The 142,702-nt window shown below is 46.5% G+C and overlaps 1 protein-coding gene and 1 long non-coding RNA gene across 2 annotated transcripts; one reads left to right on the forward strand and one right to left on the reverse strand.

Moving 5' to 3' along the window:
- The first annotated feature begins 29,364 nt into the window (after positions 1 to 29,364).
- On the forward strand, positions 29,365 to 91,773 carry LOC142925089 (uncharacterized). The gene is made up of 2 exons (XR_012942191.1): positions 29,365 to 30,897; positions 87,204 to 91,773. It is a non-coding gene; the product is annotated as an uncharacterized LOC142925089 (long non-coding RNA).
- A 24,567-nt stretch (positions 91,774 to 116,340) lies between these two features.
- LOC116943463 (chitin deacetylase 7-like) lies at positions 116,341 to 120,545 on the reverse strand. Its single transcript, XM_032956253.2, has 2 exons — positions 119,576 to 120,545; positions 116,341 to 118,605 (listed from the first exon to the last, which is right to left on the reverse strand). Exons 1-2 carry the CDS (start codon positions 120,264 to 120,266, stop codon positions 117,899 to 117,901), a joined length of 1,398 nt encoding a protein of 465 aa, XP_032812144.1. The 5' UTR covers positions 120,267 to 120,545; the 3' UTR covers positions 116,341 to 117,898.
- Positions 120,546 to 142,702: the final 22,157 nt, after the last annotated feature.

Consider the following 142,702-nt stretch of genomic DNA (forward strand, 5'->3'; position numbering starts at 1 on the left):
TCATCATCAGGTGTGAAAACCACGGCAAGAAATTTTGAAAAAATGTTCTTCCTGCGGTTTTCACACCTGATGATGATTGCTTGTGCCGCAGTCGAAACGTCGTGATAATTGTATTGTTTTATATTTAAATTATTTTATTGTTTCCCTTCTACGTGACTTTACCCAAAGAACCAAGAATATGCATCCCTGCAGTCACAAAAGCTTTAAATCAAAATGAAAATGGTTTGTTAATAAATTAGACAGTTCAGCAAATCATCACTCGTGGCCAGGGAAGTTCTGCACTGATGAATCACAATTTGATACACAACGCATTGGTTTACCTGTTTGAAATAATGGCAACTATAATGGCACTCACAACCATTGATCTTAGCAGGACTAACTGTTGAACATCCCCACACTAAGTGGTACACCCCATAATTGATATTCCACGATCGTCCATGCACCAATTGTGTTGCGATGCACCCACCTTTTTGCGGGGGTGTTTTTTTTTTCTTCTCACAGAAGACATTAAATACGTTTAGTCACAAGAGTTGAAATTGACATCGATGCAGTTGCACGTATGTAGCACAAGCGCGGGTTGTCACGAACAGGTGTCTGTTACGTAACGATGTCGCAGATGCGCGAGTGGTATTTGTGTGGAACGTCTGAGATTCATCTGTGTGTGATGCATGCCTCAAAGACGTTGCTAAAACAAGCTAACGCAACACGAGTTGCAATTCTTGAATGTCCCACGCATTTGTCTAACCCCTTGGATGCCAAATGTGGTTTGTTGCAGCTGTCAAATGATGTTGAGTGGCCACCGGTTTGGGTTCTTCATCGCCTGGTGTTATACGGCCACTGAATGAAACATGTGACAAGTCAAAATGCTGCCACAATCAGCGGAGTTCATTTCTATTGCTAGTCCCGAGTCATCAATATAAAATCACACACGTTCCTATGACCGCGGTTAGTCTCTTCATAAAACAGCCACCTGTCTTCTGATAAAGTGGCACAGTACTTACTCATTTTACTGAACCTCAAATGATGGCCACACTGCGGACCCTGTGCTGGAATAATAAGCTCAACTGGTGTAATTTAAATTTTGATTTAAAGCTTTCGTGACTGCAGTGATTCATATTATTGGTTCTTTCGGTAAAGTCACGTTGAAGTGAAACAATAAAGTAATAAAATATATATTTTATTATTTTATTGTTTCCCTTCAACGTGACTTATTTGATTGTTTCCCTTCAACGTGACTTTACCGAAAGAACCAAGAATATGGTGTCATTTAGATGAGCAAGGAAGCTGAACAAAAAAAGTGTTAATCTTTTATAATTATAGGTAAGATAGTCACCCTATCTTGACATACTGGAAATTATTTGTAAATATGTTATAAGTCAACTGACCGTAAGGGGCCGGCCGTAAATGACGTCACGCACCTGGGGGGGGGGGGGGGGGGGCAGACATTTGTGACGATGTGTGACGTTAGGGGGGGGGTTGAGAAATGTGACGTCACATCAAAATGCGCAACTTTAAATACATATAGACAACACGTTCTACTTAATTAAATATACTTTTTAATAAATATTTTCTCCTACAACATCAGACAACATCAGAGTGCAGCGCCACATTAAATACGCACTTCAATGACAATAGTTTAAAGCGATCTGAAGCATGTTTTATTTTGGGGGGGGGTGGGGGCAGAGCTTTGTGACGTCATATTTGAGGGGGGTTAACTTTTTGTGACGCCGTGTGACGAAGGGGGAGGGTCAAAAATCGTCCAAAATCGCGTGACGTCATTTATGGACGGCCCCTTAGATATACATTTTATGATGGTTTCATGGATAAGTTCTTGTAAGGCAGTATATAATAGTTGGCCGAGGTAAGGTCTTTTAAGGGTTTATCAAATTGATTGTAGTGATTGATGTGGTAATTGTAATGCAACTGTGAATTTGCGGAACGTTAAGGATTTTACAAAGTACGCTCCGAATTAGAAAGGTATTTAATTTTATTGTTTAACAGAAGCACCCATAGCAGTGTACAGTGCTGTAACCACGCGCAATAAGTAGGCTTCGGCCTAAGCAGAATAACATACATTGCAAAGTTATTCGACTGTAAGTTATGTTGTATTATTAAATTGTGTTATGTTGTTAGATTAAACTATTATTGTTACAGACGTAATAAATGTGCGGCATCTGGAATGGACCTTGCAGCCGTCACTCTCAAAAATGTCAAACGTTGAACAGAATGAAATAATTTTGCTGATTATAATTTATCTTTTCACTTTCTCCTTTTACAAAACAGTATATTGTTACATGTTTGAAGGGGACGTGGGAAATTCACGAAAGCAGATTTTGACTGCAAAACATTTGTGCAAGTTTAAAATTGACATTGTTGTTCAAGACGTATGGTGCCAGTCTTATTTGTGAAGAATTCCATCCACATTCATATTCTTTGGGTCTTTTGGTAAATCCACGCTATATTTTTCACCTGATGACGATTGCTTGTGTTGCGATCGAAACGTCGTGATATTATTTTCATTATTTAAAAAATAATATCTACGTGACTTTACCGAAAGACCCAAAGAATATGAATTCCTGCAGCCACGAAAGCTTTAAGTCATTGCTTTAATTCCATCCACCTTAAGCATCAGTGACACGTTTGGATGTACTTCTTGTCAATCTCACCCGAGTGACCACACATTTCTTAAATGTATGAAATAAAACAACGTGCCTCTTGTCCATTGCGTTCACAATTTTCAAACATCTTTTCACCTGACCAACAGTAATAAAGGGCCATAGGAATTCAACCGTTGTCTGCGCGTCCTTCGTTCCAAGGTCCCTTGCTTTTGCGAGACCTCGGGCAATTTCCGAAGTGCATAACGATGTCTTTTGGGTTATTAGTTTATGTATCTACCTTCCTTCAAAGTTTGACAGCGGTGGCTGGTTTGGGAGGCTGACCGACAACGCTGCCGCGTCCCGTCACCCGTCAAACGAGGGGCTGACAGCAGCACAGATGGGGCCCGTCCATAGGGGGCGCGGGGAATTCAAACTACACCGGATGTACTGCATTACATCTGGCACTGTGACGTCAAAACGGTCCCATAGTCACCAAGAAAACAATTGCTAACACACTACCCCGTGAAGGACTGAAATCCTGCAGCGCCTGCAAGGTCCCCCTGCTCAAGAAAGCACATATACATGCCCGTCTGAAGTTTGCCAATGAACATCTGAATGATTCAGAGGACAACTGGGTGAAAGTGTTGTGGTCAAATGAGACCAAAATGGAGCTCTTTGGCATCAACTCAACTCGCCGTGTTTGGAGGAGGAGGAGGCAGAATGCTGCCTATGACCCCAAGAACACCATCCCCACCGTCAAACATGGAGGTGGAAACATTATGCTTTGGGGGTGTTTTTCTGCTAAGGGGACAGGACAACTTCACCGCATCAAAGGGACGATGGACGGGGCCATGTACCGTCAAATCTTGGGTGAGAACCTCCTTCCCTCAGCCAGGGCATTGAAAATGGGTCGTGGATGGGTATTCCAGCATGACAATGACCCAAAACACACGGCCAAGGCAACAAAGGAGTGGCTCAAGAAGAAGTACATTATGGTCCAGTAGTGGCCTAGCCAGTCTCCAGAGCTTAATTCCATCGAAAATCTGTGGAGGGAGCTGAAGGTTCGAGTTGCCAAACGTCACCCTCGAAACCTTAATGACTTCGAGAAGATCTGCAAAGAGGAGTGGGACAAAATCCCTCCTGAGATGTGTGCAAACCTGGTGGCCAACTACAAGAAACGTCTGACCTCTGTGATTGCCAACAAAGGTTTTGCCACCAAGTACTCAGTCATGTTTTGCAGAGGGGTCAAATACTTATTTCCCTCATTAAAATGCAAATCAATTTATAAATTTGTGACATGCATTTTTCTGGATTTTTTTGTTATTCTGTCTCTCACTGTTCAAATAAACCTATCATTCCAATTATAGACTGATCATTTCTTTGTCAGTGGACAAACGTACAAAATCAGCAGGGGATCAAATACTTTTTGCTCTCACTGTATATGCGTTGATTTAAATGAATGTGTCTATATCCAGCCTTCAGAAAGGTATTTACTAAAGATATCTCTGCAGTTCCCCAAAAAAGGGATTCGGCCTACTCTTCCATTCGAGCCGGATGTCAAACGGCGAAACATGCAGGAGCCTTACAAAAAAAACAGTTTTGAAGCTTTTCTGGATAAATACATGACGCTAAAAGCAAATAGCTTCTTTAAGTAAATGGCACGGATGAATAATTAGCACAGCTGCTCGATCATACACTCGATGTGCTTCTTACATTGGACATTTGCTTTGGAGCATTCCAATATTTACACTGAAAGCCATTGGGCTCAGCCCCAATTCCTCACCCCCCCCCCCCATCGTAGTTTGTTGGTACGACCTCCCTCTGCCATAGGATGCGCATGCACCCTGTCCCACGGGGCTGTCCGCACGCGACCTCGCGCCGGGTGCGGGGAGCGTTGATCGCTTTGGGCTCTGGCGCTTACGACGTTGCCAGACGAGCGCTTTGTTGAGCTCTGCTGGGAACGCGACGTTCACAATCCACGCAGCAGAAATGCGCTGGCCTTCCGTGTACGACTGTGCTTGCGCGCTCCATCAAAGCGACGGGCAATAATTTTGATTAAAGGTCAAAGCGCTTGCGTGTTTGGACGAGCGGTGCGCGGTGGTTGCTTCGCTGAATTTGTGGGCCAGCACCTGTGGAGGAAATTCCACCTTCCTCTTGACGATGGTCACATTACTTGCCATGATACCGCGTTGGCAGTGGTGCACGAGGACATGTAATTGAACAATTTGAACAAATTCGTCAATGACACTGCCGTAAAGGGGAAACAATACGCAATATTATTTTTGGGAGGGAGATTTTTGACGTGATTTTTCCTTGCGCGATTCATCTGCTCTGAAGAAGGCCATTGACTGTAGCGTCACCGATGATGCACTGTGTTCTTTTTCGGGCAAGTGTTATTGACAGGTCTGTTGAGTTTCTATTGTCGACTTCCCACAAAGTGGTACGAATTTTATCGGTCTCACAAGGATGAGCTGAGGTGATCTCTGACCGGATATTAAACTCGCAACTTTCCAAGTACAAATGGCGCACTCGAGCAAAGAGGCTACCTGTTTTCAATGGTATGAAAATAGTCCGAAAGGTAAAGTCATATTGCTGGAATTCAACAGTGGTGAGCTGAAAGTCAGACATGACCCTGCTTTGTGAATGTGGAATTCACAGTTGGTTTAGGCGCCACCTATAGAAATGAATGCTACCCCAATACTAATTTGAGCAGATAAGCACTCACTAGAGTAAAAGCAATTTATCCTCCACCGGTTCTTTCGGCAAAGTCACGTAGAATGAGAATAAAATAATAAATTGATAAAATAAAATAACACAATAAAATTCTCTCTTGTGTTATTTTATTTTATCAATTTATTATTTTATTCTCATTCTACGTGACTTTGCCGAAAGAACCGGGGAGGATGAATAATTGCAGTCACGAAAGCTTTAAATCGAAATAAAAGCAATTTGTTTGCTGGGGAATATCTCAACTATCTTATTTCTTACTCTTTAGTTTTTTCGGTAAAGTCACGTAGGTAAAATATATATTTTTGAAACAACTACATTTAGTTGTTTTCATTTATTTTATTTTTTATTTTACCTACGTGACTTTATCGAAAAAAACACAGAGTATGAATCCTTGCAGTCACGAAAGCTTCAAATCTAGAATATCTTATTTCTTGCTTGTGCAGGGAGACGTTGTTGACTATGCAGTGATTCACTCACTACTTACTGAAATATGGTTGTGAAGAAAATACGCATAGGCGACAACATCTGCGAGTCTCATTCACTGTCAACACTTGGCAAGGATTTCAGATTGAGCAAATGAGCTTTCACTTGTAAACAATGAGGCTCTTATTTGTAAACGCATTTTATGAATCTCAGCAGAGTCTGCAAAGTTGCCAACAGTGACAAACTATTTTTTATTCTGGTGATGTCTATTAAAACATGGTGAAAGTAGGTTAGCACCTTGGGGATATAACTTTGATGTCTGCAATATTGCGATAAAAATCTAAAGAAAGGAAACTTACTTATTTTATTGTAATGTTAAACTTAATTTAAATGACTTTAATCACCACCATTACTCTGCCTACAAAATGTGATAAATTAATTAGATCACAGTTAAAGTCATTAACCTCCAGCATCCTAATGACTGTAGTTATTGCATCCTATTCATCAGTTATGTTATGAAACATTTTCAGAAATTAATTGATGGCCTAACATCGTAGCTGGTTTGATGAAACAGGGTTGGTTAAATGTGTACCCTCACAGTTTATAATCTACAACTATTTCTGTGATGGCTTTTTATACACATTCACATATATGACATTCAGCATAATTCAAATATTATTTAAAAAAAGCATTGATGGAAATTGTTTCTAAATTGATGTGACACAGTAGCAAATGCACAATACTATGAACCTGGCTCCCTGAGTTCAGTTCCAGACCATGGCTAATAGCAGTGGCGAGTAATACTTAATTTTTCCTGGACCTATCCCTTGCCAACCTGCACTGCATTGTGACATGGTAAGAAAGCGATACCCTTTAGTGAATTCGAAGCTTGCTCACCTAGAATAGAATCAGTACAACACCATCTTCATTGTTATTATCTTCCAAATTAAGCTTATTTGCTTGTTAAGCATGCATATAAAATACATTTCTTTTAGTATGGAGGTGCTTATATATTTTTTTATAGAGGTCAAGGATTAATCACAAATGCAAAGCTGATATCTACTCATTTATCGGTGGACATGTGTAAGTAAAGGGTGGTGTACAGGATATATATTAAAGACCAATGTGCCAAAGTATGTTTCCATACTCAAATGAGCATTGGACAGCGCTCATTTCATTTGGTGTCCTGAGCCAGTGCTGAACATTCCACATTCGAATGACAGGAACAAGCCTAGGACAACCACTGGTCGATTCTCACAAAGTGGTGTTAATTGTATTGTCCGCTAACGGATGATGGCTTGAGTTAGCCACCGCCCCCCCCCCCCCCCCCCGACAGGCGTTTGAACTCTTGTTCGTCCAGTACGTTCCGGTTATTCCGACAACAACAACAACAAGTTAGCCGCGTTCTATAATATAAGAATGCGTTTCCCAAGGAGCAAAGTGTTGAGGAAAATATTTTGGTTTCCTACAAGTGCACCGAGTTTTACCGGTTCCATTTTTAGTTTTGGCTCAGCTGGGTTGCTCTGAAAGTCTCACAAAGTCGAAATGGCTGCCACCACGGTTGCATCCCAGGGTCTGAGCACAATCTACAATCTCGTCCCCTCCCCCCCACAGCCTGGCAATGTCCAACGCGAGTGCCGGAGCCTATCCGCGCAAAACCGCTTTGCGTGAGCCAATGGCAGGAACCTGAGGCGTGCGTGGGTCAAGCGGTGAATACAAATAATTACACGGGTCCCCGGCATCTGAGGTCAAGGTGTTGTTGTTGTTCTTGTTGTTGTTCTTGTTTGTCAAGAGAACTGTGAATGTTGCTTCTGAAACGATAGTGCGTGGTACGGTGTGCTGGAGAATGTTTCATACCGAGAATATAGCGACACTCGGGAATGTAATTTAAGTCTGCAATTGTCACAGATTAAACCACTGTTCGGTCGCATATTTATAGTATGTATTTGTGTGTGTGTGTACTTGAAGTGTATGGAGGGTGGTGATGGATCGCACTAGTATTCTAGTACATAGGTTCAATTCCTGGCTGTGTACAACACCATGCAGTGACAATTGGAAAATGAATTTGGCATGGGCTTTCTCGAGGTCTGTGCAGTCTCCTGTAGTGTTTGAACATTCGTACTCGGGAAGCGTATGTCTAGTGTCCATGGACAGCCAACCCGAGTTGACTCGGAGTTCACTTGAGTTGGATTGAACTCGAGTCGAAGAATAAATTGAGTCGATGAAAAATGGTCATTTTCATGAATTTCCATGAAATACTCGCGAGTGACGACCGCGTCGGGAGCAAAATTTAAAGCGCGATATAAAATCGTAATAAATTAAACGACCATTTAATTCTTCGCCGTGACGCATTACCGCTCGGCCTGAAATAATGACGTTGGTGATTCCGACCAGCCCGCCCGCGCGCGGTCGGCCCGGGGAGTTTATTCTTGGAGCTCGAGTCAACTGGAATTCTAGAAACGTAACACGGAACGGGCAGCTCAGGTACATACTTAAGTTCTGTCTAAAGGAAACACGGAGATAGGCGACCGGTGATTTGGTGATGACACCACCCACGCGTTTTCATTTCCAACGATGATTACGTGTGCTCACTCGCAGCACTTACGCGTACTGCGAGATAATAGAAATGAAATGAAGATTGAGAGTCCTTTGTCTATCCAGTGCCGAAGGCCTCCCAAACTCTGTGCCGGTAATGGGGGATGTTTGACCGTACTTCACCACACTGGTCAGTGCAGGTTTGTGTAGAGTTGGGTGGGACGGGAGGGGGGGGGTGTGCCCATCTTCAGGACTGGTTCACCGATCACTAACCACCGATATTAGACGTGAACGGGAATCAAACTGAGGTTTGCGGGGTTGGTAATGCAGAGCGTGAATCACTGCACCGCTGGGCCACCCTACAGAGTGTCAATATTTGATCAAATGTGGGATCTTATACGGTGCCCATAAATGTGTCTGTCATCTGTTATTATAGAATCATAGACAGCTGTTTGGGCGAGGTTAAATACAACTACACACGCACCCTTATGAGTGTGAAGATTGTATCGGATTATTGTAGTTGAATCCCTCTAAGCCTCCTCCTGTCCACCTCGGATTGGCGACACATCGCACTGAGATTTGAGAGTCAGGTGTCATCGTTTTGTGCTGTTTAAAATGACTCAAGCCAACGTATGAAGCACAGTTCAAACGGCTCTCTAATTACAGTAAAATGATCAGGGATGATACTATTATGGACTCGCGGTATATTTGTGTGGCAATGCATGAGCGTATGGGAAGAATTATTCTGCGTACGTTAATTAAATACATATTTAGTTAATATTCCCCCATATTTACAGCACATTTAGATTCCAATTTTAATTCAATTAGAGCAGCAGTATTACACCATTATTGATATAAATTTGGACAAGTAATGCAATGCATTGCTGCTAATTACTACTTATTATCCCACCTCGTTCATGCAATATTTCAAAATTTGCATAATAATTTCATGAATATTTTACAGGACCCGTGTGACATTTCACGAAATCAAAACATGAAACGCCAGGCGCAATCTTCATAGGTGAAATATTTATGATTTAATATTGTATATTAAGGAATATTAAATGTTAAAATGTAATTTAGTGGAGGTGAAAATACGATATTGTTCAAAGTCTTTTCATTTATCCGCCATTTATTCCTGGGCAAAAACTGTATTTGAGTGCTTGATGGTAACTAGATGTTTTCTGTTCATTAAAGTTGTCGAACAGTTTCGAGATCTGAATGTCTGAAGTACCATAACAGTGGCATTATGGTCAATCACATTTTAAATCATTATCACGAACATCACTAGCAATCATATTGCAATCAAAAGGCTACAAATTGATGTCACGGCTGCTCATCATCTCTTTATGGTCGATACAACAACAACAACAACGCCAGAAGTCTAAATTATAGATGTAAGCAAATCACTAAATATTAATAAATAAACATAACATATTAAAGTTCTAATTGCATAAGTACATACATTCTCAAGTTTGGGCAAGGAAACTAAACAACAGCAAAAACAGTCCCAGACCGCATGTAATTTTGGTAAACTTCTTTCGCACCGTACGTAGCAAATTGTGGGAATTGGAGGGGCAGGGGGGAAGGACAACAAACTAAACACAAAAATCAGTTCTGGACACATTGCTGCATTACTTATCAGTATCAAGTTCATCTTCCCAAAAGTACTCAAACCTGCCCTCCGTCTCCTCTTTATTTAATCATTTAGATTCCAGTCTGCCGTCAATAGCTGTCCTTGGTACACATGCCCTGCTATCTATGGTTTATGAGTGGTTATACCAAACCACTGGTCCAGTACACAAACATTGATGGGCACTGGCCAATGCTTGGTACAGCACGATGATGATTTTTTGGCTTATTTATTAACTGATATTTGCATAACATGAAATTGTACAACTTATTTTAATGGCGCAAGTAATGCAACTGATTCGTGCTCTAATTTTTCACTCACCGTAAACCACCACAACCACACACTTTGAGCAAGTGGTGTTGTTCGACTTACCATGCACGATTTTAATGAGTAACAACTCATCTTTCATATTATTAATACAGTGATGATAATAAAAGACGGCTCATGTCTGAGGTGTAATGATTATCCATGTGAACTCTGATGTTTGTGGTATTTCATTCGTGCAAACATATTAACCGAAATTTGACTTTTTTTTTTAAGTCTTGGAGCGAAAACTCAAGATAAGGTCATATCAAATTGCTGTCGAGACAGACATGGGTCGCAGGGTTCACAGCCATCAGGCCAAATCATCGCAGTGGAAGGTCTGCAAACTTGTAGAGGCGGCGTGTCGCATCGGGGCTTTGAAATGAGGCATCTGGGGAGAAGCGTGCGGCAACTCGTTACCTTACTGTCATCCTAATCTGGCGCATTCGCCGTTTTTTTTCTTCCCAAACGCTCTTTCAAGAAACGAGTTGCAGAGAATTTTGAAGTGAAAAAATTGGAAGACATTTTTTTTTTAAAAAGACGTGGATTATTTTTTTTAATGACGATTGCTAAGCGCAGGCCCAACAGGCTCCCCCGAATGTCAATAAGCCAGTAAGTAACAGACGCATACTCTTTGGTTCTTTCGGTAAAGTCACGTAGTTATTTTCTTTTATTTCTACCTACGTGACTTTATTGAAAGAACCGAAGAGCATGGATTCCTGCAGTCACGAAAGCTTCAAATCAAGCAACACACACACACACCGGTACTGAAGTAGGAACAGATACGGAGTTCATACGTTTCTTGAAATGAGCAAAGTCATCGTAAGGAGTTGGTAAAAGAGACAAATGGGTGGGAACACCGAGGTCGAGGATTACGCGAGAATAAGCTGAACATAAATATTGCGAGCTACAGTGTGGTGGTTGAACACAAGTACAAGTGTGTATGACGTGGAACAGTCAGTGTCTGGTACGATTATATGTTGAGCGTCTTTCGCCCCATAGGGGTCGTCCATAAATGACGTCACGCACCTGGGGGGGGGGGGGCAGTCAGACATTTGTGACGATGCGTGACGAGGTGGGGGAGGGGGGGTGAGAAATGTGACGTCACATCAAAATGCGCAACTTTAAATAAATATAGACAACGCGTTCTACTTAATTAAATAGACTTTTTAATAAATGTTTTCTCCTACAACATCAGAGTGCAGCGCCACATTAAATACGCACTACAATGACAATAGTTTAAAGCGATTTGAAGCAAGTTATATTTTTTTGGGGGCGGGGGGGGGCAGAGCTTTGTGACGTTATATTTGAGGGGGGGTCTGACTTTTTGTGACGCCGTGTGACGAAGGGGGGGGGGGTCAAAAATCGTCCAAAATCGCGTGACGTCATTTATGGACGGCCTATTACGTAGCCAACCCACGCTTAATCGTAGCCAGTGTCCGGAAGAGACTCATTGCCCAACATTGGTGGAGGAATCAACGAGTGTTCATTCATGGGAACAGTATTGGTGATATTAGCAATAGAATAGTGACAATTAGCCACGGCGTTGCGTGCATTCCGCGATCCTGTGAGTTTGAGGTACAGTCACCGGATAGAAGAAGGGAGGTCACCGCAAAAATGCGCAGTATCGCAAGGAAGATGCTGCTCATCTGTGTGGAGTTTTACTTTGCTCATTTGTCGGAAGGGTCCCGGGCACAAATGGGAATTTTCACACAAACTCCAGTCATCCTCGCAGTGCCTTCTGGGTGACCATCGAACTAAAGACGGTGGTCACCGCAATCACGCGGCGCTTTCAGACGCGCTTCTGCGGCCGTCTGGAACGCTCTTCCTTCCCGATATTAGGCAGCCACTGGAGCTACGCACTCTTACATTTAAATTGAAACGAATTTCTGTAGAAGTGCTGTTTGTGTTTAGTTTGTTGTCCTTCCACCGCGGTTGGCTATGTACGGTGCGAAAGAAGTTCAACATACAAACATCCCGAGCCCGATCCTGTTTCAAAAAAAGATATCCTGAAATGTGATGCGGCTTTTTGCTGAGTAAATAAAGAAAAACAACTTCCATCAATTAAGACCATTATCACATTGCGAACGTCATTATTTCTCAAAGAGATTGCAAAATAAAGGCACTATGAATCACGCGACATTTTAACGTTGCTTAACCCCAGCGGTATAACTCCATACACCACGGTCGATCTGCAGGTGGCGTGTGGTGGGGTAAAAAAGAGTCGGTACTCCAACCTCTTACAAGATGTCGAGCCAGCGAGAAAGAGTGGGGGCCAAACTGCTTTCTCGAGGGGCTCTCTAGAGGTCAGCGCAAGTGGAGGCCCTTCTGGCAGCAGTGTGGTGTGCGGGTAATTTCAGGGCTGCACCCACATTTTTTTTGTTTGTTACCGAAATAACTACTCTGAACGCATTCCTTTACGAAAGCGGTGACATTTGCACGCATTAAGTCCGGAGCTGAAGAAAAGCGATGTCTTCCCAATAATAGTCTCTTAACTGTCTCCCAGAGTGACACGGTGATTGCTGCAAAACAATGCACCGTACTTATTTTGCATGTTTAACGTGCGGGTGGGAGGCTTGGCCATTTCTCTTCAAAGTGCCATCGAGAATTAATTAGTCACCAAGTCGTGACGCGATTAGCTCGAGCTGAGGGCTTGGTGTCTCTAATCATTGCCCGCTGACTGTGGCACCTTTGCCAGATTTCAAACCTGAACCGCTCATTCATCCAAATGATTATTTATGTTTCAGGTTTCATGTTTAAACTTTTCCTTGAAATTAGTGCAATTTTTCTGAGGCTCTAAAAATATGGCTTCTCAAACTGCAGTTGTCACACGAGGAGGAGCAGCGGTATGACTCTGAGGTTCTACTCACCCGATCACGAAGAGTCCAGTAAATAGAAATTCAATGCCGTTTCAATACGGGCACATTTCTTTTGCCATCTATTTGTGTTTCAACCCTTGTGATGGGACTTTGTTGGATGAATTTTGATATTTATAAGGGCACGGGGTGACCAATAAGGTCTGAATTGGTTTGTAATAAAGTAGAGCACTGACAAGGGGTTGACAGGTATCTAATTCTTGACTGCATTCACAGAAATTGCAGATGGCAATTGAGCCGGATAGTTTAATGACCGTTTACATGACACATGGCAGGGATGAGTGACTTGAATTTTACTTCAAAAATGCGATGGTAGTAAGTGCTCGTTTCAAATAGAAGCCCCTCTGCTGTGAATACAATGAAACCGGAGCAAGCCATTTTTAGAGCACCCATTTTGACAACATTTGGAATTACCGCACTTTCAGAGGCAAATTTGTAAATCACGTATTACCTTTGTGTTATTGCACTCCCCAGTATCCGACTATATCCACGATGCTGAGAAAGTGCATATTGCAGATGAACATGAGAATTTGTTTAGTGACTGCAGTAATAATTATTATCACGAAAAAAAGTTCACAGACCTTCGTTAATCAGCCGCTGCACGAAAGGCCTCCACACACGCAGACAGTCGTCTGCGGTTGCTTGACTCGACTTCATGGCACGTGCAGGTTTAACGTGAAGTGGGGGAGAGAGAGGGGGGGGGGGGTGTAAACTCAGGAGTGGGGCAGATCTCACTCGCCACACTCATGTTAGCCTAGTCCGCGGCAAGGTAAGGTAAAAGGTCAAAACAACGAGTCTACCTTTACCCTACCTTTTACCCTTACCCCATACAAATTACCCGATAACAGGGCAATTACCGGGATACTACACAAGAAAAAGGTTTATAACAGGTAAATGCGAGGTAGAGCGCTTTATTCGTATATAATACTCTCAAATCGGGTGTTGAGGCTGTCGACGACACCGTCCTCCATAACCTCCTCGTCCCAGTCGACTTGGTCGATGACGATCTTATCAAATACCTGATCAAGTTCGTCATTGCCGTCGTCCTCGGACACACGATGGGCAATAAGATCCTGCGCCGCTCCGGCCCAGTTAGACGGGACCTTCAGGCAGCCGGCCGCGATCCACGAGCGTAAGCGCACGGACGGGATGAAGAGCGTCGACGACAGCGACTGGCGAACGCGCGTGAACTCCCGCCCGGCTCCGCTGTTTGCACGTTCGCAGGGAGTTGACGTCGCCGGCGCTCCCAAGTAGTCGCAGGCCATCTTGTAGTGGGTAGGGAGCAGCTCTTTGCGGGGAGACCACCACCGCATTACGTCAATGAAAGGCGCTGCCCGTCGTGACGCCCATGCTCAGAAAACGATCGACTTCATCGCCGTCGTCGATGGAGCTGCCGACGTTGCTGGACAGCGACCCCTCCTCCATACGGGCAGCGACTGCCGTCGGCGGGATCGCGAGCACGTCCGGGTAGCGATGCTGCAGGACGGAGCGGACCGTGGCCTTCAGTGTAGCCAGCTCGTCTTGGTCTGTCGTTGTCGGCAGCTGTGGATTCAAGTCGGATTGGAGGAGAAATTCAAACGTAAAAGGCGGAGCTAATGGTTGACGACCGTTGGAGGAGGACGGAAAATGTGGTGGGCGAACCTTCCAGAAAGGGGGCTCGAGGGATATAAAGGGGGACAGCACAAGGGGAAGGGACGCTTGGAGAGAAGACGAAGTTCGTGCATCAGGAACCGAAGTCCGGGCCTAAAGAATAGTGTTGGTGTCCAAAATAAAGGCTCTTAGTAAAGCAAGAAGGTGTTTCGGCGTCATTACAAATGCATGCCAAAAGCTCAGTCGTGGAATTGGCAATTTAAACAAAGTTCTATTTAAATCCCCCTTACCTCTGTTCATGTAGCGGTATAACGGTACGCCGGAGTAAGTCAATCTTGTGAGTACTCTGACACTTTAGTATGGAAGAGTAGGCCTACATTGTCGATAGAGGGGGGTTCTCCAGAGCTGTTTCCAGCCGAGGCCCATCTTCCAGCAGTAGCTCGAGGAAGCCATTGCTAGGACTGCACCTTTACCCTTTACCTCTGCCGCTTCGTAAGAGAAGCCATTTATAGCTGGGCAGCAACCTGGGGGCTTGATGCCAGCGTCTCGCAGATGCTGGCTCCACACCCTGACATGGGCATTAGCTCATTGAGTCACAAAGCCACCCCCCCCCCCCCCCACACACACACACTCTACCCCCGTCTCTGTATTTTTGCAGCGGAGACATTGAACGCACAGAGCCCCAGAATTCGCGGTGACAGCCTCCCGCGCACGAGAGATGAAAAAGGCCCGCGGTCGTCAAGTCAGATTGGCCGGAGTGTGGCTGGGATTAAGGCGACTGCGGGGTGGCATTAAGACCGGTTTATTTCCTTCAGCGGCAGGACTAGGAAGGATTAGATTTCCGCGCGACAAAAACTCGCGTCCGTCACGCTCACGACGACAAGGCTGCGACCGGTCTCGTTCCGCCGGGCACAATGCTTTCTCTAAGCAGCAGGCTTTTGCCTTTAAACGGATGCGAAAACACGTTTCCAGAAGTAACCTACAGCGGTGCAAGTCAACCCCGCTTCGTGACCTTGTCTAACATGGGTGGTGGGCATACAATAACTCAGCATGGTGGGGTGGGGGGGGCAGAACGATAAGAATTTAGAAGGGGGGCTAAGTCTTCAGCAAGGGGGGTGGGACGAGACACAATCGTCAAAGAGCATAGACCATCACCCTCGCAGCAGCTGCTTTTGGCTCGCCATTGAACAAAAACTGTCACCGCATCACGTGCTCTCACATGCACTTCTGCTCTTCCTCCCGATATTAGGTAGCCACTGGAGCAATGCACCTAAAAAAAAATCTAGATTTAAAACTAATTTATTTAGAACTGTTTTTTTGTGTTTAGTTCGTTGTCCTTCACCGACACCTCTGATTAGCACAGTTGGCTACGTATGATGCAAAAACACATTCCTGCAGAGGGAGCTGGTAGGAACGTTGGGTTGCTCTGTCAATGGCTAGGGTCAACGGCGGCACCACGTGGTGTATTCCGCACAATATGCCCGACTGTGATTGCGGGCACAAGCCGGCGTGAGTAGGTTAAACGTTGAGTTTTATAAGGGCACCACGGGGTGACCAGCCCCTCCCCACCCAGCCCCTCCCCACCCAGCCCCTCCCTCCCCACCCTCCCCTCTCCACCCAGCCCCTCCCCACCCTCCCCTCTCCACCCAGCCCCTCCCCACCCTCCCCTCTCCACCCAGCCCCACCCCTCCCATTTTTGGATGCACGACGGACGGACACAATAATCCCCTGTGGGCTGGTGTAGTAACCAGAGGTTCCTACCAGTATAAGTTCAATATACATTGGACTAGCACAAGTAGTGCGAGGCACTGTGGTGTAAAGCGTGCTGGAAGAGTAAGCCATGCACACACATTTACAATGTACATTACACCTGGGTGCTAACGTTTAACGTGGCCTGCAGGCTTGTACCTGCAGGTCTCGCTGGAATTGCCATCCCACACAAACTGTCCCAGTCAATGTGTTCTGTGCACTCGTGTCGACGCTCGGTTCACCAACCCTTAAGCCTATGTAGGTTTGTTTTCTCATTCGTTCATACCTGATGACGATTGCTTGTGTTGCAATCGAAACGTCGTATGCTATTATTTAATTTATTTTCTTTCTATGTGACTTTACTGAAATAACCAAAGAGTAAAATTCCTGCAGTCATGAATGCTTCAAATCAAGTTTGAACCAACTCTACGGGGAGGATTTCCACACAACTCACGCTTAACTTCTAATTTAGCAATCTTTGGAGGAACGTAATCAACCAGGCAAAGCGTTAACTGTTGTGTCAACCGACTCTCTGTGTTGCATTGCATTACATTTCTAAATTTTACTATTTTTTCTCAAACTTCCTATTTCTATCCCTAAATTTTACTAGGTTTGTCAAGTTCCAATTTTATTTGTCTATAGGTCAATTTTCTCTCCTCCGGCCGCTCTCATTGACATGCTAATTTATCTGCCCCCCCTCCCCCTCTCTCTATATAAGGCCTCGACACAGAGGCGTTGTTTCTCAGTGTGTCTGTGTGTGTGTCTCTCTCTGTGTGTCTCTGTGTGTGTCTCTCTCTGCGTGTGTGTCTCTCTCTCTATGTGTCTCCGTGTCTGTGTTTGGTCTCTCTCTCAAATTTAGCAATCTCTGGAAGAACGTAATCAGCCAGGTAAAGTGTTAACTGTTGTGTTAGCCTACTCTCTGTGTTGTATTGCATTACATTGCTAAGTTTACTAGGTGTGTTTTCTCATTCATTCGTACCTGATGACGGTTGCTTGTGTTGCAATCGAAACGTCGTATTCTATTATTAAATTTATTTTCATTCTACGTGACTTTACCGAAAGATTCTTTGGTTCTTTCGGTAAAGTCACGTAGAAATATTAAAACATAAAATTATATAATAGCATACGGCGTTTCGATTGCAACACAAGCAATCATCATCAGGTACAGAAGAGCTTAAGTAGAGGGAATTAACACAGACACACCAGGGGACACAGAGAGAGATGGAGCACACTAAATCAAACAGGGTTTAGCAAAATTTGGAAACTATATAAAGCAACCCTGTTTGATTTAGTGTGCTCCGTCTCTCTCTGTGTCCCCTGGTGTGTCTGTGTTAATTCCCTCTACTTAAGGTCTGTATATAAATTTGCGGTTATGTGTTTCCTCTCTCTCTTAAATTTAGCTCTTCTGTACCTGATGATGATTGCTTGTGTTGCAATCGAAACGTCGTATGCTATTATATAATTTTATTTTTTTATTATTTCTGCGTGACTTTACCGAAAAAAAACAAACAGTAATTCCTGCAGTCACGAAAGCACCTAATCAAGTTTTTACCGAAAGAACCAAAGAGTATTTCCTGCAGTCACGAAAGCTTCAAATCAAATATAGCTCTTTTTAAGGAGCGACCTGACCACAAGTGGCTTTTCACGTGGATATTTCATAGCAGCCAAAATATTCGAAATGCATGTTTCTAAATGTGGAAGGAAAAACGGGAGGACCTGGTGAAAAATCCACGCGACCACGGGGAGAGAGAGAGACATGCAAACCCCAAATATATACGCGTAAGGGTTGGGATCGAGTCCACGACCTCCTGTATACCAGGCGAGGTAATCAACACAGTCGCCACCGTGGCAACGTATGCGACCTGGCCTTCAATCGCCTTCACCAACTCACGCTGACCAGCCGTGGTGAAGCACTGAAGCGTGGTCAAACGGCCCCCATGACTGAAACTCAATGGGAAGGCCTTCATCCACCAGTGGATTGACAAAGCATTGAAACATATTCGGGAATGCACGTCTCCTACTTCTTTATTTGAAATGCTTGCCCTGGACGATTGTGCACAATTATAAGCAGAACATATTGTAAACAATACTGAATAGTGCTCAGAATCGATAAAGACACATCGCAGCGGTCTTTTGATGAAACACACATTGTAAATGCAATGCAGCATCCACGTCATCATCATCATCTGCATCATTGGCTGGCCCCGGCACTGTGACACCACCTTTGCCTGAAGGTAACAGCAAACGTATCCGTCTCTCCGCTGAGCACAGCAGCGCACAGAATCGGACGCGAAGGGAGCTCGCCATCGAAGCCGTCCTCTCTCGCTGGTAGCGCTGTCGCACGCGATAACCATCCCCCCCCCCCGCCCCCTCCCGATCCTCTCGTGATCGACGCGGGGGTGGAAGTTGGAATTGTGTTTTGCGTGCCGCGTCGGGGCAGCCAGCTGCACGGGTGATCTCGATTGAAGGCGACAGATATGAAGCGAAGGGTCAGTGCCTCTCAGCAGAGCCCACCCCCCCCCCCCCCCCGGTGATCTTATGGTTTGCACGGGGGAAGCGAGTGGCTGGGGTATTTTATGGGAGGTGGCATTGGTGGCACTCGGTTAATATGGTCTGGTGATTTTATTCCGATTTTCGTTCCGAATGTGCTGTTGGAGAGTCACGGCCAAGAGGCGTACGTCCGTTCACACCTCTTGCAGAGCGGTGCAACCTTTCGTGGTAGAGAACAGCCAATGGAAGTGGATATCGCAGAGCTACCTCTGAGATGCCTTCAAGTGCCATCCGGCCAACACAGCAGAGGGCGACACTTCCCTATACATTCCGCATATGAAAGTGTAAAGACCGAAAACAAGAGGCCGCTTACCTGACACGGTGCACGTGGCAAAGCCTCTGATTGGTGTAGGGAGGCCTCAAAGAGGATTGGTTAGGGCCAGAGAATTGAACTGATTGGAGGAAAAATTCAAACGTAAAATGCAGGAAACGAGGGTCGACTGTCGGGGTATAACGGTTGACAGCCGTGAGAGAGAAGGAGGACGAGGAGGGTTGGCCGAGGGAAATGGGGTGAGCGAACCTTCGAGAAAGGGGAGCTCGAGGGATTTGAAGGGGGGGGGGGGTAGCACCAAGGGGAAGGGACGGTTGGAGAGAAGACGACGTTTGGGCCTGAAGAATAGTGGTCGTGTCCACAAATAAAGGCTCTTAGTTAAGCAAGCACGTGTGTCTGTCGTCGTTACTGAAGTAATGTTGGTCACGTGACAGTGAAAATTGCATTTTAGTTATCAGAATCGGACGTTAACCAAATTGAGTGCACAGGCAAATTTAACGTGATGGGGTTTTGCGTGTGTAATCATCGATGAGCATGCTGAGACCATCAACGCACTACACTGAAAACCCCGCTTTAATCGCAGGCGGCTGCCTGGATTTGAACCCAGCGTCTCAGCTGTGCCTGCTCAGAGCTCTGACCTCGAAGCCACCTCAATCTTATTTTTCCCCTCAGTTGTCGAGGAGGGAATTGACATTAAGTTTGAATACATTTCCATAATCTCCGCTTGCTTATCGCAATCCTCATTTGCAGTGTTTTTCACACTTCATTTAACACCGTAATATTAATTTATTCACACCGTGCTGGTCGTGAGGCTTGTTTGGCCATACTTCACCACGATGCTCAGTGCAGATTGATGAATGGAGGGTCAAATATCACTTGTCACTGATATTTGCCATGGCCTGGAATTGAGCTCAGAATGGTTGGCTCTTGGCGCAGTGCGGAAACCACCGTGCCACCATTGAACCCACTATTTGTGTCCACGCGTACCACAAAACAAGACAAAGATACCCCGTATAGCCGTGGCATACTTTGGGGACAAGTGCTGTTTGCGAGTAGCACCTAAAAAGGCTGGCACGGTGCACCGGGGGGGGGGTGGGTGGCCAACACCACGCCCGGCCGCCTTTGTCTCCCCAGTGGCGATGTTTACACTCCGTACCAGGTACTCACTTAAAGGCTGAGTCGACCTAGGGGAGGCCCAGGACCGTCCAGATAATCGACACACGTGTTGGCCGTAAGCGGGAATCAAACTAGGGACGCCGGGTTCGTAGTGGAGCGCGCAAACCGCTACCCTACCTCCCCACGAACCTGAAACACACACACACACGCGCCTACTTGGAAAACATATTTAGAAAGAGTCCAGTGATCCATTCCAAGCCCTGAACCTCATGAAATAGTTTTTTTTAGCAAAGGATTTTTTTCTGGCACTAATTTGGTTCTCTCCTATTGACATTTCAATGCTTACTTGAGCAGGAAGACACTTTGACTTGACTTTTGAATCTCAAGAGGGAGTTTTTGTTTTGTTTGCAACGGGCCCCTAACGCACGTTAAATAAATATCACAAACGGTATTTCGACGAACACAACCTTGGCCCGCGAACTCAACTTATCCCAGGGGTGTTTCGTGCTCGAATGCAGTTATTATTCATTCATTCATGTCGTTATTTTCTCGCCCGCGCGCTTCGAGCGTGACAACACGCTGAGATAATTCCTGTTAATGAGCGCTGCGTTGCGTGGCCCTGAGAGGGGACGCGCTTTGAGTGCCTGCTCAGGCACAGGCGTGGGGTGCGCTCATCCGAGCTGCCACTGCTGCTGGGATTGCAGGCAATTTGGGGGGGGGGGGGGAAGAGGAGGTGGGGGTGATGAGGTGGACTCTCACCTCCTTTAAATGAAGTTCAGTAGACCAACCAATTCCCTATAAAGTGCTTAGTCGATGTGATGAATGACAATTGTACCGGAAATGTAGACTGGGTTTCAAAGAGTGGTGTTACCTTCTCAAATATAGCACTGTATATGTTGTTTACTTGGGTATCAAAAATACCAAAATAAAGTGTTTAGAAATGTACCCTTCAAAATTAAATCAGTTCCACTCAAGTCTATGCATTTATTCCGCTCAAGACTACAGTATATAGCTACTGCACCGTCATGTTTTATATGTTTTAACTAAAGTGCAGTGAATGAATAGAAGAACGCATTTTCCCCAAATTCAAGTTGTTTTTGGAAGCTCGAGTAACAGCTGTGATAGGTGAACTACATGTACATAACCGTAAGCGTACTCGTGCGTGTAACTCGTGCGTGTAACTCGTGTGTGGAATTTTCCATCGTGGGGAGCGTCGGTGTCGCGGTTCGATTGCTGAACGACGATCAGGGCCAACAACAGCGACGATTATCCGAAACCGAGTCTGGGCCTCCCTTGGGTGTTAACATCGCCACTGGGGAGACAAAGGCGGCCAAGCGTCGTCCTGGCCACCCACCCCCTCGTGCGTCTTGCCGGCCATCATATGTGCTCGCTAACAGCACTTGCTCCAAAAATATGTTAAGGCTTGGTTTTTGTATTTTCCCAACCAGATTCTTATCGGCGATGGTTATCGAAGAGTCCGGCCTACTCTTTGAGGGCGTCCATTAATCACGAGCTTCCATGTCTTACTTATAAACTTACAGATTCATTATGAACAACTACACATCAATGTTCGACGCATTTATAGACTCGTTCTGCGCAAGGAATTTCAAGACAGGTTGACTTGTAGATGAATGACGTCGTCGTGACAGTATGTTGCTGTTAAACTTGCGCTTCGGATGAATGCCCCCTATGCATCCCCTCCAGGGTCAATAAAATCGGTGGCTGTCCTATCGCATGGACTTGCCCCGCCACGGCAATGTGGAATCTCCACCACTGGCTCCGGGCGACTAGTGAAGAAACACTCTTTGACTCTTCTAGATTTGAAGCTTTCGTGACTGCAATGATCCATACTCTTTGGTTCTGTTCGGTAAAGTCACGTAAAAGTATTTAAAAAAACGTCGTGAATTTTTTATTTTTTGTTGTTTTATACTTTTACGTGACTTTACCGAATAGAACCAAAGAGTACTCTTTGACTCTCTTTCTCTGTGAACGTTTCTCGAGCGCTGTGTTTTTTAGCTCGATTTTTTTTGGGTGGTGCAGTCGTCACATGCACGACGCTTGCGCTACCGTCAGTGTTAGAAATTAAACGATGCTGATGACGACTATCTCTGCTAGTTTGAACAGGGAGACACCTTGATGGACCACTGACAGCTACTGGGCATCTTACAATCGACTTGTCCGTTTGAGCGAGTGACTTTTATTAAAGTCAACGTTGAAGAATTGACAGGACTTATGAAATTTTTTTATAATATGTTTCACCCTTTCTGGCATTAAAACGGGAAGTGTTAAGATGTTCAAACGCCAAATATAAATATTTCGCAAGGAATCAAGTTCTGCATTAACAACACACGGTGCCTGTGGTGAACATACAAAACAAACATGCTCTGATAATATTTACATTGCCTTTGAAACTGAGACATCGTTCGTTCGGGCCCGGCCTCACGGGTGTCAGACCAGAGAACAACGAAAGGCGAACAGCACAAAGACAATGCACGATCTGAGCATTTATCGCTCGGGGTGAGCAGCTCCAAAATGGGACCTTTTTGGACGTTTTTGTCAGGAATTAAACTCTGTCTTTCACAGAAAACGCATTATACTTCCAACAGGATTAAACGTTTACATCATGATACCTCCTTTGCCAGTAACAAGATATAGTAATAGATTTTACCCTTTTAACTGGCACAAAAACTGACACCTTTATTCAAGGCATCATGTTTGCAATAACCACAACACAAGCAGTGAAAATGCAAACAAAAAGAGACAACTCTGATAATGATATGCACTGTCCTTGAAATTGATTGGTCCACACCCGAGACGGCTTTTCTTAGAGCCTAGTCTCCATTGGTGTTTGGCGTCATCTGGTCCAACACCAGTGGAAACTAGGCTCTAAGAAAAGCCGTCTCGGGTGTGGACCAATCAATTTCAAGGACAGTGCCAATATTATTATCAGAGTTGTCTTTTTTGTTTGCATTTTCACTTCTTGTGTTGTGGTTATTGCAAACATGATGCCTTGAATAAAGGTGTCAGTTTTTGTGCCAGTTAAAAGGGTACAACCTATTACTATAGGATTAAATGTGTTTATTTGTACTTCCCTTTGTTTATAGAATGAAACGCATTCATGAAGTAGCGAAAGTGTTTTAAAGTCAGAATAGGCCGAACGTGATGGATTCCGTCGTTAACGGTTATAATTGGGAGGCTTTTTTTTAAATCAGTGCATTAATCGCAGCACGCGACGTCAGTAATGGCCTGTTAAAGAGAAACAATGCTGCTTTGAGAAACGGCAAAACTACTCGCGTATTTGTTGAGTGAGTTGTTGAACCAGCTGTCCAGGATTGGGCAAGGACAAAGCTCCACCACTTCTCAACCTAATGCAAACTAGAGAGCCACAGACATCGTCAATCTAACAACAACCAATTACACTTATTTAAGTTTGCATAATAGGAAAAACAAACAAATACTCAATTAAGAAGACAGCATTTTTTAAAACTTAAAATCTTATCAACGTCTACATCGTGAGACCTCCTTTGCCAGTAGCAAAATATGATAATAGGTTTTAACCCTTTTATCTGGCAACAAAACTGACACCTTTTCACAAGGGATCATGTTTGCATTAACCTTTTGGCGTCATCTGGTCGAACACCACGTGAGACTGGGCTCGAACAAAAGCTGTCTCTGGTGTGGACCAATCAATTTCAAGGACAATGCCACATACATAATCAGAGTGCTGTTTTTTGTTTGCATTTTGACCGCAGGTGTTGTGGTTAATGCAAACATGATCCCTTGTAAAAAAAAAGGTGTCAGTTTCGTTGCCAGATAAAAGGGTAAAAACCTAGTATCATCTTATCAACGATTCCCATAATTCTCACGATTTCAATAAATAAGTCGAGTTAATATCTCATGGTTTTAAAACAGAAACCCAGTGAATTAGTGCACAGAGAGTCTCAATGTTTACGTCTGTCATGGAGCTCAACCTACAGGCCCCAGTGACGCAATGGGCTTAACCGCAGCAATGCGTTCAGGTCACTTGGCCCAGTGACCCCCATAGGCAGTTGCGATTTGTTTAAAGACATTCCCCGCTATTGCCCCGGAATCTATTTATTAAACTCCAGGCTTTGGCATAGCATCATCACTCATCCTGCACACGTGTGCATACCTTACCACTTTAATCTCGCCCACAGTACCTTTGCTGAAATTGCTTTGATGCCGAAGCGATTCTTAATGTCCGCGTTAGTTACTGTGCCACCGTTGCCTCGGTTTTTTTAATAGAAAAAAATACGATTCTGAGAATTCATACATTTAAATAGTATGCGATTGATCATTCTCTGCACACTGTGTACTGCACGTGTAAGTCTCCCAAAGGTGTCCCCAAGGCCTAACATGTTGCAACATGTAAGTATGCTCACACGTGCTTAAATGAACGTGGTAAATCAGATATGTACACGTGGCCTATTTGGTAGTTTTTTTTTATTCGAGAAAGGACTAACATTCGAAGGGGCAAATTCGTATCGGACGAATGTTTTTTTTTTACCCACTGTAAGACATTTTCGAGAAAAAAATTATTCCAAATTCAAAAAGTGTTTCGCGTTAACAGGAGGACAAGGATGGGGTGCCATTTCGCACCAACCCAGCAAACCAATCGGGAGCGAGATGACGGGCAAGGGCATTCCGGCAAAGGCATCATGACATCACTATGCAAGCCCCGCCTATGAATGGAACCATCGTCCAATCAGGCTCCGATCCATCTGATGCGCCACACGCATGTGCGCACACACGTGCGCGCCATTGACTCTGCACCTTGCGGATCTGTTGGCAAAAGCACGAAGGACTTTATTCCTGGTAAGGCGGGAACAAAAGTTGCATTTGTCTGCGGCTCCACGCTAAGTAGAGCAAAACGAATGTGCAATTTTGCAAGGGGGGCAGCATTTCTGCGCAACTATTGTGGTACTTCAGCCCGAACAGCTCCATCCATTGCGTCCAATGTGTCTTCCTGACCAAATGAAAATACTAAACGATTTTTTTTTATTTAACCAGGCAAGGCCCACTGAGCTATATAGCTCTTTTTTTTTCAGAAGAGACCTGGCCTCAAACGAGAGCTCGACGAAGTGGCTTATCACGTGGAAATGTCTCGCAGCCAAATACTCGAAACGCGTGGTGATGTTGATTCTAAATGTGGAGGGGAAACCGGAGGATACGCAGAAACATCCACACGACCACGGTAAGAACATGCAAACTCCAAATGTAGAGGCGTCAGGGTTGGGATCGAACTCACGACCTCCTGTATACCAGGCGAGGTATACCTATTTTTCCTTCCCTGCATTGGCTTCCAGTAAAAAAAAAAATACAGGATCAAATTTAAAGTTCTTGTATTGACCTTCAAGGCCCTGAAAGGGGTTAGTGGCTCCGTTATATCTCCGTGATCTGCTGAAACCGTGTGACCCTGTCCGGCAACTTCGATCCACCAATGCCGGGCACCCTGAAGTGTTCCAATGACAAATCTGCGTTTAATCGGTGATACAGCTTTCAGGAGTGAGGCTCCTCGTTTGTGGGATGTCTTAAGAATGCTTCGCCAAGTCGAGGTTTTTCGGGCACATCTCAAAACGCATGCATTTTATCTTGCGTATCCATCTGTTTAGTTTTACCTCTTAGTTTTAATGTTAAAGGTGTTTTACTGGGGTTATTTTGTTAAAGGGCTGTGAGGGATTGCATGATTGGTGCCATATATTAACTGAGTCTTACTCACGTGCTGACTGCCTTAAGCTAGCGGTGGAAATTTCAGCTTCTTATGGCTGGGGTGGAGGGGGGCAGTCTCTCGATAGCGCAACTAACGATTTCCCGCAATATGGTACGTATTTTAACAACCACATAGCAATGATGGGCTGTGGCAACTACTGACCGGGATTTTGAAATTGACAGCCTTCCCTTTGCGAAACGAGTGCCCTGCCACAGCACCACCTGCCCGTGTTTTACACACACACACAAACACACACACAAACACACAAACACATACACAAACACACACACAACAACAACAACCGCCATTCGCCACTAAGTGGCGGTGACGTCACCACGACGCTTGTGCCAGGCTATGTGCACCCTGAGGCCACGTGAAGTGTCGAACGCACGCTGGCAGGAGGTTACGGGGCAGACCCAGGTGCCACGGGTCGACTGACTGAGATGACTGGCTGATGCACCACCTGTGCCCCCTACTGTGCCAACCTGCTGTGCTTTAGCCACCCGGCGCTCCGCTCGTTGTTGTGAGCGTCGCTCCTCCACCCTCCGTTGTTGTTGGAGGGCGACTACCTCCAACTGCCCAGTAGCATCCTTCACGATCCTCCTCCACAGAGGTCAATCTTGACACCGCTGGTACCAGTCATCGGCAAGTCCACTCAGCTCCACGTCCTCCCGTACCACATCACTCCATCTCTTCTCTAGCCCGTGCCGCGCCCGCTTAGCCCCCTCAATCCGGCCGAACAAAAGCTGTTTCGGCATGCGTTGGCTGGGCATGCGGGCTACATGACCCAGCCATCGCAGCCTTGCCCGCCGGAGGAGCTCACCGATGGGACCTTGCCCAGATCTTTCAAGGATTTGTGAGCTCCTCACACAATCCAGTCTGGTTAAACCCAGGATGGATCGTAGGCAGGCCAGCCTAAATGTTTCTAACCGGCGAAGATGTTCCATTAGGGGGGTCCACGTTTCTCAAGCGTAGAGAAGGGAGGGAATGACCGTGGCCGAGAAGACCTGAAGCTTAGTGCGGAGCGACAGACCAGGTAGCTTCCACACAGCGTTACGCAACCGATGAAAATATATTGCCGCTCGACTGATTCGGAGTGAGACCTCTGCTGTTAAACTGGAGCCAGTCATAAACACACTACCCAGGTATGGGAAACTCTCCACTCTCTCCACAACTGCCCCATCACCGATTGGGAGTTGTGGGGGTGGAGTGTCCGATGGTACAAAATACCCAGGCAGGTGCTTAGTTTTGGTGGGGCTGATGGTAAGGCCCCATCTCTTAGTGGCACGCTCCAGTCTCAGCAGCAGTGTCTCCAACTCCTCCTCTGAATGAGCAGCTATTACCAAATCATCGGCATACATAACGTGGTTGAGCAATAGGGAGCCATCCATTGACCGCACCCGGGCATCGATCAGCCTTCCATTATATCTGTACCAAATGGAGATTCTCCCGCTACAGCTATTGAAGGCTTCACGAACTACGTGGTCAAAATAAATGTTAAATAATGTGGGAGCCAGAGGACATCCCTGTCGCACCCCAAGGTGTACAGGGAATGGCTCTGACTCCCGGCCACGTAGTTTTACCCGGGTCCGCTCACCATCATGAAAGTCCATAATGATCGTGAGCAGAGGGTCAGGGACTCCAAAAGCACGAAGAACAACCCAGAGCCCAGGCCTACTGATGGTATCATAGGCCTTGACCAGGTCAATAAAGCAGAGCTGTAGGTCTTGCTGGAATTCCCTAAACCTCTGCTGTAGCAGACGGACAGAAAAAATGGCATCTGTGCAGGATCGCCCTTTCCTGAAACCGCATTGGGGCTCCGCAAGCCTCTCCTCAGCGTGCCTGGCAAGGCGATGTTGAATAATCCTTGCCAGGACCTTTCCCGGCACACTGAGGAGTGAGATTCCCCTGTAGTTGTTACAGTCTGTGCGGTCCCCCTTCTTAAAGAGGGGGACCACCAGGGCATCCTTCCAATCCTGCGGAACCCGTCTAGTGGTCCAGACTGTTGTTATGATGTCATGAAGGGCAGTCTGTGCACAAACGCCACCCTCCCTCAGCATTTCGCTTGGGAGTTCATCTCTGCCCAGTGCCTTTCCTGGTCTCAGACTCCGGATCGCCTTCAGTACTTCCTCAACAGATGGCACCTCAGCCAGCCACTCACAGGGGGTGACTTCTTCCAATATTTGAGGCACCGCAGCCTTAGCAGGGTCATCCCCACTTTGTGCCACGATGTTTTCCTGGCTGAGGGGTTTCCCCTCCCCCAGGACCTCACAGAAATGCTCAGCAAATCTGCAAACCTGTTCCTAGGGGTCAAAAATTGGATCACCGTTTTTTCCCCTAATGATGGTAATAGGTGTGGCGCTGCAGGTTACTTTTTTGATGAAGTTAAATAGAGATTTGTGATCGCCGGCCACTTGAGGCAGACTTCATCCCCTCAGCAACCCGCGACCACTACCCATCCTTGCAGCGCCACATACACACACAAACACACAAACACACACACAAACACACACACACACAAACACACACAAACACACACACAAACACAAACACACACACAAACACACACACAAACACAGACACAAACACACAAACACCCACAAAACACTTTAATAAGTGCATAACAAACGGCCTAATTGCAAATGACACGCTGACTTCATATTGTGCCCATTATATAGCCTCTGGACGTCAAACCCTGAGACCCTGGGCCCCAGACCCCGGACCCACTCATGTCAGGATGTATGTTGAACTTCTTTCGCACCGTGCATAAGCAACCGTGCTCATCGAAGGTGCGGGTATTGGTAAACTGTCGTGCATATGGGCCACACACACAATCACCCAACCCGGCCTCATTAATCTCCCATTAACGATAATTAGGACTACATGCAACGTAATTTCCCCATTCCGCTTGTCTTGTGTGGTGGAGCGGTGGCGCCACGATTCGCATACCCGAGTTCGATTTTTGGCCACGGCTCACATCAGTGGCGAGTTACATCTCAACTCCTCTTGATACTAAGCCGCACTGACCGGCGTGGTGCTGTATAGTCACACAACACCCATGACTCACGTGGCCTGGGGAGACCTTCGTCCAGGAGTGAATTGACAAAAGGAAATTAGTGTAATTGTGCTTGTACGTGTCATTAATTAACACGCTCTTTCTCTTCTCATCCATTCAGATACACGCAAAAAAAAACCGTTCGCAAGGGTATACTCGCAATTAATTTATTTGATTCGCTGACACGCACTTTGTTATAATTGTAAGCACATTAATAGTCGAGCATATTATCTTTAAATGGGCCCCATGGGTTTTTGTGTTGGCGAATTTAGGAAACTTTTTTTTTACATTGTTTCAGCTGCCGGACCGGGAAACGGAATCCAATTGGTGACCGTCTGTGTTGCAAGTCCAGCGAAGTGCTGACCGGCACACCACTGTGAGCAATACACGCGACGTCTATTGCTCCAGATGTTTAGAGACGTGCCACAGACCGGTAACGCTTTCTTACCCGGTTTTTTTTTCTCAACGCGGTTACCTTGAAGGCAAAAACAACTACAAACAAAATAATGTACGTTAACGCAACCCTACTTAAGATATATCTTTCCCACTGGCAGCCTGTGGCTGGGAAATCGAACTCGGATATCCGGCGTCCACAGTGCACCACCGACCACGAAATTAAGTTGACATCGACAACAAACGCGTTTCATGACCAAAACAACCACCACCACCAGCCACCCACATCCTTGATCAATTCCACGTGGCGGGCCGTCCCTTGTGGTTACTGCCTCCGGGTGTACTCTGCGTCACCGCGGAGTCAAACCACGAAGTGCCGCGCGGTGGGCGTCATCACAGCTCGTGCCCGCGTGCGGACGGGACGAGTCGTCCCCGGGGGCGGACGAGTCGTCCTCGAATGCTCGTGAGCGCGCCGCTGGCTCGGCGTGAGCCCCCGGCCACACCGGGGCAGGCGGACTGCCTGGGGCACGCTCCACGGGTTGAGAGAGAGAGAGTGAGCGAGAGAGCGAGAAACGCGGGTGGACATTGACGCACGGGTTGGAACGCGTTAGGGTGTCGTCGGTAGTACGAGTCGCTCATGGAAACAACACCATACGTGTTGTACACCCCCCTCCGCCTCCCCACCACAACTTGTGGATTGCGCGTGCGCACGCACAGGTGCAGTGCGCACGCAGGACACCGCCATCCAACCGGCCGAGGAACGGAGGAGGCTCGATGCGCGCGGCTCTGAGCACATGGAGCATACTAATGTCACTCCACGCCCTAGCCGAGCCAACCACCACCACCACCACCCTCATCCCTCCGCTCCCCCACCCCTCCTCGCCTCTATCTCTCTCGCTACCTCCCACCCACCCACCCCAAACCAACCACTATCGGCACCACCACCACCACTACCATCGCAGTCGCTCGCTGCCGCTGCTGCCGCCGCCGCCGCTGCTGCTGCAGTATATAAAGCAGCCCCGGTGCGTGCGACGCTGCTCACTGGGGGGTGCGGGGACACGGAGCGCTTTCTTTCGCGTGCCCGGGGGGGCGAGGATGCGAGACAGAGAGAGGCGCCTCTGGGGCTTCCTGCACGCAGGCCCGCCATGCACTCCTTCCTGTCGCCCGTTAGCAAGGCCATCCTCGTGGGTCTCTTCCTCTTCGCAATTCTGCTCATCCTCTACGTGATCCTGTGGTACATCTGCCGCGACGTTGACTACGACCAAGGCATCTGAGGATTTTTAGCGTCCGCTCCGTGCATGGCGCGTGCCTCCTCCGGCCGGCGAGAGAGCCAGCGGACCCGCAGGCACGTAGACGGCTCGCGCGCGCGCGTGCGCGTGCGTGTGTGTGCACGCGCACTTGCCCCAACAGTCTGTTGAGGCTATACGGGGGACCTTTGTATTTGTTATTGTGACGATCATCGTGCTGTTTATCGCCATTCGTCAGTAATAATCATATTTCATTATCAGTCATCTTTCGTCCTCCCATCAGTGATCCTCATCTTACATCAATCATTATCGCCATCAATAAGCCATTCATCATTGTCATTCGCCATCCATCAGTTATCATCAACATTATCATCCATCAATCGCCGTCATCACTGTCATCTGTCGGTCATCACGGTTGTATCTCTACCATTGACGCACGCGAGTATTTATTTCAGTTATCGCGGTGTGGTTGGGTGAACTTAATTATAGCAGAAAAAGTAAAAACAAAAATCAGCCGTGTTCTTGCTCAAATCGGTGTGGAATGCGATGATCTCAATCGGTGGCAAACCTCAGAGAAGTGGTGTACAACTGTCCACATTCCTATGACAGGATTAGGTCGTCCATCGGATACTTTCCGATTAGCATGGTTGGCTATGCACGGTGCTAAAGAAGTTCAACCTACATACAGTAAATACAAAGTGATAAATATGTTTTTTTATCGACCCCCCTCCCCCTCTCTCAAGAGATGATAGGTTGAACATTCTAACCAGAGGTCACCAACCGACCAGTTCTAACAACGATAACAAATGCTCGCGTTCCTTTGATGACAACGGCACGTGTGCATCAGTGCAGGTCGGCAGTCTTGACGAGACGATTGTCCCTAATGAGCCTGTTAACGAGGAGCGATGGGAGAGAGACAATCGGATTTGTTCTAGAATAACAAATATAATAATAAAACGCCGCGCGAACTTTTCCACGGCGAACAACTACAAAGACGCTCTCGTTCTCGAGTCGAAGTCCGTGCTCGCGTTTTTTTTCGGAGTTTCATTTAAAAAAAAGAGTCAGCGAGCCTCTCACCGCGCATTTTTGAAGGCAGGTGGCAGTGGCGGAGGGGTGCGGCGATCGGTCAGGTCGGGCCCCCCCCCCCCCCCCCCCATTATTTGATGTGCCTCGCACGGTGGCACCCGCGAGGCTACGAAATATCGCTGGCTCCACTTGCCCTAATCACATCGTCGTTACGCTCACGGTCTCGAACATTTAACGCTGTGGGGGCCGCTTCGTCTTCGCAAAAATCGCAGCCCCTAAAAGCTCTTCGCAATGTTACGTTACTGTGCTCTAATAAAATTCTAACGTAAATGAAAACGTTTCATTTTTTTTAAACCTCGTTTAAAATACGATTTTGTTATTTTCCACTGTTCTTTGAAAACATATATCGTGGTGGTGGATGTCGAGGGGGCCCCGACTCGAAGCTTTGGCCATCAGGGGGGGCTCAAGGCACCGCCTGCTCTCACACCAGTCACGCTCCTGGCAGGTGCAGTGAGATTTCGAGGTCGTGTGCTGAGCGTGTGGACGCCCCAGGGCTGCTCAGCCACGTTGGCCACCGCGACTTAAACAACAATGGGAACACCGCGATTCACGCGGTACTTCGCCGTATGGCCTCTGTCGACGTAGAGCGGCGCTCTTCGTTGCAAGGCCCGCGGGCCGCTGGCGACCCCTGGTGGCCTTCAGCGCGGCCCCTGACGTGCGGCCCCCGAAAATGCGCACAACAACGCGTGACAGCACCACGTGATGCTGTCAAATGTGTCGCGGCCCCTCGCACCGATGATGTTTTAGCGGCGAAAGTGCCCCCCCCCCACCGCCTCCACTGAAAATGAGTGAAAAACACGAGTGTGGAGCAACGACCGTGATGTTACATCGAGGATGATGATCCAGATCATTGCGTCAGGAGTAGCGGAGTGTGTGCGTGTGGCTGTGTGTGTGTGTGGCCGTGGCTGTGTGTGTGTGGCTGTGTGCGTGTGGCTGTGTGTGTGGCCGTGGTTGTGTGTGTGGCTGTGGCTGTGTGCGTGTGGCTATGACGTCCTCCGGAGTGTGTGTGTGCATGGCTGTGTGTGTGTGGCTGTGTGTGTGTGGCTGTGATTGACTGTGGGTGTGTTGTTGTTGTGTGGCTGTGTGTGTATGGCTGTGACTGACTGTGTGTGTGTTGTTGTTGTGTAGCTGTGTGTGTGTGGCTGTGACTGACTGTGTGTGTTGTTGTGTGGCTGTGACTGACTGTGTGTGTTGTTGTGTGGCTGTGTGTGTATGGTTGTGACTGACTGTGTGTGTGTGGCTGTGTGTGTGGCTGTGTGTGTATGGCTGTGACTGACTGTGTGTGCGTGGCCGTGTGTGTGTGGCTGTGTGTGTGGCTGTGTGTGTGTGGCTGTGACTGACTGTGTGTGTGGCTGTGTGTGTGTGGCTGTGACCGACTGTGTGTGTGGCTGTGTGTGTGTGGCTGTGACCGACTGTGTGTGTGTGGAGCGGTAGTGTAGCGGTTAGCGCGCTTCGCTAAGAATCTGGCCATCCGAGTTCGATTCCCGCTTACGGCCAACATCAGTGACGATTATCTGCACCGGTCCTGGGCCTCCTCTACTGAACCTCAAATGAGTACCTGGTGCGGTGCGTAAAAACATCGTCACTGGGGAAACAAAGGCGGCCAAGCATGTTGCTGGCCACCCACCCCCTCGTGTGCCGTTCAATCCTTCATAGGTGCTCGCTAACATCACTTGCCCCAACAGTCTGTTCGGGTTATACCGGGGATCTTTGTTTTGTGTGTGTGCGTGTGGCTGTGACGCCCTCCGTATTTGTGAATCGCCCATTGAGGCAGATGAGTGCCTATAACGCAGAAATACTTTTCGTTTCACACAGTTTAAACAAATTCTGTATAATCGTCCACCCACCGATTGTGTTTAAAAAAATATATGTTATCAAGCGTCATTTGTTTAACTAAGCAAGCCAGCTCGGTTTGGACTGGTTTTGATCGCCCAAGTCTCATCGGCATGCAAGAGGCAGGCTTGTTCAACAAATTCTGCTGCATCAGCAGCTGTTCTCGGCCTGAGCACTCCGTATCAACCACGGGACCACGTTCGTCGGAAGGAGCAATATTGTTTACCCACATCGCGCCGTCTTCGTGGAGCGTCATTGCTTCAAGCGGACTTGCTTTTCCGCTTCTCGAATCGAGGCAGCGTCAATGGACCCGTTGCCTTGCTGTGACAGCACCACCACGCTGCTAAAACAATACACGTGCGCAACTTTCTGCAATTATTTTCACGTAACGTGTAATATAACATCGACCATGAATTAAACCGGAGAGAGATCGAGAGAGAGAGAGAGCGTAGCCTCAAGAACAATTCGGCTGTCCCGTGTTGTTCTCGTTGTGTGTGTGGTCTCGTTGTGTGTGTGTCTCGTTGTGTGTGTGGTCTCGTTGTGTGTGTGTCTCGTTGTGTGTGTCTCGTTGTGTGTGTCTCGTTATTATCGTTGTGTGTGTGTCTCGTTATTCTCGTTGACGGTGTGTCTCGTTGTGTGCGTGGTCTCGTTATTATCGTTGTGTGTGTGTCTCGTTGTGTGTGTGTCTCGTTGTGTGTGTGGTCTCGTTGTGTGTGTGTCTCGTTGTGTGTGTGTCTCGTTGTGTGTGTGTCTCGTTGTGTGTGTGTCTCGTTGTGTGTGTCTCGTTGTGTGTGTGTCTCGTTGTGTGTGTGTCTCGTTGTGTGCGTGTGTGTCGTCTCCACTGCGTTGTGTTGTTGACTTCGGCATTGGAACTGCGATCGGTGAGGCTGAGAAGCGGCCCCAGCGGCAACGCGCCTTGTGCCGGAAGGGCACGGATCGACTCCATCGTCCGCCCTTGGGCATTGCTTCGGGTGTACATAATAACCACAGCAATACCACGCGCCTTTTTTCGTCCTCATCATACCGACAGCAACGGTGCGTGCATGCAACTTTCTGATTAAAACAATATAAACCTCTCCGTAGGATTATAGGGATATAGAGTGCAATATTTAAGGATATTTATGGATAGCCACGCGTCGTAGTCTTAGTGGTAGTGCCTTACGTCGACAATTATTACTCCAAACCAGCCCCGAGCAGCATTCCGAAACGTATCAAGTGAGAGATTATTCCGTGGGTTGTAACGGCATTGCAGCTCCGCGTTGAACTCAAGTGCCAACTGAGCACATTGACCCCATCAACAGCCTGTTCGGCCAGCCCTAGTTGGGCGGTCTCTCTGATCTACAGTTCCGCTGATGCCCCTTGCAAGCGTTGTGCTGAAAGCAACGCGACTCGGACTTGACGGCGTCGCTGTGTCCCCCACCACCCCCCCCCCCGCCTCGGTTTGTCGTGATCAGGCGCATTTCAACTGGAATGCGGCGAACGCATTGAACACGTGTTGATACGGACAGCCTCGATGCGTATGGCGTGCGCATGCGGCATCTCCTGAATAATGACAAGAAGAAACGTAATTTAAGCTCCTTGACAACTCACCGTGTGGGTCATGGTGGAATGTTACCCATATTTGACCACTCTGGCTTGTGAAGCGGTGGGGGGGGGGGGTTGTCGGGGTTCGGGTGCAGATATCTCACTCGCCAATGATGTTGACTGTGAGCCGAGAATCAAAAACCTCTTGGGTAGCCGGGTCCAGAGCGCTGTGCGTCTAACCACTGCGCCACCGCTCCTCCACGGGTCCAGAGCGCTGTGCGTCTAACCACTGCGCCACCGCTCCTCCACGAGTTCAGAGCGCTGTGCGTCTAACCACTGCGCCACCGCTCCTCCACGGGTTCAGAGCGCTGTGCGTCTAACCACTGCGCCACCGCTCCTCCACGGGTTCAGAGCGCTGTGCGTCTAACCACTGCGCCACCGCTCCTCCACGGGTTCAGAGCGCTGTGCGTCTAACTACTGCGCCACCGCTCCTCCACGGGTTCAGAGCGCTGTGCGTCTAACCACTGCGCCACCGCTCCTCCACGGGTTCAGAGCGCTGTGCGTCTAACCACTGCGCCACCGCTCCTCCACGGGTTCAGAGCGCTGTGCGTCTAACCACTGCGCCACCGCTCCTCCACGGGTTCAGAGCGCTGTGCGTCTAACCACTGCGCCACCGCTCCTCCACGGGTTCAGAGCGCTGTGCGTCTAACTACTGCGCCACCGCTCCTCCACGGGTCCAGAGCGCTGTGCGTCTAACCACTGCGCCACCGCTCCTCCACGGGTCCAGAGCGCTGTGCGAGTGAATTTCGTTTACTATAACACGACCAGTGGGACAGACTGCACCTGCCCGTCATGTGAACGTGGAGCTTCCACCACTTGGCTCAATTACGGAGATGACCACCGAGGCATTCCTCGTTGGAGCAGGGAGACACTCCGACTTGAGACCCACTTTACTTTGGGTAGTAATAATAAGATATATATATATTTTATAAATATGGAAATCCATTAGGCTGAAGGATTAAAATCAGTGCGTGCTCTTTCTGTATCGAGAGTTCTGCACAGGTGTACGCGTATCGCATTGCGTTCTCTATTTGAAGACGATTTTTCAAAATTCACTTCTCGCTTCTTGTCGGGGGGGGGGGGTTAATCGGTGGGGTGTTTTTTTTTAAACACGACGCCCACTCGTCTCAAACGGGCGTGCGCTTGGCACACGTGCAGGCAACGTGGCGCGTATTATTAACGTTCTTGGCAAGCACGTGGCCTTTTTACACAACGCGACGACACACGACGGGCTCGCGGGGTGGGGGGGGGGGGTGCGAGAGAGCCCAGCGAGACGATCTGGCGGTTGTGCCATCAAGCGCACGAGAACACCGTCACCAGCAGGCCCGGCGGTACACGCATCTCACGCGAACTTCCATCAGCAGCAGCGGCGGCGACGTCGGATTGCGGCCGAGCCATCGAACAAAGACGGCGGTTACGGCATCGTCGCGCGGCGCTCTCAGACGCGCTTCTGCGGCCGTCTGGAACGCTCTTCCTTTCCGATATTAAGAAGCCACTGGAGCTACGTACTTTTAAATAATCTGGGTTGAAAAGTAATTTCTTTCGAACTGATATGTGTGTCTCGGTTGTTCATCTTCGCTGGACCTCCGAAGTTCAGCAAAGACAAAGATACCCCGTATAGACTTAACAGACTGTAGGGGGGCAAGGGCTGTTAGCGAGCACCTATGAAGGCCGGCACGGTACACGAGGGGGTGGGTGGCCAGCTCCACCCCCGGCCGTCTTTTTCTCCCTAGTGGCGATGTTTACACACCGCACCAGCTACTCATTTGATGCTGAGTCGACCTAGGGGAGGCCCAGAACCGTCCAGATAATCTTCACTGGTGTTGGCTGTGAGCGAGAATCGAACCCGGTTTACTAGGTTCGTAGCGCAGCGCGATAAACCACTACACTACCGCTCCCCACAAGTTCAACATACATACAGATACATCTTCTTCGTCAATGTCAAAATTAAAGACGAACCACAGTGACGACCTAAACGATAGACAATATAGTAAACCCAAATAGACGTCGCAAAGATACATAGAGATACACAGATAATCATAAAGATACAGGGGTAAGTACTGTTCTTTTGAAAGTACAATCAAATACCTGCAAAGATGCGTGGTGTGTGCATTTCGGTATCTCTATCATACATTTATAGGTTAATGACTGTGCTTTACAAGATTCTCCGCACATTTAATTAGCACGGTTGGCTAAGTACGGTGAACTGCAAACTAACTCACGAGATCTCAGAAGACCACTGGGACTTGCCAAGTGTCGTAGATTTGGAATTGGCCATCCTCCAGGAATCTTCTAAGCAATTCTGGACAATCAGTGAAGCTTTAAATTATCATTACGCCTGTAAATCATTCACGAGGCTGTATAAAGCTTCTCGATAAGTCAACGACCCGGACTCTCATCTCGGCGAATGTTTATTTGTCGTTTCATTGTTGGGGGTAAATTGGGAAATTGTCAAACTATGCCGACGTCCCCCACATCAGCTGCAGTCTTGTAGCGATCGCGTCGAGAAGGATCATTCTGAAAGTGACCATCCTCTTACTAACACGAGCGACGAGCGAGTGCTCATCTCCGACTGCTGCCCTGAGCGAGTAGTAAAAAAAAAAGAATCCACATTTACACGGCGGGCTCCGGCCCTATTCATTCCCTGTTCACTCGCCACAGAACGTTTGATCACTTTATCAACATCAGAGAGCGTGATGGGCTGCGCTGTCGTCGTACCAGGCAGGACTCGGAGTCGCAATCTTCCGCAGGACCACCTGGATTAAAAAATGCGTCGGATAAATGTAAGCGTTGTATTTCAGATTTCGAATATGAGACGCACGCACAGTCCGTTCTCCTATAACGCGGTGCTAGTTGCGTTCCTGAAGACCACCGCGGTATTGGAAAATCACGTGCAAAATAAATAATATAGTATATAGGGTAAAGCACACGTGAGATGCGTGTGCAGGCTGAACAAAGACTGAGACGCGTGGGAAGCATCTCGCCTTGTGCGATGCATCCCGCCTTGTGCGATGCTACGCTGATGCAGCCATACGACCCCTTAATCCTTGCTCGCGCGACGTAGTTCTGTTCACTCAATCGCGTTATGTTAAACAACATGCGTAGTAGAATATACTGTACTCTGTGTTGAACTTCTTTCGCACCGTACGTAGCCAACCCTGCTAATTGGCGGTGCCGAGGAAGGACAACAAACTAAACACAAAAGGCAGTTGGGGAAAAAAAATGAAAAAGTGAGTTTTCAATCTTGATGTAAAAGTGCATTGCTCCAGTGGCTTCCGAATATCGCAATGGAAGAGCGTTCCGAACGGGGGTGTGAAAGCACCCCGATGCGGTGACCACTGCCTTTGTTCGACGTTCTCAGCCAAAAGCCGCCGCCGCTGCCGCCGCTGCCGCCGCTGCTGCTGCTGCTTTCAAGGGTGACCGGAGTTCGCCTGGTGATTGACGCTCCTTGAGATGGCAAACATCTCCGCACTTTGTTTCGATTTAAAGCTTTCGCGACTGCAAGGATTCATCTTCTTTGGTTCTTTCGGTGAAGTCACGTAGAATGAGAATACATTTTAATTGTGTTATTTTATTTTATTATTTTATTACTTTATTCTCATTCTACGTGACTTTACCGAAAGAACCAAAGAAGATGAATCTCTGCACTTCCCAGCAAAATACAGCGGCTCGTCTCTCCTCGCTTTTTGTGCACTACTCCCTCCCCCCCCTCCAGCAATTTAGTCGACACAACGAACTACCCTGACACGTGTAATGCGGCAAGCCTCCCAGCGCTTCGGCACTCCTGTAGAACGCCTTGCAAAACGGAGCATCCTTGCCTTGGCACGTGCGCCCCACGCGTGAACGTATTCCTCGTTCAACGTTGGCGAAACCGAATATAAAATTGCGTTTGCCAAGAGCCCAAAGGCCCGGCTCGTATCCTTGATACGTTTTGACACCCCGCGTCAAGGTACCAAGACGAGGAGAGTTCTGAAGATTCCGTGGGTTTCAATGCTCGCAAATCCGTGCTAATAAAGTTACAACCAACGTAGCATGCAGACGCTAATGTATATATGAGAAAGGTAAAAAAAATGCACGTGGGATATAGCAATGACACAACGCAATGCAGTGCTACACACATTATATTATCCCAGCACACACAATCCAGGAGAAGGGGCAGCACATTCAAGTAGAGTACTACACTGTATTGTCTCGTGTTGTTTAGCAGATTACTGCAGTTAAGTTCCATCCAGATGTTTCGAGCACTTCACTCACAATCTACAGTCCTTGAGTTTAATTGTAGGTCGGTGGTTAGTTTGGCCCATCATCTCTCTGGCGTCAATTTAGAAAGTACCACTTTGTGGGAAGTGGTACCTACGGAGGGAACGGCACCAACCATATTAATGTGGGATTTTCACTAATGGGTCAGGGCCACCTTTATTCTCATTTCAGAAGAGATGCATTTGAAAGGAAGTTGAACACACACGCTACGCAGAGACACAGAGGAATTGTCTCGGGCCAGAGTTAAGGTGGCGACTCTCAGACAAAGCCGATGTGGAAGACGACCATCAGTATTTCATTGATGAGATATGTCATGGATTTCCTTCCATTGGGAAGACACTAACATACGTCGGTCATACCTACTACAATCACCCAGGAATGTCCTTAACGCTCGTGACGTCACTCCACATCGACCATCCCCCCTAATTAATATCCATGAGCAGGTGACGCCCTCCAAATGGACACAGCCCCACCCCTCATTAATAATCATGAGCGGGTAACGTCACTCCACATCGAACAGCCCCCCTCATTAGTAATGATGAGCGGGTGACGTCACTCCACATCGAACAGCCCCCCTCATTAATAATAGTGAACAGGTGACGTCACTCCACATGGACACCCCCCCCTCTATTAATATTTATTAGCGGCTGACGTCACTCCACATGGGGGGAGGGGTGGGGGGCGAGGCGCCTCCTCCCCCCTCCTCAGCGCCAACTGACAACCCTCACTACAAAGGCAAGAACCCCCACGTCACGTGATCTCCGTGACGCTGTTGTTGAGACATAGAAGTAAAAAGGACGTCATGATGAACAAGGGATTGTAACCTTCAAATAAGTCTGTGTCACCGCGCCCTTACAAACTGCACACGAATTGATTGCAATGAATATATCACGTCGCGGTCTGTGCTTTTCGCTTGCAAGTTTCAGATTTACTGCAATACACACCCGTCCTCGGACGGGCAAAAAGCTAGTTCTGTAATAACAACTAATGAAGCGACGCTTCGCGTCAACATTTCGGTGGGATTTCGCAAGTGCCAAAAAAAAAACAGTCGGTTACGACCCGTTACAGACAGTGGCACTTGTGGGGTAGCCTTCACACGATGCGTGACTCTCGTTGTGAGTCCTTGCAGTGAATGGCCCTCGTAGCGGAGGAATTGACGTTGGCTACCGCACAGAACGGTAGCAAGCATTGGGGAGCCGCGATTTTAGACGGGTAGCTTTCACACCTTGCCTTGTGTGAGTGTGCGGTCCGAGACGTTGTTCACGGCAATGGGCAGTCTTTGAGACGTGGGACGAATGTCGTGCTTCAAGAGGTCACCTTATTTTAATTTTGCCCGGACTCTCTGGGCTCGTGAACGACGCGGCGCAGCACCAACGTGTGTGCTCTCTCGATGGACGCACCCCTGGTTAAATAATCGTCAAGCGTCTATCGTGGAGAATGTGCATGGGGAAAAAAAAATATAGAAATAGTATAAGTAATGAGAATAGCAGGAAATAATATTTGACAATATACTTGCTCCAAAAATACATGCCATCGGCTGAATTAATGATGATTTCTTTATTTTATTCTAAGGCTTATTTACGCTGGAGAGGCACGCTGGGTCTCAAGCCTCTGTTTTCAGGAGGGTCTTGCCAAGTGATAATGGTGATGATCGTGATTATGTAATGTTGAACAAGATTATTATGATACATACTGGCATTAACACAGGCTGCTGCTGATAGTGATTATCGCCGTAATTTTGTTATTGAATTGTGCGGTTGATTTAATTGCAGTTATGACTCAAAGCGCACGTGGAACATCCTGTACATGGCATTGGAATGGAGCATTAGAACCAACCTTAATTTTAATAAAACACGGCAACCAAAGCGGTCAACAACACAAATAAACTATCTCGCGTCTAACTGAATGAATGATGTTGACGTTGGTGATGATCCCATAAATTATTAGAGCTACAGTACTTTGCAAACATTAGGAGTGGGTAGCACAGTTTTGTTCGCGATGTAATTACTTTCACGACTCATTATCTCGATCTCTAGTTTGAAAGAGAGACCAGACATCCATAAATATTAGATACGAATAGAATGATAACACACCGCTCAGCATTCATTGACATTCGAGTTTAATCATCTTAGCCACAGTTTTGAACCATATTAATATTCCGCAATGCACGAGACGTACAAAGACGAACCGACACGCACTTTAGAATATTTACTGGCCATGAAAGTGGATCGCAATGTATTCTTTAGAGAGAGAGATCGCGACGATGCATTGACAACACAAGGTCACCCCAGTGCTGCTCTGAAACAGTTGTGCACGCCGCAGTATGCATCGAGGTAAGAATTTCAAATGTTAATAGTGTGCAGTGCACCTTGATGACTATTATTCCCATCGCTGTACGTGTTCTGCTATTGTTGCAGGTGTTTGGAGCACACACTTGTTCACAGAACCAAGGCCACCATAAACAGGGTGCTTAAACAAATGTTAACACTTCCGAGAATTTGCAACAACATCACAAGAAATGTGCATAGTATGTTTTTTGTTTGCATTTTCACTGCAGGTATTGTGGTTAATGCAGACGTGAATCCTTGTAAAAAGGTTTCAGTTTTGTTGCCAGAAAAAGGGGAAAAACCCTATGATTATTATTATCATAAATCTGCTGCTGCCTCCGGGCTCTGGAGATCACCTGGAGAAAATTCCAAGCACGTGTTGACGATGATGGCGAACAAGTGGAGACTCTTTGACTTTTTAAAGCTATTAACATTACATTTGTTATCATGTTGCAGTGCATTGTCCGTTCTTTCTCCATTAAAAACGATAGTCCCATTTAAGTGTTAACATTTTTTTGTAGCACCCTATTTATAAACAAAGACAAAGATCCCCCGTATAGCCTTAACAGACTGTTGGGGCAAGTGCTGTTAGCGAGCACGGCACACGAGGGCGTGGGTGGCGAGCACCACGCCCGGCCGCCTTTGCCTCCCGAGTGGCGATGTTTACAAAGCGCACCAGGTACTCACTTGAGGCTAAGTCCACCTAGGGGAGGCCCAGGACCGGTTCAGATATTCGTCACCATATGTTGGCCGTGAGCGGGAATCGAAATCGGCTCGCTGGATTAGTAGCGCAGCGCGCTAACCGCTACACTACCGCTCTACACATACACACATATGTGGGGGCTAATGCCCCCCCCACCCCCCACTATGTGGGGCCGATCCCCCCTCCCTCGCCACGAGCGGGGGGGGGGGGCGCCGCGGCCGGCCTGTAAAGCTCTATGCCCCCTTCTTGGGGGGGGGGGGCGCCATGTAATCCGGTCTGGGGGGCTCAGCCAATTTCCTGGTCCGGGGAAACCGTGGACGTCCCTGTTAATGGGGTCCTCGGGTGAACACCCATCGCACCAGGTGATCCCTCCTCGAGACCCTACGGGGGTGTATGTGAGTGTTTAGTGGGGCGTGCGTGCGTGGGGGGGGGGGGTACAAGGAGGGGGTAGTGCCGGCTGAGCTGCTCCGCTGCGGGGGCACCACACACACACACTATACACACTTCATCACACCTTCACACACTGGTACTGAAAGTGCTGTTGACGTAACGTTGACACACCGCCCATCCACATTAGCGTTGATATGAAATCAATGCTGCTTGTTTCTGAACAGCATCGTTGATTCGTGTTTGATTTCTGACAACGAGTTCACAATTGCATTGATCAAGTCGGGATCGTGGCCCCTGTACTTGTCCAGAGGGCAGAGCATTGAGAGAGACGGAAGGAAAAGCTATTAAGGGAGAGGGCGGGGCATTTAGAGAGAGAGAGGGCAGCGCATTGAATGGGAGGGCAGAGCCATTGTGAGAGACACGGGGCAGGTTATTGAGACAGAGAGCAGGCTGATGTAGGTGGCTTCGGTGGTTTCTGTTTTACATTTTGAGCCCCTGGACTCGGGTTCAAGTCCACGGGATGCAGCATGAAGTCGTAATCGAAATCGCTATTATTTATATCGAATCGTTTTCTGGGCTGGCACACGCCCAGAGTAACCTGAGTTGGACATGATACACCTAATTTGCATGATCATAATTTATCCGTCCATATTTCACGGCCTACAGGGCACGCATGAGAGGCTTAATGCTCATGCCAGGCGATGAGAGTTCTGCTACGGTCCTAAGTTTTGAGCTGAATGAACAACAGCGCTCGTTTATTAAATGCTTAATACGAAACGCATTCCGCTCTTTCCATAGCAAAAAAAAACAAGAGTAAGTGGAGAAACCCCATCAGCATAAAGCAAACACGTAGAGTATCGATTAGGAAAGTGTAAATTCGGTAATAACACGGGCTGTATTTTTTCCTCTTTAAGGCCACAGTGTTGTTGACAAATGTGTTGAGGTTTTGGCAAGTCAGCAGTGGCCATCCTATGGATATACACGACCCCGCCATGGTAATGTGGCGTTTTCAATGAAGGCTCAGAGAGAGACTGCCACCTTTACCCGGAAAACCCCATGCGGAGTATCAACACACGCGTGCACGAGATTATGGGCCAGTTGTGATTTTTTTGCACATGGGAGAGAACTGGAATGCCTGGAGAGAAAAAAGCAGGCCACACCTGACGAGATCGCAATCAAACTCCACGGAGGTCATTGATAAACAATGTATTTATTTTTATTCCACGTTATCACAAATACAAGTCTTCAAAAAAGTGACGTACTATGCATGTTGCGAGTTCTTTGACACGATCGTACTTTGTTTTAAATGGTATACCCTGCCATACCCAGGCTCTGACTTGCACGTACACTCACGCCAGATGCACATTCACACCAGTTGAGAGACAGGAGGTCATGGGTTTTATCCCGATCCTAACGCCTGCTGTATATTTGGAGTTTGCGTGTCTCTCTCATCATCATCACGGTGGCTAGGAGATGTTAACTACCTCGCCTGGTAAACAGGAGGTCGTGGGTTCGATCCCGACCCTGACGCCTGCTGCTGTATATTTGGAGTTTGCGTGTTCGCCCCTTGATCGCGTGGATTTTTCTCCTGGTCCCCCCCCCACCACGTTTAGAGTCAACGTGAATGTAAACTATTTGGCTGCTATAAATTTCCACACGATAAGCCACTTCGTTGAACTATCATTTGTGTCCAGGTAGCTTCTGGAAAAAAGAGCTATATAGCTCAGCGGGCCTTACCTGGTAAAAAAAAGATATTTAATCGTAGTTTAACTGCACGCAGGCGAGTTGGCTTCGTTCGTACAATGGAAGCTGTCTGTCTGCCTGTACGACATCTTATTCAGAGCTGCCGAGTCAGGTGTGCGGTCGCAGGAGCTGCTTTTGTGGGAGATTGTCCCCAGCAGTGTCTCCAATCTCAAACGCCTCCTGCAACATCTTATTTTTTCACGCCTCATTTCTGAATGCAGCGTGCGCACGTGGCGATTTGGCATTTGAATGATTGGCGTGCACACGAGGAGTTCAAAGTGCTTCAATTTAGAGAAGCGCCGTGACACGTAGTCACTTTAAAATGTTTTTCTTTTGATTTAAAGCTTTCGTGACTGCAGTAATTCATATTCTTAGTTCTTTCGGTAAAGTCACGTATATATTTTATATATATTATTCTTTTGTTGTTTCCCTTCAACGTGACTTTACCGAAAGAACTAAGAATATGATGTTTTTCTTGTTCGTGCTTTTGTTTTTTTGTTTGTTGCGGTTGCACCCGATTCAAGAGCCGAATGGCTCACAGGGCTGTACCAAATAAATGAAACTGAAAACTGAAACTGGTGCGGTGGGTAATAAACATTCTCCAATGGGGAGACAAATGCAGCCGGGCGTGCTGCTGACCACCCACCCCCTCGCGTGCTGTGCCAACCATCATATAGCTAAAACTGAAATAAATAAATGAAATAAATAAAACTAACACACACACAACCCCCCCCCATCTCGGACACCTACCACGTGATTGGTTTTCGTCGCCAGATATGAAGGACAATAAAAACAACTAAAGAGGACGAAGCATCACCGCGCGTTTGGCCGCGACAGGCGTGGGGCAGTTTACGAGTCGCCTAATCACGGTCTCCAAAAGCGTTGTTAGGTGCGAAGTGTGTAGGGCGACGACGGGGTTGTATCGGACCTACCTCGGGTTCGGTGCTAAATGTGTATGTGTGTGTGCTTGCTGATCATGGTGCATCGGCCAGTCATTTCGCTCAGTCAACCTATGGCACCTGGGTCTGTCCCGTGACTTCCTGCTAACAGGCGTCCGGCACTTGAAGCGCACGTAGCCTGGCACAAGGCGCCGTGGTGACGTCACCGCCACTTAGTGGCGAATGGCGGTTGTTGTTGTTGTTGTAGCAGCTGACCATGCATTGAGATTATTTCGGGTTATTTTTTGCTGCTATAAATTTATACGTGATAAGCCACTTTGCTGAGCTGTCATTTGCGGGCAAGGTGGCTTCTAAAAAAACGAAGTGAATACCTCAGTGGGCTTTGCCTGCTAGGATGGGGATGGTTGAGTCCTATTTTCCTTTCCCTATACTTTGCACTACCATCGTGTTTTTGTATTTGTTTGGTGTTGCGACGTTCTTACCCATCCCCTTGCTGGACAGCTGTGAAAAAGAGCTTCATAGCTCATCGGATTCCTCCAGTAAAAATAAATATTCTCATTCTACATTTGGGTCGGCGTGTTGCACCACGATCCGCACAGCCTCAGTTTGTATTCTGGCAGTGCAGATCGATGGAAATATACGGTTTCTGGGATTCTGCTATGTCAACTCGGCCTTAAATTAGTAGATGGCACAGTGTGTGAACACCAGCACTCGAGAGACGAAGGTGGTTCAGGTGTTATGTTCGGCAGTCTTCAAGGCAAGAGCAGCTCTTTGTCTCGCAGATTGGTGCCGTGCGTGCATGTGTCAGCTCAGTACAGTGTATGTTTTTATTTATTTATGTATTCCCACTGAGCTATTTTGCATGGCTAATGCCTGCCTTCTCTGAATTGGGCACACACACACATTAGTCGCATGACTATGAAATATGTACGTATATTAATCCGTGCGACATTAATTTGCCAGTTTAAAAGAACACGTGACAAATTCCCATTTTTTTTTGGTCGCTCCGACTTCTGAAGAGATCGAAGACATTGTTTATTGTGAACGGAGCGAGACTTTGTGTAGTAATCAATTTGCACAAATAATAGCCAGCCGTGCATCACCGATGAGATACGAGCTTCCATAACTAAACGGACACACCCGTGGGGTTGTCCCCAGATTTCCTTCGATATTTCCACCGATTATTGTGTTGCCTCAAAGATTGTCCAAGAATCACCCAGGAATGTCTGTCTTTAACGCTCGTGACGTCCTCCACATCGACCAGCCCCCCTCATTAATATTCATGAGCAGGTAACGTCCTCCAAATGGACACCCCCCCTCCCCTCCTCATTAATAATCATGAGCGGGTGACATCACTCAATATGGAGTACTCACCCCCGCCCCCCTCGCTAATAATCATGCGCAAGTGACGTCATTCCACATCGAACAGCCCCCCTCATTAATATTCATGAGCAGGTGACGTCCTCTACATGGACCCCCCCCCATTCATAATAATTAGCAGCTGACGTCACCCCACATGGGGGGGGGGGGGCGAGGCGCCTCCTCCCACCTCCTCGGCGTCAACTTACAACCATCACTACGAATTTAAATGTACCTCTATTCATTTATTTCTATTTATTTATCTTATTTTATTTTTTACCTACGTGACTTTACCGAAAGAACCAAAGAGTATACCTCACTACAAAGGCTGAATCCCCCACGTCACGTGATCTCCGTGACGCTATTGAGACATCAAAGTAAAAAGTACATCATGATGAACAAGGGATTATAACCTTAAAATGAAATAGGTCTGTGTCACCGCGCCCTTACAAACTGCACACGAATGGATGCAATGAATATCACGTCGCGGTCTGCTTTTCGCTTGCAAGTTTCAGATTTACTGCAATACACCCGTCCTTGGACGGGCAAAAGGCTCGTTACATAGAAAGCTCAATTACAAAGAATGTCCAATTACAAAGAATCCTCAATTACAAAGAATGATACATTACAAAGAATGCCCAATTACAAAGAATGCTCAATTTCATAAAATGCAAAATTACAAAGAATGAAAAATTACAAAGAATGCCCAATTACAAAGAATGCTCAATTACAAAGAATGCCCAATTACAAAAGAATGAAAAATTACAAAGAATGCCCAATTATAAAGAAAACTCAATTACAAAGAAGGCTAAATTATAAAGAATGCCCAATTACAAAGAATGCCCAATTACAAAGAATGCTAATTTACAAAGAATGCTCAATAACAAATAATGCTCAATTACAAAGAATGCTCAATTAAAAAGAATGCCCAATTAAAAAGAATGCTCATTTACAAAGAATGCTCAATAACAAATAATGCCCAATTAAAAAGAATGCTCAATTACAAAGAATGCTCAATTACAAAGAATACCCAATTACAAAGAATGCCCAATTACAAAGAATGCTCAATTACAAAGAATACTCAATTACAAAGAATGCTCAATTACAAAAAAATGCTAAATTACAAAGAATACCCAATTACTAAGAATACCCAATTACAAAGAATGCCCAATTACATAATAAATTTCGCTACACATGAATTGTGATGCGCGTCCTATCGACCGTGAACCATTCGCGCGTTCTCGATTCGCTACGTCCTCCGACGGCGACGTTTCTTGACCCCCACAACCGTCCGAAGGTCACCTTTCAAAAGAGAGCGTCCAGGGTTTTTCGACAAACGTGCACGCACGTTGTTGTTTGCGTCGGAATAATCCGTTCGCTTCTTAAGACAAGGACGATATTGAGTTGTGTTTTTTTTCTTCCCCCGAAACACCCCTTCGCCCATTCTTGCGTGGTCTGATCTAATGCTTTCGCGATGTCTGAAATTGCTGCTATAGACCCCCCCCCCGCCCGCCATCGGCGATTGAGAAGGTGCTGCAACATTATCCTACTTCTGCCTCTGTCGGCTGAGATAATCGCCTTTGAGATGTTACAGGTGGTAGTAATTGACTGAAAGGAAATCCATTTGCATCCTCTATACCAACAACCCGAAAGGGCCCTCGTACATTGCAATTTCCTTTCTCCAAAATGGTCCAACATGTGAATTGACTTTTTTTGCGCGTGTCATTTTTATTTTAAAACGTGTTAACTGTTTGACGTTCAATTATTTGTTGTTGGTTCAGTTCGTTGTAAAAAAAAACAAAAAACATTTTAAATTATCTGTCACTAAACTATATTTGTAATAACATATTTCATCTGATAACATTGTGGTATGCATGCAGGGGCAGCGGTAGTTCACTCGTAGTAAACACAACGGACTTGCAAAACCCAAGATCGACCCGTTCGATTTGACCTCCCACCACTGCAGGTGAAACAATCCGTCGTATTTCTTAAATCCCTTCGGCCTCTGTCCACTCAGCAGTGGTAAAGAGATGACACCCACAGTTAGTCCGATCGGTAGGACGCGTGTGAAGGCGAAATTGTGGTCACTCCCCACCCATTCAAAGATTGTTTGGCGAGCATGGAAAACGTGAACCAGAATACCCTCGATACGGACTCTTCAGAACTCCCTCTAGTGGAGGTCCTTCTGTCAGCAGTGGATTGAGTGAAACATTGCAGGGATGCGCCTTTACCTTCACCAAAGGCAGCAGAATCGTGCTTAAAATGTATGTACGTATGTATGTTGAACTTCTTTTGCACCGTACGCAACCAACCGTGCTAATCGGAGGTGCGGAGGGAAGGACAACAAGCTAAACACACCAATTTTTTTTTTAAGAATTGAGTTGTCAATCTTTTAAAGTGCCATAGCTTTAGTGGCGTCCTAATATCGAACATTACAATCTGCTCATGTGCTGCCCAGACCTGAACAGGAACCCGCTAACATTGCTTGTCCTAGCAGCCCACAAGGCGAAATGGAAGACGTTTACAGCGCGGTCTGTGTGATGCACAGAGCACAGGTGCCCATGCGAGCACATTGACGTTTAATGGTGCACGGTGACGATATTCAACGGTACTTGGCAGGAAGCGGCACGTTGCTTTCCTAATTTCGCTGCGCGATTACGTACTCAATTTCACTTGTCTTCATTATTGCGATATTACATCCCCACGTGGAAAGTTGTGGCGGGGTAAGCGTGAGTTTGAATTCACGCGAGAGATTCGTGAATTTTGTCTTCTTCTTCTTCTTCCTCTTCTTCTTCTTCTTCTTCTCCTCCTCTCTATTGGGCGTCAACGCGCGCGTCACTTTGTTGTTTAAAAAATAGAGAGAGAAGCTGCGAATGTTGTGGAGGCAACAACTCCACCAGCATCACGTTCGGGAGGGGGGGGGGGGACTTGCAACGAGGCAGTCTCGTAAAAGTCCATCTCAATGCTTGTAACCCGCCCCACCCCCCATGCATTGCAAGGTGCAGTGTGTGTTGGGGCTGGCGGGGGGACGTTTCACGACGGTGGAAGTAATGAAAAAAAGAAATGGGAAGTCAGCAGGGGTTACCGGATGGAATCCCAGGAGAGAGGTTGTTTGAAACACTGCGTGGATAAGGCATTGACATGACAGAGGCTGAGCTCTTTGGTCATAGTCTGATAAGTGGAGTCGCGCCCAACGAAGGGCATAAAAGAGCTGGATGAATTTAAATTCACCAACGGAGCGGAGGAGGGGAGATGTGCAGGAACGTGCCAGCCATCGGTCAATTAGGCTTACACGTCACGCGATTAAATCGCTCTGGAGAACCGTAGATACATGGGTCAGGGAGAAAATACGAGACTTGAACGAAAATCAGTCGTGCCTCTTGGCTGGCAAAGGGAGAACGGAGACGCACGATTCGCGGTCAAAATGCTGCAAAAGATATGCGTAGAGGGGAAATGGCGAGCGCTAAACGTGATCTAAGATCTGTATTGATTTTCGTGAAGGCGTACGATCTGATGCTGAGATAACTGTTGTGGTGGGCGCTTAGGATTAGGAATGTGTCAGAGGAATTTGTCAGGATTATCCAGGACACGTACAAAGACAGTATTATACAAGTAAGGAGTGTTTCTGGGTACTGTTATTTTTTTTGGCATCAAGCTAAGACTGCACCAGGCTTTTGCCCTGAGTCCTATTATGTTTATATTGATCATGGTCACACTGACCAGGGGCATCATGGACACACTGACCAGGGGCATCATGGACACACTGACCAAGGACATCATGGACACGCTGACCAGGGACATCATGGATACACTGACCAGGGACATCATGGATACACTGACCAGGGACATCATGGACACACTGACCAGGACATCATGGATACACTGACCAGGACATCATGGACACACTGACCAGGGACATCATGGACACACTGACCAGGACATCATGGACACACTGACCAAGGACATCATGGTCACACTGACCAGGGGACATCATGGACACACTGACCAGGGGACATCATGGACACACTGACCAGGGGACATCATGGACACACTGACCAGGGGACATCATGGTCACACTGACCAGGGCCACATGGACACACTGACCAGGGGACATCATGGACACACTGACCAGGGGACATCATGGACACACTGACCAGGGGGCATCATGGACACACTGACCAGGACATCATGGTCACACTGACCAGGGGACATCATGGACACACTGACCAGGGACATCATGGACACACTGACCAGGGGACATCATGGTCACACTGACCAGGGACATCATGGATACACTGACCAGGGACATCATGGACACACTGACCAGGGGGCATCATGGACACACTGACCAGGGGGCATCATGGACACACTGACCAGGACATCATGGTCACACTGACCAGGGGACATCATGGACACACTGACCAGGGACATCATGGACACACTGACCAGGGGACATCATGGTCACACTGACCAGGGACATCATGGATACACTGACCAGGGGGCATCATGGACACACTGACCAGGGGACATCATGGACACACTGACCAGGGGGCATCATGGACACACTGACCAGGGGACATCATGGACACACTGACCAGGGGGCATCATGGACACACTGACCAGGACATCATGGTCACACTGACCAGGGGACATCATGGACACACTGACCAGGGACATCATGGACACACTGACCAGGGGACATCATGGTCACACTGACCAGGGACATCATGGATACACTGACCAGGGACATCATGGACACATGACCAGGGGACATCATGGTCACACTGACCAGGACATCATGGATACACTGACCAGGACATCATGGACACATTGGGTATAGTTGCTAAGCTACTGTGACCCAAGAAATTAAATCAATTTGACACACACACACACACTGGCTATTACTTTAAACATGGCCATAGAAAACACGTGGTAAGACTTGTATGACAGTATGTTTGCGTTTGTTAATTGTTTCCATTTTGGCCACATCTGGTGAAGGGCATCTGCCAGACCATAAACAGATTTCTGCTGTATTCTACTCTCGCAACACTGGTGACTGCGTATTCTGGCTTCAGAGCTACACCCATGTCCCGTGCCACCGCTCCCCAATGTGTACGTATATATACGACAATTTACAGGCAAATTTGTTTTCAACGACTCTATTGTATTTCATTGCAACAATGTATTTCTCTTTTGACTTTCATGAGATGAGAATCTGAATATATGGTGATGGGATTTGAAACGTGCAACCTCTTGCAAGCAATGCAATCCACTCGCTTATTTTCACAAGAATGCCTCAAACGTTCGTTTTTCTATCCCGTCTTACATGAAAATAACTGTCACAATGGCTTTTGATATTCTGTTTACTCATTCCCAAGATTGCTGATTAAAGTGGGGAAAGATTCACCAAAGCTTGCCGGTGGTATTTATGTTGGATCGTGATTTCTCTCTGGAAAATTTGCATTGGTTTGGCGTGTGTACTTCAGCAGCATGGATCAGCTGTAAACTTCAGACCGTTTGTTGTTATTGTCGTCATCACCTAACTCCTAGTTTCTCAGCAGACAGGAAACAACTCCGAGTTTAGATATAAATATTATTTGCAAACATTGGCGATTGGGTTAACACCATTCATTGGGTACTCAGCATATTGTGAAAACATCAAGCTTGGCCACCCAAAGGTATCCAGACGTGCCACGCAGCCCACGAATCTAAAATGTGAGCCCGTAATCGGTGAGATTCTAAACAGATGGATCGTTTTCTTTTGCCTGCTTTGGATTGAATAATCTTTCATCCGCCACTCTCGTGGCTTCTCGCAAATCGAGGAATGCTTGCGGCAGTCCGCATATGGCACAGTTGTGACTTTAAACAACAACGGAAAACCCAGAAAAATCTACACTCACCATTGCGGGTCACAAGGGGTATCAGAAGCCCTCAGCACGTTTGCCGACAACGAGGCACGGCGGGAGACATAAAAAAAACACACACACACGCTCAGCAGTGGATGTAACCATTTGAAGGAAGATGCAAAGCATCAACAATCATTGCCACTCGCCTGTCAGTTGTGACAACAACGATCGGCGTGGATATATATTTCAATCCTTAATAACTCATTCCAGGGGCAGATGCGAAATTGCCTGCTGGTACGACTCATTAAGTCAGATGGCTTTCAAAAATCACTGACCGTAAACGGAAATGTGATATTTGCAAAATGACAGCTAACTGCGAGGCAGGTGCCGTCCCTGTTTGATGGCTTCACGTAGCGTTGCCAAAAAGATGTGGGGATTTATTGTCTAATAACTTGTGTTATTTTCACCATGTTTTATAGCTTATCTCTGCACTAGCGAGTACTTAATCTCCAATAAGAATTAGATGACAAAGTCCGTCGATTTGGAATGGATCAAGAATTGCACTTTTTTTTACAGTACAGTCCGTAAAAAACAAACATAGATTCTTAAAAGTACATTCTGCCCGAGCTGCCGTGGTATAATGGGCAGCATGGATTTTTCTCTGGGTTTTCCCTCCACATTTTGAATCATTTGTGACCAGGTCGCTTCTGAAAAAGAGCTACATAGCTCAGTGTGGCCTTACCAGTTAAAAATAAAACATGTTTTAAAAAAAAATACCGCATAATGTTCAGCATGGCTAGGAGCTTCCTCACTTCCCGATAATGCTCGCAGCACGTGTAGCGAAACGTTGGACATTGTGCCGAACAATACGCGGCACAACCAGAAAACCTGGGGCGTGTGTTTGTTATTTTTGGTCTGGCTGGGTGGGCATGCAGCTGGAAACCTGGAATTTTCAAGGTCAAGGGATGATTTGACCTACGGTCCCACTGAGGTCTATAAATGACAGTTAGAACTCCGCTTGTCCGTGATGATGTGGGGGGTGTACATTGTGGATCTTAAATCCACAAATTTAGTCAATTTACCTATGGGAAATATAGAATATGATTGTTAGGTGTGCGGCTAATATGAATTAACGTGGACATTACAGCTCGTGCAGATAATGGGAGTTTCAGGTAATAGGATTGCGGATAAAATCAATTCTGCAAGAACCAGTTTATTTGGGAACTCAACAGAGGTCATCCTAAATAATCACATTTTCTCTTTCGGGAAGCTGAAAGTTTCCATGATGAGCTCAGAGTCACAAGTGTAGAAAATGCTGTGACCTTTTTGATTCTTACTTTTCCGTATATGACGGTATCATACTGCTACTGATTGAGTGAAAGATGCTTTTCATTATCCTTATAACACGATAACAAATAGTTGCTTTTGTACGAGGATGAGCAATACACCAGAAATCAGCAAAAACAAGTTTCCTTTTCCCAAAATGTGAGCTCGTGTTATTGAAGAGTGCATAGCCTAACCTGGAAAGTGGGCCAAAAAGGTTGGAGTGATTGGCTCTTTGTGATTGCTTGCAGGAGACGGCTATTGATGGATGGCTGAATTACAATCGTTTTTATATTGTCATCATCGTGCTACTTGCGTACCGTTTTCGGAAAAATATTTGTAAAGCTGTGAAAGATATGAAAGGTGTGTTTAAAGGCTCTTTGGGTTAGGTTGTGAGAAAAAAAAAATGTGTTAGAAACCCTCCTCCACCCGACACAGCCAATTAATAAACGTGTCATGTGAATCAAACGACCTAACCCAAACACCCAATTATGAATCATAACATGCGTATAAAATGATTAAAATGTTTGTCCGTTATTGTCGCCAGTGACTGGCGGGCTACCCCCCGGTTGCAGACCGGTGCTGCGTAGGGCTTGTGCCACCTAAAGATATCTGCCACTTGGGGGGCCCCTTGTTGGCTGGACTGCTGCAGGCCACTGGAATGTTTGAGATGAGATTTTCTTTATGAAACGCTCCGTGAGATGGGGAGGCAATGACGTGTCCTACGAATGTAACAACAACAAAAAACACAAGTATCCTCGCCATTCTGCTTTGAAGGTGAGCCTGCGTCCCTGTCTATATGGCAGCGTCCTGTGTACAAAGCCGTCGTGTCTTAGGGAACTCAGCTAGCTGAGGCTTGTTTTTGGCTGTGAAGCTTCACCAATTTGTTTTTTCTTCTTCCAGATTATTTTAATTCGTTTCCTGCAGTGTTTTGATTCGAGCGCTGGAATACGATAATATTGGAGGGATGCCGTCTGGTTGCAAATGCAATGCCAATGGTTAAATCCCAAATGTATTCCTTCCCCTCAACTGTGCTCGTTGCATATGAGTCGTCGCATGAAATTACGTGTGTCTTTTGTTGAGTTTGGTTCACTAAACTTTGTAATGCATGCGGATTCACTCTCGCATGGATAAAAAAGTAACATTTTCCCAAATACAATATTTGGTCAGGTTACAAACCTTCATGAGCTATTTTAATACCTATCGGGTAAAAAAATTTCAACCCGTAATATCTAAGATGCAAAGAGACTTCTAAAAAAATCACGTTTTATATTTTATTTTGTTCGAGTGAATTATTTTCACTGCATTTCCGGCGTCTATGAATCTGCAATTAGCAGATGTTGACGATGATGAAAAATGTCACCATCATAATCGTCTTCGCAATCAGACCTGGTCTATCCACCACTGAATGAAGTTTTCCCCACGTCCATTTACGTCCCACACAGCACTGCGATACCACACTACATAGAACTCCAGCGCACGACCTCATCGCACCTCTGCGATAGACGTCCAACGAGACGCTGTTCTCTCCTTTGCCTGCAATTCCATCACCGGTCTCGTCCATCGGCCATCATCCCGTCGGGCGATGTGTCCTGCCCAAGTCCGCTGTTTTAAACAAAACAAGTCCTTTGCTATAATTAACCCCGATGAAACCAATCGTTGTCTTTCACTCGCAGCCGCTCCCTCTTCGACCAAAAGGGCTGCGTGTTCCTTTTGTACTTTGGCCTCGTCACGCGCGAGAAAGCGTTCACGTTATATTCTTGCTTCTTTCGGTAAAGTCACGTTGAAAGGGAAACAATAAAATAATAAAAATACATATGAAACAATTAAATTCTCACGACGTTTCGACTGCAACACAAGCAGTCATCATCGGGTGTGAAAACCAACGGCAAGAACATTTTATTGTTTCCCTTCAACGTGACTTTACCGAAAGAGCCAAGAATATGAATCACTGCAGTCACGAAAGCTTTAAAACCCAAAATCGTTCACGTTATGTTACTGACTATCGCACCACGCCGCGCTCCAAGACTTGCAGATTTCCCATAAGGACAGCGACGTATGACGATCCCGTGGAAACCCGGGACAGGTGGCATCCCTCGATGTTGTACTCATCGTGCCGTGTGCTAATCACTGCACCACTTTTTTTATCAGCTCAGTCAGTTGCATGAAGCGCTCTCTCAAACTGCATTGCATCTCATTACAGTGATACAGATTCTCTAGGATAATGCTGTCCAAAGCAGCCTGCACAGCAGACATATCTGTTTAACTCAATGCTGTGGTTCCCACGGGCATATGAACAAACAGGCAATTGATTTACCAGTTTTAAGCTGTGTATATTGTCAAGCAGCAGTAACTAAACTGAAAATACGATGACAGTAAAACTTGTCTAGAGATCCAACGAACATTCTTCAATGCTACGTGTTGCGTTCACGAATAGATGTATGGAGACAGGCGGGTGTTGAGTGTGGCAGTGTTTAATACATGTGATGGGGTTATTTTACAAACGCTGGGTTATACATCGGAGCCAAAATCATTTAATTAAAATGTACTAAACATACGGTGACTGTCAAAAGATAATATTCAGCTCGTATATAATGATTTGTGCTCATCATGTGGATGGACTGGTCTATGTCATGTTAATGCGGAATTTCCAGCACTGACCCATGGCCATGGGCAACTGACTGTTTATGCGATACAGAACGAGTGAATGAACGAATGAGTGATATTGTCGATATTTCATACGATTCTATCGAACAAAATATTGCTTTTCAACGTGGTTACATCACGCCCGCAGTCCATATCTTTCCGCGTTGGGTTGCACGTGGTCAGTGCGTGCAGATTGCTCCGTTGGTGTCACAGCGTTTACAGCGCAGTGCGGGAATCAAACTCGGGTCGCCAGCTTCGTAACGGAGCGTGCTAACCACTTCACCACCACTCCCCCACAGACTATAGAGCAGTGCGCTAACCACTGCACCACCACTCCCCACAGTGTATAGAGCAGTGCGCTAACCACTTCACCACCACTCCCCACTGTGTATAGAGCAGTGCGCTAACCACTGCACCACCACTCCCCCACAGTGTATAGAGCAGTGCGCTAACCACTGCACCACCACTCCCCCACAGTGCATAGAGCAGTGCGCTAACCACTGCACCACCACTCCCCACAGTGTATAGAGCAATGCGCTAACCACTGCACCACCACTCCCCCACAGTGTATAGAGCAGTGCGCTAACCACTGCACCACCACTCCCCACAGAGTATAGAGCAATGCGCTAACCACTGCACCACCACTCCCCCACAGACTATAGAGCAGTGCGCTAACCACTGCACCACCACTCCCCACAGTGTATAGAGCAGTGCGCTAACCACTGCACCACCACTCCCCACAGTGTATAGAGCAGTGCGCTAACCACTGCACCACCACTCCCCACAGAGTATAGGGCAGTGCGCTAACCACTGCACCACCACTCCCCACAGAGTATAGAGCAGTGCGCTAACCACTGCACCACCACTCCCCCACAGTGTATAGAGCAGTGCGCTAACCACTGCACCACCACTCCCCCACAGTGTATAGAGCAGTGCGCTAACCACTGCACCACCACTCCCCCACAGTGTATAGAGCAGTGCGCTAACCACTGCACCACCACTCCCCACAGACTATAGAGCAGTGCGCTAACCACTGCACCACCACTCCCCACAGTGTATAGAGCAGTGCGCTAACCACTGTACCACCACTCCCCACAGACTATAGAGCAGTGCGCTAACCACTGCACCACCACTCCCCACAGTGTATAGAGCAGAGCGCTCTGTAGCATACATTATAAAGGGGCCCTCAATAAAAAAAAACACACATACATATTAAAACACACATTTTTAACTTGCATAGTAAAGTAAGTGTATTTTTTCATTTGCTATACAGCCGAATAATACGACAAATCGCTAACCTTAAACACCCAGCCGTTCGTAAAAAGTTGAAGGCAGCAAAGTAGTACTATAGTAATAGAGCAAGTGCAGAAATCACTGAACCGCAATTGATCGCTTGAACGTGCGGGGCCCGTAGCACGTGTAGCTACTTGCGCTACCACGAGAATCCTGCACTGGTGGGGTGTGGGGTGGATCACCCGGAGTTGTGCGCGCGCGCACGCCGGACAGATCGCCCCCTCCTGTTTCATCGCTGCCCTGACTCCGCCGTGAGCCAGCGGCCGCGTCTGTCACTCCACAATCTCACCCCGCGCGCCCCAACCCGGCGAGCACCGCGCACGGTGGAGCGTGGAACCAGCTGCGGCCCCCCAACCCCCCAAACCCCAAACCCCCAACCCCCACCGCCCTCGTCGCCGGTGCACGAACGAGCGCGCTCGCCGGACGCCGCCTCACCCACGCCGCTCCCCGCGCGTGCCCGCGGCCGTCAAACGGCGGCCTTCACTGACGCACGCGGCAGCTTGCACGCGGATTCTTGCACACGGATTCTTGCACACGGATTCTTGCACACAGATTCTTGCACACGGATTCTTGCACACGGATTCTTGCACACAGATTCTTGCACACGGATTCTTGTACACAGATTCTTGTACACAGATTCTTGTACACAGATTCTTGCACACAGATTCTTGCACACAGATTCTTGTACACAGATTCTTGCACACAGATTCTTGCACACAGATTCTTGTACACAGATTCTTGCACACAGATTCTTGCACACAGCAGCTTGCACGCAGATTCTTGCACACAGATTCTTGTACACAGATTCTTGCACACAGATTCTTGTACACAGATTCTTGCACACAGATTCCTGCACACAGATTCTTGCACACAGATTCTTGCACACAGATTCTTGTACACAGATTCTTGCACACAGATTCTTGCACACAGATTCTTGCACACAGATTCCTGCACACAGATTCTTGCACACAGATTCTTGCACACAGATTCTTGCACACAGATTCTTGCACACAGATTCTTGCACACAGATTCTTGTACACAGATTCTTGTACACAGATTCTTGCACACAGATTCTTGCACACAGATGCTTGTACACAGCTTCTTGCACACAGCTTCTTGCACACAGATTCTTGCACACAGATTCTTACACACAGATTCTTGCACGCAGATTCTTGCACACAGATTCTTGCACACAGATTATTGTACACAGATTCTTGTACACAGATTCTTGCACACAGATTCTTGCACACAGATTCTTGTACACAGATTCTTGCACACAGATTCTTGTACACAGATTCTTGCACACAGATTCTTGCATACAGATTCTTGCACACAGATTCTTGCACACAGATTCTTGCACACAGATTCTTGCACACAGATTCTTGTACACAGATTCTTGCACACAGATTCTTGTACACAGATTCTTGTACACAGATTCTTGCACACAGATTCTTGTACACAGATTCTTGTACACAGATTCTTGCACACAGATTCTTGCACACAGATGCTTGTACACAGCTTCTTGCACACAGATTCTTGCACACAGATTCTTGCACACAGATTCTTGCACACAGATTCTTGCACACAGATGCTTGCACACAGATTCTTGCACACAGATTCTTGTACACAGATTCTTGTACACAGATTCTTGCACACAGATTCTTGCACACGGCAGCTTGCACACAGATTCTTGCACACAGATTCTTGCACACAGATTCTTGCACAGATTCTTGCACGCAGATTCTTGCACACAGATTCTTGCACACGGATTCTTGCACACAGATTCTTGTACACAGATTCTTGCACACGGATTCTTGCACACAGATTCTTGTACACGGATTCTTGCACACGGATTCTTGCACACAGATTCTTGCACACAGATTCTTGCACACGGATTCTTGCACACAGATTCTTGCACACGGATTCTTGTACACAGATTCCTGCACACGGATTCTTGTACACAGATTCTTGCACACAGATTCTTGCACACAGATTCTTGCACACAGATTCTTGTACACAGATTCTTGCACACAGATTCTTGCACACAGCAGCTTGCACGCAGATTCTTGCACACAGATTCTTGTACACAGATTCTTGCACACAGATTCTTGCACACAGATTCTTGCACACAGATTCTTGCACACAGATTCTTGCACACAGATTCTTGCACACAGATTCTTGCACACAGATTCTTGCACACAGATTCTTGCACACAGATGCTTGTACACAGCTTCTTGCACACAGCTTCTTGCACACAGATTCTTGCACACAGATTCTTGCACGCAGATTCTTACACACAGATTCTTGCACACAGATTATTGTACACAGATTCTTGTACACAGATTCTTGCACACAGATTCTTGCACACAGATTCTTGCACACAGATTCTTGTACACAGATTCTTGCACACAGATTCTTGTACACAGATTCTTGCACACAGATTCTTGTACACAGATTCTTGCACACAGATTCTTGCACACAGATTCTTGTACACAGATTCTTGCACACAGATTCTTGCACACAGATTCTTGCACACAGATTCTTGCACACAGATTCTTGTACACAGATTCTTGTACACAGATTCTTGCACACAGATTCTTGTACACAGATTCTTGTACACAGATTCTTGTACACAGATTCTTGCACACAGATTCTTGCACACAGATGCTTGTACACAGCTTCTTGCACACAGATTCTTGCACACAGATTCTTGCACACAGATTCTTGCACACAGATTCTTGCACACAGATGCTTGCACACAGATTCTTGCACACAGATTCTTGTACACAGATTCTTGTACACAGATTCTTGCACACAGATTCTTGCACACGGCAGCTTGCACACAGATTCTTGCACACAGATTCTTGCACACAGATTCTTGCACACGGCAGCTTGCACACAGATTCTTGCACACAGATTCTTGCACACAGATTCTTGCACACAGATTCTTGCACACAGATTCTTGCACACAGATTCTTGCACACAGATTCTTGCACACAGATGCTTGTACACAGATTCTTGTACACAGATTCTTGTACACAGATTCTTGCACACAGATTCTTGCACACAGATTCTTGCACACAGATTCTTGTACACAGATTCTTGCACACAGATTCTTGTACACAGATTCTTGCACACAGATTCTTGCACACAGATTCTTGCACACAGATTCTTGCACACAGATTCTTGCACACGGATTCTTGCACACAGATTCTTGCACACAGATTCTTGCACACAGATTCTTGCACACAGATTCTTGCACACAGATTCTTGTACACAGATTCTTGCACACAGATTCTTGCACACAGATTCTTGCACACAGATTCTTGCACACAGATTCTTGTACACAGATTCTTGCACACAGATTCTTGCACACAGATTCTTGCACACAGATTCTTGCACACAGATTCTTGCACACGGATTCTTGCACACAGATTCTTGCACACAGATTCTTGCACACAGATTCTTGCACACGGATTCTTGCACACAGATTCTTGTACACAGATTCTTGCACACAGATTCTTGCACACAGATTCTTGCACACGGATTCTTGCACACGGGGAAGACGTTCGGCAGTGGTGTAACTGAAACACAAACATACGTGTTCTCAAGTTAGTGTATTCAATAATAATAATATTAATAGGGGTTTTGCCCTTTTTTTCTGGCAACAAAACTGAAACCTTTTAACAAGGAATCACGTGTGCATTCACCACAATACACAAAATCACACTGATAATAAATGCATTGTCCTTGAAACTGATTGGCCTTTAGGTGTCCTCTGGTCTAGCACCAATTGAGACGAGGCTCAAAAGAAAGCCGTCTATGGTGTGGACCAATCAGTTTCAAGGACAATGCATCATATTATCAGTGTGGTTTTTGTTTGCATTTTGACCACAAATATCGTGGTGAATGCACACGTGATTCCTTGTTAAAAGGTTTCAGTTTTGCTGCCAGAAAAAGGTGAAAACCCCTATTATTATATTTTGGTACTGGCAAAGGAGGTATCAGTGTATTCAATTAAGCTTCTCCTTCTCTATTCTCACAAGGCGCCTTGAGACATCAGTGGAAGGCGCCATGGAAATAAGTGTAAATTATTAACTAGCGTGGGGGCAGGGGGTGCCTTGCCCCCCCCCCCCCCTGGTGGCCAAAGCTACGAATTGGGGCCCCCTTGACAGTCACCATAAGATATGAATTGAACAACAGCGTCAAAAAGCAAACGGCTTACGTAACGATTTGAGTAGGAAAGAGGAGCCAGCGGTAGACAATAGCCTCACAGGTGCGGCCGTGCGAGCCAAATCAAATATTGGGACCCCACCTGACCGATTTCCGCACCCCCCTGAGCTGATAATGTCGTCACTACGCCACTGCGTTCGAGTGGCACTTGGGCTGTACCCCGGGCTACTACTGGATGGGGTTAGCGACTCGTCGCAAGAATTCCGCACACCCTACACACTGGGCTTAATGTTATTGTTACAATGGCAAAGATCTCCCGTACATCCTTAACTTACTGGTGGGGGGTTGGGGGGGGGGAGCAAGCGCTGTTAACGAGCACCTACGAAGTCCGGCACGGCACACGAGGGGGTGGGTGGCCAGCACCACGCCCGGCCACTTTTGTTTCCCCAGTGGCGATGTTTACACATCAAACTATATACTCATTGCAGGCTGAGTTGACCTGGGGGGAGGCCCAGGATCGGTGCAGATAATCGTCACTGGTGCTGGCCGTGAACGGAAATCGAACGCGGGTCGCCGGGGTTCGTAGCGCAGTGCGCTAACCGCTGCACCACCGCTCCCCGTCTGGTACAAGGGCACACAGGGGCACACACAGCACGTGTGATAGTGCACCCACGGACAACGCGAGCGCACGTGTGCAGAACAATCCGCGCGGCTGTGACTGCATAACGACGTTGGGATTGCATATTGATGTTTAATTTACGCTGCTGAAGGAAGGGGGGTTGACCTCCATACGCATGGAGAGGGAAATCCAAAACAAAATTACCCCTGAAAAAAAAGACAATGCCCAATAATGAGCAGTTAATGGACAAGCAACAGCCACCGGTTCGCGGTCACTGACCTGTCGCTAATTACTTGCTCGTTACCTTATTTCACGTCCCTATTTTGAGGACCTCGTTGGGGCAGTGGGGACCATGCTGGATTTACGCCCACGGTAGGGGTTGCCTCGACAGGGTACAGGAATCTCGTGCAGTGTCTGTAACCTATGTTGAACTTCTTTTGCACCGTACATAGCCAACCGTGCTAATCGGAGTGGCTCAATGATCGAGGCCCGAGCGCGGACAATCGCAATCCAAGTGCGGGAACATATTGTCGCTGCATTGATCTGGACACGGGATACTCGATCGGGATATTCGATCGGAGGTTTTAAGCAATGACCGCTCGCTGCCGTTTGAACACAGTGCTCACTTTCTACTCTACGGCACGCACGGCTTGACGTCTTTGCTTCGTGACTTCCGCGGTTGTTTGTGTATGGATATGGAGTGCATTGTAGCGACGGGCAAGGAAATGCGTTTACTTGCGCATCATGGCTAGCCGTGCCGTCTGAACGGAACCTGCTCGAGACGTGTCCCCGATTTTTCTAATTAATCTGAAAATCAGGCCTAGAAACGACATTTCAGATTGCACATGAAAGTATGATGTCACTTATGTTACCGTGCTTTGCCCACCAAACGTTTTGTCACTTGGCACCGGGTGATGTCACTTTTGCGCGCACAGACGCATTATCTGGTCAAAACGTACTTGATTTGAAAATCCCTCAAGGAGTAGACAAACGGTTGTCCTTAAAATTTCAAATACTTTTAATATATTCAGCTTAAACAATATTTTAAGCTGAATAAAAGCTCGCACGCTTAGGAGCAAAGCCAGATGTGCTTATATCCAAAGTAGTGTGCTTGTATTTTAGAAGATGCCTTTCCTCGCCAGTGTAATGTAACCATGCGTTGCTTACAAGAGAGATGTGCTTAAATAAGGTGTGCCTTTATCCAGAGTCTACTGTATTGCGTTCAAAGCGATTGACTTTGAGTTGAAAGGTCGTGAGTCTAAATCCCAGTTCGGGGTCACGTTGGTCTCTCCTTCCCCGTTCATTCGACGCCAGGCGAGTAGCTCCTTGTGAAGTCAGTGACGGTCGTTTTTGTTGTTGTTGTTGTTGGATACACTTGCCCCACACCATAGGAATGTGGAATTTCCTTACCACTGACTCCGAAAGTAAAACAGCAATAAACTGCCTCGTACGGTCGAGCTGGGTTAAACCTGATGGCATTCCAGGTGTGAGCTTCGGCACATAACGTAGCGTGAAGAAAGATGACAACAATATGTTTGTAAAAAATATATATATATTTTTTTAGACTTGTTCTAGAAAAAAATGTCTTTGGTCCATCACTAAACAAAACAAGTAAACCGTGTTGGTCAACAATGAAGCCGTCCCTTCATAAATACGTTCATATTTCGAGGATAAATCTCAAAGCGACGTGACGTTATCGCGTTTCAAATCTTTGCCATCGACGCAATGCGGGCACTCAAAGGAGCGGTCCGTTTCAAATCACGAATCGCTACCGGGGGGATTTGAGAAACGCATTCGGCCTGCTCGGGCCTGCGTTTGTTGGCGGGTAGGAATATTTGCCTGCAGCTACAGATTGGAAGTAGAAATAAAATTAACCTTTTGCTCGTCTGCACATTATTTCGTTGCAACGTTTTGCCAGCGGAACAGCCTCATTTGGGTGTCGAATTCAACATTGGTAGTTTTGGAATTTATAGTGTAATCTTGGGGGGGGGGGTTGTTTTCATTTCAAGTTACGGCAGGTTGAATAACTTTCACATTTTATTTGGTTCTTTCGGTAAGGTCACGTAGAATGACAATAAAATAATAAAATAACACAATAAAATTCTCACGACGTTTCGAAGATGATTCCTTGCAGTCACGAAAGCCTTAAATGGAAATTTAACGTTTACATTATAGCGCTTTCTCGTTTAAATGCTGTTATTATTATTATTGTTACGAGGCACGAACCACAGCAAGGGAGTGGGGAGTACAACAGAAATGTCGCGCACCGATATTCGAACTCAGTGCTCTTCGGGTTCTGGAAAGGGGGAGAAGATTGTGCTGACTTCCCCTCTCAGACAGGGACTACGAGCAGTGGGAGCGTAGGAGGTTTCATTGTAGGGGGAAGGGAAGGCGAGGGAAGATGAAGGAAAGGAAAGGGGGAACAGGAGGGGGGGGGGGCAGGAGGGGGGGTTGCCCGTGTAATTATTGTTCATTTATAAATAGAACGCCTTTAAATCACGTATCAATCTCCTGCACCCAGGCTGGTGGAGGCGGTCTGCCCCGTCCCCTCTCCTCCCGTCGTCAATTCTTTAGGGGGAGGGGGGGGGGGTCAGGTTGGCTAAAATAGACGACAACAATAACAACGATGAAAAATAATAAAGTTCTAAGATGACGAGTAGAGACTCTGCGTTGTGCTCTGGGGGGGGGGCGACTCCACAACAGCTGAGGGTTTGTTAAGCGGCGACACTTAATTTCGCCAGTCTTTTTCACCAAGGGCAGTGGCGTGTCTGCAATCGCGACCAGAGATAACCCCACCACGTCGCAACACCTCGGCTGAATTTCTGACCTCGAAATCCGCCCAAATCTCAATGGGGGACCGTGCCTCGTGCCTTGTACATCCTCTGTGCACGTCGGGGGTGGGGGGGGGGACTGGGTTTCTAATCCCTGATCGCATTCACTTCGAACAACATCAATAAACGCACCTGGCTATCCAAAACGAGTTTTTCTTGCGGTTCCCATATGCTACAGAGTGCACGATTATGTGCACGGTGTGATTGGCCACAGGCGAGCTCACAACGGCTGCACGCTACTCAACACAGCAATTTCCCCCAATCCGTCTCTTCTTCCCAAACTTCTTATAAACCTCGCTCAGTTCAAGTTAAACGTACCATGTGTATGCATTTCAAAAGCGCTTCCTGTTGCTGGCTTTTAATAATAATTTCATTTTATTTTGCGTCATTCATACGATTGGACCCCACAAATTCTGCATGCACATCAATCATCCAGTTCCGTACTCATAATAGAACAACAAACCCCCACTATTAGCCACTAAGAAAAATGAATACGTAAATAACTAGAAGAAAAACACGTAAGAAATAAATCTGACAAAAAAAGTTTCAAATATACTTTAGGCACTTTTGGCGCCAAATTACCACTACTAGGCCTCATCCTCGTCACGGGTTTTGGCGGCCACGTGAAAAGCCTAACACGACGGACAAACAATGTTTATGTTTTCGAAACATGAGCAAATGCATTTCCACAAACCCAGAGTTGAAGGCCTCTTTTTTTCCTCTCTTCTAAAGTAAATATTGTGATTGAGCCATCTTATTGAGCGGCATCGCTCATGAGAAATCACAGCCCGACTCATCTGCTACTACGCGAAATCTACGCTGAGTAACGAAAGTCTAATCAGTGTTGCTGTCACCCTGCATGCGTACCTGCCAACCCCTTATCAGTGCCTACCTTGAGCTGAAGCTTTCGTGACTGCAGGCATCCATACTCTTTGGTTCTTTCGGTAAAGTCACGTAGGTAAGAAATACAATAAAAATAAATCGTGACGTTTCGACAACCACAGCAAGGAGAAACTGCAGTTTTTTTTTCTTGCTTTAGGTGTCCCGCCTGATGACGATTGCTTGTGTTGCGATAGAAACGTCGTGATTTATTTTATTTTATTCCTACCCACGTGACTTTACCGAAAGAACCAAAGAGTATAGTGCCCTACCTTATTACAGACCAATTCAGACCGTATTGGTCACCCCGTGCCCCTTATAAATCTCAACGTTCATCCTCCAAAGTCCCATCACAAGGGAGAAACACAAACAAATAGACAAATTATTTATTTGCCCGCATTGAAACGTCTGTACGCCGTATGGAGCCGAAAACTCAATTTCCCTGTACAAGAATACTGGGTAAACCGTGATGGGGTTGACAGGGTATGCGCATGGTCTGTTCGCTAAACTGGCTGGACTCGCGAGAGGAGAGAGAGTGGAAGGGGACTCTCACCGGAGTGTCCTGTGGTGCACACTTTATTTCGGTGAGAGCGTTGTAAATTACTGTCAGTTATGGCCGTGCACTCTTCTTGGTTGGTGTTGACCTCGGTGCTTTATGGCCACCCTAATGGAACTGCCTTGTAAATGAGGAATTTCCATCCGTGGCTACATCTCATAAAATGCCGTTTTGATTGAATGAGCCGCATAACGTAAAACTCACTTTTACAGGCGGCACAACTGGTACAAGAATCAATATATCCACACCACGTGAATCGCTAACAGCTGTTCTGTATCATCGTACCGTGATGATTGTTGCTCGTTTATTTCCCCAAAACAAATTTGCGTGCATCTTCAAAAATGTTACTCTGGAAATGAGAGTTGTGGATGAGTAGATGTTGCCCCGTGAAATTCGTGCTTTCTTTGTTTTCCGCTCCACAATAAGAAACATGCATTGAGATTATTTTCATTATTTTGGGTACTATAAATGTCCAAATGATGGTGCCACTTTGTTGAGCTATCATTTGTGGCCAGGTAGCTTCTGAAAAATAAGTTGATACCTCGGTGGGGTTTTGCCTGGTAGGATGGGGATGGTTTAGTTGTTGTATTTGTTTGTGTTTGGTGTGAGTGTTTACCTTTTATTGTACTTGGCACTACTATCATGCTTCTGTGCTACAGCTGTGACGTTGATGATGGTGAAATGCGCTGAGCCAATCACGGGTCCTCCGATTTTTCCCTCCACATTTCGAAACATGCGTTAAGATAATTATTTGTCTGCTATACATTTCTACGTCATATGCCAGTTCGTTGAGCTCTCATCTGTGGCCAGGTCACTTCTGGAAAATGAAGCTAATAGCTCAGTGAGCCTAACCTGGTAAAATAAAAAAAAATTGTTTAGTTTGATTTGTGTCTTTTTTATTGAGTTGCTTACCTCTCCTATACTTTGTGCTCCAAATTGTTCTCTTGTATCGTTTGTTGTTATCACGTTCTCATCTGCCCCTAATGGACATCTGTGCAGTATAAATACAATATTCTGATTTTGATATGACTGCACCGTGTTTGTAGTTTATTTAATTGTTAAGCATGGTTTGCGTAACTTGCAGCACTTGCGTTATAAGCGTGAGAGATTGCTCGTGACAGGCATACATTGAGTCAACTGCAGTTGAAAAACGTTTAAGTATCCTTATTTGTCCTGGATGTACAGCAGATGAACAAAACTAAACAATAGAAAATGTCAAACACAATTTACAAACTTACGGGAGACTGATCTCGCAATAATCCTAACACCAATACATTTTATACTCATTGGTTCTTTCGGTAAAGTCACGTATGTAGTTAGACACTAAACCTGGTTGACCAAGTATTTCAAAAGACTGCTAGATCTTGTGTTCATCTTTTAGGTTGAACACACCAACGAAAACAGAGGACAAGGACTCATGAACAGACACGGGGTACAAGGTAGCAGAGATACATACACAGAGAAGACACACAGGGAAAGGTGTTTTGGGCAGTACAGAGGGACACAACGAGCAACACGACACCAAGAGACATACACACATGGAGAGGCACACGCAGAAAGACGCACGGAGGGATAACGTACGGGGACTTATGTAGGCTGTAGAGGTGTGGAAAGGGAAGGGTAACCGTGCATGGACGTGCAAATACCTATAAATTTGATATAATATTATATTTGCATCGTCCAAATTGCTATCGTGCCAACCCCACGCGCTTGTTAAAAATTTCTCAGGAGAAACCAAATGCCCGCTGTCGACGGAATCCAGTAGCGTGGCTGTGTGGTGAGCAATGCATGACTCGCCAGGATTAAGAGCCGTGAGTTCGAATTACAATCAGAGGTTGACTCACCCTGAGCCTTCAGCAGGAGGGGCGGGGGGGGTCTCAGACACCGCTCCAGCTCCCCCCGACCCCCACAGGGCTGACACTTGTTGTGATCGAAACGTCGTAGTTTTGTTGTTATTTTCTTTTAACATATCTACGTGACTTTACCGAAAGACCCAAAGCATATGAATTCCTGCAGTCACGAAACCTTTAAGTCAATATTCAGACGGAGGCTGTTAATGACGCACACCTCGGAGGCTATAGGGACCGTTGAGATAGCTCTCCGTGTCGGGCCCGATCAAGGAGAGTCGGAGATGCGGGGACTGCACCGCTCCTGACGACGCCTCTGTCGCGAGCCTCTGTCGCGGCAGAGGCGTCATCTGCGGCGAGCCTCGCGCGCTCCCAGCGACGCGGAGGGCTTCCGTCATCCGCACATCTCAGGCGTCGTCTTTAACCCTGGGATTGATCCACAAAAAAGCCGACTTCGCCATAAAAGAATGGAGGTAGATCCCTCCACCCCCCCCCCCTCCACCCCGGTTTGACCCCTCACTTCTTCATCTTCTTCTTAATTCGTGTGGCACGGTGATGAGCCACCTTCCGTGTTGACGTCGAGGTGGCCGAGCCAGTCGCCGTTCTACGGGAGCGACGTGGCGAATGTCTGTGGCAATGTTGGCAGTACAGAGGGACGACGTGTTCCACGGCTTGGCTTCGGGTTCGTGCAGCACGAGCTGGCAAAACCAACCACTGAGTATTGGGGGCAATGCAATGTCTGCTTGAACGTTAAATTATTTGATTTTCGCGAAGACGATGGGTGGTCTGGTTGTTGTGGCGCTATTCTCTGAGTTGGTGCTCCGTAGCGTCTCCTGGTAATGTGGTGCTGGCACCGCTAGCAAAGTGGCGACACGGTGGCGGGATGTAAAACGACCACGCCTGGTTTGCAGAAGGTCATAGGTTCGACCCCAACCCTGACGCTTGTATGCTTGGAGTTCGAATATTCTTCCCGTGGTCGCGTGGATTTTTCTTCGGGTCCTCCGGTTTACCCCTCCGCATTTAGAAGCATGCGCTTCGAGTCGATGTCCGCTATACTTTTCCACACGATAAGCTACTCCGTTGAGCTCTCACTTGTGGCCAGGTCGCTTCTGAAAAAGAGCTCAGTTGGCCTTGCCTGGTAAAATAGTTAAAATAGCAATCGTAGTAAACCCAGTGCACAGAAGCATAACTTGAGCAAATACTAAACGTCCAATGACGTTGATAGCAATTGTCTCCTGCGCGAATTATCTCGCGTGCTTAACAGGCCCCGCCCTGCTAACGAGACGCAGAGAAGTCAGAACCGGTCTGGGATTTGCCTTGCATAAATCCAGCTCAAAGAGCACATTGCTCTAAGCAAGCGCTTCGGTGGGAATGCTCAAACACGTGTTTAGTCCTACGCGGTGACGCAATGGACAGTGCGCTGCGTTATGGACCCGGAAGACTTTGATTCCCAGCCCCGGTTAACGTCAGCGGCGAGTGATATCGGAACCGTTCCTGGGCCTCACCTTCCAATGCCCTTGACCAAGCCGTACTGACCGGCGTGGTGAATTCGAGTCAAACAACTTCCATGACTAACATGTCGTGGGGGGGACCTTTATTCAGGAGTGGACTGACAACAAGGGGAGGGGGGCTATAAAACATAAAGTATTAATTTACGTTCATAAATAGTACAAACAATGCTGTCTGCGTTCATCTCACGGTAATTTCTGTCGTTCATAAGTTTGACGAGTCTTTACAGGAATCAATAGATAGTACTGCACGTTTCATACCACTGGTATCCAGAAACCTAACGGTGAGATTCCGATTGGGGTCCGGGAAGGATTGTGCCTGTGGGAGCCATAGAAAAAAATGATGATTGCTTGGGTGTCATTAGCATGTCAAACCACCACGGAGTACAATCATTGTCCACATGGCCCGGTGCTCGTGGGCGTCAGTGTGGAGCAGGATCACGCGCTCCTCATTTCAGAATGCTAATTTGAAAGCTGGCAACGGAGTAGATAAAACTATAAAGGGCTGCTTATGTGGCAGACCTCACTCCTTGAGCGCAGAGCCTCATTATATATTCTCTTAAACATTTTACATAGAAGGAGACCCCCTTTGTGCATTTGTTTTTTTTATCGCTGCCGCGAAAAAAAAGCGATATTTTGTTCATTTGAATTCTTAATTTTAGAACCTTTGTTGATGAGAAAAAAAGAGAAACAATGCGAAGCGCCTGTTGGACAATTTTATTTTTTTTGCCGCTCGCTGTGAGCGACGTGCTTAGTGACGCGCGAGCGTGGCGCGTTACGAGTTTCCGTAGGCGCTCTTTTGACATCTCTCTCTCTCTCTGCCGCGTGGATCTTTCGACGAAATTTGACGCGGACGCAAAATCGCCACCGCAGCCGCCGCGACTCTGCCCGTGCAGCCGAATGCCTGCCGCGACAGATGGCGAGAGATGGTGCGCATTCTCGGCACGCCGGGTTAACTCGCGCTCACCCCGATGCAGAACATTTTGAGACGTCACGAGCGTAACGTTTCAGGTTGCGGCCTGACAGAGTCAAGGTCCATCCGCTCGAGTCGCCCATCTCGGCTGCTATGAGGCTATGATCAAGAAGGCATGATGTTCCTGTTCATAGGGGGTGACCCAACTCTGCACTTATGGGCACTTTTAATTGCTTGCAAATGTCGGCCACGCATTGAAATGTGCGGCAATCGCTGGCCGCATAGACACGTACGGACAAGTCACGTATAAAGGAAACAATAAAATAATTATTATTTTTTTGTTTCCCTTCTACGTGACTTTACCGAAAGAACCAAGAATATGAATCCCTGCAGTCACGAAAGCTTTAAATCAAAATTTAACGTACGGACAAGTTTCGCTTTAATATCAAACAACATTTGGCACGGAAATTGGGCGCAGCTGTCAGAATGAGCACTAGGATAACGCGATATAACTGAAGAATGAATGGAAAGCCAGACTGTCTCCCCATTGAAGTAAACACTGAGGCAGTGCACAATTCCATTGAGAGCTGTGAGCAAGTCATGAAACTTCCACATTACCATGGCAGAGCTTAATCTTTCTCATGTGAAAACCAGCCACGGGGTAGAATGAATAGAGGAATACATAATTATTTTCTTCAAATATTACGTTTTATTTGGACATAATAAATGAGGTGTCAAAGGCAGCATGTGAAAACTGTATCCCTTGAAATGTTATTTGAAAGTGTAATGTGCTGTGAAACTGACCCAGCGTTGATTACATTTCTTAGAATTGCAGATCTTTTAAATTTTATTTTCGTGAATTTATTTCGGAAAAAAATATCCAGATTCATCCTTGATTCTTGTCTCATTTTTACATCCCCCGTCAATATCGTGTTTGATACCTATAAGCATATCACTCCATTGCTAGCTTTCATGCATATCTTCATGGTATTTTTGTCCTGCGATAATGCACACTTACTTAGGGATTCATTCCATATGGAGGCTTCTCATGGTTCATCCTCGCAGCAGCAGCTTTTGGCTCGTCATCGAACAATGAGAGTCACTGCATCACACGCTTTCAGATGCGCTTCTGCGGCCATCTGGAACCCTCTTTCTTCCGATATCAGGAAGTCACTGGAGCTATGCACTTCTAAATCTAGATTTAAAACTCATTTCTTTAGAACTGCTTTTTGCCTTTAGTTTATTGTCCTCCCCCCCCCCCCCCCGCAACTCCGATTAGCACGGTTGGCTACGTACTGTGCAGAAGAAGTTCATACATACGTACGAGCGGGCGCGCAAATGACGCGTTCACTTTGCGCCAGGGTGTGTGCTGCCTCGCCAAACTGACACACTGAAGGGGTGGACGCGGCAGAGAAAAGAAGGCGAATCGGTGTTGGGATGAGCGAGCAAAGCGGGATAATCCATGTGAATTTTAAAGGCTGGTAGAAATGGACCGCTGATGTTATACTTGGGAACCACCTGGGAATTTGGGGTAATGCCTTGAACCGTCTGGCTGAGTGGGTGGCGATGAGTGTATGCGATGTTAATGGGGTCCCGGTGACCTTCCAGATGTGCAGACGGACGGACAGCGGTGACCTGAAATCACCTGCAGAACAAACGCACGACAGCACGGGAAAGCCTTCCAGGGGGAATTGGTATTGCAAAAAAAACCCACGCTTTTCATTTGAGATTCACACTCACAAGGAAATCCTCAGCTGTCGCTGAATGCGAGGATTGTGCTGCATCTCGTCCAGGCTTGTTCCGGTTTTGTGCATGCGTGCACGAACCCCCCCAACCTATGAATGCTATGAGGTGGCCAGTGGATGACTAAGACAAAGAGGTTGACCTGTTTGCGGTGATGTTTAAAAACAATTCCATCTCATTACACGGCTTTTTTAACTGAGCACTCGTTTACCTCAATTCTTAATTTTCTGAAATAATTCAACGTTCATATTAATTAGGCACCTGTTCCTAAGCAAGAAGAATTGGACATCCGTTGAAAAAGAGCTTCCTGGCTCATCGGATCTCCCCAGTATAAAATACATATTCTGATTCTTGAGAGGCATCTATGCACAGCTGTTGAGAGAGAGAGAGGGAACGGCTGCCAATCGGTGGCGATGACACATTTTTTTTTTGGGCCAAAGAAAAAAATGTTTAGAACCGCCGCGTAAGCTCGGGCAGTCAGCTGTCAACGTGCGCCGCGTAGTGCAACGTCTCATCGTCGGGTCACGCCAATTCACTCGCACTGTGCGACCGCGATTTAATTTTCCTGCTCCGTCGACTTTTTCTGATGCAAATTTCGTTCCTTTGCGTCTAGCACCTGCCCGCATTAATATCCACAGCAAAAAAAAAAAAATCTGCGATGACACCAGAGGGCATTCGCAAACAATGGGGAGGAGGAGGGGGTGGTGATGTTGGGAAAGCGTGAACCGGAGTGGCCTGGTTACAGGGATTGTGGTTCGTTAAAAAAAAATCCCTGGCGCGGCCACCATGCGCACGGCGCTTGCCGGCGGGAGTTCGATCCCCGGTGAAAAATGCGTTTGGTTGAGCACGACCAACAAAATCCTCTTGTTCATAAATACGACGAAAACTCAGCATTCTAATACCACAAGGCGTGGTCCCTGAGCATAACCCGCACCGGTTATTGAACAACCGAGGGGTGGGGGCTATGCGACTCGACGATGCGAGTGACTGCAGGGGAAAGGGGGGGTGGTGGGGGGGGGGTCTCTCGGAGCGGACGGCACCCTGCGTTATAACTCGGTGAACGGTGAAAGTGTGAACAGTGGTGGTGGTGTGCCGCGCTGCGCCACGCCACGCCGACACTCTCACGACACCAGACAACACTTAAGGAGACGTTGCGGGCGGGCGAGTCTTTTAGCTTCGTGTTCATTTACGATTTCCACCCAGCGCGTCACGCACCAGAGAATCTCTTCCGATCGGGTGCCACGAACCCCCTTCGCAATCCCTCCATCTGTTCCCTTATTTTAATAATCGTCCCAATATTATAAAGCGCCTTTCACGTTGAAGTATCTCAAAGCACCGTACATAAAGATATGACTACTCAAGTATCGATAACATCTAAACGAAATATACATCTGATCATAATAGCAACGTCCACTCTCGAAATTCCAATACATTGAAGAATCCTCGGCATTGAGAGTCGAGGGCGCTATTCGAACTTCACGAACCGTTTAGAACCGGTGAGTGTACATTTTTGCCTCTCGACATCCCTTACACATGCACATCTCACCAGCACTTTTCAGAACCCTCCGTGCGGAAAGCTATTCTCGGTGCGAAATAAGTTCCTACAAACATACACACAGAACAGTCGCTCTTCCTATGCTGCGATGTTTCAGCGGAGGGGAAACGGCAGTGAACATGGGATACAAGACGCATAGGTTCCATCCCGGCACTTCTGCATTTCTACTTCCACCACCGAGTATGAACAAAACGCAGTGGGATGCTGTTGTCGACGGGGTGGGCTGTAAGCCAGCGCTGCTTAACATTCGTGGGACATTAGGATTGAATCACCAGCTCAGGGTACAACGTGTCCATTTTATATCACCTGAAGAGATGTCAGAATTAGCTCCTTGATATCTGCGTCAGTGGGCCGTGCCGTTGACACGAAGTTCTTGGTTGCATTGCCCTGGGGGAGGTCTGGATGGACATTTCGTCTCACGCCATCACGCCCGATGGGCAAGATCGTAATAAAACAGGGGACGAGGAGGGAAACATTAAATGTAAACCGGGGAAAGTTGACGGCCCTTTTACAACGGGCACATTTTCCTGCCCCTTTGGCCAATGGGGGGAGAGTCCAGGCCGTCCTTTGGAGGAGGGAGGGCCTCCACCTGCAGTGGAGTGAGGACGAAGGGACGAGATGACCATCATCATCATCAATAGCGCTACCATTGCTTTCATCAGACGTTCACTGCATCGCGCGCTTTCAGACGCGCTTCTGCGGCCGTCTGGAACGCTCTTGCTTCAGATATTAGGAAGCCACTGGAGCTATGCAAAGTTAAATCATTTCGATTGAAAAGTAATTTATTTATAAAAATGTTTTTGTTTAGTCTGTCGTCCTCCCCCCGCACCTCCGATTAGCACGGTTGGCTACGTACGGTGCGAAAGAAGTCAATAACATACAACATACATCATCTTTACTTTCTAATATTTGTCATCATGTATATTATTTAGTGCAATTATCCTTCCTTTGTATTACTACCATCAGCATTGTTCACGATGGGCATCATCATCCTTCACCATCATGATCCCTTATCGTTACCATCATCACTTATCAAGTTATCATTACCATTATCATCTATCAATACCATTATCATCTCTTGTTACCCTCATACATCATCCTACTTCAACATCGACCTCCATTATCATCATCGGTTATATGTGTACTGTATTGTCTTGTGTGTGTATATGGAATTCACAGCTCTCCCGATGGAGTTGAAGAAGGGTGAGCACCTGCCAGCATCACAGTACACAAGCCACTAAGCCTGGGGGAGTGTTTTTTTTTAGAACTATAGCGAGGTAGAGAAAATTCGGCCAGACCAAGTATTTCACAATTAATTGAAGAGGACACCATCCAGCTTCGTCGGCCAAGTTCCGATTAACTGTTGGTCTCACGGCATGGGCGTTGCGTATTTAAATTGGTACTTTGGCAGGCAGGCAACGTGTGTGTGTGTGGGTCCCCATCGGCCCTCGATCGCAACACCGTCAAGGGATTCGGAACTAAGTTAATCAAACTCGATGGGTTGAATCTGCTGCCGGACTACGCTAAAACACCAACGACTGGAGGGCTCTATGGGCACTTTACATACCACCACGGCCACTTTGCGTTCGCCTCGTCGGGGAAAACAGTCTCCGCCTCGCAGAATTGAACTGCCATGTGGCAAGCGGTCGCTCACAGCTGGGTCCGCATTGAGGTTTAATTTCGCTCGTGGCCTGGGATCACTGCTCGCGGAAGGCTAACCCATGAACCAGCATCCACAGAACAGAGGCAGTGGTGGTGCCAGCCAAAGGCGAAGCAAGCAAACCCGTAGGGGTGCTAAGTAGATCAAGGGGGCCCCAGATTCACAGAAACAAAATAGGTGGTGCAACGAATTTCAGCTCGAATTCAAATACTTATAAACATGAAAATGTTGCTAATATAAACATATAATCAATCTATATTTTTTTCTGCATCTCCCATCTGAAGGAACACAACGTAATAATTGACGTCATCGTGGTTAATATAAGAAACAAAATGAATTGGCAGAAGGATAAATCTCCTTCCCATTATCTGTTACTTTGCATAAAAAAAATCAAGTAAATCTTTTTACACACCCCCGCTTTACACGCCCCCGCTGCTGGAAGTGATTTTGTTTATCTCAGCATTGGTTTAATACAAGGAACCTCGGTACTGGTATTGACATTCGTTGTCTCATCAGCTTCTTTGTTTTACTTATACGTAGCGCTCGTTAATTTCATATTCTACCCTATTTGTCTCTCTTGCTACATCTCTATCTCTGGTCGACATTCATTGGGTCGTATGATGATTTTATAAATCAAGGGGCGGCGGTGGGGGGGGGGGGGGTAGTTAGGGCCCCCAATGAGCCAGCACCTCCACTGGACCAGAAGTCCAGTGGAGGTGGAGCCACAGGCTATATCCTGAGTCGTGCAAGTTATCTGTCTCACACAAGACACCGCACTGTCACATAGCCCTCATTAGCCATCGGAGCTGCGGACGTAAATATTCATGGCCTATTAACATTTTAATGCCCACCAGTGCCCAAGAGGGTTTCAATTCAACTTGGAGAGTTTAAATGTCTTTGTGTAACCACACGAGGTATGTTTGGGACTGGATATTTTTGAATTGTGTGCAGAAAGCATGCCACTTCTTCCAAGTTTATTTAATTCGGAGTTCCCCCCGTGTTTTCTTTGCAGTTCGGAGGTGCAAAAGCTCACGAAAAGCAAATTGGAATCATCGGTTGTCACGTGCCATTTGTCAGCATCAACTGGGTCAAGGATAGAAAGCAAATTTATTGACTGCCAATGCAAAGGGCTGAGTTCATCCACCCAGTGAGTGGTCTCTTTGGGCTGTTAGACATAGGCAATGGTGTGTTTAAATAAATTGAAATGCTCCGTATGCTCAGCCTTGAAACGATCCATCATCCACCAGGCACATGGAAACAGCTGGTCTAGGGGTAGTGGTACGAAGTCTTCCACCGACTACAAATCACCCCCAGCTGCCTTTAATAGATGCTCACGAACAAAAACGGTTTTAGGGGTGTAATCACACCCCTGGAAACATTGTAAACAGGCAAAGGCAAAGTATCTCAATGTGCAAATGAGTGTTGAGCAGTTTTCGCTCCCATTGCTGATTCTGTGCCATTGGTAGACACCTCGTGTTGTCACCTGTACAATTTTGGCCCAAACAGTCCAAATATCGAAATTTGTGTTTGCGTGACAGGAATTTATTTGTACCGAGATCTGGTACCGGTATTGTGTTGAACTTTATTACAGTGTACTGCATAGTTCTGCAAGACCTAAAAGTACTGAGAAATATTGATTTGAAGCTTTCGTGACTGCAGGAATCCTTACCTGGTGAAATAAAATATAGTTTAGTTTATGAAAGGAATACCATTGTGTTGAAAGCGAACTTTGTGGAAAATGGATTAACTACGTGACATTACCGAGAGAACCAAAGAGTACTGAGAAATATGTCCAGGTTTGTTTTTTGGAAAAGGTAGCAAATCCTATAGACATACTCATTGTGTTTTTTTCGGTAAAGTCACGTATGTGGAAATACAATAAAATTAAAATAAATAAAATAAAATTAGATTAAAATAAATCACGACGTTTCGAACGCAACACAAGCGCTCATCATCACGTGGAAATGGGGGGTAAAACACATAGCAAGGGAACACACAGAGGGGCACCACGCACATAGCACACGTAGAGAACGCCAAACTGCACGGAGGCAAATACAGCAAGCAGATGGGAGAGACGCGAATTTCTGCAGATGGGAGAGACGCGAATTTCTGCAGATGGGAGAGACGCGAATTTCTGCAGATGGGAGAGACGCGAATTTCTGCAGATGGGAGAGACGCGAATTTCTGCAGATGGGAGAGACGCGAATTTCTGCAGATGGGAGAGACGCGAATTTCTGCAGATGGGAGAGACGCGAATTTCTGCAGATTGGGAGAGACGCGAATTTCTGCAGATGGGAGAGACGCGAATTTCTGCAGATGGGAGAGACGCGAATTTCTGCAGATGGGAGAGACGCGAATTTCTGCAGATGGGAGAGACGCGAATTTCTGCAGATGGGAGAGACGCGAATTTCTGCAGATGGGAGAGACGCGAATTTCTGCAGATGGGAGAGACGCGAATTTCTGCAGTCACCTTAGAGGTTTGTTGAGTTCGCGTCTCCCATCCAAAACATCTTTCCCTGTGTTGTATTCTCTGCGTATGTATCTCTACTTGTTGCGCTCCTCCCTCGTTGTTTCCCACGTTTTTGTTGCCCTCTCTGCCCCCTTCCTCTCATCCACCTCTACAGCCGATATAAGTCCCTGTACGTTATTGCTCCAGGCGTCTTTCTGCGTGTGCCTCTCCATGTGTGTATGTCTCTTGGTGTGGTGTTGCTCTGGTTGTCCCTCTGTGCTGCCCAAAACATCTCTCCCCCTCCCCCCCCCCTCGCCGGTCTGCACATGTTCACCCCCTCTACACCGTTCATCATGCTAAGTCCGCCAATTAAATGCTAATTTTTTATGCTAATTCCTTTGTCAAGGCGCTCTGTTTTTTCTCACACGGCTTAAAGGTCGCGGTCTGAGCTTGGCTGTGTTCGCTCCAGCGCTGTCCTCCAGACAGTCTCGTCCCTTCACCTGATGAAGGCCACTTGTGTTGTAGCCGAAACGTCGTGAGAATTGTATTGTGTTATTTTATTTTATTATTTTATTCTCATTCTACGTGACTTTACCGAAATAACCAAAGAAGACTTATCTCCCTGTTGTGGCTTCTCTGTGTATGTATCTCTTGTACCCCGTGTCTGTTCACGAGTCCTTGTCCTCTGTTTACGTTGGTGTGTTCAGCCCAGAGGATGAGAACACAAGATTTAGCAGTCTTTTGAAATACGTGGTCAACCAGGTTAGTGTCTAACTGTGTTGTTGGCCGACTGGTTTGCGTCACGTTTATGTTTCTAAGGTTTGTTGAGTTCGCGTCTCCCATCTGCTTGCTGTATTTGCCTCCGTGCAGTTTGGCGTTCTCTATGTGTGCTATGTGCGTGGTGCCCCTCTGTGTGTTCCCTTGCTATGTGTTCTACCCCCATTTCCGCGTGATGATGAGCGCTTGTGTTGCGTTCGAAACGTCGTGATTTATTTGAATCTAATTTAATTTAATTTTATTTCCACATACGTGACTTTACCGAAAAAAACAATGAGTATAGTTATTTCTGCAGTCACGAAAGCTTCAATCCTATAGACATCTTACATGCATATGGCTAGGCAGAGTTTATCTATATTCCACAAAGTTCGCTTTCTACAAAATGGTATTCATTTAATAAACTAAACTATATTTTATTTCACCAGGTAAGGCCCACTGAGCTATGTAGATATTTTTCAGAAGAGACTTGGCCACAAGTGACAGCTCAACGAAGTGGCTTATCACGTGGAAATGCATAGCAGCCAAATACTCTAAACACAAGCTCATTAATGTGGTGGAAAAAAATTGCGGACCTGGAGAAGAATCCACACCACCACGGGGAGAAAGACATGCAAACTCCATATATAAATGCTTCAGGGTCATGATCGAACCCACGACTTCCTGTATAGCAGGCGAGGAAGTTAACATCGCCCCATCGTGGCACCCCAATCCTAGAGGGACAGTGTACCAATCTCTGAGTGTGTGGATTGTTGGGGGTATAGGTTGTTAGTGAGCTGGCATGACACACTATGCAGTGTGTACGGTATGACGCACGAATCTGGTGACCAAGGGGAAGTCCTAAGAGCAGACGGTGAGAGGCGGTGAGGGCAGAAGTTGGAGGTCGTGGGATCTGGCAAAATGTGGAGAGCGTTGGCAATGAGGATGTGTTGTCATCTACGGCATTGGTCGCGTTAACGCCTCTTGATCTCGATGAAGAGCGGCATCACGCACGGGTTAAGAAGGACTCAGAAATAATACAATTTTGATTACACGTGAAACAGAATAGTTGGTCATCTTCGCAGCGGCTTTTGGCTGACCATCGAAAGGAGACGGTCACTGCATCGCACGCGTTTTCAGATGCGCTTCTGCGGCCGTCTGGAACGCTCTTACTACCGATATTGTGAATCCGCTTGAGCCATGCATTTTTAAAATCTAAAGCTCGTTTATTTCGATCTGCTTTTTGTGATTTAGATTGTTGTCCTTCCCCCGCACGTTCGATTAGCACGGTTGGTTATGTATGGTGCGAAAGAAGTTCATCATACATCTTCTTTTGGGAGCTATTCATTTCGACAATAGTGACGTTTTATGGATCGTGAGAGTTTGTATATATGTGGCGTCACAACAGCGGCAGAAGCAGTCGGAAAATCCACAACATTTACAATCTAAGTACTCAGATTGTAAATGTTGTGGATTTTCTCTCCAACACGCCGGTTTGCTGTGCTAGTAACGAATTGGCCACGTTCTGTTTACGTGACGAACCTCACTAGTTGGCTGTGTCGGGTGGTGGCGGGTTTAACGACACATATATACTTACGCGATCTCACTCAAAAACAACCCCCTATATTACGGATGATATTGGTCGCTAAAAGCCTCCTATGTGTTAAACTTAAAATGCATGAGCGAGGAAGCCCTCCTACGCGTTCAACAGAAGCAGCCGGGTTTCGTGGAAAACGTAAAGCAAACGCACGACCACGCGCACAGAAAACAGACCGTTACCTGCTTAAGCCGACGTTCGAATCCCCGTTTTGGCGAATAAAACGTCAGATTTGCGCTCGTAACAAAATAACAAAAAAAACGAGTTGAGTGTTTGAGCGAAATGTTTATCGCACACTCCTCCGGCGACCGCGCGATAGTTTTGCGGCGCGCGCGTGCCAGATATCATTCCGCTTCGGCGATACCGGCAGGCAGATGGCCGCGTCGCACTAGGCGTTTGGGGGTTTGAGTCGTCTGTTGCAGGGGAAGCTGCTGAAGCGGACGTTCGAGTAATTTCAACGTTGCCATGGCACGCGATCCAAGTTTATTCCTGCAGTTTCTGACGCGCGTTTTTTTAGGCATCCCTGCTCTCTTCCGCGTGGCGGCAGCAATAACCCTTCACGTGCGACCGGGAGAGAGAGAGAAAGTCGCAGGGTTCAGACGTCGCGTTTCGTGTCCACCCGCGCCGACCGCAAGCAACAGCAACATGTCTCTGGCAGGAACTGAATATTCCACGCAAAACCCAACACGCCACTGTAATGGAAGCCTATGAAATCGATTAAAATCCCTCGGTTGGGATTATTCATTTCTTTAGAACTGCTTTTCGTGTTTAGATCGTTGTCCTTGCCCGGCACCCCCCTGAAAAAAAAGAGTCATGAGGTTCACTGAGGCTTTCCTTGATCAACAACAATGGTACAAATAATTCAACAGTAGTACGTTTGGTACTCGTGCCATTCTCGTAGCACGAGGCCATCACGAAGGTGCTACTTTCGTTTCAGAGACAAGTGCAGCCTGAAGTAGCGTTACAGGAGGCGGCAATGTCGCTGTGTGGCTTTGCCCACCTAGGTCATTTTCAAGTTGCCAAATTCGGACCGTGACGCCTGCACACACGGCCGACTCTTTTGTTTGAATAACGTCACGGGATGTGTAACGTCCACCGTGAAGCAGACGGCGCGGACTTTTTTGGTTACTGTGCCCGCGGTATTTACCAGGGCGGCCGTCGGTCTGGAACGGCAAACGTTTGCAACAAGCGGAGACTGTGCTACAGCTGGGATATTGTCTCTGCCCTCCCGTAGGGGTGGTGATGATGGTGAAACGCGCTGAGACGATCACGGGTCCTCCGATTTTTCCCTCCACATTTCGAAACATGCGTTTAGATCATTATTTGTCTGCTATACATTTCCACGTCATACGCCAGTTCGTTGAGCTGTCATCTGTGGCCAGGTCACTTCTGGAAAAAGACGCTAATAGCTCAGTGAGCCTAACCTGGTAAAATAAAAATTGTGTAGTTTTATTTGTGTCTTTTTTATTGAGTTGCTTACCTCTCCTATACTTTGCGCTCCAAATTCTTCTCTTGTATTGGTTGTTGTTGTCACGTTCTGACCCACCTCTGTGGAAAAAGAGCTTTATAGCTCATCAGATTCCTCCAGTATAAATACATATTCTGATTATGTGCGCGTGTGTGTGTGTGAACCTCCCAACCTATGAATGATATGAGGTGGCCGGTGGGTGACAGTACAGCAAAGAGGTTGACCTGCTTGCGTTGATGTTTAAAAACAATTCCTTTACATTGCACGGCTTTTCTCTGGGCACTCGTTTACCTCAATAATACATTTTCTGGAATAATTAAACATTAAATTAATGAAGGCACAGTTCCTAAGCCTACATTTTCAAAGTCAGTCGATGCTGCACCTGGAGAAATGGTAATTATTAGTTTTACTTGGTGCAGTATAAATAGGAAGCCTGCTGACACGGAACAACGACTGCACGAAAGATGTTAGAGCGAGGATCGCAAAGGCAAAATGAGTAATGGCGGGATTCAACGACATCTGGAGGAGCAAGTAAATCAGCTGCAAGACCAAATTGAACATCTTAAGAAAATGCGTGTTCAGTGCGGCTTTATATGCATGCGACACTTGGACATTGAAGAAGACTGACAGATAAGATGTTGGCATTTGAAGTGTATTGCTATAGAAGGATACCGCATCTAAGCCGGACCCAAAGAGTGACCAACGAAGAAGTAAGGACTCGGTTGCACGTTCGGTTCATTTCAGTTTATGTATTTTGGTATAGCCCTGTGAGCCATTCGGCTCTTGAATCGGGTGCAACCACAACAAACTAAAAAAACAAAAACACGAACAAGAAAAACATCTTAAAGTGACTACGTGTGACTGTGCACACAGAAAATCCATGAAAAAAACATCAAAATATTCCTGAAAAAAGCACCGTACACCAACGCTGTGTGCAAAAAAAATCCCAGTGGGATGCAAGTCAAACAACAACAACAACAAGAAAAGTTAGATTAAGGCCATCAATCTAACTCCGTACTACAACAAAACAAACATGTCCAAACCACAAAACGTTTTTGAAATCACCAAAAAATAAAGCCATAATTGCAACGTAACAGTGATCATAGGGACTGTGACCGAATTTTTACAATAAACTACATAAATAACATGTAACACCAAACCCTAGAGCCATAGCTGGCTGCATGAATTACTCCACAACAACAGAAGCATCAGTCGGGGTATCAAATTTTTCAATGCACCTTTAAGATCAGCACGCTAAATCAAAATACAGATAATACTTTGCAGCGTCATCCGGAGCGAAACATTTTATTTTATTTTACGCCAATGAATAGCAGTGGCAGCTAGGGGTGTACAACTCCTCTAGAGCAGTTTTGAGTGAAGATCTCATAGGTAGTGATTCAAGTTGCAGTTTATTGGCAATAGCATTCCAGACCCTGGGGGCATCAATAGCAAAGGCCCTTCCTCCGGTTTCTGTACGACAATAGGGAATGTGAAGAAGACGACATGATGATGATGCAGGCAGTGGCGAGAAGGAAACCGGCACTATTTTAACACACGTGTAGGATGGGCAACAGCAGGATAATGTCAAGTGTGTTGTTCAGGAAAAATGGAAGTATCCGGAAAGAGAGGAAGCCATAGCAGAGAGTAACTTGATGACGACGATGCAACAAGAGTTTGTTGCCAATGAGATGTGGCCACTTGCTTGGGCACAAGACGGAGGGAAAAAGTGGCAACAAATGACACAATGTGTTAGTGGACACCTACTACGGGCTACCTGTGCATGGATCGTGGGGATGATGATAACTGTCTAAGGTTTCTCAATATCTTCTCGAGATCACCGAGTTCAAGGTGAAGTTAATTTTATCCCAGCGGGTGAGATCGCAAGAGAGCAGGAAAGTCTCATTTGCTCGAGTGACCCGGGACATTAGTTTGCCAGGCGAGCATCGCTATTGGCAATCCCGATTGAGTAATTCGGGGTGTTATTTTCTAATTTGGCAAATTTTGACCCTGACGCCAGCATGCAATGGCCCACTATTGCGAACGACGTTGAAGGGGGTGGTGGGGGTGGGGGGGGGGATCTTTAACTTTCACTGTGAAGCAGGAGGTCGTGTATCATCACGGTCATTACACCCCCGGTAATAATCAGCAATAATTACAATCTAACATTTCTTCTGCCAGTTAACCACAAAAGCAGGCATCCGGCAGAACGATGCTCCCCTGAATGTTAATGTACATTCGCAAAATGTCGGTGGAATCCATTCAAATAAGCTTGACCTCCGCGTTTTCATGGGTCTCCGAATCAATTTGAGGGGTCTAGTCGTTGTAGACTGGAAGCTGGCGATGAAAATGTTTCTCTACCCACTTCCGCAAAGCGCAGTTGGTGGGGGATTTGATTTTTTTTTACTTTAATATTTCATGAATTATGTCGCAGTATCGGTTGACACACATTTCTACCAGGTGCCAATCCAGGACCCCACGGGAAAGCCATAATATCACAAAACACAGGCGCGCTTAAATGCAATTGAACCCAGCTTGAGACGGGGATGTGGGAAACACACACATATATACACATACGTACAACCGTAAAGAAAATTGCCTATTTCACGGGTTCACAAATTTGTGAACTGCCTTCTTTCATGCGTTGAATCTATTCCGTGTGGTTTGTTTAGGGAAAACTTCTGCACTGTACACGGCTGGGTCAGCCAGTGCAGCCATGGGCAATAGGCTTTGTTCCGGCTATGGCTGTGGAAGATCAGACGACGCATTTCATGTGAGGGTCAGAGCCACTGGATCTCTGTGCTCGGACAAGCATGGGGGAGTGCTTATGTGCCCCTCCTATTGGCCCAGAACCAGTGGGAAATTCCTCATTCCTGTGGCAAAGAAAATTCCATGTATATCCAGAGGACAAACCGCTGCATTCCCACAAAAAAAATGGTCATCATTTCATCAACCCCCTGTGTTGATCTCCCACTTCGATTTGAACTCTCAACCATTTTTAGTCTCCAAAGCAATGTTTTATTAAACATATAAATGTACTACAAGGGCGCTCCCGGAGAACGACGCAAACAAACACAAGAACATATGTTCAAACTCTCAACCTTTCACATACACCCTTTTCACCTTATACCTGTTTATTACTCATCTAACTTAATATGTAATTGTGCTGTGATGTCTAAAACAATCTCTGCCCTTGCTGTGGGGCATTTATAATTTAAAATTGATTCATGGTTGCGCTATAGTTTCAATTTATCACGTGACACAGTTGTTTTTGTTCCGATTTCTAATTGCGTCCTTGCTGTACTCTTGTTAATTTGATTCGTTTAGCTTTGCCTTTTATTTATTTATTTTGGTATCAGAATCAGAATATCCGTACTGGAATAATAACTCTTGCAAATGAGACTCCTCGTTCTGGTCGCTTGACGTCTCACCGGGTTGAAGAAAATCAACTTGGAACGTGCAACCTTATGGGTTGCGTGTCTGCTGCAGCAGCAGCAGCGCTCACACGGCGTGCACGTGAAGCCACGATGGGATTTGCAACTGAAACTGTGGGAAACGGGGTGGGGAGGCGTTCGTCCGGCAGTGGAGAGATCGTGGTTGATGACGATAATAGCATGGAACCTTTTTGACATTACGAAAGTATGAAAAATAATCATAGCTTGTACCCTTTCAGGCAATAACAATTTTGTTGCTAAGATGTTCAAATACCAAATAGATACCTTTTGCGTGGGAATCAAGTCTGCATTAACCACACGCACTTGTGATGAACATGCAAACAAACATGCTCTGATAAAATATTAATTGTCTTTGAAACTGAATGGCCTACACCAGAGGCAGTCTTCTTTATGGCCTCGTCTCAACAGCAGTGTCAGGCCCGAGAACCACGCCAAAAGACGAACAGTTAATGCAGACTTGATTCCTTAACATCTTCATAATAACGGTTTTTGATCTTCTTTGGTTCTTTCGGTAAAGTCACGTAGAATGAGAATAAAATAATAAATTGATAAAATAAAATAACACAATTCCTTTGTCAAGGCGCTCTGTTTCTTCTCACACAGCTTAAAGGTCGCGATCTGAGCGTGGCTTTTTCGCTCCCACGCTGTCCTCCAGACAGTCTCGTCCCTTCACCTGATGAAGGCCGCTTGTGTTGTGGCCGAAACGTCGTGAGAATATTATTGTGATATTTTATTTTATCAATTTATTATTTTATTCTCATTCTACGTGACTTTACCGAAAGAACCAAAGAAGATGAATCCTTGCAGTCACGAAAGCTTTAAATCGAAACGGTTTTTGAGTTAGGTCGCGTAAGTGTAAAGGTGTTGTAACCCGCCACCACCTGACACAGCCAACCAGTAAGGTTTGTCACGTAAATAAAATATGCCAATTAGTTACTACTTCAGCCCACCAGTGTGCTTTATTGCCAGAAAAAAAACTAAAACCTATTCTTATTTTCCATACGACGACGATGATGATGATGATGACGACTAGGAATTCCCGTTGAACAATGCCCTTCTCCCGCATCGCTCTCACGTTCAACTCCTCTCTCCAAATTTGTCTCCCCCAGGGTGTGACCGGGCGGCAGACAGTGCCCTGGAAACCACAGACATCGGCGAAGGTTCGGCGCCACTGGTGGACGATGGTTTGGGATTTGGTCGGATTGCTTTCTCCGCTGGCCACTTCTGACCGCTTCTCAATGACGCCAGTGAGCCCGTGCGCGCACATCAACTGGCGTGTGAAAATCTTTAGTTTAAGTGCCCGTGTCAAAGGTACGTGGTAAAATCACTCCCTGCTTTCCGCGATTTAGAGGCCACGCGCGAAATGAAGCCCTTCTTTTTGAGACATTTTTTACAACGTAAACGGATGGACGCGCCTGCGCTTGGCTGCCAAAGGAATGCGACTGGAAGTTTCCATTGCGCCACATACAAGCCGAGCGCAAAGTGATGGGGCGTAACGTGGACAGCGGTGACAGGGGGAACTGGCTGGCCTGCAGGACCCCTGGTTTTCGACGTACCTTCTTGAGGCTCCGTCTCAACGTTTCTTCCCAACATTCCTCCGCCGTGTTCCTTCTGTGCCGCCTGTCGATTCGTCAGCCCGTGTCATGGCTCATTCTCGTCGACTCGTGTTGAATAAAAACAGGCTCCGACGTTAAATTTTGATTTAAAGCTTGCGTGACTGCAGTGATTCATATTCTTGGTTCTTTCGGTGAAGTCACGTTGAAGGGAAACAATAAAATAATAAAATATATACGAAACAATAAAATTCTCACGACGTTTCGACTGTAACACAAGCAGTCATCATCTTCTTGCCGTTGGTTTTCACACCTGATGATGACTGTTTGTGTTACAGTCGAAACGTCGTGAGAATGTTATTGTTTTATATATATTTTATTATTTTATTGTTTCCCTTCAACGTGACTTTACCGAAAGGACCAAGAATACAGGCTCCTACGTTGTTTATCACGCGTCCCATTTTAACCATTAAGCCAGCATACCCCTCTGCTGTGTGAATGTCAGTATTCCCGAAAGTACAGCGAACACATTGATAATGAACTTGTTATGTCAATGTATGTACTGTATGTTGAACTTCTTTCGCACCGTGCGTAGCCAACAGCGCTAAACGGAGGCGCAATAGGGAAGGGGCATTATGTTTAGAAGCAGAAGGTTTCCCGGTGCAGCACTTGTATGCAAAATGTACCGGCAGCCAATCAACAATTGAGTGCGTCGGTTCGATGGAATCGTGGCTCACGCTCTCGTGTGTTAATTAAAGCCACACAGTGTTCCAAATTGAGGTGACGTGTGTATGTGTGTGCGCATGTAACGCATCTGCAATGGGGCACTCATCAGATGTGTTGGAGACGAGAAACGTAGCCTGCCGTCAACACGACTGATAAGGAAGTCATTTTGGATCCATCATGTTACGAATATTTCACTGGATGTGTTACGCCCCTTCTCTCGAGTAAGCAGGGTACATTTTAAACGCTGTCCAATGTGCGGTTTGTCACTTTTAGGCTGAATTAAGATTGCCAGGGTTTTTGTCACGAAATTATTGCTAGACTGTATATATGTTTGTGAATGTATTTACGCTTTCTTTTTAAGGCAATGTTATTGATGAATGTATTGAGGGATTTTTGTTGTTGTTGTTGATTGCGCTTGTGCACCAACACAAACGCAGCATCACCAAATAATTTGTTCATTTGTTCCGCCCCTTAACAGTATTGTATCGTGTATGGTATTCGGACCAACAAGATGCCATGCAGTGAGGGAAAAAAGTATTTGATCCCCTGCTGATTTTGTACGTTCGCCCACTGACAAAGAAATGATCAGTCTATAATTTTAATGGTAAGTTTATTTGAACAGTGAGAGACAGAATAACAACAAAATCCAGAAAAACGCATGTCAAAAATGTTATAAATTGATTTGCATTTTAATGAGGGAAATAAGTATTTGACCCCTCTGCAAAACATGACTTAGTACTTGGTGGCAAAACCCTTGTTGGCAATCAGAGGTCAGACGTTTCTTGTAGTTGGCCACCAGGTTTGCACACATCTCAGGAGGGATTTTGTCCCACTCCTCTTTGCAGATCTTCTCCAAGTCATTAAGGTTTCAAGGCTGACGTTTGGCAACTCGAACCTTCAGCTCCCTCCACAGATTTTCTATGGGATTAAGGTCTGGAGACTGGCTAGGCCACTCCAGGACCTTAATGTGCTTCTTCTTGAGCCACCCCTTTGTTGCCTTGGCCGTGTGTTTTGGGTCATTGTCATGCTGGAATACCCATCCACGACCCATTTTCAATGCCCTGGCTGAGGGAAGGAGGTTCTCACCCAAGATTTGACGGTACATGGCCCCGTCCATCGTCCCTTTGATGCGGTGAAGTTGTCCTGTCCCCTTAGCAGAAAAACACCCCCAAAGCATAATGTTTACACCTCCATGTTTGATGGTGGGAATGGTGTTCTTGGGGTCATAGGCAGCATTCCTCCTTCTCCAAACACGGCGAGTTGAGTTGATGCCAAAGAGCTCCATTTTGGTCTCATCTGACCACAACACTTTCACCCAGTTGTCCTCTGAATCATTCAGATGTTAATTGGCAAACTTCAGACGGGCATGTATATGTGCTTTCCTGAGCAGGGGGACTTTGCGGGCGCTGCAGGATTTCAGTCCTTCACGGCGTAGTGTGTTACCAATTGTTTTCTTGGTGACTATGGTCCCAGCTACCTTGAGATCATTGACAAGATCTTCCCGTGTAGTTCTGGGCTAATTCCTCACCGTTCTCATGATCATTGCAACTCCACGAGGTGAGATTTTGCATGGAGCCCCAGGCTGAGGGAGATTGACAGTTCTTTTGTGTTTATTCCATTTGCGAATAATCGCACCAACTGTTGTCACCTTCTCACCAAGCTGCTTGGCAATGGTCTTGTAGCCCATTCCAGCCTTGTGCAGGTCTACAATCTTGTCCCTGACACCCTTGGAGAGCTCTTTGGTCTTGGCCCTGGTGGATAGTTTGGAATCTGATTGCTTCTGTGGACAGGTGTCTTTTATACAGCTAACGAGCTGAGATTAGGAGCACACTTTTAAAGGGAGTGTTCCTAATCTCAGCTTGTTACCTGAATAAAAGACACCTGGGAGCCAGAAATCTGTCCGATTGAGAGGGGAGGTCAAATACTTATCTCCCTCATTAAAATGCAAATCAATTTATAGCATTTTTTTACATGCGTTTTTCTGGATTGTTGTTGTTATTCTGTCACTCACTGTTCAAATAAACCTACCATTAAAATTCTAGACTGATCATTTCTTCGTCAGTGGGTAAACGTACAAATTCAGCAGAGGATCAAATACTTTTTTCCCCTCACTGTACGTCCCATTAGATTAACGGGTTCACTTGCCACGCCTCTGCTTCATTCGGTTAGCGTTTGGCCCAAACGAGCGTATGACCTTGTAATACATCATCAGCTGAACGATTTTCGTGAGCAGATGGGTAAAATCATTTTCAATCAATCAACTCGGATCAATCACATTAAAGCTGAGGCGAGTGAGAAGTGTGAAGATTGCCAAAAAAATAAACACATGCATCTATGTGCGTGCGTACGCCCGAAGTAGTCTTTGAGGCTCTGCGTGAATGACAAGTTTGGAAATGAAGAGCGCCTCACTGCGGGATGCATTGCCGAGCGTGGCTGATGCCTCTTTTTGCCTCGCGAGTCCTCGTAAAGCATCCACCGTGTGTCCGCTCGTACGCTTGACGCAACGACAACGCGCCCGTGGCCCCGTAATCCCGTCCGTTCACCCCACGCCGTCAAGTAGCACTCTCGACAAAGCCCCAACGATCCTAACGTCCCTCCCCCTCCCCCCCCGTAAAGGGCTTTAATTGGGTTCACTTATCCGGCATCTGCGGCGTCTGCGCTCGCGCCGACAACGATGTGACGCTTATTCTTAGCTCTTTTGGTAAAGTCACGTTGAAGGGAAACAATAAAATATATATAAAAAAAATTCTGACGACGTTTCGACCGTAACGCAAACGGTCATCATCAGGTGTGGTTTTTCACGCCCGATGATGACCGTTTGCGTTACGGTCGAAACGTCGTGAGAATTTTTATTGTTTTATATTTTTTTATTATTATTATTTTATTGTTTCCCTTCAACGTGACTTTACCGAAAGAGCTAAGAATATGAATTACTGCAGTCACGAAAGCTTTAAATAAAAAGATGTGACGCTTGCGAGCTTGCCGAGCACGCTGTCGTCAAAGTGGCACGCCGTGTTTGGAGCGGCGTCGTTTTTTTGTTACATTTTTTTTCCCCCTCGAGAGATTTTTTTCCCACCTCCAAGGCTGCAGTAAAAAAACAAAAACGTTCCTCGTTAAGAGCAATCAAAGCGCCTCCTCGATAGGGGGGGGGGGGGGGTCAAAAAAAATGTCGTCGTCTTTGTGACATTGTTAACCGTGCGGTTGGTTGTGCTGCCGGCCTTTCGTTGCTTTTGGGCTGTTTTGAGGCCCTCTGTGGTTTTTTTACGCAATTACAATGCAGCTGGTGAGTTCATTTACCGGTGAAATAATGTACCGTGCATAAAATACTCAGACTGGAATCGTTTGTCGGTTTGTGCTTCTTGTTGTTGTTGTTGATAAATCATCTCAACTGCCAATTGATTACGACTGTCTCTGACTGATAATCTCACTAGCATGTGCAGTGGTCGACTTGACGCGGACAACTTTCTCGTTTTCTCCGACACCACTTTTATTACAACTCTTCACATTACGTCTGTGACTTCATCGTCCCTGTCTCCCTCCGTCACTCGCTGTCCCTGTCTCTCTCCGTCGCTCGCTGTCTCTGTCTCTCTCCGTCACTCTCTGTCTCTCTCCGTCGCTCGCTGTCTCTGTATCTCGCTCTCGCTCGCTGTCTCTGTCTCTCTCCGTCGCTCGCTGTCTCTGTCTCTCTCCGTCGCTCGCTGTCTCTGTCTCTCTCCGTCGCTCGCTGTCTCTGTCTCTCTCCGTCGCTCACTGTCTCTGTCTCTCTCCGTCGCTCGCTGTCTCCGTCTCTCTCCGTCGCTCGCTGTCTCTGTCTCTCTCCGTCGCTCGCTGTCTCTGTCTCTCTCTGTCGCTCGCTGTCTCTGTATCTCGCTCTCGCTCGCTGTCTCTGTCTCTCTCCGTCGCTCGCTGTCTCTGTCTCTCTCCGTCGCTCGCTGTCTCTGTCGCTCTCCGTCGCTCGCTGTCTCTGTCTCTCTCCGTCACTCGCTGTCTCTGTCTCTCTCCGTCACTCGCTGTCTCTGTCTCTCTCCATCACTCGCTGTCTCTGTCTCTCTCCTTCGCTCGCTGTCTCTGTCTCTCTCCTTCGCTCGCTGTCTCTGTCTCTCTCCGTCGCTCGCTGTCTCTGTCTCTCTCCGTCGCTCGCTGTCTCTGTCTCTCTCCGTCGCTCGCTGTCTCTGTCTCTCTCCGTCGCTCGCTGTCTCTGTCTCTCTCCGTCGCTCGCTGTCTCCGTCTCTCTCCGTCGCTCGCTGTCTCTGTCTCTCTCCGTCGCTCGCTGTCTCTGTCTCTCTCTGTCGCTCGCTGTCTCTGTATCTCGCTCTCGCTCACTGTCTCTGTCTCTCTCCGTCGCTCGCTGTCTCTGTCGCTCTCCGTCGCTCGCTGTCTCTGTCTCTCTCCGTCACTCGCTGTCTCTGTCTCTCTCCGTCACTCGCTGTCTCTGTCTCTCTCCATCACTCGCTGTCTCTGTCTCTCTCCTTCGCTCGCTGTCTCTGTCTCTCTCCTTCGCTCGCTGTTTCTGTCTCTCTCCGTCGCTCGCTGTCTCTGTCTCTCTCTCCGTCGCTCGATGTCTCTTGTCTCTCTCCGTTGCTCAATGTCTCTGTCTCTCTCCGTCACTCGATGCCTCTGTATCACGCTGTATATCTGTCTCTCTCCCGCTGTCTCTGTCTCTCTCCTTGTCTCGGCTTGTCTCTACTCTACTGCTAGCCTGTTCTGTCTCCTATGTCTTCGCTTCGGTTCTCCCCGACCTGCTTTGTTCCAGTCCCAGCGACAACTCAACTCGTTCTTCCCGTCTCCCGAATATATCCCCGTTCTCATTACCAACCAATTAATTAGGCCGCGTGCCACCGACGCCCCGTGACCCCCCGCACCTGTTACTTGCCCCCTCTATTCCCAGACATTCCGGCGCCACTCCGCCCTTGACAACAACCCCAGCCAATCACAGCCGTACATGGCTCTCCAGCTTAATTGGCCTGTCATTACTGCACACCTGGCCGGCCCAACGTAACCCCACTGTCCATAACTCGCGCGACTTTACCATTCCCCCCCTGTATACGCGTGTTAATCCACTACACATGTGTAGGGGTGCTATGGGGAATAAACACATGGCACGGGAAGGTGTGGTTCACCCACACCTTGATGGCTACAACAACGTCCGCTAAGGCTCCAGTGGGTATAAAGTGCGGGGAGCCAGGGAGCTCGGGGCAGAGTGTGGGGCCCGATGGCTGAAGCAACCAGTGAAGAAAGAAGGCCAGCTAGGTGAGACCCTGGAACTCCTGTGACCGCTGCCCCTTTCAGGGCCGGCACAGCAAGCCAGTGGTGCGGCCCCAGAGCCCCAGAGTCAGAGTCCTTCTAAGGGCCGGTCTGGTCGGCGGGGTGCCGAGATCTGTGCCTAACCAGGGCCAGATCTGATAGCCTCCCTTAGAGCCCTACCAGGAGGAACTGGGAGCCTAGAGCTTAGGCTAGAGAGCCTGGGGTGTGTTCCTGAGTTATACGGGTGGAGGGGCCGCTACCCCTTCTAGTGTAACCCTTGTTAAGGTTTAAATAAATAGTGTTGCTTCTATTCTGCCTTCTCCGTGTCCTGGAACCCACTACACATGCACTGTGTGAGAAGTGGTCAACATTTCGTGAAAACAGGATATAATAATATGCACGCTCGGTTCACGCTCATTTTTTCATTTTGAAAAGGGACCCCCGCTATCGGTCGACGCACGTGGATTATTTGGACAATTCCTGGAGAGTCACACGACCGCAGTGAGCAGCGATGGTGCATGCCTAGGAAGGCGGCCCATCAGGTTGGTTTCACACCTATATCTCAGAATAGGGAGCTCTAAAGGGAGCCTCGAGAAGAGAGTTGGTCTACTCTTTCACATTGGCCAGAAGTCTTAGAAGAGTTTGGGAGTACCCACACTTTAATCTCACCACACACGCAAACCTACCAATCGACTGTGGCATAACCATTTATACTGCTGGCTGCACAAAGGTGGGTGGGTGGGTGGGATGTGTGGTGGGGGCAGGTTCAGGAAACTTCCCACATTGTTTCAAGTGCCGCTCTGGGAAATTTAATCGAACCGGTGACCTGGTGCGCTGCTAACATTACACCAACTGTGGCAGTCTCCTGATCCACGTTTGGGACTGTGCACGTTTGTATGTGCGCTGCAAACACATGGAATTGAACTGCAAAGTGTAATATTCAGAGATGAAACATTACAACTGGACGACAACCCAAGTTGAATACTGTCTGATGATTCTCTTTGTGTGCAGTCATTAGTAACCATCGACTCCCCGGCACGAGGACCCAGATTAATCACAGCATTCAGAACTGAGCAATCTCAGTGCTGGAAAACGCATCGTCTCAGTCATTTAACCCGCCGAGACACTGCACCGATGCATCTCAATAACGCGATGGCGCCGTGCGCTCATCCATAACGGCGTCCCGCCGTGGGGGGGGGGGGGGTGGTGTCCGGGCGAGGCTCGCACGCTCCCCGTGGAGGACAGAGCCACGGAACGGGCTCGTCTTTCACTCGGCGCAGGTGATTTTATTTTTTTCTAACGACGCTCCTGGCCAGAGAAAATTCGCAGGGATGGCGCGGGTGACCTATGACCTCGTCTTGCCCTCGGGATTGTGCCGGGAGAGATTAAAACGGCGCGGCGTGCTGGTCCCCCAGCGCTTGGCTCCACGCTGTTTCGACAAAGTGCAACACCTGCGGGCCAGTGAAGATCGCAAAAGACGGCGCACTGTGTGCATGCCAGCCAGATTCTTGGTGTCTCCAGCCTCCACTGAGCATCTCATTTAATGGCCCTGAGCCGGTGGTCGACGTTCTACATTCCCGTGGTGGTGGTGGGGCGAAAAGCTTCTCTATGGAAATCTTCCTTAACTTTTCAGACGTTTGAAAATACAACTGGAAAAAAAGGCTAGGGCTTAGTTGGTTTTCGTCATCCATTCGATCGCATCAGGGAGTGGCTTTGACGAGCAGCGTCCGTGCCTCCTGTGTGAGTTGTGCAACGGGCGGTGGTTTAGTTATGCGATGAGAAGAATGCAATTCAACACGTTCACAAGAGGGAAACTCTTTCATTTTAGGTTTGTTCTGGAAGAAAAAGCTGCATCTCCTCTGGTAATTCCTGCGTCAGGTCTTCAACTCGTTTTTTTGTTCTGGGCCGTCGCAGAACCTCCAACTTTCGAGCCACCGATCACCAACGTATTTCTTGGCCATCAGCAGTGTCGCCGCATGAACATGTAAAATTGAAATATGTATTTTAAAATAAGATTCGGACGTAAATAAAACTAATTACATGGATGTACTTTTCATGGGTTATGAATTTCCTCAAAGAACATTTATTTTTAAAAAATATTTACATTCCACTGAATTTTGGGGCTTCATCTGTAATAGCCTAATTAAACATAATATCCAGGCATGTAAGGATTAATTTGTTCAGTTCAATGTTCGCAATACATGCATCTAACCTTTCAAGCGATAATTAATATTATTCAAGATTTATATGAAAAATACACAAATGAAAGGCAAATGTTATTTTGGCTAATGGAGTGATGTATTTAAATTGTTCCTTGCAAAAATAATAGAGTTCGTAATTTTCACTGAGAGAAGAGGGGTCTCAACGTTTCAGCCAACTGATCTTTCTCACTGAACATTTCCAGCTGGCCAAAACACCAAGAGATTTCATTCGTCTACGTGACAGCTAATAGGCATGTCATTATCTTTAAATAAACGGATACATTTTTTAAGTGGACTGCAGCGGTGACTATAAACTTAACCTGGAACAGATATGGAGGAGTAAGCCACCCCAACGTGCTTAAGTACAAATTAAAATCAGAATCCTTCTTTAAACTGGAGGAATCCAATGAGCGATGAAGCTCTTTATCACAGATGTCCAGTAAAAATATATATTGGTCCCCCGTGGAGATGCCAGGGATTGAACCCGGGGCCTCACACATGCGTTCTACCAATGAGATACTTCCCCGAATGCTAACACGTTCCCATGTGACTTAATAACATCTGTGGGTGGCCAAAACAACTTTAGATAAATTTTTTTGTCATATCCAGTAGGTGACATGATGTCACGTATGTCATCATTCCTGTTCTGGTCTTTGTGCATTTTCTGCAACAACAAAAAAACCCAATAATAATACATATACATTTGCTGAATGTGCATGCACACTTGTTTCAGTTCTTCAAAACAACTCACAGTGTTGTCATCCACTCGGTCACATCGGTGCCAATTATTTTCCTCGTACTGTATTCACAAAAAGCATTTTAAATTGGCTGCCGTTCAGGAGACACATCAAGTACACAGTGGCCTAATCAAGTAGGCTTTAAGCTGCCACGTTTGATGTCCCTCTCCATGCACTGCTTACTAAAATCCCCCGGTAAAATACAGAGCGAGGCGATCATTATCCAAACTACATCAGCTACATGCTTATGATTTCATATTTCATCATTACCCATACATCTCATACAATTGCATCATCATGTGAGCCTACATTCTGGCGCTGAGCAGAAAGTATCGAGGACAAAAAATGTTACGCCGATTTGCACCTCCGATTAGCACAGTTGGCTACGTACCGTGCGGGAGAAGTTCAACATACGTACATATCTACTAATGCCAAAAAGGGCGCAACATTCAGGCAGCTACCCTCTCGATATAAAAACAGGGGACGTATCACGGGAGGACGAATATCTCAGGATGCTGGGAGGTGGGAGAACTGCATGTGAATGCATTGTCTTGAGTGACAGTCTCAGTGCGCACCTGACAAAGACTGGGACTTGTAATGCCTTGAGATGACTTACACATTTCCCTGGACAGCTACCAGAACAGGCTCCAACCAGACACAGGTAGGAGACACCAAATGTGAACATGAATTTGTATGGCATGGGGTCCACGATGCCCCATCGGTGCTCCCCAAGCAAGCTAGGCTCCACACCGTGATTGACTCAAGCTACGCCTCCACACCGTGATTGACTCAAGCTAGGCCTCCACACCGTGATTGACTCAAGCTGCGCCTCCACTCCGTGATTGACTCAAGCCACGCCTCCACACCGTGATTGACTCAAGCTACGCCTCCACACCGTGATTGACTCAAGCTGCGCCTCCACTCCGTGATTGACTCAAGCCACGCCTCCACACCGTGATTGACTCAAGCTGCGCCTCCACACCGTGATTGACTCAAGCTGCGCCTCCACACCGTGATTGACTCAAGCTGCGCCTCCACACCGTGATTGACTCAAGCCACGCCTCCACACCGTGATTGACTCAAGCCACGCCTCCACACCGTGATTGACTCAAGCTGCGCCTCCACACCGTGATTGACTCAAGCTAGGCCTCCACACCGTGATTGACTCAAGCTGCGCCTCCACACCGTGATTGACTCAAGCTGCGCCTCCACACCTTGATTGACTCAAGCCACGCCTCCACACCGTGATTGACTCAAGCTAGGCCTCCACACCGTGATTGACTCAAGCCACGCCTCCACACCGTGATTGACTCAAGCCACGCCTCCACACCGTGATTGACTCAAGCCACGCCTCCACACCGTGATTGACTCAAGCTACGCCTCCACACCGTGATTGACTCAAGCTAGGCCTCCACACCGTGATTGACTCAAGCTAGGCCTCCACACCGTGATTGACTCAAGCTGCGCCTCCACACCGTGATTGACTCAAGCTGCGCCTCCACACCTTGATTGACTCAAGCCACGCCTCCACACCGTGATTGACTCAAGCTAGGCCTCCACACCGTGATTGACTTAAGCTGCGCCTCCACACCGTGATTGACTCAAGCTAGGCCTCCACACCGTTATTAACTCAAGCTACGCCTCCACACCGTGATTGACTCAAGCTGCGCCTCCACACCTTGATTGACTCAAGCTGCGCCTCCACATCATGATTGACTCAAGCCACGCCTCCACACCGTGATTGACTCAAGCTACGCCTCCACACCGTGATTGACTCAAGCTGCGCCTCCACACCGTGATTGACTCAAGCTACGCCTCCACACCGTGATTGACTCAAGCTAGGCCTCCACACCGTGATTGACTCAAGCTTCGCCTCCACACCGTGATTGACTCAAGCTGCGCCTCCACACCGTGATTGACTCAAGCTACGCCTCCACACCGTGATTGACTCAAGCTGCGCCTCCACACCGTGATTGACTCAAGCTAGGCCTCCACACCGTGATTGACTCAAGCTACGCCTCCACACCGTGATTGACTCAAGCTAGGCCTCCACACCGTGATTGACTCAAGCTACGCCTCCACACCGTGATTGACTCAAGCTGCGCCTCCACACCGTGATTGACTCAAGCTACGCCTCCACACCGTGATTGACTCAAGCTAGGCCTCCACACCGTGATTGACTCAAGCTTCGCCTCCACACCGTGATTGACTCAAGCTGCGCCTCCACACCGTGATTGACTCAAGCTAGGCCTCCACACCGTGATTGACTCAAGCTGCGCCTCCACACCGTGATTGACTCAAGCTAGGCCTCCACACCGTGATTGACTCAAGCTACGCCTCCACACCGTGATTGACTCAAGCTAGGCCTCCACACCGTGATTGACTCAAGCTGCGCCTCCACACCGTGATTGACTCAAGCTACGCCTCCACACCGTGATTGACTCAAGCTGCGCCTCCACACCTTGATTGACTCAAGCTACGCCTCCACACCATGATTGACTCAAGCTAGGCCTCCACACCGTGATTGACTCAAGCTAGGCCTCCACACCGTGATTGACTCAAGCTAGGCCTCCACACCGTGATTGACTCAAGCTGCGCCTCCACACCGTGATTGACTCAAGCTAGGCCTCCACACCGTGATTGACTCAAGCTGCGCCTCCAGACCGTGATTGACTCAAGCTAGGCCTCCACACCGTGATTGACTCAAGCTACGCCTCCACACCGTGATTGACTCAAGCTGCGCCTCCACACCGTGATTGACTCAAGCTACGCCTCCACACCGTGATTGACTCAAGCTGCGCCTCCACACCGTGATTGACTCAAGCTACGCCTCCACACCGTGATTGACTCAAGCTACGCCTCCACACCGTGATTGACTCAAGCCACGCCTCCACACCGTGATTGACTCAAGCTAGGCCTCCACACCGTGATTGACTCAAGCTGCGCCTCCACACCGTGATTGACTCAAGCCACGCCTCCACACCGTGATTGACTCAAGCCACGCCTCCACACCGTGATTGACTCAAGCTACGCCTCCACACCGTGATTGACTCAAGCTAGGCCTCCACACCGTGATTGACTCAAGCTGCGCCTCCACACCTTGATTGACTCAAGCCACGCCTCCACACCGTGATTGACTCAAGCTAGGCCTCCACACCGTGATTGACTTAAGCTGCGCCTCCACACCGTGATTGACTCAAGCTAGGCCTCCACACCGTGATTGACTCAAGCTAGGCCTCCACACCGTTATTGACTCAAGCTACGCCTCCACACCGTGATTGACTCAAGCTGCGCCTCCACACCGTGATTGACTCAAGCTAGGCCTCCACACCGTGATTGACTCAAGCTACGCCTCCACACCGTGATTGACTCAAGCTAGGCCTCCACACCGTGATTGACTCAAGCTGCGCCTCCACACCGTGATTGACTCAAGCTGCGCCTCCACACCGTGATTGACTCAAGCTAGGCCTCCACACCGTGATTGACTCAAGCTGCGCCTCCACACCGTGATTGACTCAAGCTAGGCCTCCACACCGTGATTGACTCAAGCTACGCCTCCACACCGTGATTGACTCAAGCTAGGCCTCCACACCGTGATTGACTCAAGCTGCGCCTCCACACCGTGATTGACTCAAGCTACGCCTCCACACCGTGATTGACTCAAGCTGCGCCTCCACACCGTGATTGACTCAAGCTAGGCCTCCACACCGTGATTGACTCAAGCTACGCCTCCACACCGTGATTGACTCAAGCTACGCCTCCACACCGTGATTGACTCAAGCTACGCCTCCACACCGTGATTGACTCAAGCTGCGCCTCCACACCGTGATTGACTCAAGCTAGGCCTCCACACCGTGATTGACTCAAGCTACGCCTCCACACCGTGATTGACTCAAGCTACGCCTCCACACCGTGATTGACTCAAGCTAGGCCTCCACACCGTGATTGACTCAAGCTAGGCCTCCACACCGTGATTGACTCAAGCTACGCCTCCACACCGTCATTGACTCAAGATACTCCTCCACACCGTCATTGACTCAAGCTACGCCTCCACACCGTCATTGACTCAATTTCCATCAAGTGTGGCTATACTGTAAAAAAGAAAAACCCCGTCCACATTGCGTCATTCTGAATAAAGTTACACGTATGTTGCAGAAGGGCTCCGTGGTCGAACTGAGCGTGCACGAGATTGCAAATTGAAGGGGGTTTGTTTTCTCTCACTCCCAATTGTATGCGGAATCGGCCATCATTCTGCTACTTTTTTTTACGGAACGATAAGCCGAAATAGCTAAATGAGGCCCAGTTGCCTCTGCGCCTGTTTTGCAAAAATTATGACTTCTAGAGTGGACACCTGTTAATAGATTCCAGGAAAAGGGGAGCTTACGCAAGCCGATTTCCCTCTTGGGCAGCCAAATCGCCCCTCACGGGAGGGCTCACGCGAGAGAGAGAGAAGTCTGCGTGTGAAATTAAGTTCTGAACCTGCACCTGCTCCCTTGTTATGCCCTCATTATTCACATTTCCTCTGTTTAAGTGCATGCGCACAGCGCCGCCAGTGCTTGTTCGCGCAAGGTTTGTGGCACGCTGCGGCTCACCGTTCAATTGTACATCACACTCGTGGATCTCAGGAGGCCATTGTATTTGCCCCCGGGGTATTTGTGAGGAATCAATTCACGAGCAATCCAACTGTGTGCTCCGTGTCGGAGACTATACAAACGTACGTCACTGAGTCATTGAGCAACAACAAAAACAACTGCTAAATACTATATTTCGTATTAAAAAAAAGGAATGTAATGCGCAGTTAATAGGAACGTTTTGGGAAGTTGTTATGAGGATACATATTTTTTCTCAAGTATATAATACCGTTGTTACAATAATATGCAGTTTTAGTGGGAGTGTTAATGCCTATTGGAAAATGATCACCTATCGACCCAACCATCATTCCCACCAACGAGAATGACTTTCACAAAGCCAGGGTGCGGCCGCAGTCGCATGCGTTTCCTCACGTTTAACTTTCTTTTTAATAAATAATCTAAACTTACCGCCATGCGATTATAATTGAGTGATGCTCTCCATTCAGATGACAATTAGGATTAAGCAGGACCCATGCCATGCCATCAATTATTGTGACTAATTGGTTGTGGATAATAAGGCACACTGCTTACTTAAGATGCCCACATCAATCGATAATATAATTTATTTGAGGTCATCTTAACTTGCCACACAAGATCTAATACTAAACTATTTTTTTCTCTTTTACCAGGTAAGTCCCACTGAGCTATATAGCTTTTATTCAGAAGCGACCTGGCCACAAATGACAACTCAACGAAGCGGCTTATCATGTGGAAATCTATATCAGCCAAATACTCTAAACGCATGTTTGTAAATTTGGAGAAAAATCCACTCGACCACGGAGAGAACACGCAAACTCCAAACCTACAACCACCAGGATCGGGATCGAACTCACGACCTCCTGAATAACAGCCGAGAGAGTTAACATCTCACTGGTTATCTACAGTTTCCTGGGTGTCCTTAATGTGCCAAAGATATGCAATGACGTGCACACATTGTGACATAGTGCTTAGCGCTGAGCTCTGCTCCGGTCACTGTGGGTTCAACCCCTGGCCACATTCATCACAGTACCATGTATGTATATTTGAATCTGGTCCGGGTCTCCTAAGGCCAACTCAACATATAATTAGGGTTGCCACCTGTCCTGGTTTTCCCAGAGTCGTCTTCTTGTTGAGGAGGTAAATGTCCTGTCCACATCATAATTTGCAGTCCATCCGTTGGCTGCATTGCTGCGCCTCTCTCTCTATGGTCATTTCACCCTTCAGGAATAGGCCCTTTGCTTTTCAAGATAGGCAGCGATAGATGTGGAGTACACGGGTATGTATGAATGTGTACACTATAGTTACATAACATGTTTTAACTGCAAATATGTAACGTATTGAAATTATAAGTATACAGGCGCGTACATACACACATTCACACCAACACAATGTGTTGCGCATGGGTGTGCATGTATATATACACAGTGTAAATAAACCGGAGGGTGAAATAGCGTGACTATCAGCCAGCAGGATGTCTCGAAAATGGAATCGGTCAGTAATAATTGCCTACCCCTGTAAGCCCTGCAGCCTCCCCCGTCGGGATACACGAACGCTGGCAATACACATCGGCTTGTGCCATTATAGTGGGGGGGTGTTGACACTGATTGGAAAATTAGCACCATTGCAGACCCAACCGTCAATTCCCCCCCACGGAGGTTACCGCAACCCGAGGGTTGAGGCCACTGAGCGTGGCCGACAGCACTTTGGTTACAAAATCACGTGTTTTGTGTGTTTTTGATTTATTTTGAGTCCGCGTTTTCCTCCATTCGGTAAGGTAACACAACGTCTGAACGTGCATATACACAGTAGCGCGTGAACGGTATGATGAGTACCGAGTCAGTAGCCAGTAGTTGAAGAGATTAAATATAATTATAGTGCAGTAGAACTACTCTTAAAACATGATAACGTTGGGGGCGAACTTCCCGGATCCCATCTGCAATGTCACCAGTATCTCACTGGGAACCATGCTACGAGCACAGCCCAAAACCTCCACAATGTGTCTGTGGCCCACGCTATTCGCTGAATATTAAAATCCATACTCTTTGGTTCTTTCTGTAAAGTCACGTAGGTAAAAAAAATGAAAACGACTAAGTTAAATCAGAAGATTTTTTTGGTTAGATAACGCGTAAATATATAAATGTGTCGTTAAAACCGGCCACCACCCGACACAGCCAACTAGTAAGGGTTGTCACGTAAACAGAACGTGGCCAATTTGTCACTAGTACAGCACTAGTGTAGTGTATATTATTATAGTGTAGTGTATAGTGTAGTGTATAGTGTAGTATACTAGTACAGCACCACCGGTGTGTTGGAGAGCCAAGCCACAACATTTACAATCTGAATATGACGTTTCGCCAGTAATTACAACTAACTTCATCAGGCGACAGCCAGATTTGTAGAGAAGTCTCATTGTTTCGTTCCTTATATAGAGGCGTAGATGTGGTGACCACGCTTCTGCGCTCTTGAGCAAAGTGGGGGGGGGTGATTACTGAGTCAACGTACATGATGCATGTGCATTATGCGAGCCCTTTGAACTTGTCCTTCCTGTTTATTGTGTGTATTAAAATAGCCCTGCCAACGGTAATCCCTATTAAAGTACGCTGCCCTCTGTAGGCATGCATTTAAATCATGTATTATTTGATGCTTCGCTTCCACGTGTAGAGGTGATCGCCACTCACCATTCAGTAACCTGCAGTACCACGGGGTGTCAAACAAAGGTGACAGCGGATCCAAACGGCAATTCCTGCTAGGGGAATTCCCAGGGTCAAACAGAGGCGAGAGCTGATCGAATCGACGGTTCGCGAGGGCCAATCAGAAGGTTCCAAGAAGGGGCGTGGCTTGGACGGAGCCAGCCACGAACATGTATAAAAGCCAGAGCGCTGACAGCTCTGGCTGAGTTCTCGCTCCACACGAAGACCGAAGCCCGGGCTGAAGATAGACAGGACTCTGGGCCCAAGCTCTGCAGTCCTTCTAAGGGCTGGAGCTCAGTGAGGCCAGTGGTCAGGGGAGAATAGGTCCTGGATAGACAGGACCCTGGATCCAAGCCTTACAGCCCTTCTAAGGGCCGGGGCTCAGTGTATACCAGTGGTCTAGACCCACAGACCGAGGGGTCGGGTCATTCAGCCTCCCCTAGGTCCCAGCTGGAGGACGTTAGGCTAGCGGGTCACCAGTGAGTAGGCCCCGCCGAGTCCGGAGGCCGTACCTCCCTAGGTATCGAGTAAGGGGACTGTCATGCCCCTTGTGTGTATTAGGGACCATGTCGGAAGAAAGGCAATAAAATATTGTGCCTCATAAAGAAGTTTATTCGTGCATATTTACAACCTACACCTGCAGTCAGGAGTGGTTAAAAACGGGAAACAAGAAGAACATCCTGCGTGCAAAATCCGGACGAATTGAACTTTGACTTACCTACGGAAGTTGAAAACTCCGCTGAAGATAAACTTCGTCCATATTTACAATACTACCCACGCAACACTAAGGCGGTAGCTATCCGAACGGTTGAAATAATTTTTATTTCTTTAAATTTCGATAGATTATTTAATTAGTCTTGGCCAGTAGTAGCTAGTTTGGCACAGAACTTCAAGATGATCAAAATCAATTGAGTGTCCTTGTTGGCACGTGTGTTCTGCTACTGCTGACAGTTGCATTTGGGAGAATTTATTATTTCTCTGATGTTCGTTTAGTCTTGTGCTGATCATTCGTCCTGTTTGCCCAACATATCATTAACCAGACGTGCAGTTAATTGAAACTGCCCAAGTAATTAAAACGATAAAAATATCGTAAATTGCAGGAGTAGTTAGTGCAATCGCGATGTCTGTAAGTACGGTTCATTCCAAGGATGTGTATGTGTTTTTACTGGTAGGAACCTCCTGGTGACACCACCTGCCCACAGGGGATTATTGTGTCCGTCCGTCGTGCATCCAAAAATGGGAGGGGTGGGGCTGGGTGGGGAGGGTGGGGAGGGGCTGGGTGGGGAGGGTGGGGAGGGGCTGGGTGGGGAGGGTGGAGAGAGGCTGGGTGGGGAGGGTGGGGCTGGGTGGGGAGGGAGGGGCTGGTCACCCCGTGGTGCCCTTATAAAACTCAACGTTTAACCTACTCACGCCGGCTTGTGCCCGCCCTCACAGTCGGGCATATTTGCGGAATACACCACGTGGTGGTGCCGCCGTTGACCCTGGCCATTGACCGAGCAACCCAACGTTCCTACTACCAGCTCCCTCCGCAGGAATGTGTTGTTTTATCTCAGACACTCTACGAGAGCACTTGGGACAATAGGACACATGCCCTAAGACGTCTGGTGTTCATGAAATAATGTGCAGTGACATTTCACCAGTGTATTGAAAACACGAGGGTAGAGGCCGGAGCGAAATTCGGTTTCGGTTTCGGCAGCGAAAGTTGACAAATGACCTCTTTCGGCATCGTTTCGGTTTCGGTCGAAAGTAAATTTTTAACTTTCAGTCTGGTTTCGGTTTCGGTTTCGGCTAAAACTGATATTGACTTTTGGTCGTCAACCAAAGATCTATTTTTAGAATATAACGCCTAGTGCTACGTCTATCACTCTGCCTATCGGCCGGCCAGTCAGCGCTAGGCAATCCTATGCAATAGGCTGCATACAACAACCGCGATTCGCCACTAAGTGGCGGTGACGTCACCACGACGCTTGTGCCAGGCTATGTGCACCCTGAGGCCACGTGAAGTGTCGAACACCCGCTGGCAGGAGGTCACGGGGCAGACCCAGGTGCCACGGGTCGACTGACTGAGATGACTGGCTGATGCACCACCTGTGCCCCCTACTGTGCCAACCTGCTGTGCTTTAGCCACCCGGCGCTCCGCTCGTTGTTCTGAGCGTCGCTCCTCCGCCCTCCGTTGTTGTTGGAGGGCGACTGCCTCCAACTGCCCAGTAGCATCCTTCACGAGCCTCCTCCACAGAGGCCGATCTTGACACCGCTGGTACCAGTCATCGGCAAGTCCACTCAGCTCCACGTCCTCCTGTACCACATCACTCCATCTCTTCTCTAGCCCGTGCCGCGCCCGCTTAGCCCCCTCAATCCGGCCAAACAAAAGCTGTTTCGGCATGCGGTGGCTGGGCATGCGGGCTACATGACCCAGCCATCTCAGCCTTGTTTGCCGGAGGAGCTCACCAATGGGACTTTGTCCAGATCTTTCAAGGATGTGTGAGCTCCTCACACAATCCAGTCTGGTTAAACCCAGGATGGATCGTAGGCAGGCTTTTATGTGTTGCGTTCGCTTGAGTCTACCGAGATTCGAAGTCTGACAATATTGATATTCAGTTAGTTAATATTTCCTTAGTGAATTAGTGATAACGAAATTACGAATCTGAGTGAAGTAGAAAATTAAAGTTAATAAACGGAGCAGTTAATCACCGTGGAAAATGTCGAAACATGCGGTGTGGGATTACTTCACTAAAGTCGATCCTGATGCAAGCAAGACGCAGCATCTTGCTGGGCGAGAATACGGAAAACTGTTGTTTCTTAACTACAACATTCGTTTGTTTGGATATAATTACTAAGTAAGTAACACCTAAAGATTTGATATTTAGCGACTCTTACCGCAGGCTCTGAATGATTTGTTCTAGATTTATTTTTAATTAAAGTAGCATTGCATCGTGACATATTTCATAAATCTTGTGTTCGGTAACTTGGGTTATATTCCCTTCTGTTTCGGTCTCGGTCGAAATTGTAGTGAAACTTTTGGCTTCGGTTTCGGCCGAAAGTCAAGTTTTTAAATTTCGGTCTGGTTTCTGTTTCGGCCGAAACAAGAAATTCAGTTTCGGTCGGCCTCTTCACGAGGGTTTAGGTGATCCATAGCCGAACAATATAATATGATTCCATTCACATGTCTGAAATTGATCTGAACATTTTTTTGAAAACATTTTGGTACAGATATAATATAGTTGCAAAAAAAATCTTAATCTGTAAAAAGTCCCATAAATGACCATATGAAATGGGTTACTAAAATACATCTTTCATAGCTCATGTAAAAAGAAAAATCAACACCACAAAGCCGACTGTATATGTTGTATTTGTTTTCTACCAAAGGAAATCATGTTGGCTCTTCGTAAAACCCACAGTGTTGTATTTCAATTATATGCTTTAAATTAACGTCTGCCTTGAACTGTTGTCCATGTAGGACATTTGTGCGTGTTGAAAAATATTAATCTCATGAGCATATATGATTGCGTACATCATGACAGGTTTCTTTTATCTATTGCCAGCAGAAACAATGTGTACACCATCATTGTAAAACCCAGTGCATACAAAGACCCTTCGCGTAACCAATCAGCATCAATTACCCTTTGTACGTAAAAAAATGCGAACAAGAAATGGGAAAACTAAATATGTGAAAATAAGAGGTTCCAATCACTAATTTTAAGAGTAATAATTATAACGTCAAGTACATATACATTTTCAAGAAAAGTGATCGGGACTGGTGGCTAACGTTAGAGAGTAAACGCATATGTTGGTGCTGTTGTGTTACGTGGCTGGAATGGCCCCTGGTGCAACGGATGAAATAAGGCCCCCTGTTCAATCCCTCCCCCCCCCCCTTCATAGCCCAGCCCCTGTGCCTCTCTAGTCGTTGGGTCTTGGTGCAAATTGCACTCCCTGCACACTCTTGGACGCCTTCGTATTTGGTGGTAGATTCTGGCAGAATACCAGGTTTTGCTAGTGCACGCACATCGCTGGAAACTAATGCAAAATGGCCTGCAAGTCACATGCCCATCTATGATCCATCAATCGGAGGATAAGTAGTCAAATGATCTCTTCATGCATTGCTGAATGGTAATGGTTATGTATGTGATTGCCGGGTGCATTAGGTTCATATGAGCTTGAAGTGAACAAATTATATATTTTTTTGTCATTCACACATGTATATTGGAGTGCTGTGGAAAAAGTAATGTGTTAAAAGGGCCAAGGTTTTCATGTGATTTCTTATTTTATGAAAACAAATGAATGCGTAGTATTTTTGTAATGAAAAAAAATGGTCACTCGTCCCAACTTGCCCATTACACAGTATAGACTACCGCAAACCTTAAATGCAATACCGTGAAACGACCAAACTTATTATCCCCTGTTAATGTAATGCCTCCTAAATGACCCCTTAATAGGAATGGCATTATAGGCCATTAAATAATGCATGATCACAGACCCAAAGGGCACATTTCTTTATGACTAATAATACTCGCGGTGGCTTTAATGAGATGTTTAGACTCGCCAGACTGCTGCAGTTTTGCCACTGTATACCTGGGTCCAGTCCGCCACTGCTTTAATTTACACTTGAAAGGTGGAGGGCACAGCCCTGCAATCGCTTGCTCGCGTTGCTGCTGGCAGAAAGGCCTCCATTCGAGGGAGCTCTTAGAGAGTCCTCGAGATTGCATTTGGCCTACTCGTCAATACCGGCCACACATCTTGGCAGAGGTGGGAGCGCCCACAATTTATCCCACTAAATGTGACCTGTCGATCAACTAGCTGTGGTGTATCTCTTTATGCTGCTGGGTGGACTAAGACGGTGCAAGGGGATTTTCAGAAATGTGCCCCGTTGTTTCAACTGTTGCTCCAGGAGGTGGAACCGATTGTAAGACTCGCGTGCTGACCGTTATACACTTCGACTCGTCCACATGCGCTTTGCAGCCATTAAGGTACAACAGTGTAACGTGATGATGTCACCCTGATACACTGAACAACCAATTGTCAGAGAGGCTGTCCTTTCACCATCATCACTCCTGCCTGGAGCGGTCGAATCATAAAACACCATCATCGTGTGACAATGCCACGCGGCGGAGCATTCAAACGGCAGGGATTTCTCGTAATGATAATTATCATTACTTTAAGAGCCGACCCCCCCATGCAATAATGGGACTTACCGTTAAGAAGATGCAGACTATACAACGCCAGCGTTCAACTTTGATGTGCCTGTCCGCTGCATGGTGATCGCCAAATGCTACAGCTTTGAAATTTAAATGAGACGCCGAATCACTTGTGAAACACAATGCATTGAATTTGGGGCATCCAATTCAATGTCCTCTAGAATGCGTGATGGTGATGAGACAGAGCTGCGTTTTACAATGCAGGTCTGGATATCTATACAAACAAGAGCACATCATTGCTGGCTTTATTTATCTGATTTTTTCACTATTGTTTGCCAATCGTGCTATCGACTTCATGTCCTAAGCCATTCAGTTATCCCGTAGAGCAACGTTTCGTGTTGAACAATGGCCCGCGGATGTGGATGTCAAAGGTGAGTGGTGAGTGAATGGACATCTGTGAAAAAAAGCCAAAAAACTCATCAGATTCTTTAGGTCTAAATAAAGATTCTGATTCTGGATAGGGGTGGGTGAGTGGTGAGTGGTTAGGGGCAGGTGAATGGTGCGTGGTTAGTGAATGGTGAGAGGCAGGTGAGTGGTGCGTATTGAACCTCGTTGTCAAGCGATCAAAATGCATGGTGTGGCGACCCTGGGATTAATATTCACACAAAAGGAAGGCATGGCTCTCCCTCTCGTTTTGTGTTTTACACACCATGTGAATACGTTGTAAAGTTAACCGAATCTGTAAATAATCGATTCCCATGAGCTTAGGGCAGGGGTGTCCAAACTACGGCCCGCGGGCCAACTGCGGCCCGCCATCCATTTTTAATTGGTCTGTATCAACGTCTAAAAATATAATGGACTATGGCCCACTGTATTGCACTTCTTAGTTTAAAAAATAGGTGGCGCTATTGTCTTGAACAAGGCAGCGTCTCCACAAAGCAAGCAATTGAAGAAAAAATTTGCTCAGGGTCACCAGAAATGCCGGAACCAAAGAGACGCAAGATTGCAAGCGAGTGCAGAAAATTTCAGATTCGGTGGAAAAATTGAATGTTTTTTCATAGAAACCAAGGGGAAGTGTGTTTGTTTGATTTGTAATGAGAGTGTCGCCGTGATGAAAGAGTACAATGTACGACAGCATGATTAAACGAAACATCAGACCTTCACGTCCTACACTGTCGCCGAGCGGAGAGAGAAGGTAAAGCAAATGGCAGCTAGCCTGCTAACGCAGCAGCAGGGTTTTTTTCGTGCTAACAAAGCTCAAGAAAATGCAACAATAGCCAGTTATGAAGTAGCTCAACTCATTGCCCTACACGGGAAATCTTTCTCAGATGGTGACTTCAGCAAACAGTGCCTCACTAAAGTCGTGGGAATAATGTGCCCGGAGACAATGCAGGATTTCAACGATGTTAGTGTGTCCAGAAATACGGTTGTGCGGCGAATTGAAGACTTGTCGGCTAACTTAAAACAGCAAGTGTCAGATAAAGCTTGTGCTTTCGCTTTTTACTCGATTGCATGTGATGAGAGCACAGATGCCACGGACACTGCACAGCTGTTAATTTTTTTGCGGGGAGTTAATGATAATTTTTGCATTACGGAAGAACTGCTCGATCTTCGCAGTCTAAAGGGGACAACAACTGGGAAGGGCATGTTTGAAGCTGTGTCAGATGCAATTGACCAGGCTGGACTTAAATGGGACAAGCTCTGTGGAATTACAACGGATGGGGCTCCAGCAATGACAGGCGAGTGCAAAGGAACGGCCTCTATGGTGAGTGCCAAGGTGCGGGAGAGCGGAGGTGAGGCTCTCAAAATGCACCGTATCATCCACCAGGAAGCCCTCTGTGCCAAGATAATCCAGCTTGGCGATGTGATGAACACAGTTGTGAAAACTGTCAACATAATGCGGGCACGAGGGCTTTACGACAGAGATTTTCAAGCGTTCCTCTCTGATGTCGATGCTGAATACGGGGACCTACTCTACCATTCTGAAGTGCGCTGGCTCAGTCGCGGCTCCGTGCTGCAGCGGTTTTATTCCCTGAGATCAAATATGGACAAGTTTTTGAAAGAAAAGGGCAGACCTCTCCATGAGATCAGTGACCCTTTATGGTTGGCAGACCTGGCTTTTTTAGTTGATCTCACTGATCATATTCTTAGCTCTTTCGGTAAAGTCACGTTGAAGGGAAACAATAAAATAATAAAATATATTGTTTTATATATATTTTATTGTTTCCCTTCAACGTGACTTTACCGAAAGAGCTAAGAATATGAATTACTGCAGTCACGAAAGCTTTAAATCAAAACTCACTGATCATCTCAACACCCTGAACAAGAGACTACAAGGCAAAGAGCAGCTGGTACCACAGCTGTATGCGCACATGAAAGCATTCCGTGCAAAGCTCCGTCTCTTCGAGTTACAACTGTGCAACTTCAATGTAGCACACTTCCCCACAATGACCGAAATCAAATGCGCATTTCCAAATGCCAAGTTCTCTGCAAAAATGGGAGAATATGTATCTGCGATCACATCTCTCATGACAGAATTCAGTCAGCGCTTCCAAGATTTTTCTGTCATTGAGAAGGAAATCACACTGTTCGCGGCTCCGTTTTCAATGGATGCAAAAGAAGTGGAGGAGAGTTTGCAATTATAACTGATCTAAATTAAGTGTGATGATTCTCTGAAGAATCAGCATCAGCTTCTCTCCCTACCTGACTTCTACCGGAGCTTGGAAAAGGCCAAGTTTCCTCTGATGAGACGCCACGCAAAACGAATGATGAGTCTGTTCGGCTCAACATACATCTGTGAGCAGACATTCTCTCTGTTAACGCTGAACAAAAGCAGGCTGAGAACCAGAACGACCGACAGCCATCTCCGTGACGTCCTTCGCATCTCAACCACCAAACTGACTCCTGACCTGCCAGCAATCCTTCAGACCAAAGCGCAGCATCACTGCTCCCACTGAGTGTAACATTCTTCCCATTACAGGTGAGTTAAAAATATACACACCGTTTTCATTTGTTAATAAGCCCAATTACTTAATAAATTCAGTCAATTAAAGTTGATGACAATTTTTTTAACAAACGTAAGTTGGTGTGTTAACAAGCCCAATAATTTATTTGTGAAATAAGCTTGAAATATCCACATCCCCTATTTCTCTTCTTGTCTCTCCCTTCATACAGGACAATGAAGGGGGATCAGCACCCTAAGAACCAATCTGAGGCTGTCACTGAGAGAATGACCTGCCAACCTTTTTGTAAAAAATAAAATGAAAATAAACTAATGGAGAGCTATGATGGAGGCTTTTATTCTTCAAACATGTTCAATTATCAAACGTAATTTACCTGCATTTGATTGATTTTGCCAATATTAGTGCATGAGAAGTGAGGCAGTATACCTCACGTCAAGTGAGTGGCCCAGTCCTTCGTATATTTTTATGTATGTGGCCCTCGGGAAAAAAAAGTTTGGACACCCCTGGCTTAGGGCAATGTGACGTTAATAATGAACACAAGTTCGCGTTGTACATCCGGTGTTGTCAATGCGGGGAGCGGTGACGATTATTTGAAGCAGTCCTGGTGGCCTCCCCTAGGTCGACTCAACCTCAAATGAGCACCTGGTGCGATGGGTGAACATCGTCACTAGGGAGACAAAGGCGGTCGGGCGTGGTGCTGGCCACCGACGCCCTCGTGTGCCGTGTCGGCCTTCATAGGTGCTACTCGCTAACAGCACTTGCCCCAACAGTCTGTTACAGGCTATACGGGGGATCTTTGTCTTTGTTGTCTATGGGGAGTTGCTGACGTGCGCCGTCCTGTGGCGATCACTGCAACCGCCCCTCCAGGAACCGTCTGGATGGAGCCTCCAGCGGTAATGGCCAGTAAGATCTTTTTTTGTGATTATTCTTTGAGAGCATTCGATTCTTCCCCACTCCTTTCAATTTCAGGCTCTCGCATCGTCACCCAAACGAATGCGATGCTGGTGTCGTTTTAACTGTCAGAATCCCAATCAAGTGAAAATAAATGTTTCATTTGGGAATCATGGAAAACCCTTCGGGCGTTTGGCTACATCGCTCGTGTATGTGGTACACGTATTACTTCGGTGGTACAAGTAAGTCAGCAAATGCGTAGGGAACGCAGCAGGAAATTTCACACGATTGAGGTTCGCTTATCGGCCACAAAAATCACGGAAAGCGGCAGGGGACCAGATGGCATTTTCCTCGAGTCTTTTTTTTTTAAATCGGAACCCAAACAAACAACAAACAAACAAGGGGTCGTGTTGGCCTACTTTCCGAAACGATGGGGCACTCCACCTGCGACATCTCGCCGAATGTGGAGTGAGGCGAAGGTAACCCGCCCGCGAGAAGCTTGGGAAGCCAGCTAACGACGCCTCGAGCTATCGGCCAGCTTGTCGGCCCGAATCACCCCCCGACGACCATGGCCAGAGGGCGAATCTCCTCTGATCACATCGCCGCATTTACGAGGCGCGCTTCCAAGCCCGATTTCTAGCGCGTGGTCTCAAGACCGGCTCACAGACTTAATATTGTCCAGTCTGGAGACGCGGAATGCGAATGAAAACAGATGTTTTGTGCCTGTCTAAAGTGAACTACCTCGCCTGGTGCATCCCGACCCTGACGCCTGCTGTATTTTTGGAGTTTGCATGTCTCTCTCTCTCCCCGTGGTAGCGCGGATTTTTCTCCAGCTACTCCGGGTATTCCCTCCACATTTAGATTCAACATGCGTTTCGAGTATCAGCAATGCAGTTAAATGCCCCCCTCTTCCCCGAGCTGATGTTTACCCACGCAAACACCTCCTTGCATTCACGCGGGAGACCCGCATCGCACAACAACAAACAACAACCTTCTATGCACGATGGTTACGCATCCACGCACTATCCAGGCTCAAGCCTGCCGAGCTTTTTTTTAAATGTGATGAGATCGGGAGAATTTCAGGTGATTTAGTCATAGGCTATGAGCACTTACTAAAAGGCAGAAAAAGTTATAAAGCGTTTCATACCATCCTGCCTGCCGTCCAGTGAAGGGCATCAACGAGGACCAGAATTTATGAACACACAGGCGTATGGTTTGGTCATAGGCTACGTTTTGTCACAAAACCCATTTGTGTTTTGTACTCATACACTCCCACGTCTATGCTCCCCGCCTTCAACAACCTGCACTGACTAGCGTGGTCAATAATGACCCGTACCTGGGAAATATTTCAATATCCAGCAGTGGATATAGCATGGCTCATGATGCCGACAACCTGGGTATCTTGCATGATTCTCATTCAAAAGTAGGTACGCATTTACACAACTTCGTAATGAATTAGGGTTCTTCTACAGAAATAAATCATTTTTCTCATTAGCTGCTCATGCACAATTTGTTCCTTCCACTCTCTTGCCAATTATTGATGACGCTGACATGGTTTATAAATCTGTTCGAGTTACAGAATTCAATCGTTGTACTTTCCATTTGATTTGCCCTTTCATTGCAAATGAGAACAAACTTGTCTCATTGTGATGACTATGGAATGAAACTCCTCTCACCTGATGTTCTGTTTTATGCAGAGATGCTGTCGTGATGACCTTACCTGCACCGCATAGTGACCCCACCTGGACCGCCGAATATATTGCTCCAATTCATGTTGTTAAACGGATACATAAATGTTTAAAACTAGTTCATGAAGCTTGTCTTCGCCAGGCAAAAGTTTTCAATAAAATAATAATTAACCTATGATTTTTTTATAACAATTTTTCTTCCAGAATGTGTATTTTTCCGTTAAAAAAAAACTAAAATTGCTGACAACTTACTTAAACTTCTTAAATTTAAAGACGTACCCATCATAAACCACTCAATTTAAAGATTCCGTTCTTTTGTATTAGAAATAACAAAAATGAATGAACTTTATACTCTGAGGGGAAGCATCTATCTTTTACTGATTATAATTATTCAGATTTGAACATCATAAAATGTATATTTTTTCGTTCAAAACCGCTTTCATCCGAAATATCTCAAATACCAAAAAAGATATAATGGTTCTCGCTTTAATTTTAGTTGCTGTTTAACGCTCTATCAAACGAAAAAACCTCGCAATCTTATCATTTGAACGGTTTCTGAATGACACCACGCACAAACATGTTTATGGGGCACTTAAAATCGAGATTTGAGGGCCTTAAAATGAACATTTTCGGATTTTCAGATGTGGCATGTTGTTTGTGTCCCAAAAGCTGCCTATGTACCAAATGTCAGTAACCTTGACGGGACTTACCCTCGATGTTTTTGAGACATACAGACTAAGGTCTTTGTTTATTTCGAAGATAGTCTACGAATGCAGCAAAGCGGCATGGCCGTGTATGAACGCGCCGCAAGTCGCTGCTCTAATTGCAAGAGAAGCTGAACTCTTGACGCAGTGCGAGTGCTTCATCGATGTGGTTCGACGGCACGTGACGGAGCTCATCTCACAGTTGAATCCATTGCTTTGAAGCCTTCGGATAATGCGACGAGACATGTGACAATCCAGGAGCTGACCTCGCACTCACCGATGCACTCCAGCCACTCACTCACCGGTGGCCGGTCACCCCCGTATCACTCTTCTATCGCTACTACCATGGCTACTGTTCAAGTGAACGTCACTCATTGCTTCCCTCCACCGATATTGAGGACTCGGGTCTACGAGACTGGCTGTATCGTCCCAGCGGCACGGCGTTCAACCACCAGACTGCTTCATCGCTCGCACGGATCGACTTTGCAGTGAACTTCCTTCCAACGTGTCACTTATATATTTGAAGTTTTCGTGACTGCAAGGATCCATACTCTTTGGTTCTTTCGGTAAAGTCAAGTAGGTAAAAACAAAAATGAAAACAACTAAATTCAATCACGACGTTTCAGAGGCAACACAAGCTTCCTGAAGCTTCCTGAAGCTTGTGTTGCATCCGAAACGTCGTGATTTAATTTTGTTGTTTTCATTTTTGTTTTATTTTATTTTTAATTTTTTTATCTACGTGACTTTACCGAAATAACCAAAGGGTATCATGTTACTTCTCAAGTTCTTCGCACCTTGCTCAATTCAAGAAACGTACCAACTTTTACTTATTATCACTTCAACAGTGCTGTATGTTGCGAGCCGCTTAGCAAGTCGAGCTGTTCAGCCTTTTGTTCAGCAAAACCAGAATCGCCTATAGCAAACTGCACACAGCATCTCGCGAGCCGCCTTCATTAATTGGCTGTAATTGGTCACCGGGGACTCCTACGGACAGACGACTGAACTGGAATATTTCAAATCTCTCATTAAAATCTACATAATTAAATATCGTGTACCGGGACATAGAAACATAGGGACATTTAAAAACACACACACAAAACGACTGGCTGTCTCACCAAATGTGCGACCGCACTTTTATTTGTTCACTTTGGCCAATGGCCTAATAAGACAAATACGATTGATCTCCTGCAGAATGGTACTCATTTTTTTTATCAACCTGAGGAGGATGACGATGATAATTAGATTAACTGATTCTACTGGACATCTGTGAAAAAGAGCTTCATAGCTCATCAGATTCCCCCAGTAACAATATATTCTGATTCTGATATTCATAACATTCTGATTGAGAGGCGTGCACTCCAATTGCAGCTCCAGCCTGCTGGATATTATAATGGAAGTTATTTTCCCGAATATGTTTTGAGTTATACCACAGATATACAAGGGATATTTTTTTGCAATGCATGTTACATTGCCTTCAGTATCAATTGTGTGCCTTTGATATTTCGCCAGACATAAATGTCATCCCTAAGCAACGTGGCTCCGTTGTGAACACACTGACCATATGATTGCCAACATTCCTCTGAATGACCTCCAGTGGGAATTCAATGCCTGTATGAGGGCAAATGACTAATGAACAAACAGACGAAAGGGCAGACCGGATGGCACAATGCAGTTTGTTTGGCACCGCTGACTTTGACTAAAATAACCAAACTTATGCAAACGTGGGGGAAGCACACCTGCTTTGAAGTCGGTAAACATTTTCTTGGTGCCATTAAAGCCAGGAAGTAAATTCAGGCAGACGTGCACGAGCTCTTTAACGCTGTACAAGACGCACGTTTGTCCTCCAGAGTATTTACGGTCATCATTAGCAGCACCGGTAGCGCCCTACGGGAGGCGCACAGGAGTCAGGCCGCGCTGAGACCACGCGCTCGCATAGCGGCCCTGCCCGGGGGGGGGGGGGGGGGCGCGTAAGCCTCGGCCGGCAGCTCACATCACTTGGTGCGGGTTTTGCAGAGGACAAGTCCCTCGTAGCAACGCAGATTTATACAACAGTTTTGTTGGGATTGTATATTTACGTGAGGTTTCAAGCTCCCCATCTCAATGCACCAACGTTTATTTGGCAAACGTGGAACTCAATCGAGTGAGAGATGATATTGGCCCTGTGACCCAGAGACACGTTAATTCTCGTGCGTTTTGAGGCCCCATCAAGTAACCAGCTGTTTCTAAATTTCCATTTCGTTTTTTACATTATATACTTTTTTTGGCATTACCCCAGAAAGTAAAATGACAGAAAACACTCAAAAAAGACAAGCATAATCCAAAGTGTCTTGTTTGTTAAATTATGCATTATTTCTCTCATCTGTGCCTAATTGGGAAAAATGTTACTTTTTGGAAAATAACAAGGGAGATGAGCTTAACAGAGGTGGACAGCTCCTGCTGTGTTATGAAGCAGGAGTCTTATGACACAAGGGTACGTACTTCTTAAACTACTAACATTTGGGGATTCGTGCCTGGTTATCCTCGGGAGGAAGTGGCCACAACCCCAACAACCATCACCAGCATTGCAATGCACAATACTCCTCAGCATTGGCTTGGGGCCCACCAACTGAGATGAGTTCGGTGGAGAGCAGGCACTTCCATCGCAAGCTTGATTAGGGGGCCTCGCTCACTGTCCATTGGGATTCCCAAACCAGGGGAAGAAGGGCGGGCACGGCGTCACGCAGGAGACGAGCTTCTTGAAAATGTTGGCGTTGGCGAACACGGGCATGAGCCCGGAGATGAGCGCGTTGGCCTCGTCGTAGTAGCAGACGGTGACGTCCCCCTCGGAGCAGGCGGGCGGCAGCGCCCCGCCGTCGCGGCACCGCCACGGAGGGAAGTGCGCGATGTCCTCCAGCATCGTGGGCCTGCTTAGCCACGCGATCACCTTGGAGACGGGCACGAGGTACACGTCCTTGTAGGCGGCGAGGTGGTCCAGGAACTGCTCCACCTCGCGCAGCACCGCGACCGCCCGGCCCGTGCCCGAGAAGCACGAGGAGGAGAGGGACACGACGAAGGGCGCCCGGTTGAGGTTGTAGTGGCGGTGGAAGCTGCGCATCAGCAGCCGGTAGACCTGGCCGTGCCCCGCGCGAAGCCTCTCGCTGATGTGGAACACCGGCCGCCCGTTGATGGCCCCGTACTCGGGCTGCGGGAGCACCCAGAGGCCCGGGAAGCTGTTGACGGGGCAGAGGTGGGCGCCGCAGTCCTGCGTGCTGCGGAAGTCCAGCGTGTAGGGCCACAGCGGCGGGTCCCTGCTGGTGGAGTCGCGAGACGCCGTCAGCGACGCCTCGTACTTGAAGTTGAGATCGTACAGCGCCTGGAATTGAGTGTCGCCACCTTTTTGGTCGCGAGCGGGACGAGGGGACGGAGAAAACAATGGCACATTGGTTAAATGTGGGCTTTAGAAGATAACACACCGGTGCAGTGATGGCTTGAATGGACTGCAGATACCACACCGGGCGCATTTTCTCATGCCTGAAAGCAACACGTGCGTTCGCGATGGAGGTTTGGTGGAGCACATTTGCCTAAAGAACCAAAAATTCGAAGTGGCCAGCAACAAACAGCAAAAAAGCACGATTGAAGGTGTAATACATCTTCAATCGTGCTGTACGGTTACCGCCCTGCAGGTTACTGACCCGCATTGGTATTTTGGGTTAAATTACGTGGGATTTTTTTGGGTAGATGTATTTAAAAGTACTTTACGTGCAAAATCTGCATGAAGAAAACTGCTAAAACATCTACAAGTGAGTCTTGAGACTAAATATGGCTTCCCAATATCCATAGACGATAATACTGCTGTACCAACAGTTTAAATGATGACCTCCACTGTCAATATAATCATGAGTGCAACTTTGTAAGCATTCAACAGTGGTCATTGTACGGAGAGATTGGCCTCGTCATAGGAATATGGAATTTCCACCACCAAGCCTGAGCCACTAATGACGATGAGAAGTGGCCCTTGCTCATTTAAGATGGGAGATCCATAAAATGTAAGTTTTGATGTTTTATTCAGATTCACTGGAGGCTCCCATGCAGCTGCAAATTTTCTGTCACATTCGGAGGTCCATCACAATGACTCCCCGAGTAAAAGGTGACAACAGCCACAAGCGTGCCACATACTTCTCGACCCAACTATGGTGTTTATCTTTATTCACTGGTAAACCCTCGCGTGCATCGCTTGTTTTTCCACACACAATTAAAAAAAAACCCCCACATAGTTTCAACACTTTCCTGCATTATTATTCTTTTCTGAGTCCACGCCTGGTCTTTTCGTTTTGTTAGCCACTGCCTCCGATGAATGCGAGACCTTGCTCGAGAAACGGCGCGCGGAATCCAACCACGTCGCTCTCGAGGATGCTGGCGAACGCGCGCAGGGTCTCGCGCACCCCCGCCGCTTCCTCCACCCAGTCCATGTAGGTGGCGTTGGCCGACCACCAGCGCGGAGGCAGCCGGTACGTCAGCCCGCTCGCCGCGATCTCGTGGCCCTGCGAGCGCAGCAGCTGCACCCTGAAGTAGTTGGTGCACCGAAGCTTCCCGGCAGCCCCGCCGCCACCCGGCGAAGCGTCGCCGACGTCCGGAGCCGCGGGCTGAACGTGCGACACGAAGAAGGTGGCGCGCGCCGGGCAGCCGGAGGGCGTGGAGCGGTTGGCGAGCAGCGCCCGCACGCCGACGTACGTCGCCTCGTCCACGACGCCCTGAACGCCGAGCGCCACGGCCTGCGGCACGAGGCGGGCGTCGAGGCCGCCCGGCACCGCCGCGCCGCTGCAGAGGCACGCGGGCAGCTGGCACGCGGCGGCGTCGCAGCGCGAGCTGGGGCCGGACTCGGCGTGCTGCGCGTAGCGCCGGTAGCCGAGGCGGCCCAGGCCCAGCAGGCCGCTGTAGACGGTGCGGGCGGCGAGCAGGCAGCCGCCCAGCAGAAGCAGGAGGGCGCCGGTGTACACGAGGCGCTGCGGATGCTGCCTGGCCTTGCCCGTTTTCAGGGACACGATGAGGTCCATTGCCCGTGGAGTGGGGGGAGGCTGAGCGCGGTGGCCTAAAAAAAGACTAAATTGTAAAAAAAAAATTGTTTTAATGTAAGCCACCACTGCTGAGCACAGGCCCAAGATTACAAGCAGCCAGAAAGAAATAGTGCGATAAAAGATTTACAGTGTACGAGGTAAGAATTGAGCAGGGTTATAAGTACTTGGGAAAAGAGACGATGGGAGGGAATTCGAAAGTTGAGCAGCGAGATGAAAAAGCTGAAAGGTGTTTTGACCTGCAGTATGCTGGTTGAATAGCATATATATAAGTTTGTCTTCCATTAGATATCTATCTGAGTGCTGATGCGACTAAATGTCAAACATAGATTCAGTCTTACATCTCTTCATCCGTTTGCACGCAGACATGCATGGCTTACATGTATTCGCTCTAGAATTACCACAGTTATCCAAGCAATGGAAAAAAACGTTATAATACACTGTAACATGATAACAAATCTATGTTAATAGCTTCACAAAGTTATTCTCCATTTGTTCGCCATCATTGTCAACACGTGGCCTGGAATCTCTCCAGGTGGTCTCCAGAGCCCGGAGGCAGTGGCATTGTTGCAAATTATCAGAAGTGTTACTTTTTTTTAAGCACCCTGTATTCACCACTGCATCAACGTGACCCATTATTGGAAATCAGTGCCACCATTTTTCTGTTTGGCCAGGTGAGACTCAACAAATGAGGATAGCGTTTCATTTGCAAGAGTGACCTGGATTACCAAAATGACATGAGAGAAACAAGAACAATGAAATACAGCAACGTAGCAAAGAGAAATCGGTGCAAAAACTACTTTGTCACATGAGAAATGTAATCATTACATTTAAGGTTCACATTACAATGAAATGTGAACCTTATGGCGGGACCCCGGGGTCCCATAAGCCCCCGGCTCTCGCATAAACATTATTTTATAATGTAAACAAAAACTTTGCTTTTCGATTTAAAGCTTTCGTGACTGCAGGGATTCGTATTCTTGGTTCTTTAGGTAAAGTCACCACGTAGAAGGTAAATAATAAAATAAAAAATAAAACCAATTATTTCTCTTCTACGTGACTTTACCGAAAGAACCAAAAATATTTTTAAAAAACGTTGCTCTTTTTCACCAATGGGTTTGAAGGATGGTGACAAGTGTTGTGTTGTTAAACTATGCCTTTAAAACTGAAAACTACTTACCTGCAGTACCTCTATTTAAATGCACTATCGAAAAATAATTTACACCCCTATGTCAATCATCGTGTTTCTCAGTGTGGATTTGTGCACACACTTCCTAAATAGTACATGAAATAGTACGCGTTTTCAATGCGCTGTTCATATTGTAACAAGCGTTTATACCGATGTTACTCTACAGAGTAGTGGGTCGCCGCTCCTCTTATCCGCATTGATACCAGCGGTATGTGGGGACTATGGCTTAACCGCAAAAACAACCTATCTGCACAGATGCATACGGACAAGAGAAGTATTATCAAGCAGGAGGAATTAACGGTGAAACGCATCTCATCTGTTAAATATCTGCAGGTAATAGGATTGTCATCGATTGATCCTGTGGCTGCAGACATTGGTAGGTCACAAATAATGAAGATAAGAGAGCAGTTTCACTGTAGTACGCATACCGTTATGACAAATAAAGGACTTAAGTCGTGTAGACAGTTTGAGCAGCTTTGGATAAGACTTGTTATGATCCTGCCCATACCCGAGCGTGGAGCGCATTCGCCTGTTCAGCTCTTCTGCACATTCGTCCTCGCTGCGCTTGGACAACATGACAACAGAATGATCCGCGCCAAGTGGGTCGCGGAGTTTATGCGCGCGGTGGGACGGAGTCGCCAAAAATGAATTAATTTATTGCGATTTTGACTTCCGTTTATTCGGGGCCCCGGGGTCCCGCCATAAGGTTCATATATTGCACGTAAATCAATGTTAAGTTATAAATTACCTGTGGCATATACAGTGAGGGAAAAAAGTATTTGATCCCCTGCTGATTTTGTACGTTTGCCCACTGACGAAGAAATGATCAGTCTATAATTTTAATGGTAGGTTTATTTGAACAGTGAGAGACAGAATAACAACAAAATCCAGAAAAACGCATGTCAAAAATGTTATAAATTGATTTGCATTTTAATGAGGGAAATAAGTATTTGACCCCTCTGCAAAATGACTTAGTACTTGGTGGAAAAACCCTTGTTGGCAATCACAGAGGTCAGACGTTTTTTGTAGTTGGCCACCAGGTTTGATTAGGAGCACTCCCTTTAAGAGTGTGCTCCTAATCTCAGCTCGTTACCTGTAGAAAAGACACCTGGGAGCCAGAAATCTTTCTGATTGAGAGGGGGTCAAATACTTATTTCCCTCATTAAAATGCAAATCAATTTATAACATTTTTGACATGCGTTTTTCCGGATTTTGTTGTTATTCTGTTCAAATAAACCTACCATTAAAATTATAGACTGGTCATTTCTTTGTCAGTGAGCAAACGTACAAAATCAGCAGGGGATCAAATACCTTCTTCCCTCACTGTATAGGTTCGGGCAGATTATTTTTAGACAAATCATAGTATGTCAGCCTAATAAGTGTTGACAGCAATTATTTCGTTCCATAGCAAAAGTTTAAAAGAATGGTGAAAGTGGAAGTGTGTCGAGTATCTCGTAACACGATACCATTATACTGCATACACTTTATTTAACTTTAATGTTATGTCAGATCACTTTCACTGTCCTAGTTTCACTCTTGGTAAACCATTGTAATGATTTTAACAGTAGTAGGTCCTTGTAAAGAAACGCCTCTATGCTTCAAATTTAGTTTGAGGCATTAAACCCTGACCTTAAAAAATACGTAGTTTATTTAGTAACTTATCTGTAGAAAAAATCTGGCATGCTCAAACTTAGTAAGAAATTGCATTTTTATGGAAAGCATGACCTTGTGAATTGGTTTTATAAGCATCGAAGAGTAATTCTTCTATATTGAAAACTTTTGTAGCTGTGACTATGTGACAGGCAACACTATTTGCAAACACGGTACTGTGTTAATTTAAGTACACGTGCATGTTCAATCACAATTCTCATGTAGGTCATGACCCACAGGTTCGGGAAGCCTCAGCCGCTGAAGTTATTTTAGGCCACGTGGATTCGTGACAGCTACCACATCGTACAGCCCATGGATCATCGTTTGGTCCGTCCGCTGAAATTGTAAAAAACGAGAAGACACTCATTCAAATTTAAGTTTGGTTATTTTCATGCGGCTCATTAAAATAAACTGGATATTGCTCAACCACTGGATCACTATACAGAGGTTATGGTTCGATTATATATTTAATATTTACTAAATTATGTATGTCGAAATCAGAATGTTAAATTGTATTTTAATAAATGACTCAATACCAATTATATTGCTGCGTTCTACATGTGGTTGAGAATATTTGCTAAGTTTTTTTTTTACCAAAGTGGGAACGCTCGTGGTATCAAGTGCAAGTAGTGGACATTCCACATTCCTACGGAGGTCGGCCATTCATCAAATGACCACTGTTGATTTCCTCCCAATATCAATGCCATTTAAGACCGCCAAACATTCACAACATCGGCCATATATCCCAATGTAGGAATTTCCTAAAAAAAAGTCTAAATACTCGTTGCGCCTTTCCTGGGGGTAATATTTTAAATTCTAATTACGAGTGGTCCTTATTTTACTGGCCGTGCAAGGATGATAGGCTGCGTTGACTCCCAACTGGGATGTAATCCCGCAACAATCCATTGTGATGGACAGCCCCACGCGGCCTGACTGGTGTGCTCAGATAGCCGTTCACATTCAGTGGACACACGCGCGCTACATCGTGGCCATTAATCGTGCCGTAGAGAGTGGAGCTGCATTGCTCTGCTTTGCGTTTTCTTTACCTGACTAAATTAAATGGAACAATGCGAATGGGATTAACATTATGAAACGAAATTCAATAACGTCCGTTATCCCAATAGCGTGCACGGTCAAATTGCTTTTTTTCGTTTTCATCCTTAAATCAGTGGATAAAATTAGAGCGGCGTTTTGCATCGGACAGCTTTACATAAACATAAATTAATTATCCTGAGTGCTGGCGTATCTACACTCTGAATTAATGCACATGCTCACTGCCGATGAAGATTTAAGCCACATTAGCGTTGGCGTATTATTAGAGGCACAATTGTTACTCATTTCGCACAACACAAAAGGTTATTGCGACTCTTCCAGAGCCTGATAAATGTGCAGCTTGCAGGCACGGGTGTGCTCTGGTACATAAAACCGTGCTTACAAATTCCCCAAGAGCGCCCCTTTTAATTATCATTTTCCCTTCAATTAATCTTTTTTTTACAAAAAAAAAGATACGTGCAGTATCTTTCAACACTTTGTTGAAAATGTCCTGGTGGTCTTTGCCTTGTGGCGATGTAGCTTTATTAATTAGGCTGCGGTCATCGCACTGGTTTTAAATACAGCACCAAACGATACGCCTGAAGCAAGGGGACACTCACACCGCCGCTACCGTTGTGTCTCGCTGGTAAGCTACGTGTCTGGCTATGGGGAGCCACTGCTGGAAATTCCTAATGCTAACCGCTAATGTCTTTCCACTACATCGTACTTAAATTTCGATTTAAAGCTTTCGTGACTGCAAGGATTCATCCTCTTTGGTTCTTTCGGTAAGGTCACGTAGAATGAGAATAAAATAATAAATTAATAAATAAAATAACACAATAAAATTATCACGACGTTTCGGCCACAACACAAGTGGCCTTCATCAGGTCCCTTCACCTGATGAAGGCCACTTGTGTTGTGGCCGAAACGTGAGAATTTTATTGTGTTATTTTATTTTATTAAATTTTTATTTTATTCTCATTCTACGTGACTTTACCGAAAGAACCAAAGAAGATACATCGTATTTGTTTTTCTTTAGAAATAAACCCTGGAGGCATAATGGGCCGAGTCACCTCCATGATCTAGAATCGAACTCGCACCCTTTCCGCTTGTGTGTCGAGCACTCGAGAGAAAACAGCACGCAGATGGATTCTCCAAAAACTAAAAAAAAGGCACAGTAATCACCACAACACAAAATGCTACAAACCGGTCCAAAAAATGCATCGTCGCCACACGCACTTCATAATACGACACAGCAATAATAATAATACCAACAGCAAAAAAACCCCCATATTAAAATAAACACAAACCCAATTCCGACAGCCAAGCCAGCTGAGAGAAATCTTCTCAGGTACATACCCCCCTTCTGACAAGATGCACACGTGAAGAGACGAGAGGCGCCTTGTTCGAAAGTGAGCGAGCGGGTGAGCGTGCACCTCTCGGTATGATTCCCCGGGGCCCGGCGTGAGACGACTGTGCGGGCTTCACGGCGTTGCCCCTCTCATCTCCACCACATGCCGGATGAGCTCGCGCGCATCCTGCTCTCATCCCTCTCACTCCACCCGTCAAGAGGCTCTTGGCACATCGCTCACCACCGCACGAGACTCACCATCCCCTCGTGGTCGCCACGCAATTTGCCCGAATCTTTAGAGAGATGGCCCCGTTTTCATGGCGGAGAGCAGAGGCCGACCGAAACTGAATTTCTGGTTTCGTCCGAAAACGAAACCAGACCGAAAGTAAAAAAAATTACTTTCGGCCGAAACCGAAAGTATGGCGGAAGAGGTCATTTGCCGAAACCGAATTTCGGTCGGCCTCTAACAGAGAGCATCGTGTTGACTTGAGCACGCTGGCAACGTACAGCGCCCACGACTGTGCCTCGGTGCTCACTAACAGCGCTTGCCTCGAAAATACAGTGGTACCTCGGAGATTGAATGCCCCAGAACTCGAACAATTCGGTGATCGAACAAAATTTTCGACCATTTTTTGCCCCGGACATCGAACAAAAATTCGGAGGTCGAACAACTGGAAAGAACCGGTTTGGGCCGAGACGCGAAGCACAGAGCAACCGAGACAAAGGCGAATGACCCAGTTTACTCGTAGCTCTCTCGTCCTATACCACTGTAAAGTTCCTGCCCCCCAATACGACTCCTCTCATCCAGCCCATGGACCAACAGGTAATTTCCAACTTTAAAAAACTCTACACGAAAGCCCTTTTTCAAAGGTGGCAAAATGGGCTGAATTACACAATTTTGTAGAAAAATATCATCCAGATAAGGCAGTAGCCAGCAGAGCAGGCGATTTTTAAAATGCATTGAGTAATTTCAGAAACATCTTAAAACGGAGGCAGAAGCAATCCTCTCTTGATCAGTTTTTAGTAAAAAGGCCCTCAAGTGAATCACAGTTAGTGCTCGAAAAAAGGCAAAGAAAATAAAGAACCCCAGAAGGGCAGTTACCCAACGTGTTTATGGAGGGGGACTTCCCTTCCAAGCCACACTGACACCTCCTCCTCCCCTCACCACCTTCCACTCAAGCCATCCACTCTCCTTACTACAGGTAAAGTGAAGTTCAATGTTCAATTATTCTATCAATTATAACTGTTTATTGTTTTTTTGTATGCTTTCATGTACTGTACTGTATTTTAATATTGTCAACTTTGTGTAAAAATGGCCCATAATAGGAGCATGCTTGGGTGGGGAACCAATTAATGCTATTTCCATTCATTCTTATGGGGAAAACTGACTCGGCGTTCGAACAATTCGGTGTTCGAACACGGTTTTGGAACGAATTAAGTTCGGTCTCCAAGACACACACAGACGTGGGCGCAGCTTAGGAACACAGGTGGCGCATTTAGCAGTGACCCTTGGGTCGATAAACCGCCTTGTACACTGGACAACGCCTGCGCCCGACCCGTGAGCCGCCTGCGAGCGGTTCGTGAACTCCACGTGGCCCACTGAAGTGAACACCGTGCCCAACAAAGAGCAGCGAGCGATTGATGTTGGCGGTGAATGGCAGCTCGCGGTTGTCGATGTCGAGCGGGGCCCCGGACTTCCCTTGACTTTCTCTTGTCTTCACTCCAACCGACCCCACCTCTCTGCCACCCACCACACGTTGCCCTATTTATCCTGCTCCAACATTAAAGGCCCTAATTGGGCTGGCGTGTTCCCGTGGCTTCCGCTGCTAACGCCTCAATCTCTCGCCAACCCGGCGCTTGTGCCGCGCCTGCGTTTGCAGCCAGACAATCACTGCGATGCATCTTAATTGGTCGTCTCTCGCCCTGAATTGGCCTCACTATCCGCAGCTCGCACATGCGTGCACAACTGTTTGCAAAACCCCCGCGCGCGTTACTCCGCTACAGAGGTATTGTACATTTTAGTTCAGACCAGGTTAGTGCGGTGATGAGAAATCATTAGTTTCGTAAAGTGATACAGTACGCTGATATCACCACTGCCACACACAGTGGAAGATGAAGTGTAAATCAAACGGAACGCGTGCAGAGCTTTAAGTTAATAATACAAATCTGCTGAAACCTGCTTAAGAAAAGCCACGATTATGGTGGCCTGTATACAGGGGCGGAGCCAGGATTTTGACTTGGGGGCGGGGGGAGCTGACTTCAATATTCTGAGATATCCAGTGTAATGTTTTCCAATGGGCGTCACAAATGTATTAAATTTGAACGCGGTGTTTATTAATAGGTCGTAGCCGCTGATGTGGCTAATAAGTTCGACAAGTTCGAAAGGCTGCCGCTCAAACAGCCAGCAGGGCAGCACAAGGTGGCAGCCTGCAGCATTTTGCAAGAGCCTAGATATCATATCATCCCGAATACTGACTTTCCCAAAATTTCAGGGGGGGCTAAGCCCCCCGGCCCCCCTGTTGCTCCACCCCTGCCTGTACAGCATATGAGTCTTTTTATCCAAACGAAGGCCATGAGGTGCGCGCCATTTTTCCTTCCCATTTACAACTGTTACATAAAACGTGCACGTACGTGAAAATCGTTTACTCTAATATCGTTTAAAAATAATGTGCAACAAAATACGAATACCTCATTAATGTTTTAGTGCTATTGCAATTATTGCAAACTGTTATGGAGCGGGTATGGCTTTTGCAGTTAGGCAGCATTAATACGATAATAAAGTGACGCTGTGGCGCTAAGGGGCCCACAACGTTGTTTATTGTTTTGGCAATGAGCCATGGCTGCTGAGTTTCACTTCTGAACGGCTGAAAACACCGACCGGCGTATCCTCAATTTCTGAAGGCTGTGTAATGAACGACTGTTAGTTTAGCTTTGAATGACTGTTCAAAAATACGTTTTAGAGCAACTGCAAAAAAAATACTTCAGTTCCATGCAGTGTGTGGGCAGATAGCCCGTGGGTGTGTCCACTGCGCATTTCGTTAGGCAGTGGCCATATCTTTCTGGCACCAATCTCTTATGTCCTCGTCGTCATCAAGCCATTGTGCGAGGTCTTCTCTTTGCGGTTCCTGCCATTATTGCGAACCACACACTTTTAGCGTCCCTGTCGTTCATCCTGCACGTGTGTACAAATAGTGTCAATTTCCTTCTCATCGCTGCCTGCAACATCAGGTCTTCTGCAACACATAAAGAAGTCAAAAGGAATGTTATTGTTTTATATTTTTATTATTTTATTGTTTTCCCTTCTACGTGGTGACTTTACCGAAAGAACCAAGAATATGAATCCCTGCAGTCACGAAAGCTTTAAATCAAAATTTAAGTCAAAAGGAATTTGATGGAAAATATAAAATAGTACCCCTCAGAGAGCAATTCCCAGCGTACATCTCTCCAAAATGGAACTAAAAAGCACAGAATCATAACTTGCGGAGTAATTCCATGCATATCGCATGAGCAAAACAAATCATATACTCCAGGAAACAAAAAATAAAATACGAGGATGTTCATGGTGTCATACTTTAATAAGTAACCACTGAGAGAATGAAACAAATGGAGATCCTATTATGTTTGTTGATACAAAAAATGTTGAGCTTATGATTTAAAAATAATATTAACCGAAATGCAAGTCAGAGTGCCCGCTACAGGTGAACATGCGGCAAGATCACCTTAATCGATGGAAAAAGCGCACGGTGGAAATTCCACATTCCTACGGTTGTGCCAATGTATCCGTAGGACAACCCACAAACGGCAATCAATAATGTATTGGCCCTGGATGGATGATGGACCGAGTCGAACCCTGACCAGGATTTTAACTCACTACCTCCTGGGCGAGAGTCACAACTCTAGCTAACAACGACACCGTCCAGCCACACGTTGTTTGATTCGTTATCAATAAAGCAGCATTTGGAGGTAACGTTGGGACTGCAATTCAACCCAATGGTGTTACATTACGTGTGCATCCTCTATCCGATGGTTGCATGTGCCCATAATACAGCAATGTGCTTGGAGTATGTGTAATATTGCTTTCAAAATGAGGCATACTGATAAAATTCCATGCAACAGTGAACAGCTCAATTCCATTTCGTTACAGTTGCAATGCACGCAGGGCTGTGGCGCTTGGGGTTGCTAAGTTCGCTTATGCAAACAGACTCACAATATGTGTAGTAGTCATTTCAGAGACACTAATAGTAGGAGGCACACACGTATATTATACACGTCCACGGTACAGGAGATAACTCCACACAGGTCGGGACAGGTAGTCTCTTTGCATTAAAGTGGGTACATTTTTGCTGTAAACACTTTTTTTTGTTGATTCTCTTCCCAATCCATAAAAACACAAAGACAAATATCCCCCCTCCCTCCTACCCCCTATAGACTGTTGGGGAAAGTGATGTTCGCGAGCACCTATGAAGGCTGGCACGGTGACACGAGGGGATGGGTGGCCAGCACACCCCACCTGGCCTCCTTTGTCTCCCCAGTGGGAATTATTACAACACCGCCCCAGTGACTCATTTGAGGCTGAGTCGACCTAGGGGAGGCCCAGGACCGGTATAAATAATAGTCCCTGTTGTTGGCAGCGAGCGGGAATCGAACTCCGGTCGCCGGGTTCGCAGTGGAGCGCGCTAACCACCACACTGCCATTCCCCGCTTCCCAATCCATATACCAGGCAGTCCTCGACTTACGATGGAGATGCGTTACGGCGACCCCATCGTAAGTCAAAATATCGTAAGTCGAAGATGGCCTAGCCTAGCCCACCCAGGAATCTTAAAGAATGGTGATAATTTAGCAAAACAGAGCAATTTACAGTACCGTACTGTATAAACTATATACTGTATGTATGTATTAATTACAATACTGTATTGCACAGTGAAATGTAAAGTAAAAAAACAAGGTACATTCTTAGCCTACCTATATGAACTGCAATTTAATAGAAGTTCATCTTCTTTGGTTCTTTCGGTAAAGTCACGTAGAATGAGAATAAAATAATAAATTGATAAAATAAAATAACACCATAATATTATTGTGTTATTATTGTGTTATTTTATTTTACACAATAATATTATTGTGTTATTTTATTTTATCAATAATATTATTGTGTTATTTTATTTTATCAATTTATTATTTTATTCTCATTCTACGTGACTTTACCGAAAGAACCAAAGAAGATGAATCATTGCAGTCACGAAAGCTTTAAATCGTAATAGAAAGTTGTTTCAGGAAACAATCCTATCTGCTATATATATAAAAACCTTTTAACATACATTGAACGTACGTATCGTATTGTAGTAACCCTAAAATGAAATCGCTAAAGCTATGTATCATACATGCATTGAACTATCGTAACGTATCATATTCTACTGTACTCACTAAGATTCGTACCTCGTACGCTGCTGCGTTTGCCTGCCGCGCGAAATTTAAAATATTTTACAATTTTGTCGTATCGCTATCGTAAGATCGAAATACCGTAAGTTGAGGACCGTCGTAACTCGGGGACTACCTGTATTGTACAGGATATCGCTTCATAACATGTCTATTCTTACGTGTGTTCTACTACATGTCTTACGTGTGTTCTACAACATGTCTTACGTGTGTTCTACTACATGTCTTACGTGTGTTCTACAACATGTCTTACGTGTGTTCTACTACATGTCTTACGTGTGTTCTACTACATGTCTTACGTGTGTTCTACAACATGTCTTACGTGTGTTCTACTACATGTCTTACGTGTGTTCTAGAACATGTCTTACGTGTGTTCTACTACATGTCTTACGTGTGTTCTACTACATGTCTAACGTGTGTTCTACAACATGTCTTACGTGTGTTCTACTACATGTCTTACGTGTGTTCTACTACATGTCTTAGGTGTGTTCTACTACATGTCTTACGTGTGTTGTACTACATGTCTTACGTGTGTTCTACTACATGTCTTAGGTGTGTTCTACTACATGTCTTATGTGTGTTCTACTACATGTCTTACGTGTGTTCTACTACATGTCTTACGTGTGTTGTACTACATGTCTTACGTGTGTTCTACAACATGTCTTACGTGTGTTCTACTACATGTCTTACGTGTGTTCTACTACATGTCTAACGTGTGTTCTACAACATGTCTTACGTGTGTTCTACTACATGTCTTACATGTGTTCTACTACATGTCTTACGTGTGTTCTACTACATGTCTTACGTGTGTTCTACAACATGTCTTACGTGTGTTCTACTACATGTCTTACGTGTGTTCTACTACATCTCTTACGTGTGTTCTACTACATGTCTTACGTGTGTTCTACTACATGTCTTACGTGTGTTCTAGAACATGTCTTACGTGTGTTCTACTACATGTCTTACATGTGTTCTACAACATGTCTTACGTGTGTTCTACTACATGTCTTACGTGTGTTCTACTACATGTCTTACGTGTGTTCTACTACATGTCTTACGTGTGTTCTAGAACATGTCTTACGTGTGTTCTACTACATGTCTTACGTGTGTTCTACTACATGTCTTAGGTGTGTTCTACTACATGTCTTACGTGTGTTGTACTACATGTCTTACGTGTGTTCTACTACATGTCTTAGGTGTGTTCTACTACATGTCTTACGTGTGTTCTACTACATGTCTTACGTGTGTTCTACTACATGTCTTACGTGTGTTGTACTACATGTCTTACGTGTGTTCTACAACATGTCTTACGTGTGTTCTACTACATGTCTTACGTGTGTTCTACTACATGTCTAACGTGTGTTCTACAACATGTCTTACGTGTGTTCTACTACATGTCTTACGTGTGTTCTACAACATGTCTTACGTGTGTTCTACTACATGTCTTACGTGTGTTCTACTACATGTCTTACGTGTGTTCTACATGTCTTACGTGTGTTCTACTACATGTCTTACGTGTGTTCTACTACATGTCTTACGTGTGTTCTACTACATGTCTTACGTGTGTTCTACTACATGTCTTACGTGTGTTCTACTACATGTCTTACGTGTGTTCTAGAACATGTCTTACGTGTGTTCTACTACATGTCTTACGTGTGTTCTACTACATGTCTTACGTGTGTTCTACTACATGCCTTACGTGTGTTCTAGAACATGTCTTACGTGTGTTCTACTACATGTCTTACGTGTGTTCTACTACATGTCTTACGTGTGTTCTACAACATGTCTTACGTGTGTTCTACTACATGTCTTACGTGTGTTCTACTACATGTCTTACGTGTGTTCTACTACATGTCTTACGTGTGTTCTTCTACATGTCTTACGTGTGTTCTACTACATGTCTTACGTGTGTTCTACAACATGTCTTACGTGTGTTCTACAACATGTCTTACGTGTGTTCTACTACATGTCTTACGTGTGTTCTACTACATGTCTTACGTGTGTTCTACAACATGTCTTACGTGTGTTCCACAACATGTCTTACGTGTGTTCTACAACATGTCTTACGTGTGTTCTACTACATGTCTTACGTGTGTTCTACAACATGTCTTACGTGTGTTCTACTACATGTCTTACGTGTGTTCTACTACATGTCTTACGTGTGTTCTACATGTCTTACGTGTGTTCTACAACATGTCTTACGTGTGTTCTACTACATGTCTTACGTGTGTTCTACTACATGTTTTACGTGTGTTCTACTACATGTCTTACGTGTGTTCTACTACATGTCTTACGTGTGTTCTACTACATGTATTACGTGTGTTCTACTACATGTTTTACGTGTGTTCTACAACATGTCTCACGTGTGTTCTACTACATGTCTTACGTGTGTTCTACTACATGTTTTACGTGTGTTCTACTACATGTCTTACGTGTGTTCTACTACATGTCTTACGTGTGTTCTACAACATGTCTTACGTGTGTTCTACAACATGTCTTACGTGTGTTCTTGGTTCTTTCGGTAAAGTCACGTAGAAGGGAAACAATAAAATAATACAAATATAAAACAATAAAATTCTCACGACGTTTCTACTGCAACACAAGCAACACAAGCAATCATCATCAGGTGATGATGATTGCGAAATTTAAAGCAATCAGTCGAAACGTCGTGAGAATTGTATTGTTTTATATATTTTATTGTTTCCCTTCTACGTGGTGACTTTACCGAAAGAACCAAGAATATGAATCCCTGCAGTCACGAAAGCTTTAAATCAAACAAATGTCTTACGTGTGTTCTACAACATGTCCATTGCTCGCTTATCATATCCTCTTCTACAAACCCCCCTTTCTCTGAAGAGTCTTCAGACTGAGTTCAGCTCTCCCGGATGCTGGACGTTATTTGAAGCCCAAACTCGCTCTGGCTTTGGTTAGCCAACGCAGCTCAGCATTGCCCCCAGCTGTCCGCGTGAACAACATCGCGCCACGTAAGTGCAATGCACGGTACACAATCCAGCGGCTGTCATTCTCCGCACGCAGAAACGCGGTGGGAAAAGGGAAGGAGGACAATTGTTGTTGCTGCCTTTCCGCGGTCGTTTTAAATCGAATCCCAAGCCGTGCCAGGGCCATTCTTGGTACGAGTCAGTACTGGTGGCTGCTTCGCTCCTCAACTTCATCCTCACATCGCCCTCTCTCCCCTGTCGTTTTTGCAACAGGAAGAAAGAGCAATGCGGTTTACGTAATGATGTTAAACGAGTCGAAAAACCGGTTGCTCTGCAACGGAAAGTGACATACAGCTGCTGCTATAGGAATAGGTTTTACCCTTTTAACTGGCACAAAAACTGACACCTTTATTCAAGGCATCATGTTTGCAATAACCACAACACAAGCAGTCAAAATGCAAACAAAAAAGACAACTCTGATAATAATAATATGCACCGTCCTTGAATTTAATTGGTCCACACCCGAGACGGCTTTTCTTAGAGCCTAGTCTCCATTGGTGTTGGACCAAAAGACGCCAAAAGGCGTGCCAGTCAAAAGGGTAAAACCTATTCCTATATCTTGTTACTGGCAAGGGAGGTCTCATGGTGTAAACAGCTGCTGCTCTTTGCGTGCTCGTCTCACGCCCCGGTAATTATAATCGGAGCACTAAAAGTAATCTGAAATTCGTTTCATGTAATCCGGTGCCAAGATAGGATGTATTGTTGCCTTTGGTTTTATTTAAATTTTCTCCAGGGTTTAAGTAATATTCTGACATTCACAGGAACACACACACACACATTTTCTTAAGTTTGAGCAATTTTAATTAATCGTGGTCAGTCTTCTGTATTTTGTTACGCCCACCTCTTCGGTGTCGGTATGCATGATTAATTATTGTCTTCTGAACTTCTGCCGTTTCAATGCAATGTGTATTTGTTCCACGGAAAATCCCGTTCGACAAGTTGGGGGGCCGTCCATAAATGACGTCACGCACCTGGGGGGGGGGGGGGGGTCAGACATTTGTGACGATGTGTGACGAGGGGGGGCGGGGTTTGAGAAATGTGACGTCACATCAACATGCGCAACTTTAAATAAATATAGAATGGTTTTAACAACACTAATTGGTTTTAACAACACTAATTGTTAAAACAACACTCCTACAACATCAGAGTGCAACGCCACATTAAGTACGCACTACAATGACAATAGTTTAAAGCGACTTGAAGCATGTTTTATTTTCAAAATGGAAATATGGTTTTGGGGGGGGGGGGGCAGAGCTTTGTGACGTCATATTTGAGTGGGGGTCTGACTTTTTGCGACGTCGTATGCTCGCAATCCAAGGTTTTGCTGTATTTCTAGCATGTGCTTGTCTTTGTGGTGTATTCTCCACTAATTGGAGCTGGACTAAGTTGATTAGTCGGCTACAAATTGTAATCAACTACCTTTTGTGATGGATTATTTGGGCCCCAATATCCTGTCTCCCGAAGGCGGGAAGCCCCTACAAACGCCACACCCAGAAGTGACGCTACTGATCATGATGCCGGGAAACAGAGGTGAGACCTTTTGTGACAATTTTCGTGTTTCCAATAAGTCGATTAATCGAACGGATAATCGGGAGAGCGGTCGATTGCTTACGTGCTCGGATATTCCAGCTCTTAAATCGCCCTGCATGAGCGTGGCCGGGCTCCGTATCCGCGTGCGCGTGTGTTCACACGTGACGCCAGCAAGAGGCGCTGTGTGGCTGATGTACGGCTTGGCTCTGCCACATTTAAAGTGCCGGAGGAGTGTTTTACCAGCCGACTTTTCACTTGTGTTTGACACTGGCGGCCCCCATTCACGGAGCGTCTTGTCACACTTTGGGGACGATGGTGGCTGCTTTCTTTCGCATACAACCTGTTGATTCTGCACTTCTGCAAAACGGGTTGGGCCGATTTTACACAAAAACCAGAGCCATTCCACAACGCTACTCATTACACAACTCTTGAGACTGTTGGGGGGAATTCTGCACAGTTCTTGAGGGGTTGGGGTGGCATGACCAGCATCGCACTTAGATGCCAATGATTTTCCAAGTGCTGATGTTAACAAAACTTTCCCAAATAATAGGGGGTTTCCCCTTTTTTTCTGGCAACAAAACTGAAACCTTTTTTTAACGAGGATTCATGTCTGTATTAACCACAATACCTGCATTTTGACTGCAGGTATTGTGGTATTGTGGTTAATGCAGACATGAATCCTCGTAAAAAGGTTTCAGTTTTGTTGCCAGAAAAAAGGGAAAAACCCCTATTATTACATTTTGGTACTGGCAAAGGAGGTCTAATGATGTAAAAACTTTCCCAGTGTAATCTTTTAAAGCCGAGTCAACTCTGGTGATGGCCAAGGACATGTTCAGATAATCACTGACTTTAGGCCTGGCTGGGAATCAAACTTGTTCAACTGGGTTCATAGCGCAATTGCCCTTACAAAATCCAGTCACATCATGACAGCTGGATGGCCGAGCAATGCAGAGCACCATCCACGAATCGGTCCCGAGCTTGACAAAGGACGCATGGGCAATCACTGTGTTCTGCGCGTGCGCTGAGTGCACTTTACATTTAACAATGAGGACCTATTTCCCAGCAAAAGGAAATTCGCTTGTGATTATGACAGCCACTTTGAGCATCAATCGGGCTGCCAGAGACCAGGCGCTGGAGCCTGCTGATGCAACGCGCCACTGTTTCGCCCCTGCTAAGCGCAGCAGGATCATCGCTGACCGTCGGCGCTTTAAGCAAAAGATCAAGACACGTCTTATTTGCACTCGCAGCAGTCTCCTGTCAAACATAGGGGCCGACCCACTTAATCACCCACGTGCGCTCGGACTGCAGCTACGGAACACCGAACAACCCCTCCCCCGTCACAACGCATCTCCAGCGTTCAGTGCGCATCGCAGCATCAGCAGCAGTGTGGCACACTGCAGATCGGCGTTCACCACAGGCCCGTTCAACAGCTCTTAGCATTGAACGCTCTAGACCAGTACTGGGCGGCCACTTGCTGCGTGATCAACGAGGCGCGTGCTGCAAAATAACGTGGGTGGAAATTTACCGCATCACGTGACATTGTCATCATAAAGCCATCGTCTATCCACTGCTGAGTGAAGGCATCTCCACCAACCCCCCCCCCCCCCTCTGACGATCTCGGGATGTGATGATCGTCAGAGAAGGCGATGGTGGGGGGTGGGTGGGGGGGGCTTTTTGAGGACCCGTAAAAATCAAACAGACAAGTGGGGGAAATCTGGAAATTCGCACCCCTGAGGCTCAAAAAAATTGAGCAACGTCCCGAAAGCAATGTTGACTTGTCAGCTGCGTCTCCACTCTGCGCGGTCACGTCATCTGCCAGCCAGACAGTCCCAGGTTACTGCTGCACAGGTTACTACCGTAGATTGGGTTGTGGATTCCAGAATTGGCTTGTGATTTTCGGTGGTCTCAGTGGTGGTTTCGGTTTTTTATCTTTCGATTGTGGAATTTTTTCATTTTCATGATGTGAAAAAGCAACGTAAATAAGAATCCAATCTTTGGGTTACATTTGGTAGCCGTCGAAATAACAAGGTAATGTTCAGAAAACGGATATAGCAGGATTAACCCACACCTGAATTATCCCCGTATTATGAGGTTATATTAATATATCATAATTCAACGATTCCATCCTAGAATCCCAATGCGCAATGCATGGAAAGCAGAAAACAAAAACAGAACCAGAGCAACCGACCAAACTAATAGAGGGAAGGCCACTCTAAAGAGATGGGTTTTCAAAGCAGACAAATTTATTTAATGACTCTGATTTCCTGAATACAAACGGCGAGGCGTTCCATTGCGTGGGTGGCAGGCGAACAAAAGCCCGATCGCCAAAAGAGCACAAACCAAGACCTGGGAGTGTAGAGTAGTTGGAGATCAGAAGATCTTAAGGGCTTTGATGCAATATATAAACTTATTAGTTCCCGCAAGTAATGTGGGGTGAGCCATTTTAAAGCCTTAGCGGCTAATAGCAGTATCTTAAAATCTACTCGGAGTTTGACCGTTAGCCAATGAAGGGATGAGGTGACTGGTGTGATGTGCTCACGGCATAGTTGTACGTAGTGTGAGCACTCTACCAGCTGAATTCTGAACAAGCTGGAGTCTACCGAATACTTTTCTCGGTATCCCAGCCAAATAAGGCGTTGCAGTGGTCGAGTCGGGATAATCCAATGAAGGCCGCTTGCGTTGTGGCCGAAACGTCGTGAGAATATTATTGTGTTATTTTATTTTATCAATTTATTATTTTATTCTCATTCTACGTGACTTTACCGAAAGAACCAAAGAACATGGCCCAGCCTCTCCAAGTCAGCAGGTGACAGGAAGTGATGCATTCTGGCAACATTGATTAGGTGGAAAAAGGACATTTTAACCACCTTAGATATATGTGCCTCAAAGCATAATGACTGGTTAAACTTAACACCAAGGTTTCTGACCTCCTGTGTGGGACTGACGCCCTGACCATCAATCAACAAAGGAGGCGAACCAATTTTATAAAGATGCAGAGGGGAGCCGGTAAATATGGCTTCGGTTTTGTCGGCATTTGGTAGCAAAAAGTTTTCCCGCAACCATGAATTCACTTCTGTTAGTGATACAGACAGCGCAGAAGATGCTGTTGCACAGTCTGGTCCTAACCGGATATGAATTTGAGTATCATCCGCATAGCAATGGTAGGATAAGCCAAGATGTTGGAGCAGAATACCTAACGGTGTCATGTAGATGCTTAAAAGTGATGGGCGGAACGCCACTTGGTGGCACAAATTAAAATCGCGGTCGGATATTGATGCAGCCTAACTCCCTTTTTGGAGTTAAGGTGCAATTTTGTAGAAAGTAAAAAGTGGTCAGCCTATGGAATTGACTGGTCCCTGTGATTGCAACGTGGAATTTTCGTTGCTGGATCTGGGCTGCACGTTTGAAATGAGCGCATCCCCATTGCCGGTTTGAACATGGAGATGCTTTGATGAAGTTGAATCTATATCATTTGTGATATCCAACATGGAAATGTTAATTATTCATAAAGTTATCCAGTGGCCCAGTGGAAGATTGCCCCCACTTTCAAATCAGAAGGTCCTGAAATCAAATCCCGGTCGAGGATCAACTCAGACCTTTGATCCTTCCGCAGCCGATAAAATGAGCAGTACCTTGTACTGATTTGCCTGTCCTCAGGAATTTGAATTTTCACCAGTGGCTCTGGAACAGCAAAGGAAATGAGCATTGCCCAGTGTTTGTTTGATCATGACGACGTTTGACTCTTTACAATTTTGGATGAAGCGGCACTGCGGGTTGTTTACAGAGCAGGATCCAAACCTGTAAATTGGCAAGCTGCAATGATTTCCATTAATTGGGCACCACATATGGATACTGTGTGAGTGGTGCATGTTTCTTTTCTCTCTCGCTCGCTCTCTCTCTCTCGTGCCTGTATTAACAGTTGTGTAACCTAAAGCCTCTTTTAATGAGCAGAGCAACAGTGATCAGTGCCCACAACAATGTACTGATCCTAACAAAATCACAGGAGCTTTAAGATGAGTTTAAGTCAGCTCTGTGCAGTGAGACCCAATTATCCAGATCGGGAAGGCCTAGTCAGTAAAGATTCATTTATCTTGACAAGCCGCTATGCTTAATGACTTTTAAATGAACTGATTTAATGAATCATTATTGTAATACGAACATGTTTCCCCGCCCCAGTGTCTAATACATGAATTAATTACCCGAAATAAAAACCAACCAGAAGAGGAAACGCATAGCACACCTGACCAGTAGCGTACTCATAATTGACTGTTTCTAAACATGTTTGGGTTGGTCTTGTTTGTTTATCTTTAAGCGCATTACTGTCGAATGTTGTCATTAAGGAGACACACTGCACGCAGCCAAGCAACTTTCAAGGGCGAGTTATATAAGTGCAGTTAATACCCCACCCGTTGCTGAACGACCAACGCATCGGATGCAATAGCAGCTGGCAGGCCATTCCTACCAAAGGCTTTTCACATCACAATGCATATACAGTACCTTTGCTGCGGCGTATTACCTGCGCACGCACAGTTCACGTAAGTAACTTGGGCTCATACACCACAAATAATTCATCACTGTCTATTATACTTGCAAATACAGTTCAACTAAGGTCAGCTAATACATGGGATTCATTATAAAGTCCCATGCATGCAAATTCAGTTAAATTAAGGCAGGCTAATTTAAAAAAAAATATTAATTGCAAACCATTACGCATGCTAATATAATTCATTGAATACGACCTAATCGGAGAGTTTGAATGAAAAGTGTTACACATACTGCGGGTCATTTAAAGTCAGCTGACATGCACGATCGATAGCAAACACCTGTAAATCGTTGGTTTGGAGGTAGGATTGCTCGGTCACATACAAGTCACGGGCATGACACACCTCGCCAAAGGCCGTTGAGGTCACAGTACCGCAAATAGGTCGTTGGCCTATTTTGTGAATTTTGGAATGTCTCGCCCTCGTGCGTGCAGATTTTCTCTCGTTACTCCGGTTTTCTCCATCATACTAAACGCACAGTGGGTCATTAGCCAATGCTCCCAAACAGCAGCGCCTTGGGAAAGTCAAATTTCAAATCCATTGAAGGCGCTCCCTCAATGGATAAAGAATTGCGTTGACTGTATATTTGTTTTTATCATCACGAGCCACGGTCTATTAACTGCTGGATGAATACATCCCCAAGCTTCCACCATCCCTCACGATCTCATTAATAGTCCACGCGGCACATGAACACGAGCTACATTTCATCGCTCCATCTCCATCCGCGAGCAGACACTCGAATGTGGTCCATCCCTGGGCTGATTTGCAAATTTTGACTTCTATGAATGTCAACGAAGGCTAAACTCCCTGAAAGCGGGACACAGCTGGCATGTGTATAAGCGTTAATGCTTCGTGTGCACGTGTAATCTTATCAAATGTAATAGCCTCTATCAACACTCTGCCCTGGGATGCAAGGGACTGCATTGATGTAAGTAAATAAAGTGTGTGTGTGTGTGATGAGCGACACTTGCAAGCCATAACTATGATCAGAGCACGGCTCGTACGGCTGTTTGTATGTTAAACTTCTTTCGCACCGTACGTCGCCGACCTGCTTATCGGTGGTGCTGGAGAAGGCGAGCAAACTGAACACAGACGTGAAAGGGATTCACGTATTTAAATCCTCAATGACGCGAACGTCTGTATGTTTTATGCGAATAATTAAAATAATCACGACAAAAAGACAAGCACTTTATATCTTGATTTGAAGCTTTCGTGACTGCAGGCATCCATACTCTTTGGTTCTTTCGGTAAAGTCACGTGCGTAGAAATAAAACGAAATAAATCACGACGTTTCGAACGCAACACAAGCGCACGTCTTCATGGTGAAAATCGCGATACCAGCGATGCCTGCTGCGATGTTCACTTGAAGACGTGCCCTTGCGTTGCGTTCGAAACGTCGTAATTTATTTTGTTTTACTTCTACCCTACGTGACTTTACCGAAAGAACCGAAGAGCAAGTACTTTATATGTTCTGCATCATTTGCGATACCCTCTGAGCAAATCATCTGCAATGCTACTCGATTCTCTCCCATCATATCTCGGAAGCTGAGCAGCTTTGAGCCTGGAATTTTTGGATGGGTTGGCCAACACGAAAGAGCATGTCCAGGCTGACGCGGGGCTCCACTGTGGGCTGGAGAGGGCGAGTTCATCAGAATCCCGTGATGCACTCGATGGTACTTCAATGCTTCCACGTCTACGAGCCCCACCTTCACCAACTCGCACTGAGCGTGGGGAAGGCCCTCTCGTCCAGCAGCGGACTGAGTAACGTCTGCACGTGTCCACTTTGTGATACGTCAACGCGGAAGCGTATACAGCGCAATCATAACGCGTTCCAATAATTCACCCGCAATTTTAATCCATAACCACGGGGCATTATATAACTTTCATCGAAAAGACAAATCTGCAATGTCGGTTAATAGTTTATTATTACTTCGCCAGCGTGCGCGCGCGCGCGCTCGCGTGCGAATAAATATTCGGCCCTGTCACGCAGCGGGTGATGAAGGGAGAGTCAAAGCCCAGAGCTCAAGTTTCCAGGCCGAATGTTTAACAAAAGCCATTTAATTGGATCCCCCCACTCCCGTCGTGGCCATTGCTGACAGCCCATTCTCTATCTACCGATGGATGAACGCCGTCCGCCGTCGAAGCAATCTGCCCCCACTCTCGCGCACCTGCAATACATCTTTCTGCGGGAGACTCGATGTGCCTTGATTTAATTGATCCGTCTTCCCTTTGGTCGTTCCCCCCCCCCACCGCCAACCCCGAGCGTCATGCCGAGCGCGTGTCTTCTCGACACACGACTCGTTGATTGATTGGAGTGTTGGAGTCAGTCGTGAGCGCGCTCATTTGTCACGCAGCAATGAGACACCTAACAGGCACGAACCAGTTTCACCTTTACCAATAGGGGTGAATTAAATGGGGAGGGGGGGGGGATGGAGTAATGTAAACATAAGAGTAACTGTGCAAGTCAGGTGTGGATTTCGGCTACGCCAGCGGCTTTTGCGTCACGTACTTCGCATCCTGCATCAGATGCGATTGCTGATTCTGGTGGTCATCGGCGAATCCACTGCTGGATAAAGGCCTGCCCCGAGCCACCGTCATCTCTCACGATCCCTGCGATGGAGCGATCCACCCAGCCCCCGCGCACGAACTCATCTCATCATCGCTCCGTCTCCCCAGCGAGCGACACCTTGGA

The sequence above is a fragment of the Petromyzon marinus genome, chromosome 18 (assembly GCF_048934315.1).
Source record: "Petromyzon marinus isolate PM22_M1 ecotype Great Lakes invasive population chromosome 18, UKy_Petmar_22M1.pri1.0, whole genome shotgun sequence".
Taxonomy (NCBI): Eukaryota; Metazoa; Chordata; class Hyperoartia; order Petromyzontiformes; family Petromyzontidae; genus Petromyzon; species Petromyzon marinus.

What these genes read in the sequence shown, in the direction of transcription:
- LOC116943463 (XM_032956253.2), bottom strand. Translation starts at nt 120,266, where the DNA reads ATGGACCTCATCGTGTCCCTGAAAACGGGCAAGGCCAGGCAGCATCCG. An exon ending in CGCGCCGTTTCTCGAGCAAG is followed by an intron (nt 118,606 to 119,575) that starts GTCTCGCATTCA and finishes GCGACCAAAAAG; the next exon opens with GTGGCGACACTCAATTCCAG.